Source organism: Pelecanus crispus, chromosome 1 (assembly GCF_030463565.1).
Source record: "Pelecanus crispus isolate bPelCri1 chromosome 1, bPelCri1.pri, whole genome shotgun sequence".
Taxonomy (NCBI): Eukaryota; Metazoa; Chordata; class Aves; order Pelecaniformes; family Pelecanidae; genus Pelecanus; species Pelecanus crispus.
This window is the reverse complement of record NC_134643.1, coordinates 8,555,651-8,699,829: the sequence shown is the minus strand read 5'-3', so window position 1 is coordinate 8,699,829 and position 144,179 is coordinate 8,555,651. Positions and strand designations below refer to the sequence as shown.

The 144,179-nt window shown below is 43.7% G+C and overlaps 1 protein-coding gene across 2 annotated transcripts; it reads left to right on the top strand.

The window, feature by feature from the left end:
* Positions 1 to 39,110: 39,110 nt before the first annotated feature.
* Positions 39,111 to 100,100, top strand: FAM107B (family with sequence similarity 107 member B). Of its 2 annotated transcripts, none has more exons than XM_075715398.1 (4): positions 39,111 to 39,144; positions 93,170 to 93,353; positions 97,392 to 97,545; positions 99,776 to 100,100. In XM_075715398.1, the coding sequence occupies exons 2-4, from the start codon at positions 93,226 to 93,228 to the stop codon at positions 99,890 to 99,892; spliced, it is 399 nt and encodes a 132-aa protein (XP_075571513.1). In that variant the 5' UTR covers positions 39,111 to 39,144; positions 93,170 to 93,225; the 3' UTR covers positions 99,893 to 100,100. The 2 variants fall into 2 exon arrangements, with proteins under 2 accessions (XP_075571513.1, XP_075571522.1); XM_075715407.1 differs by lacking the exon at positions 39,111 to 39,144 and adding an exon at positions 78,246 to 78,266.
* Positions 100,101 to 144,179: the final 44,079 nt, after the last annotated feature.

The following is a 144,179-nucleotide window of genomic DNA, read 5'->3' as shown; positions in this document are numbered from 1 at the left end:
CCAGAACTGCGGTCCGCTCTCAGCCATACGATGACTTCTCCACAGGGTGGTACAGCTGCACGCTCTGCTGGGCCAAGGAGAAACAGAAAGATCAGCTGTAATTATTACAGCCCAAATTACACAATGGAATAAGCTGATCGTGTAGCTTGTCTCTATGTCATAGTTGGCACGTGAAGCAAATACACGCATTTCTGAGGATTATGGACCAGAAATGTAGCTATTATAAATCCTCTTATCTATCCCAGAAGGCCCGTAAAAAAACCTTTCCTTTTTATCTTGGAAGTGCTGAAATATGTATGAAATGTTACTTGCCCTGTACACCCATAAATATGGCTCTTGCCTATCGCCATGCTTTCATTCAAGACATTATTTCATCCCCTTGGCATGTCATTAACCACGCCGTCCCTTCCTTATCAGCCCACTCCAAACAGGGAGGAGCGCTCGTGCACTGCTTTGTCTCCCTTCATTTTCCAATCCATTTGGTCTGGGTGCATGACCCCAGTTTTGGGTTGGATGCATGACCCTCCCTGCGAGGCGAGACACCGGGCTTAGTGCTTGCAGCCTCCAGAGTCTTTGCTCTGCTGGAAAAGTTTATCTGGGACCCAAGCCAGGCTAAACCTTTACTCAGCATAAGCACTGGGGTCGTGAGCATCCTCCTCTCTTTCTGAAGGGTCCTTGGACCAGACCATAGCTGATGATGAAGACATTCACAGCACTTACTGGACAGGGAGTATGTTACTCTGTGTAGCTTGTCCCCTAGCTTCCCTTTACTGCCTGAGGCAGCTGCTTTTCTGACAGATATAAAAATGCATTTATTCTGCAAAAATCAGAAAAGTGACAGTCTCCCCTCAGATCTGCCCAGCAGCTCCTGACTAATAAGTCCTGCACTGCTCTTAACTCCCACCAGCACCATGATCCCACTGACGGTGGAAGGCAAATGACATGTGAAGCAGCCATAGAAAAAAAGGAGGCAAAAAGGTTTCCCCAGCTGAGCAGCACAGCGCACTGGGACTGGGTCACTCTGCCCTGTGATCCCAGGAGGTGCATGGAGAAAGTCATGCGAGACCGAGCTGCTGAATCCTAAAAAGGTTTCACAATAGCTTTTTGGTTTCAAGTGCATAGATGTGCTCTTGCACATAAGCAGCTTTACCGGGAATAACTCATTCTTTTAGATGTTAAAGCTGCACCTCCAACTACCTTTTTATATATCTATATGTATATACATGCGCACATATTCCTTGCAATTAATCTTTTGCTGTGAGCGACCATGATGGCATGCTCTTAATGATCCTAGACACAACGTAGAGAGAGGATTTTCTTTCCCTGGGATGGCCTGGTGCAACCAGCTAATGTATTTGCAGAGGTTTGTGCCTGGTGTAGCATCAGTGCTAGTGCGCAGCAGGTACAAAGTGCTAATTTTAATGGATAAATAACAGGAATGGTAAATAATACTGGTTACTGCTCTGTTTTAAACACTTTGTTGCTGGACACTGCATATGGCTCTAAGCAGATATTATTTCTTTGGTGCAGTAGAAGTTGAAATTTTTACTTACTCACAGTGGGAACAGGCAGGTCCAGATGATGCATCCCCATGTGCTGCAGTCGGCTTGGGGACAGTCTGTGCTGGCGGTGGTTTCTGCATATTCAGGAACCCCCAATGGGCTTCTCTCCTGTGTAGTTGTGTAGTTGCCCTGCATGAAGCCGCCCATCCTTTGTATCCATCCTATTGCCCTTCTCTGAACCTTTTCCAATCATGTTATAAGTATATAAAATGGAAATGTTCTTCAGTGCCCTCATAAAAAGGAAACACTCCGTCAGTCTGAGATACTTAAGTCTGATTAAACCTTGCCAGGAAAAGGTGGTGGCTCTATTTAGTGGTAAGCTACATTTGTTTGGATGTCTTGATGTTACATCTACTTGCAACTTTGATGTTACATCTTGCAACCACAATAAATGCCTCCCTTACCAAAAATTTTGGTAAGCTGCAGTGAAGACTCATGGAATATAATTCCCTTATCTCAGATACTCACTGCATCCTGATTTGTATTTTCCAGGATATCTGGCCTCTGTCTCCCTGGGAGCTTTCACTGCCTGAAATTTCCACTGCCTGAAAAAGGGAGATGGTTTTAGAGACAGAGCGCTGCTTATAAGATGAGAACGGAGCACTTGTAGCATAAGCCACTCATCTATAAGCTCAAACCCAAATGAAATGACCATGAGGCATCTTGGCAACATTGTCAGAGCCTCTGCCAACCACCTTCAATGTCTGATGAATACTGTTGTTGTTTTGATTTTCACCAAACACGAAGAATTTTCCATTGAGGATCTTTCTATGGGGAAGGTTCAAATTGCAGCAAGTTAATGGTGTTGTCAACAAGGAGGCAAGGTAGCTATCAGGCAGCTGCTCAGGAGATAAAGGTGAGGGGGAGTGAAACGGTGGGTGGCACGCAAGACCTTCGCCTGCAGATAGTGTGGCTCCCTGCCTGTCATTTGCCCTTGTGCTGGACACCATCAGGTTTTGCCTATTAAAGTCACTGTGGACAAGAAATGGTACAGCAGGTGAAACCCAGTGTGCTCCAGCACAGCAGCAGAAAGCCAGGGAGATAGCAGAAGCTGGTGGAGCCTTCACCCAGTGTGTCCCAGCAGCATCACCTGCTCTTCCTCTACATCATTGCTGTTGCCATCCCCTCACCTCCACCCCCATGATTGCCCTTCTCACTTTTCTCCCTTCCCTGTTCTGCCTTACTAAACTGGTTTTCCTAAGCAAATGCAGGGCTTAATTCTCATTCATGGTCATATTTCCCTACCACAAGATTATAAACAAACCTCCAAGCGGACAAGAACGTTCACTTCTTGCCCTCGATGCAGCTGCTTCATGTAGTTTCTGTCAAAACAATGTTGAATAGCAGCAAACTATTCACCGACCTGTCACTCGAGAGGCTGTTGTTGTCAGCAGGTTCTCCATAACTGCCTCATCCATCCTCCTGCTCCACGTGGTGGCTTGGGTGTGTGACAGATTTGCAATCCACCCTTGCATTTTTAATAAGCCTGTCCTCCCTTTTTGGACATCAAAGGCATCATTCTGAAAGTCAATCTCAGCCTCTGACCTCTCTGAGCTTCCCTCTTATATTTAATCTGGAAATACTACTCTGAAAGACAAATACGATCTCCTGCCTGCTTTATGCACCAGAAGCTCCTCCCTCACTTGCCAGCAGCTGGGCGGCATCTTGTCACTGCCAGCGCCAAGTCCTCTGGGCTGCATTGCTTATGCTCATGTCCATGGCCAGCTCACTGCCAAATATCCCAAATATGCACCGTGTAGAGCCTGCAGGAAGGCTGTTGGTTTTTTGCTTGTGGGTGGAAAACCGGCATGGAGAGATAGAAGCGTGTGAGCAGGAGGAGGTGAAACTTGGTCTGCAGGCTGACCTCTGGGCTGTGCCATGGTGAGCAAAACACATTGACATGATGCGTGATCAATGCTATATTCTTTTGCTGTTGCTGCTGAGAAAGGTCTGCTGATGGTATTTTTGTCTATCTTGATAGGTCGGATGAAATCACACCTTTTTGAGTTTTCTTCCTGAATATCTGCTTGGCTGTACTCGCTGCACAAGGTCAAACTGTCCATGCCATTGGCTGTAATGAGGCAAAATAAAGCAAAAAAGGCACTTGGTATTTTAAATACAAGAAAGTGATTTACACCAAGGAAGGGTTGCAGTCTGTGTTGCCAAAGCTGCTCTGGGTTCCTCAGAACAATGTTCATCTTCCAGCCTGGCACCATGAAACATGCTTCCATCATGCACTCAAACCTCCATCCAGATCTCTCAAACATGTCCTTCCTTTTCCCCTTTTAAATCACAGGGATGCTTCTGACAGGACATTACCCCAAGAGACTTGAAAATGCTGAGAGAAAAATGTTGATTTCTGCTTGTCTTCAATTACACCTCACTGATTTTCACTGCATCTGGCTGCAGTCTTGAAAAGTTGCAAAGCTCCATCCATGTAGCATCTGTTCAGTGCCCAGCACTGATTTATGTCACAGTAGACAGCAGGGCCCATCTGATCTCACTCAAGACATCTGACAGATGTGTGTCTGTCCCAGGATAGTCTCTGGTGTTCATCTTAAACTGTCTCCAGACTCACCTCAACTACCTCTAGGTGACTTGCTCAGATGGGACAGGTCCAGCCAGAGGTGCCTGTCTCTAGAGCCTTCAGGGCAAACCTAGAGTAGACTTGAGGCAGATAAAACTCACGAGAAAGGGATCCCTCTTGGGCCAACTTCCCCAAAACTTGTAAGAAGGCTGATGAGGAGCCAGGGACTTGCATTGTCACCTCCACAGTCCTATGGTGATCCCACCTTCCCCTCGTTCTGCAAAATGCAACAACAAAGCTATTTCCATCCCGTTGAATGCAGCCATATGTGTACTGCACAGACAGCATCAGAGGCCATCAGGTTACACCATTACTTATATAAACCCATTTATGGAAAATACTGGGTTGTTTCCCAACTCTCAACTGATGCCTCAAAAATTTAGCTGTGACCAGATTTTTCCTCTGAATGCTGAAGGCATTCACTTCTCAAGGGGCAAAGTCTCAGAAGAAAAAACAGTTGTGCCTTTTGCTTTGTTCTGCATTTGGCATCAATGGGATTTTCAAATGAATGGAGTTAGTATTTTAATAAGGAAAAGTTGAAAAATTCTAGTAAAACTTTATTTCTCTTCTGAAATGGACAGAGAAGCTTAATGTCTTCAGCTGGAGCATGAGACAAGCAACACTGGGTTTTAACGTCAAGATTAAATCTTGGATTTTCATCTCCAGTCAGTTCTACCATTCAAATGCTGGGTGGGTTTTGTGAGGTTTCATGTGATTTTTGAGCTTCACATTCTCCATCTGTATTAGCGGCATCATGGGGAAGTGATATCTGACACAAGGCTGTCAGGAGGCTTGCTTTCACACTAGGCATGAATTACAAGACTGTTTGATGAAAGATGTTTTTTGATGTAATTCATGTTTCTATTTGGTATTAGTACCATTCAAAATTTTTTGTCTCTTTTTGACAACAACAGTTTAATGATTTGCATTTTCTTTCATTTTTTCTGCTTTCTCTTGGGAAACACAATATAAAAGGAAGAAGATGAAGAAGAAGAAGAGTCACAGAAGGAGCTGGATTTGCCAGTCTTGGAGAATGAGCCCTTACCAGGTATAAGTGACGTGTGGAGCATGCATCCTCTCTGTGGTGCAAATTAACACCTGTCTTTTCGAAATTGGCCTGAGCCGGGATGATAATGTGATGACATTCAGATCATGCCAAATGAGAAAGAGACATATCCGTGATAACAGACCTGGGACTTGTTGCATGTGTATTATAGCCTGTTGATTGTCTGGGGATTTTATTTCAGTTTGTTAACACAGTGGTTCTGTGCCTGTATAACAACAGGACAGGCACTTGCAGCTAATGCAATTAAAAATGTCTTTGGCCTCATCCTTTGCAAAACACGGTGACTAAGGGCACGTGCAGTATTTGTTCTTTCTTGCAATCCATACACTGCAGAGGCATGTTCTTGCAGCAGGAATGAAAAGGAATTTAGAATCATAGAATCACAGAATGGATTGTGTTAGAAGGGACTTTAAAGATCATCTAGTCCAACCCCCCTGCCATGGGCAGGGACACCTTCCACTCGACCAGGTTGTTCAAAACCCTGTCCAACCTGGCCTTGAACACTTCCAGGGATGGGGCATCCACAGCTTCTCTGGGCAGCCTGTTCCTGTGCCTCACCAGCCTCACAGTGAAAAATTTCTTCCTTATATCTATATATATATCTTCCTATACCTAACCTAAATCTACCCTCTTCCAGTTTAAAGCCACTACCCCTCATCCTATCACTACACGCCCTTGTAAAAAAGCTTATAAGCCTCCTTCAGGTACTGGAAGGCTGCAATAAGGTCTCCTTGGAGCCTTCACTTCTCCAGGGTGAACAACCCCAACTCTCTCAGCCTGGCCTCATAGGAGAGGTGTTCCAGCCCTCTCATCATCTTCGTGGCCCTCCTCTGGACTTGCTCCAACAGGTCTATGTCCTTCTTATGTTGGGGCCCCCGGAGCTGAATGCAGTACTCCAGGCAGGGTCTCACAAGAGCAGGGTAGAAGGGGACAATCACCTCTTTTGACCTGCTGGCCACACTTTTTGTGATGCAGCCCAGGATATGGTTGGCTTTCTGATCTGCTAGTACTCATTGACAGCTCATATTCAGTTTTGCATCCACCGATACCCACAAGTCCTTCTTTGCAGGGCTGTTCTCAATCCAGTCATTGCCCAGCCTGTATCCATGTTTAGGATTGCCTCAACCCATGTGCAGGACCTTGCACTTGGCCTTGTTGAACTTTCTGAGTTCATGAATTTGTCCATCTCCCCCTTTAAAGAACTTCATTCTCTTCTTGCTAACAGGAAATGATGGGCCAGGAAATCTCTCTATAAAGTTTTGGATATGAATCACAGCCAGGCTGAAGGTTGTTCACTCTGGTTTGGTAGAGCTGGCTGTTAAAATCATTGGCAGTTCCCAAAACTTCTGTTAAAAAGGTATCCAGCAGTGTCTGTTCTGTGCCATTCTGAGCCTGTTCTGGTGGGAAGCTCCTCCTTCTCCTACCCTCACCTGCCCAGACTTGTTTTCAGGAGTCTCATCCACCTCCTGCTCCCAGACATGCATTGTGGGGGTTGGACAACAGGAATTCCCTAAAAAGAGAAAACTTCAGGCCTGCTAAGAGACCATCCATCATCAGTGTTACTGTCACTTATTCCGTCTGGCTGCTGTATCTGTTTTATAGGCTGAAAACTCAGAGGGGTGGTTAATCTGGTCCTGTGACCAGGCTGTATTTACATTTGGGGTGATTTGGTAAAACCATATGAATTCTGTTAGTCACACTTGTTGTAGCAGCTTGCTGGGTAGGAGGTCTCAATGAAATGCCCTCATCCTCTGAGACATGGATTCCGCCTGCCAGCAGCTAGAAGGATAAGATCCTAGATAAGTGTGCTCCCAGGTGGGTACAGCTCTGGATGTCCGTATTTCTTGTATGGATGCTTATTATCACGGACTCCCGTAATCTTTACAAGTGCTGAGCACACGTCAATGCCACAGGATCTCTGCATGTGAGGTTGGACCCAGAGGTATTATATCTTACTCTTGCGGCTTTCTAGATAAGGAAAAGCAAACAAGAGGTCAGCATGCATTTCAGCTGCGTAGGGTCTCCTCCTCCTTTCCTTCCCTGCCTGGTTTGCTATGAGCAGAGCATTAAACTAAAACCTTCTCAGCAAATCTGCGGTTATAGATTGAAGTGGGGCCAGCATTTACCATGGGCCCACCCAGAGGGCAAGTGAGAGATCAGAGCTGGAAAAGAACCCTTGAAAAAGCTGCCTGGGCATCTATTTAGAGTGTTTAAAATGTCCTGGGCAAGTGAATTAATTGCTTGGTAATATCCAGTGCTGGAACATATGTGAGCTCTTAGCTGAAGCCCAGTTTATGATAATAGAAGACCTTGCATAAATTGTTGTTACCAGCCACAGATGCTGAGATTTAGGATGCTGGGACTGGAGAAGGGAAAACATCACAGCATCAACCGAGCTGCTGCTGCAGCGGGGCTGCCCATGCTGGTCAGGGGAATGCAGCAGGACAAAGCTGCTGAGGGATGGCATTTGAGCTGATGTGGCTGTGGAAAAAGTGTTACCAAAGAAAAGCATAAAAAAAAGCTCTCCCATCTTCCCCACTCATGCCAGCGCTGAATCTGCCCGACCTTGACACCTGTGGAGAGTCTGTGCCATGTCCCAGAGGCAGTGTTGTAAGGAAGCAGCAGTGAAACAAAACATGTTTACCAATGTAGCTTTTACCCTTTGTCAGTTAGAATCAGTCACAAAGTTGCTTTTATTTTTTTGTGGCAGAGAAATGAAAGGGAACCTCCTGGGTCTTGCATTTGTGATCCCACAGACACGCTAGTGAGCAGAGGTGCTCTGAGTAGCGCACAGCTCTGGGACTGGTGTATGAAGAGTCAACTGGACATCAATACTGAGCTGAAGAGTTGCCCTCTGGATTGTGATTTATCAAAATTCTACTAAAGAGAGAATGTGAGCAAGACTTATTTAATTTTCTGAGCAGAAGAATAGAAAATATTTTCCATGTAAAGTCTGAAAAATTCAGACATCATTTTGTCACTGTTTTTTAGCATTGCTCACATGAATGTGTAATTTTTAAAAAAGAAAAATCACATATTTTTTAGCATTGCTCACATGAATGTGTCATTTTTAAAAAAGAAAAATCGCATATTTTCCTGGCTTAAAAACAGGACAGTGCCAAAAGAAATGCAAGATTGTGAAAAAAATACTCTTTAAAAAAACAACAAAAGGGTTGTTTTTCATAAATATCTGAACAAAACCCAGTTCAGGACTAGCACGATGCCGAGAAGAACTGGAGGAGAGACCGAAGCTCCGGGAACAACTTTGATGTCCAGCTGCCATCTGGAAGGCCACAGAACAGCCTTTCCCCACCCAGACCCCTGCAAGGTGGGACCTGATGCTGGTGTGAAGCTGGTAGAAAATGTGCTGGGTGGCTGTGAAGCTGCTTTCTGGGCCCTCCATGCCCAAGACAGAGGGAGTTTCCCCCCTTTTGCACTTCCTTAAACTTACCTCTAGGCAAGGACTAGATGAATATCTTCCACTGCTGTGGCTGCCTATGCCCTGTTACTGGCAGAGCCAGGTTATCTCTGCCTCCAGGCAGTACCCATATATTGCTGTGGACCCTCCTGGTGGAAGTGCAGGTCCCAGCAAACTGCAAAGAAGGGCGGGAGGGGTGGAGGAAGGAGCACCCCCACGCAGAGCCAGGAGGAGGGGACTGGGTGTTTTGCTGCCTGGGCAGCAAGGGGAGGGGAAGCTCTGTCACAAATTCCTCATCCTAGTGTCTTCTAACCTTGCTGCAGGAGGCCTGCTCCATCTTCATTTGCTGGGCTCGAGCAGGCTGTCACACTGTTCCTTCTCTTGCTCTCCGGTGACAGATCCCTCCTTAGCTCTGGGCCATGCTCTGTGGCACAGGGATCTGTGCTAATGGCTTTGGCGTAAGCCCTATGGAGTGCTAAGAGCAAGTTCTGGCAGCCTTCTCACCACCGCTCTGCAACTGCATCTTCACAAGCTCCATCGTTCGGCACTTCTCCTGGCACAGATACCAGGAGCAATGCCAGCACCAGCTGTCAATACCACAGGGACGCAGCGTCCCGGGAAAGGTAAACTCCACAGACCAGCCGAAAACCAGCCGTCCTTCCTCCACAAACCTTGAAAGCAAAGCCAAAGTAGGAAAACAAGGGAACTGAAGAAAAAACAACATTCTGGCTTCTTGCTAAAGAAAATCCACAGGGTGGCTCCTCTCTTCTTGCTGCCACGGTGTGGTTACATTCTGCACCACAAGCGAACGGGCCACGATCCAAGCAAAGCAGAAAGCACATTTCTGAGCAGAAATCAGAGAGTTCGCAGGTAACGGGCTGTGGACGTGGATGTAGTATTTTAAAATATTAAGGACTCCAGCTGGATGTGCCGCTCATTTACCAGAGGTTACTGCTTCTGCACTAGGGTTGGAGAACGAAGGTGCTTAAATCATCTTATAGTGATAAAGAAGACGGAAATGCCAACACTGGATGGTGAGGTGCCCCGTAAGACGCGGGGGTGTGTTCATTTCTGCTGCCTTTCAGGCCAGCCTACGCTGCCGGTGACACTGAAGCAAACATCTGCACCACTGCAAAATGATTTTTTTAAATGTCTTCCTTAACCCAGGCCAGACTTCCTTTGATTGCAGCACAATCAGGCCACAGGTATTTTTAACCAGTGCTGAAGCAACTGCATTGTTGCTCCACTGCAAAACAGACGCAGTTTTCCTCGTTCAGCAGGTCTGTCCTCCACTCACGGCCTTCGGCTGCTCGCAGGACTTCTCCATTCAGCCACAACTTCCTTCTTCAGCTACTGGAGGATGAAACATTTTGTCATCTGGAACTTTTTCTATTTCTAAGACAGCACCTTACACGGGAAAAGCCTAAACTGGCCAAGATGTTTATATCCTTGGCAAAAAAGCTGCTTAAGCAGAAGTGGAGCAGCAGGTTAAAAAATGACAAATGGAGCAGGGTCTAAAAAGTACTTTGTTGAAGAAACTCCCTGGTGCCAAGCAGAGTTCAATCAGAGATGGATTTGGGTCTTGCAAACCAGCAAATGCCCCACGTTTCAGACTCACCTCCCCTCCACTTTCCCCAAGCACATGTGCAATTTTCTTTGTGCGTGCAAGGGGACGGTGCAACTGATGGTAGAGCCAGTCGTGATGCTGCAACAAAAGCATGAGGCTGTGGGCAGGAAGATCTGGATTCTGTTTCCATCCCTTTTACATAGCACCCACATCTTAGAGCCCATGTGTGCTTCTCTTTGCAATGCCATGTAGAAATGGAAAGCTGAAAAATCACAGGGAATGCTGGAAATAAAGGGGGAGAAAGGCCACAGGGTGTGTGTGGGTTTTCTTATAAGGAACTCCTTTAAAGTGGCTTACCCTCCAGCAACAAAAATTGAGTTATTTTTGTGCTTAAAGCATCGGCAGCATCACAGACACCATTCCAAACTATGGCCCATTTGTTTACATTGAGGTAAAAATAAGAACTTAAAAAAAATCCCTTCCTGCAGCGCAGGATGCAAATATACATCACACACCTTGAATGTAATTTAAAATAACAACCCACGGCACATGTGACTTGATGCAAAATAAAAATGTGACATAACATGTCACGGTTCAGAATTCATGTTATTTGCAGGTGAGCTATCCCCTGACCTGGCCATCCTGAGAGCAGAAGCCTTTATCACAGCTCATCTGAAGGTGAACAGACAGAGGCAGGGGTTTCCTTGGCAGCTCCACCAGATGCAAGTGCTGCCAAGGAGCTGGGAATGTCCCTGTGCAGGGTCCCTTCCCCTGCCCTCAGTGGCTGGCATGGAGAAGGTGCAGGGCATGAAGCACCGGCCAACACAGGAGAAAACTGCATTGGGTATTGCTTTTCAAAAAGCAGATGGTTTGCAGTTTCCCTTTGGTGTGGCTGATAAGCAAGCAGATGTTGGGGGATTTATCTGTGTTTCTTGAAATGGCCAAGTGGAGCTGGGAATCTGGAGGGATTTCTGGTATTTCCTACTTCCAGTCAGGCTAAATATACCCAAGGATGAGCTTTATCTAGATATCTTAACCCTACCTCTTCTAATCCTGATGTGAAAAATGAAACAAAGAGATTCCTGGAAATGTGAGGTTAAAAAAAAGGTGCTGGTCCTTCTTTTTTCCATCTCGGGAAAGAGAACGTGGTCATTAAGGGGTTTGGCAGTTCAGCCTGGTTATTATTTTATTCCACATAAATCCAGAGCTCTTTCATTGTGCTCAGTGAAGCTTTCCTCACCTCCTTTTTTATAGAAAATGTAAATCACTTCTTTTCAAATTCTTTTTGGACCACCACAGATCCCTAGCCATCAAAAATGTCTTACTGGAGAATCTAATGCTCTCAGTTAAAATACCAGTATCCATGAAACAGAGTCAGCAAAACTTCTGACCATTTAAAGCTTTTGCTTTTAATCATAAAAATTGTTTCCCAAGGCAAATTCCAGGGGAGCGATCTGTTGTCGGCATGGCCTTTAGGTAGCATTGAACCTTTGGCAGACCTGCTAGATAGATATCCTCTTCTGGAAGCTCCTCCAAGGAGTTTTCCTCCAGCCTTTTGTACCCCACAGAATTTTCCTCCCAGAACTAGGCCTTTCCCTGAGCTCAGTGGGGAGATCAGCCACTTTGCCACTACAGACTTGGTCCAGGTATCTATCTCTCACTTTGGTTTCTCCAGCAGCTCCAAGCTAATAGAGTTCTTAGAAAAAGACTTTAAAAAAAAAAAGAGTTTTTATATTAAAAATATTGCATGCCATGACATACTTCAGGGAAGTCTGTGTGTAAGGATCCAGATGAACTTTCTTTCTCTGAGTCTGCTGGTGTAGGGAGGGACATTCCTGCTCCTGTCCTCCTGGAGAGTGGGACTTTGGGCATATTCCTCACATGTATCTGTCTGCTAGAGGCTGCACCCAGCGATGGCCACGTCCCAGCAAACACTCTTTGCTTGTTTCTTACAGTCCTACCAATATCTGACATCAGTCTTTTATGTCTTCCTCCTACGTTCTCCTTTCTTTTAACTCAAGACGATGAAGTACTAGATATCCAGGAGGTAAATGGAGGGTCATATAATGTTCAAATTTCTCAAATTCTTCAGTTTTGAGTCCTTTTTTCTTATTGGGAGATACAGGGCTTGTATGGGGCCAGTTAGGGCAGGGGAGATATAAAAAGACCAAATTTAAAGATTTTTAAGTTATCAGCACTTCTAGAAGAGAAAAATAATCCTCATGGCTGGAGGGATATGCTTATCTGCTCTTGAAGCCACTGGTTTTGGCCTTATTTGGAGATTGGATACTGAGCTAACTGGACTTCAGATTAAATCAAGTGTAGTGATCCTCATATTCCTTCTTTCCATTTGCGTGCCATGCTACAGCTAAACCCTTCCTGATGAGTCAGGTTTGTACCTACGTTGGGTCTGGCCCTGCTTCTCTAGTCTTACAATACCAGCCTCTAAACTGAGCGCGTAAGAAGCAGAGCACGTGCACAGTCTGCAGAGTGGGTATGGAGGAGCATGACCCCAGCCCCAGCTGGGGCTTTAGGGTGCTGCTGGAAAGCAAATTACAGTAACAAGGAGCTATTTGCAGGATTTCGAAGGATTTGGCAGTCGCTTTTAGAAAAAAGTAGAATAAGAGTATCATTATCTTCCAAGCTTTGAGTATTGCTTTTCACGTTTGGTGGCACTGTGTTTACTAGTCAGCGCTGGTTTTATTTGTGAAATGGGAGCTGCAAACAAAGCTCCAGCTATAGTCTCCAGGAGCGGGGGAGGCTGGATTTCCTGCAGGGAGGAAGCTGGACAGGTGGTGAAAACTTTGTGGAAAGATTTGTTTTGCCAGCTGCAGTGCAGTGGGATACATCCCGAACACCCCACACCTATGGCCCCTGCTGCTTGTCATGCAGCGAGAATAAAAACCAAAGCCTCTCTGGGTTTGTTCGGACTGGAAAGTGCCTCCTTAGTGCCAAAAAGATTAGTAGAGTATTTCCTGCATCCACCCTGCAGAAAGCGGGGTGTTGGAGAGCGACAGCATGGCTCCTTTTAGGGCCAAGAGGAGAGAGGGAAAATCACTGATATGTTACACAGAGCCCGGGAGTAACGCTGGAAACTCTGAAGAGCCAGAGACTGTGTAATATCTGCAACGTAAGGACTGAGGAGAGCAGAGAGAGATGAGTTTCTCTATTTTCTGCTATATACAGTATAAAAGCACCCCCGCTCCCTGGCACCAAGGCATGCCCTGAGCGCAGGGCCAGTTAGTTAGCCCAGGCAGGGATGAGGGCTCCCTGTGCTCTGGGGTCAGAGCAGGCAGGACCTCCACATGCAGGTCCTCTGCCCACAGGGGTTAGCATGGACAGGTTGGACAGGTTTAACAGGTCTGCAAAAAATTTCCATTTTTTTCCCCTACCCTTCTGTCCTATTTCAGTGAGGAGGGTAGGAGAGGACAAGAGTGATGCCAAGAGGTACCTGCAGGTCATCCAGCAGCACTGATGGAGGAGTAAATAAAGAAGCAGTGAACTTAGGTGTTTGGTTTTCCAGCTCATGCAGTGACAAATGTGTTCTTCCTCAACTGTCTGCTGGAGAAAGGGCTCTCCTTGCTAATGGCTGGAACTGCGTGAAGCCGCCTGACCCCAGACCCTGCCTGGAGCGGGGTAAATGATATGCTCTCTAAAATATGGTCAGGTTTCAGTATCAGATTGTCTAAATATGCTTCTGAGGCAGCAGGGTCTTCTCCATGCTAGACTTTGCTGATGTGTTTAAAATAGCTCCTACGCTTCAGCAAAAACAGTTTCCTGCTCTCACTGAGGCCCCTCCAATCTGCCTGCTCAGGCTGGCAGAGCCCAACTGCAAGAAGCAACATGCTGCAGGACCATCTGGCTCTGAAACACCGGTGCCAGGCAAAGCACAGTCCAACACAAAGAAGTAAGAACAGGAGTGATCCACCAAGGGTGGTCCGTAGCCACCGTGTTCCACCAGAGCCCATGCAAAGTGTCCACAAAGTACATCTACACCTACTTCCCTGGAGAATACCCCAGGGAGGCAGAAGAGAAGGAGAGGTCATGTCATCCAGGGTAACTTTAGGGTGTTAAAGGTCAGAATACAACTAAGTATAGCACTCAGTGTTGTGATTTGCCCCAGAAAAACCAATCTCTATGCCATGAGCCTCAGGCCGAGGAGGGACAAGTCATCTCCCCTGTGGGTCTCTCCTGTACTTAGCACTAGAGTAGGGGTAGATTTGGGCCCAGTTGCCTGCAGGGAACATCAGAAGGAACAAAATAGGACATTTTTCTGTTTTCTGTGTGAGAAGTACTCACTGTGGCATGTCAAATAGATGGTGACTCTGTACTGACTTCTATAGGAATACTACACCTGGCAACAAGGTGAACATCCCAGACCATTGGAAGGAAAGGACCATGCGTGGTAGCATGGTCCAAGGATTAGAAGAACAGCCTGGGGACCTGGGTTCAGGTTTTGGTCTGCCACAGACCCTCTGTATGAACCAAGAGAACAAAATGGGCACACGTAGAGGACCACATGATTTTGTGTCCAAGAGACATCCAAGTTTGTTGTCTCCAAAGCACCAGGACACATACAGAAGGCAGATGGGAGGTGAAGCTCAGCATCCCTGAACATCACCACCCAATTTGTGTCTCACTGGCCCAGCGTTAGTGGAAGGCAATTCCATTTCCTTACTAACAGGGATGTGGAAGGAGAAAGACATGCAAGACTGCAAAGGGCTCAGATGTTACAGTAGAAGCACAGGACACAGCTAATGCAAGGAAGCTGAGGACATACAATAAATCTGTCCCAGTGGCAATTTATCTGGTGCTTTCTTCCATTTCCACTTGGCTTCCTCTCCTGCCCCACCCCAGCTCCCCAGCCGCTCACTGAATATCTGATTTCCCAGCTGGTAATCCTCACCCCATCCACATCCCCTCTGAATGTGGTCTAGACAGTCTAATTGTACATAATCCTAGAGCTATAGTGAACACCCCACACTAAACCCAGTTCTGTGCACGCTGGGCAATTATTTGCGCTCATCTTTGCTGGGCATTCAGAGTACATCTCGTTAAGGAGAACATTGGGGATTAAAAGGTCAGGGTGAGGTGAAGATGAAAGCACATCCTTTGCAGTGTTTGATAAACAACAGAGCCTTGTACTGATTTCTGCTTACAAAGCAACAAACGTTGAAGGGAGTCAAGATGTTATCTCAGAGCACCTTGTGCCCTGACTCTGCTACGACTCTTTGCATCTCTTGTTCTCCTGCTGACCTTGCACGCTCTCCTCTGCTACCTAGAAGCGGGCATCTGTGCATGCTCCTCCATCTGCAGAAGGGCGCAACACTGCCAAAAAGACCTGAAAGGTCTCTCCGCACGTTCTGCCTGCCTTGCAGAGGAAGCCATTGGGTCCTTTGTGGATGCAATTCAACGTTGCTTTCTCATTTTCTGCTGTAGGAGCTAGAAATCTTCTAAAATTACAAACTCTTTCCCATTTTGTCTCCTATCCCTTGCTGATGAGAGGAGTTAGCTTTCAGTAGGGCCCCGTGTAAGTTGTGCTGGGAGACACAAGAACTGACCTTTGAAATGACACCCCAGCCTCCACCGAATTAGTGTTAGACAAGGTGCTGCGTGAGATTCTGGGGTGCACTGTTGTACTGCAAAGACCTGCCTGGTGTCTTTGCTTAACATAGGCTATTTTTAATCAGTCTCAAAGGCTCAGCAGCATGCAAGTTTCACGTTTTGGAAAATGTGAAAATGAGCTGGATGAAATCAGGAAGGGAACTTATCTGGCTTTGCAGCAAGAGACGGGGGCCAGATGTCCACAGGTTACTGGGAAAAGAGGTTTCGAATGACAAGTGTTTATCTTTCATTGCTCATAAGCATTCTTTGTCAGGAGGGGATGGGTGAGGAAGAACTACATGTTTTTCTATGCTTTGAAGCCTTGGAAAAAGAGAGACATCCTTGCTACGGCAAACACACTTGCAAGATATGACAGCCATACACAGTGAGGAAGCACTGGAGCAAGTGGGAGAGTTTCTTGGCAGATCATGTTGGGGGGTAATGCTGTCTGGCAGCACCCCAAAGCACGTGAATGCTGAAGGGGAACACCATGGGAGTCAGGGGCAGAGGGCTGAGCGGAGCCGACCTTGCCTCGGGGCTGGGCTCTTTGGGGTGCGACAGGGAAGGTGTTGGAGTCATTCCATCCAGTGACAGACCTTCAGGGACTGGTCCGTAGCAGGAATGACTCAAGCACCTCTCCTCCTGCAGAGGGGACATCCTAGAGGAGATTTATGAAGCAGACAGAGGCTGCTAATAAGGGAACTCTTGGTAGCACTGCTCTGTAGTGCGGTGTGATAGGACAGCCAGGGCATACCCACAAAAAAGCCAATTCCTTGTGCTGACATGCAGAGCTGTTGAAATATTCCTGGTGAGGCCAGGTTTCATTTTTTTTTTCCTTCCCTTCACTGACTTTTTTTTTCCTCCACTTTTCTTTATTATACCCAAAGTAAACACACTCTCCCTTCAGACTCCTGCCCTGACACAGCAAGCTGGGCTGGGTTGAACAGCAATTCATGTTTTCAAAGCTCCATGAGATGAAGTGTGAAGGACTTCCAGCCCTGCTTTTAGGCTGACTCCCAGAGGGGTGAGTGGCTGGTGCACAGAGCAATGCATTTCCTGCCCCGAGGCAGCAAACGAGAGGCCAACAGAGGAAACAGATGTGGAAAATCCCCCCCCAGCCTATCACTCAAAAGCAGCAAAAAGCAGATTCAGGCTCTTTTTTGGTGTGGTCGTAACGACTGCTTAATTTTGCTAACGGAAAAGGGCTGCTGATCCTGATAGTGGGGTTATCATGTTGCCACGCAAGCAAGCAAGAGAGGAGAAAAACAGATTTTGTTTTGTTCTCTTGCTATTTTTCGGGTTTACCATCAGTCAGGTAAAACTTTCACAGGGCACCTTGGTGGGTTTCTCAGGTGCAGTCAATGGAAATGCTGTTCTCCTGTACCATTGACTGCAGCGGCTGGCTGTGATGACTGTTACGTGCCTCCCGGCTCCTTGCAATGACAGCTAAAAGGCTACGAGTTAGGTTCAGCCATCTGAAGTGAGCAGGAGCAGGTTTTATCTCCAGCAGAGGTGAGTGGTCATTGCAGTCAGTCTGCATTGTCAACAGCTCAGTTCACTACAAGGGAATAAATACACTGGTTACAGATGCAGTGATTGCCTAAAGCCTGGATGCATAAACCCTGAAAGACTCAGGGTTTCCTCTGAAAATGAAGTTTGACAGGACTAAGCTTTTTTGCATTCAAATTCCTTAAAGACAGGGACTGCATTCTGCACATCTCTGAGCAGAGGTTTGCTGATGCTTAATAAATAATATGTTATGACTGATGCACATGCTGTTCCTCTCATCCTAATGTGTAATATCTATTTGGGAAAAGCCATGATGGAAATTCCTGCACTTATTAGCTATACACTTATGTTTAGTTTTAGTTTGTATTGGATCAGGAAGAGAAGTCTGATAAGAGTTTGGGAAAGGGTTTATGTTCATGAAAATATTTTATAGAATAAAAACACGAGGGAATGGAACATATACTCTTTTCCTCTGTTTGTCATGTTAGAAGGATGGTGGTGAAGATTACAGCCGCTCCTAAAGCGCTAGCCAGGATCCAAGCTCTGCTGTACAGATACGAACTGGGAGATGATCCTAAAGATCCCACTGTCTAGTAAAAGAAAAGAGTAATCACCCCATTTTCCCGATGGTAAATTCAGTCAAAGACATCCACAAAATGTAACATTTCTTCATGCAATGCCTATGAGATACACGAGTATCTTGTACCTAAGGGAGCAGGACCGAAAACCTGGGCCAGCTGTTTTGCACAGCTGGAGGAGTCACTTTTACATATCCAGGATCCATTTGGCCAAATCTTTGATTGCAGGAAAGCCTTGATGCACATTGTGAGTCCCTTGGTTACAGATATGTGCGTGATCCCAAACTACCTGTGTAGCTCTTGCTTTTGGCAAATTTCCCAAAGAAAACCCTGTTAGTTGCTGTAATCTGCCCCAAACACCTGGAAACCCAGAAGGCTCCCAGCGTGTCACTGGTGCAGCCACCTTCCCCTTCTCCTTGCATTCACTGTGGACAGGAGAAGTTTTATAAGCCAAAATGCAAGCACCAGAGCCAATGGAGCTGGGACTGCTGCCTTGCTCAGCCTATCAATCCGACGAATAATGACAAAATGAAGAAAGCTCTGCTGTAGCTATCAAAACAAGAGGACATTTTATCTTTGATTTCACAGGAAACTGGATGGGCCCCTTACTCTTCCTTACTTAGGGATGGGTAGGGGTGGGAATATAAAACTTTTGTTAAGGAAGAAAAAAATTTTGCAGATAATGTGTAGTATTTTTGTCAGGCTTTTAATTGTTGTTGCCAAGGAAATGTATCCTCTTGGGTCAGAGATAGTGTAATGACAAAATGCAAACAGCTTGATTCATGTTTATAGAGACACAGAGCCAAATTCATCCCTGGTGCAATTCGGCCGAAATGCAGAGATGGATTTGGCTCGTTACCTAGCTAACAGTTCTGTATTAACATGTCTCCCAAGCTATTTTACAAACAACACCTAATTTATTAAAAGGGAAAGTTTAGGAAATTTTTTTTTTCATGATTTATTGCTACTTGCCTGCCAGTTGTTTGAATAAGGACTCCACCAGTCTGTTCTTCTTTGCATTTTTATGTGCTAAAACAAACGCTCTAGCTTTGGGATTTCAAATCTGCCTCAACAAGCTTTTAAATCAACAGCACTAATCCCTTCACCCTTGATTATCACTAACTTCTATGTCTTTTTTGCAAGACATTTCTAAGATAATCAGCAATTATTAAACTCCCATTTGCAATATCGCACTGACAGTGCAATACTTTTACTGCAAATTTGCAGTATAAATTACCACTTAGAACATGGTTACATTTTTAAAGCAAGAGCTTGTAATTAAAATACTTACAAAGCTCTCTTGTGCGTTAAGTGTTTTCTCAGTCACAGCTCGTTCATGCCCTCATCCTACATAATGAAGATCAATGGGAGCTTTGCCATACGTGTAGGATCACGTACGCTGATCTGGGCTGTGATCGTGAAATAAGCTCCAGGTGTCTGGGTCTGCACAGGATCCTCTTTGACTTCAGCACCACCCTAAACATGATTCAGTCCTTGTTTTTTAATTTCTGTGCCTCAATGCTGCACCCGTGCTTGGTATCTGCCCCCGATGCCTCTTCCTTTGCTACACAAAGTGGGAAAAGAGGAGCACTCGGCTTGCAAAGACAAGGGAGTTTGGGAATGCTCAGCCACTTGGCTTTCAGGTCATGGCAGGTTCATGTTCAGCCAAGTTAAAGAAGAGCTCAGATCTCTATGTCCCTCTCCTTGTGCTTTGGGGATACATGTAGCCCTTCGTCTCCTAGCAGAGTTTGCAATAGCTTTTTCCAGCAAAGCAAAGCTGACATCGGTCCTCCTGCTTTTCCAGCAGAACTGGAGAGAAAAGCTGGGCTTCTCCAAAACCAAAATGTGGTTTTGGGGAAATATATTTTCCAAGAAACTTCTGATGTAAATCTCATTGAAAAAATGAAAATGTTTCAAGGTTTGCAGTACAAACCTGAAAATTACCTGATTCTGGCCCAATGTTTTTTGATTCTTTGGGTTTACAAAAAGCCCCAAAGATGGCTATAGAGGAAACATGTCATTAGCAGTTACCAGACTGGATTCTTGGAACTCATGTTGAGTATTGATATGGAAACTGTCGGGATGGCTAAATCTTTCTCTAACATGCCAAAGAGGAAGCAAGCTGAGGAAGAAGAGAGGGAGGGGTATGAACAGATCATTCTTAACAGAGAGTTTTTAGCTGTGAAATGAACTTGCAGTGCAGTTAGGGGAGAGCCTGGATGCTATCTTTAGGAGCCAGGAAGCAGGGAAGATTAATCTTAATCTTCCAAAAGTCCTCGCTACCCAGCAGAAAATGATAGACGCTGTTGGGAACTCGACATTCTTCGCTCTTAATTGCCACCAAAAATGTCCACAATGTTCTTGTGAAAGTTACAGCTGGAAGTGAACCTAAAAAATACCATAAAATTAATCAACATATACAAAAATAAGCTGAAGACTCTGACAAGTTCAATGAGGACTTTTACATCTGATTCATATTTTATGTGGAAGATGCCCGAGTAGTACAGAACCTGATGGCAAGTGAAAATCCTGAAAGATGTGTACAATTCCCCACCAGCTCACTGCAGAGCATCTTAGATTGCAGCATAGTTGATGTTTTACATAGTTTAAGGAATTGGAATGTCACTGCCATCTTTCTTATGGATGAAAGGCATTTATAACCAAAGCGGGGATTTGTTGCTAACCCATCCTTCACAGATGTCTGCTGGTTTTTTGCTCGTATAACCTTAATGTTGTATATTTTTAACCTGCTGTTTATTGTTATCTGTTGCACAGGAACACTGAAAAAGCTGAAGTCAAATGAATTCAGTTTTAAATAATTTGGGATGCCATGGAGGGATCTTATATCAGTGGTTTTGTTTTCAGTTTCAAGAAGCTGTTACATTTTGTAGACATGTAGTACCACATTTCAAAAAAATAAAAATCCAAGATCAAATTAGGCTGGTCATGGGCAAACTTAACAAAGTTTTTCTGTTTCCTGTCAGACACACAGACTGTTCTGCTCAGGAATTTGTGCCTTTCAGTCCACATTTAATTTCATTTGCTGCCTGATTTCTATTTATAATGCACAAAGCATTATTATTTGCTAGTAATACTTTAAACAATGCCAGCAATATACTGCAATGTGAGCAGAACAGGAAAGAGGAGAAGGCCTTCCTAAATAAGTTAACTGACTAAATTTCTGTCTTAGTTTGGATGCTCAGGGAACCACAGGAATGCATTAGAAGTATTCAAGGTTTGCAGTGGAGCCTGACAATTCTGTGTTAATAAGGGGCTGGGAAATAAAGGTTCTGTTAACCATGTGGTGGCGAGAGTTGGGGTCCCTTCAAAAGAGACCTTGTTTTCCTCATTTTTTAGCATTCTTATGGTCTGTGATTTTCTTAATTCTGCATACACATTCAAATCAAACTATTGCAAACTGGGTGCAGACCAACCTAAATTACTGAATGTTAATGAGGTTTTTTTCTCCCTCCATCCCATTGACATCTCCATCTATTACTGCACTTCTGTGTATGTGTTTTCTCCAGATCTTTTCAGGGCCACTCATCTTCCCTCTCACAGAGCTGTTTTCTTCTCCTTTTGCAGTATGTCCCTCTACCTGCTTTCATGTTTCCTCTCACTGCTTGAGCATCCAAACCTTCGTTGAGTGTGTCAACAGGATACACAGGTAAAAGCAAAGTTATTGGACAGTGGAGCTTATGACTGAATGTCCGTGTTTTCAGGTGACCTCATCTCAAGCAGATCCTTCAAACACATTGATTCTTTCCACAGGGAGCTCAGCTTCAGGTTTGATGGTCAGTAGTCAGAGATGAACAAAAAATGGGACAGCTGGATCTCTGAGTCTGGTCTCAAGTGTATCATTCTGTTGGTGTGAAGTATATCATTCTTGTCAATTAAACTATGCTACAACCTGCACCTAAAAGAAGAGAATCACCTAAATACCATGTAGGAAGTACAGTGATTGGCAAACAGCAGGTACAAGACAAATGAAAGGAGACAGTTCTTCACATAACATTCAGTTGAGCTGTGGAATGTTTGGGCTGCCAGTTCATTAATGGACAAATTCATGAAAATCACTGAAATGACTGAAGGTTACTAAAATACAAAGACACCATCTGTGGCTTAGCATGTGCCATAGCTGGTTGAGGACTGGGAAAGCACTACAGCTTTGCTCTGCTCCTATGTTCTTCCACATACCTTCACTGTTGGCCGCTGTTGAAGACATAAACTAGAAAACAACCATAATGAGACCAGTGTCATCTTTTTATGACACTTAAATGACAACTAAATATGAACTTCATTAAACAAAATTACTGCATGCTCCACATCCTCAGCAATGGGAGGTTAAACTAGTGGCATCTTACACAGGACAAAAATCCGCCTTTGGCTTTGCTGCTCCCTTAGGTTTACTGTTCAATAAAGTTACAGTAATTAGGAGCAGAGATACTCACAGTCCAAAGCAATTAGTTCTTAGTCAGGAAGTCCCCCCAATGTCAAGAGCATAAATCTCCCAGCCCACGCAGAGCTTTGCATTCCTGTAGCACATGGGGCCCATTAACACCCCTCGCAGCCCTTAGGAATGGCAATGCCAGAGCAGCTCTGCTCCAGTGTCTTTCAGCTGCTACATCTGCCCTGTTGGACCCTGGTCCTTTTGGGGCTATTTCTGATTTTGTTAGTATGCCAGACACTATCATGATGGCAGACCCCTTAGAAAAGCCTTAGTTGATCTTCTGCACAGACCCTGAGTCAGTGCCAGCTGCTGCAGGAGGGGCTGGTAGCTCCCCTACTTTGCTGGTTTTGAGGACGATCACAGTGTTGAATTGCTGAGCGGAGCCCGCAAACCCTGTAATTTTGCCTCATTATATTCTAATGAAGCAGGATGAGACAGAGCTTCAATTTCGTTCTGTTCTTTTTCAACAAGGCTGGAGGAGAAATGTCATCTGTCACTGAGCAATGAAGCTCAGAAGACTCAGCAGTGGTGGAGTTAAGATTCATCCTGTTCAGATTAGTTCTTTAGAAGTAAGAGGCTCTTACCACAAAAAAACGTCCTTCCAAACTCCTCATTCTTTTCACCAAAGTTTTTCACCACCATATTTACAAATAGATCAGGACTAGTCTGCAGCTTCAGTGGGGGAAAGTGCTCTGGTACCTGGTCCTCACTGTGGAGTAGCACTCTTGAATCTAAGAGCGGACATCAGCAAAACTTTGTGAGAGACATGTGTCACTCCCTGCCTTGGCCTCATCTCCACACCTCAGCTGTGCTGCAGCATGGAAAGGGAAGCAGGACCCCAGAGCAGAGGCACAGACACCTCTTCATATGGCTTCACTACCAGGTTTCCTTGAACTACATCTGTCCAGGGCTATTTGTTGGAGGCCACACCAGCTGGTTTCTTCTCGTGTGATTACAGTCTTCTAGGTAGAAGGAAATGGGTTGTAAAAGATGTGCACTCTTTCTCACATGGAGAAAAATGCATGCATGTGTCCTCCTACTGGAAAAAAGGAGACAAACACGGCCCACAGCATATGCATGGAGTACCTAGACCCATCTGGACTAAGCCTGCCTGAATTTCAAGGTTATTTATAGTTACTAACAGGCATTTTAAGAAACCAACACTAGTAAAGCTTTCTTTTGCTCCTCCTCAAGAAGGTGTGGTGCACGCAGCGATGCATAATGTGTTTAGGGCTTGAACAGTTTTATACTATTTTCAGTCTGAAGGGTTTCTTCTGAAGTCAGGTCTCTGGACTTTGCCTGAAGGTAATGTGTTTTTAGGTAACTGCACCAGGTGTGAAGACTATTGGGAGCTTCTTTGCTCAGCGTGAACACCTCCAAAGCCCTAAGCTAACACTTGGTGGGAGGCAATCACCTGGAACCTCAACTCAGTCATTTATGGCTTGTCAGAAAGGTTTGGGTGTGCACTGTGTGGGACTTTGCCCTGTCTAAATGAAGACCCAGCTGTGACCCTCAGTCTTAACTTAGTATGTCCTGTGAGTACTAAGGCAGAGTCAGCCAGACTTCCTAGAGTTGACTCAGTACTTTAGATGAGACAACTTCAATCAAAAACATTGGGAAGGAATCATTGGTAGTATTGCAGGAAGGGCATGCACTGGAGATGTGAGACCTCAGAACCAATTACTTGTTCTGAATTAAGCAAAGTGAGATTTGACATTGGCACCCACATCTTAAGTAAATGCTCCAAATTCTGAGTCCTTGCTATTCTGAGGTGGGAAAAGGTGATTATCATTTTGTGTAGTTGTTTCCAGAAATGGAATCATTGTTGAAACTGGTGTGAACATTCCCACAAAAAATCCTCAGCTCAGGTAGATCAGTTTTGTTTTCTTTGTTTCCCAGCAAAAAGCCACCTCATTGGAAAATTCCCAAACTTGTCTAAGCAATGGATGTAATCTACTTGGATTTCTGTAAAGCATTCGACACAGTCCCCCACAACATCCTTCTCTCTAAATTGGAGAGATATGGGTTTGATGGGTGGACTGTTCGGTGGATAAGGAATTGGCTGGATGGTCACATCCAGAGGGTCGTGGTCAATGGCTCGATGTCCACATGGAGACCGGTGACAAGTGGGGTCCCTCAGGGGTCTGTACTGGGACCAGTGCTATTTAACATCTTCATCAATGACATAGACAGTGGGATCGAGTGCACCCTCAGCAAGTTTGCAGATGACACCAAGCTGAGCGGTACCGTTGACACACCAGGAGGACGAGACGTCATCCAGAGGGACCTGGACAAGCTGGAGAGGTGGGCTTCTGTGAACCTCATGAGGTTCAACAAGGCCAAGTGCAAGGTCCTGCACCTGGGACAGGGCAACCACTGGTATCAGTACAGGCTGGGGGATGAAGAGATTGAGAGCAGCCCTGCGGAGAAGGACTTGGGGGTACTGGTAGATGAAAAGCTGGACATGAGCCGGCAATGTGCACTTGCAGCCCAGAAAGCCAACGTATCCTGGGCTGCATCACGAGAAGCATGGCCAGCAGGTCGAGGGAGGTGATTCTGCCCCTCTACTCTGCTCTGGTGAGACCTCACCTGGAGCACTGCATCCAGCTCTGGGGCCCTCAGCACAAGAAGGGCATGGACCTGCTGGAGCGGGTCCAGAGGAGGCCACAAAAATGATCCGAGGGCTGGAGCACCTCTCCTACGAGGACAGGCTGAGAGAGCTGGGGTTGTTCAGCCTTGAGAAGACAAGGCTGCGAGGAGACCTTATTGCGACCTTCCAGTACTTAAAGGGGGCCTACAGAAAAGATGGGGAGAATCTTTTTAACAAGGCCTGTTGTGACAGGACAAGGAATAACGGATTTAAACTAAAGAAGAATAGATTTACACTAGACATTAGAAAGAAGTTTTTTACAATGAGGGTGGTGAAGCACTGGCACAGGTTGCCCAGAGAGGTGGTGGAGGCCCCATCCCTGGAAACATTCAAGGCCAGGTTGGACGGGGCTGTGAGCAGCCTGATCTGGTTAAAGCTGTCCCTGCTCACTGCAAGGGGGTTGGGCTGGATGGCCTCTAAAGGTCCCTTCCAACCCAAAGCGTTCTATGATTCTATGATTCTATGATTATCCTTTTAATTTGCACCCATGGATACATAATTGCAGGTGTGTTTTGTTTTCCAGAACTGGGCACAAATGAAGCAGTGCCTGCAGTTTTGCTAAGCCCTCTGAGAGGCACAAATTATACTCCTGTGTAACTGATGACAGAAAATCACACCCACAGTCATCTGCAGTTGCAAAAGAAGAAAAAATAAAAAAGGAAGAAAAAAAGTCAAGGCCCTGTCACAGTGCAGGGACCCATGTCTGCCAGGTTCAAATGCATGTTCAGAGTGTGAAAGGGCATAGGGAGTGAAAGGAGAAGGCGTGGGTGAGAAAGAGAAGCAGCTTCATCAGTACTGTGAGGAATTTCAAGCCATGTCAGGAAAGCAGGAAACCAGGAAAGCAAACAGAGAAGATAAAACACCGTGTGGAGGGCTGCATGCTGATCAATGAAATCCTTGCCCTTGATGACTGATACTGACCAAAGAGATGGGCACAAGAAGGTCCTATAGCTGAGCCTTTGTGCATACAGCAATTAAATCAGATTTACTGTCTTTTTGGGTTTCTTTCATTCTACTAATGAAAGTGGTAGAATTCTACTCATTCCACTCTTAATTCATAGTGTTTCTGATGTTGGGAAGCCCAGCTCCTGCCTGACCAGCAAGGAATCCATGTACTAGTCCAAGCACATGAGTAGGGATGTGGGATCTGACCTGAACTGTTCAAACCAAAATCAAGGTGGGCAAATCTATGATGGTGTCATTCGCACATTCTTCCACACCTGTGCAAGTTTATACAACTTGGACTCATTTTGTTTACAGGTTAGTTATCCTGTGTGAAGGGCACCACATGCCAAATGGATTAAGGACATAAGAAATGCCTGAATGCTCAGGTCAGCGGTCCAGCTGCAAGTCTTTCTCCACCACCTTCTGGCCATGACCATTGTTTTATCTGGGAGGCCTGCTTGCCTTCCCTGGTGCTGTCATGTCCCCAGGCAGAGCACCCTTGGCAGCAGTGCATCAGCTCAGTGGATCCCCTCAAGAAGCAGTTAGTGTTCTTGTGGTGTCGTACCAGTTAGAGTATTGAGGGATGGGTGAATAACTTTGTTCTTTGACCTTACCCTCCACCTTTGTGAGCTGGTAGACCTATGTCATATCCCTTCTCAGCTACCTTTTCTCCAAACTGAAGAGTGCCAGCCTTTCCCATCTCTCCTTATAAGGCAGCTGCTCCATCCCCTTGACTTCAGCTGCCTTTCTTTGTACCTTCTCCAGCTCCACTAGGTCCTCTGCTGTCTTTGATACGTCAAAGCTTTCAGTTCACTGCTGAGATGAATTGCACTCATTTTAAGTCCTGCAGACAAAGTCACACTGTGCAAATTATGACTGTCACACAATCCTGGTTGATACACTTTGGAGACCAAGAATTATCTCTAACTCATAACATGTTGTATATCAATTATTCCAATAATGAAGAAATGTTTTCTCATTTGTTTGCTTGTTTTAATTTTGCAATCTGTTAATGAACAGTTTGTGAACTTAAATGATACAAAATCCATGGAAGAAATTATATGCTTGGAGCTCTTTGCTGAGCTCTATGTTTGCCATGAATTTCCTGCCCTTGTTTTAGTTAAGTTCTCACTTTAATTTCTTCAGCATTCCTTGGTTTTAATTGCAACCTTGTGAGAATACCCTGGAAAGACCTTGCTTGCTGGTTCCTAGCAAACAGATCAGCTTGCAGCTGGGGTTAAGTACAGTTGATGAGAAAAGCATTTCATTGTTTCAGTCTAACTACCCCCTTCTCCCTGTTTCCTTCCACTGTGAACTCTCTAGTTAGCAGATTATTTCTTACAGCAAGAGAACCATCAGACCTTTGGTAAGATTCCAGCTCTGCTAGGAAAGCCGTTGTGCTGATGGACCAAATACTTCCAGCTCAATCCCTTTCCTCTGTCCTTTCTTGCCATCACTTCAACACATTCCCATGATCCCAGGGACCCAAGTGGATTTGCAGACCTAAGTCCTGTATCCTGTAGTCGGACATGGAGCCATACCAGGGGATTTCAATATCCAGTAATTTCTTTAGGAGCTGGTTTATTAAGGAAATTGACTGGAACTATTGCATCATATATGAAGTATGACAACTTCCTAACCCATATGTGCAATTTATTAATGATGGTTGACATGAAAGAAGATAAAATGACAATATAGATATTCATGCTCTGGAGGTCTGAACAACCTAAAATGTCAGAAGCATTGAAATTTAGTCTGCTTTTGCAGATCTAAATAGCTCAGGATTGTTTTAATTGGGTTATGTGTTTAGTTTAAATGAGCATGGGATGACTCTAAGCAGTCGAATAATAAGATTAACAAAGGAGATGGATTGAAACCAGAACCATTTATCTAACACCTCCCAGTCAGGGACTTTTGATTACATCCCAGTCACTCCCACTTTGGATTTTGCAAAACAAAACTCATCTGGCATACGCTGCAGGGCTTCAGATTCGGTGCTTGGACTGGTAAAATCATGTTTGTACGCAAGACATGGCAGGTCCTAGGAGAGCTGGTGACACATGGTAAGCTTCAGTTTGTTCTCACCGATCCCCTGATCTCAACGGTCTGTGAAATGAAACATGCCATAGCCCATGCTTTTGCCAGCCTTTTTACATTCACTTAATCACTAACAAAATGTGTGTCTTGACTCTGGATGCTGCGAGACCAGGACAATGAAATTGGTGGACAAAGCCAAAGGACCATGACTAAACACTACTGAGCTTCCCTCTCCAAAATCCATCCTGTAACACATACATAAGTAAAAAAAAAAAAACCCGAACCACTGATTTTCCATTCTGTCTCTTTCTGGGAAGGGTCATATAGAAAAACACCACTTATCATAGGTGGTGAATGAAATGTTCCTCCACTGCCATTAAATCCAGGGAATACAGCCAACGAGATCTACAACACAGGGGAGGACTTGGTGTCAAAAGCAATGGATATGCTACCTGTCCAGGGCTTAATGCATAGAAGGGCCCCATAAGATGCCCACAAGGAAGAACAAACTGAGAATCACCCACACTATAGGGTCTGCCCAGGATAACCATAAATCTAACATCAGTTTTTCTAGAATAATTGGTATCTCCAAAAGAAGGTCTTTTTCCAGAAATAGGTTTTTAGACTAAATGGAAGTATTTCTCAAAAGTTTTAGGAAGGCATGTGGTTTTTGGTTCATACATGAACAAACCCTGAAAAAATGTTTGATTTAAACTGAAACAAAATTGTTTTCAAGTTTTCATTTAAACATTTTGCAAGAAAAAGAGAAATTATATCTAAACAGCTGCTTTTATCAGATCAGAGTCAGCTTGAGTGTTGTATGTGTACCAATAAAGACATAAATTTGCAACTCAGTAAAACAGGGCAGAGGAGTTTATATAAACTACTGCCTAAAACCCACCCTGTAACTGTGTCCATCCAAGTGGTGGTTTCCCCTTACGATTTCCACAGTACATGGACATGTAGTCTGAGTAAAGATTAAGTGCTTTCCGCAGGGCCATGATGGTGAGTGAATGCACCGGGAAAACTCCATTCTTCTCTACAGGCAAGATGTTCACTATTTCACTTCTAGGACTGTATTTTTGTATAGGTTCATTTCTGATATTTTCTAACTACCCTTTATTTCCACGAGACACTAAAGCAAATTATTTCACTTCTATGCTTCCAGGAAAAGCTAGCAGGAAGCTTTTTGTTTCCTTTTCTTCCTCTTTTGTGCTTATGGGGATTTATTTAATACAGCTGGGAGGCAAGGGCCCCCTGAGGTCTATTTGTATGTAACTCTACAACTGACTTGCATTATAAAAGAATGCAAATGCAACACATATTGACTATATGGCTCATGATGGCACATCTAGTTTGGGGAAATATTGAAGTTATCTACAAGTACATAAATTAGGGAGTCCTCTTCACTGAAGTATACTGTATTTACAGGATACCTCTGCCTTAGTTAATAGCACAGTAGAAAATAGATGATCAAAACCAGAATACAACTGGTATAAATTTGAGGGAGTTACAAGGAGATCATCCAGATTTAAATCCTTCGATGAAAGGGGCCACAATTTAGCTAGATGAGCACTGTAGCCATGTAAATGAGAACAAAGCTTTTTATTGGACCTATTTGTTTCCATAACTGTTTGTATTGAGACAGCCCCACTCACCATTCATTAGCATTCATTCTTTCATCTTTTCTTAAGAAACACCCTGTAGCTTTTTTGAAATGAAATCAATGTTTTGATGCATTCTGCTAAAAAATAAAGCAGTATTACAAAGCCAGAACTGCATTAAAGGATACTGGCTACTTAGGAGAGGTTAAACCTCACTTTGACTAAGTAGTAATTCTGAATCATTTTTTTCTGGCAGCCAGGAATTGTGGACCTAACAAAAATTGAGAATCTCTTGCTGATTTTGAGGGGGTTTGGGTTAGACCATATTGCTGAGATCCAGCACCAGAGAAGCCTGTAGAAGTTTGCCTCCACTGATTGTAGGACCATGTTTCCTATAAGAAAGATTGTACTAAGTGCTAGTGATTAACATTTACAAAAGATATTTCTAACCAATGGCAGCATAGTATCCTCTCCCATGAGAAGACTATTGAGTTTTGCAATTTCTTGACAAAAGATATTGCCAAAATCTTACATGAATTTAAGGGGATGCTTGACAGGTTCAAGGGACAAAGTTCTATCAGAAGTTACTTATAGAAATCTATGTCTATTTGTATAAATTAGTAGAAGTCAACATCCAGCCCAGGAAGCTGTGGGTGGCTGGAGGCTGTGATTGGGATGTCATGTATGTTTGCCCTTTTCTTGTAGTATTCTCTGGGCACCTACTTTTGTAGATGGGTCTAGACAGATTTGTAATCTGAACACTGCAGCCACTCTTACAGTCTTTTTATGTGTTTATACTATAAACAATCAGAAGGAAGTGCAAGAAAAGAGTTTTCCAAGAGGATCCTATGAGGCCTGTCCACAGGACAGACAGGGGTTCCTTGGACTGGCAACCTAGGCTGACGAAGGATGATCTGCGTGTAGTCCCACTGTGTCCTCCGATGAGTGGTCCTCCTTCTGTCATCTGACATCCCAATCTAGCTTGCTCTCCTTGGCACAAATTAATGAGCTAATGAACAGCACACATAGATGATAGCAGTAATGAGACAGCTTGTTCATTTCCCACCAGAGATGGCAAATACTCTGTATTTGGAGCTGGGTGAGTAATAAACTCCCCTTAAGCAGGAAGAAATGCTGTAGAATAAACATAATCTGGGTTTTTAATGCACAATTAGAATAAGTCATTAATGTTACATTGAGTCAAACTGCCATATAACCTTGGCTTGGGTTCACATGTTCCATTAATTTAGTTGCTAGATGCACATTTGCCCCCAAATGAAATAAATCCTTCTGTTTCTTCCTATTTATCCAGATGAAAATACAAAGCTGTAAATAAAAGTCATCTATCTACTAGTGCTCAGACATACTTTTTAGATACGTATAAAGCCAATATGCAACTTAACGCTTTTTCCAGTGAAAGGGTGCTCAGGAAAGGTGAGGTTCAAGAAAGGCCAGAGCTCAGGCAGGACCTGCAAAGCTGGACATTGGTGTTCTGATGTGTGTGGAAAGCCACAGAAAGTGATGGCTGTTGTCTCAGTTGCTGGAACTTGGAGCACTAACATAGTCACCCTTTATTCAGTACAGTAGGATGCTTCCACAGCATGAGATATTTTGGTTCATGGAGCTATAAACTAGACCAACTCATCTCTATCAGCACTGATGTGTTGAACTCATCCTGCAATCCAGGACATTATTGATCTGCCTAATGTGCAAAATGTTAAGATAAGTTTGTTCCTTTTCCATTTGCTCTCTGACATTCATTGATCTCATAAATGAAATGTCTTTCCTATACCTTGGCATGGAGATAAAGCATCTCCCAAGGCTTTCTGTGGCAGACTGGGGAGTCTAAAGCAAGTGACTTATCCAGCACCTTTCCTAGGGTTAACACCTGAATTGTCACACACGTGGTTCTTGCAGACAGAAATACACAAGTAGTTCTACTGACAGGTGTATGGACATCCAATGTTTAATTCATTTTTGTGGTGAAATAACAGTCAATATTAACAGGAGTGGTGATATGTTATTCTGTTGAAAACCACATGGAAATCAGTAGGAAACTGGCCTGGAAATGCTTAGCTTCACTCTTGAGTATTCATGTTTACCCTACTTAGGAACAGTTTATCTCATTTCACGTTCACTGAGGAAGCCACTCCTTGAATTGTACTCTCCAATAATTGAAGAGACATGCAGGATTAGATCAGGTTTTATAATGAGGGGAGAGCAGCCCTGAGGCAGATGCTCTTAAGCAGAGCTATCATTTACTGGCAACCTTATATAAGATATGGTCAGTCAATAAGAAAGCCTCAGAGGACTTCAGGGTAGCCACAGTCTCAATCAACCTGCTGATTTCTTTATAAGGAATGCCAGCTGGTTACTAAACCACGGGGGGTAGACAATAAAAATGAAGAGTTATGGACAGAATAATGATTTATTTCAAGTGGGAAACCAGGAAAAACGTTGAAAACCTATTTCTGTTAATTGCTCGTGTTGCTGTCATTACTCTGTTATTATTTGTATTAGAATTGGTGACTAGAGACTCAGCTGAGATCATAAGCGAATTAAACTGAAATGGATCTACTGTGCTCACACTGTGTCTTCACTACCCGTTTTTGAAGGCTCTGATACAGTGTTCCCCATATTTTCCTTTGATCATCCACAATATGCTGTCACCTGGCTCTAAAGCCATGGTTGGAAGTGTAGGCTATGGCTCTGCTTTCCCCTGGGATGCATTTACTTTGTCTGTTCAGTTTCTTCCCACAGTTTTCCCCATGTGTCTAGAAGACCAAGACAAGCACTCCCATGATGAATGACTCGCTGAGAAAGAATCAGAGAGACTTTGAACTTATTTTAGCACAACTTCCCCAGGAAGGATGACCCCAGAACTCCTAGAAGCATGCAGGGCCAGAGATAACGCAGGCAGAATTTCACAGTGCAACTGCCTAAGCCGTGCCTGAGCCAGCCCGAGATGTCACACACAGATCACAGACCTGAACCAGTTCTGGGGTGGTCACACATGCCAGTGTCCAACCTACCTGTTACTGGGGTAGTGAGAACCAGGAGCTCTGACTCCTATTCCCAGAATTGCTACTAGCCCAGTGTGTTGCTTTGAGCATCTGTCAACTCTACCACTTCTCTAAGTCATCTGCCATCCTGTGGCTTTTTCTGTTTTTCTAGGAATTTATGGAAAACCAGAGCCGCTTGGCTAATATGAAGGCTTTCTAGGCGCTCAGCCAACTGTCGTAGTATGATAAGTAGGGCTAATCTGCCCATGCAAGGGGACTCAGACACACTCAAAACTATTTGGGCATGCTGTGCATGTACCCACTGATTTTGCAGAGCTTACACAGAAGGTCTGAGATTTTGAGCTTGTACAAGACTTGCTGCATGACCCGTGATCATGGATTTCTGCATAGGAAATCCCACATAGAAATATAGGGAACTCAATACCTAGAGGTTAAACTTTCTGCTTTTAGATGTCAAATGTCAGCAGGTATGATATGGTTTGGTTTTTTTTTTTCTTTTTCCAAATTTTATTTTCAGTCGTGGTGATCGCTAAGGCTCCCATTAACGTCAACCAGGGTTGGCAGTTGTGGGAAAATGAAAATCTGTAGCTTTTCATCTCTAAATTAGACATGCTTCTATATTCTGGTGATAGACATGCTGGAAATGGCATGGTTATTGATTTCTTACCGTTGTTAGGTTGAACCAGCACTTTGAGATCCTGTGATGGAAGATGATGTAGAGTCTTGATCCATGTGCATGTCCTCTGCAAGCACGTATGTGGTCCATAGAAAGTCTATGGAGTGTAATCTTACTGCATGAAAGACAGAAAAAAAGCTACTTGCCACTTGAAATTTGCATGTACTTTATGGTTCAGAGCACAGAGAGTATCTGTCTGTCTTTCCTTTCATGGGGGAAAGAGCACTTAATTATTTGCTTTAATGGGAAATGGTATGAGATTGTCTGCTACAATTGCCGTAAGGCCACCCCGAATACAGTCTGCTAACAGCCTGTCATCTTTGGTAAATAAAAAAGCTTGGAAATGGAAAAATTTGCCCAGCCTGTGCAACAGTCCAGATGTGTCCTGGCTGGAGGTAGGGCCAGGCCCCCTCAGAGGCTTTGTCTCACGTTTTTCTGTGTTTCCAGCTATTACAGCTGTATTTTTATGGACTTTTCTGTGTCATCCCTGGGAAGAGAGCTGGGCATGTCTTTATGGGCCCAGTCCAAGCAAAATTCCTTGTGATCTCCACAGGAGCAGGAGCAGTTTCCAAGCCTTCATCAGGCTTTGCTGCTTCATCTCATCTAGGAGGAAGGCAGAAATGAGGGCTCAATCTAAACTCACTTGAGGGCTGTGCAATTTTAGCAATGCCTTTAATTAGCTACGGATGAGGCTTTCTGTGTCAGACCTCACTCTAGAGAAGTCAAATCGGGAGGAATTCTGGTATTAGTAATCACAGCACCTCAAGGCTTTAACCCTATATCAGATGCCAGTGATGTGTTGTTTGAGTCTGTTAAAATGTTCTGCATTACAACTCTGAGCCCACCTATTACCATATGTTTGAGGATCTGATTTCCCCAGAAAGGTGCCATGGAGTGCTATGTACAGTATATTTGTAATATATGGGACGTGTATCTTGTCCACAGATCTTGCGTCCTTCAGGCTCAAACTGACACATAGGCTCAGAAATCTTCATGCCTGCTTCTCTGTGTACACCAGGGCCAGTGGTACAGTTTATGTTACTAGAATAATGTAAGATTACTACAATGACATGAGAAGACAAATGCAATCTATGGCATATAAGAACTGCAAGATTAGGGTAGAAGGTGGCCAGAAAACCATGATCCAAGTGCAGCTATGATTTTCTGACCTATCTTGTGAGACCTCTAGATTCTGGAGGTCAATATCTAATTTTGTCTGAAGATGAACCTTGTTTAATGCCCTCTATCTGCAAATTTCAAACTGTGTCAGCAAGGAAGTTGCAGTTATTTTTGCTGTTCTACTAGACCAGAAACTGAGGCAAAATGACTTATTTCAGGCTGCCCAGCGAGCCAGTAGTGGAGGCAATATGAGAAGCTTGGTCTTAAGAGTCTTAGCTGAGGAAGCGCAGAACAGCTCTTCGGAGGCCAACCTACAGGCAGGGATAAAATCAGTCTCCAAAAGAGTGATCAAATGAAATTCTGCTGTTGGAAGGTAAATTAAATCCCCCTTTTTTCTGCAGCCTGCAAATGAGCATGTTTTGGATCCAACTGTGCAACATTAATCACAATATGGAATATTTGAGCCAAAGGTCAGCCACAGGGGGCCAACTATTAACATATGGGATTTATCTGTCTCCTTCTTCCATAAAGATGCAGCATGCTGGATAATTAAACTTCTGAGTGCCAGCGTGGAGTGTAGTCTGTTTTTTTCCACTGCTCTTTGTGATTTGATCCAGAGCCATTTCCTTTCACTGTATGCTCAGAAGGGGAGGAAACAAAGGTGGCATCCTGATCTTCATTATTAATACACAGGAAAACTTGGAGGAAAACCCTTTTATGCCCCGGCTTTGTGTAAAGAAAACCCTGCAAACTCAAAAGTCATATTGTTCGGCTCCTATATATATTTATACATCTATGTGCATAGCAGATGTTTCTTCTGATACTTAACTGATGTTTCTGCAGAATTATGGTGTGGAAAAGCCTTCATAGCAACCTGCATTCCAGTTGATTTACTTTGATTAAATTAAAAATCTCGGAAAAAAACATTTAAAGTGGCTACATTGGAATAAAGAAAACCACATTCTCCTATGATGTAAGTCAGTGCTTCTCCATGTCATGTGGAATAAAAATATTGGTATACAGGCAGTGGTCATCTTTTGTTTGCAAATGGGAGCAGGTAATGGGGAGGCATTTTGCCACTTTGGGTAAAGGAATGACACACAGCTAAAGAATTTCTGAGGAAGGCATCTAGCTGAAGCTTGTCAGGATGCTGCCTTGTGTAACCAGCAGAAGCACTTCCAGAAGCAATTAATCCAATTCTAATATATACACCTAAGGTAGGAGGCATGAATCTCCCTCAGGAGGTACCTACCTCTCCCCCAGCCTACATGACCCACTTAAACGAGATGCTTTCAAACAGCTAAAATTAAGCAAGGGGAATCCCACAGCAGCTGACTCTCTTCTCCACTTTGTTTCTGCCACAGTAAAATTGTTGTTATTATCATTATTTAAGGTTATATTATGGTAATGCTCAAAGGCCAGGTATGGTGCAGGCATGGAGTAAAATGCAATTCCCTATGCGACAAAGAGGGCAACTCAAGTAATTAAAGCATGATTTTGCTTTTAATTCTGCAGTTTGACTGAAAAGAAATACAAACACCAGCAGGCAATTAAAATACATAATACTTGATTCATAAGATACCAAAATGCCAAACTACATACTACATATGTCCCATGACACTTATACAATAGAATGACTATATACTTTTGGCTATAATGTTAATATAAAAGGGATTTATCTTGTTAAGTATTTCCAGTGCATCATTCTGTCTGAGAGTTGTTCTAAAGTGCAGCCAGTTTATTCATGGTTTGGATTCCAATACACTGCTTTTGATTTAAAATAAATGGTAATGTCTTACATTTATATCTTTCATCTAGAAAGTTCCCTGAGGCCTTCTCGAGTTCTTTCTGGAGTTTCAGTACCCACAGTGCTGGAGGAAGAAGGCTTGTCATGAGTAAAATGCAGTTATGGCCAAATTTCTGTATCGCATGAACCACGCACCGTAATTTTTATGTGGTCAAGAGGCATGAGGCATAAATGATGTGCCTTAAAGAAGGAAGGGGAACACCAGGGACCTGAGTGGCTCACAGATGGGAGACAATACTGACTCCTCATGTGTCCCTGTTCCTCACTTACGGGCTGGAGCTGAGCTGGACTGACTCATTCTTTCCCCAACCAGAGGTTTGGGGTACCTAGCAGCTCTTTGCACCAAAACCAGGCAACCTGATGACACAGGCTATCCCTTAAATTACTTGTGAGATGTTTGACTCAGAGCTGTCACTTGACCACTGTCTTGTATGAAGCACTGAGTAAGGAAGTGAGACTCTAGGGTAACAGGCCAATCTTGGTCGTCGCTGGTCCTCAGATGAGTCCTTGGTGAGTCCTTTAAACTTTCTGCCTCCCAAATCTTCCTCTTTCTCACTTACGTCCAGCAATAGTTTTCAAGTCTGGATACAACCATGGTGGCTCAGGGGTTGCATGGCATTACTGTCATTTCATGGAGCACAAGCTGATAGTATGTGTGGGGAGGGACTTTGCTAAATCTGCACCTGGTATAGCCAACGATACCATATAACCACAAACCTAAACTGAATGTTACACCGGAACAAAGTAACAATCACCATAAAAAATGCCTGTGCTCATTTGACAAGCCGTGGCAAGATACCCAGAAATTTTTGGTAGCTTCAGCAAAGTGTTACATTCCATTTAAAGGCGTGGATGTGCAGGACCTGCTGGGGAGACAGTACATATCACAGCAAAAATAGCTGTCTGAGCTGAGAAAGGGTTGGGAAACTGATGTAAAGTGTCAGATTTCAGAGCAGGGACAACTGCCTGTGCAGTGTCTAAGGCAATGGAGGTAAAAACTTGATCAGGACTACAAAGTGTCTTTAGAATACAAATGGTTAATGCTTACATACAGAGATGATATGGAAAGGTCCGTAAGGTCAAGAATGCAAAAGATAGGGAAATCCAGCATTCCAGCTGGCCTTGCAGTTCATTTTTTTTCTTTGCTGTTTGCAATTCCCTGGTCATACATCATTTCCCCCTCCCATGCTTCAGATGGAGGGTTGCTCACAGACCAGGGAACTATTCAATACTTAGACTCTCTCATTCATCTAGGCACATCATTGTACTGCATTTAATTAAAAAAAAAAAAAAAAAAATTGTGAGGTTGTTCTCCATACATGGGCTCCACATACAGAACAACTGTATCTCAGAACACTCCTGTGAAGGAAAGGGCACTTGGGAATGAGGCTGCCCATAACCAGGGCTGTGAACATGGACAACACAAACGGGTGTCCAACTTGTCATGCCACAAGTGACTTTTTGAGGAGCATGCAGCATTTTATAACATTTCATTTGTTCACAGCACAGCTCTGATTGCATGTTGGCGCTTGGCAACAGACTCAAACTGAACCAGAACTGACAGCGGCCACCAATGCTCTGGATGCCATCGATTTGTTAGGTTTCACCCATGCTGCCTTTTTTTCCTAGTGAAGGAACAGCCCCACACAAAGACCTGAGCAGTCTTTTAGTACATACCAGCACTCCGGATTTCAGCCCTGCCCCACAGAAAACATATTTCTCACTACCCACTCGCTCCCCGTACCATGCTGGGGCAGTGGGTTATGTAGGACAGATTCGGTGGAAACAGCACCATCTACTGAGCACCCAATATCCTTCCTGCTGGGACTTCTTGGGGCTGGGGGGTTGTTGGAGGGGAAGGGTCTGTGTCCACAGCCCAAGCGACGCTGAACGCTCAGCTCCTCGTGTTACTGAGCTCCTCAAATCAGCCTGAAGCCTTCCGTGCCTGGGACGACTCAAGTTGCTTCTGTCACTTTGCTGTAATTCAAGTCATCTGCTCTGAAGAAACACAAAATAATCCTAATGATAAATACACAAAAGACATCGATTCAATCCAAGCAGGTACACCAATGTATAAATACACCTTTCATCCCCAAAGGTCTTTCTTCTTTGGGGTTCATTCCCAAAGCCTGTGCCCGCTATGCCGTGTCCCAGGCTGCCATGTCTCCATGGCTTATTACTCGCTACGAAGCAGATTTTGGGGCATGCCGAGGCACGTTTTGGCTGGCTGGCCATGGCTTCTTGGCCTCCTGCTTGGATGGGTCCGCTCGCAGCGTGGGGACCGTAATCCCTATGGAGTGCCCGGTGGAAATACCCACCGGGGACGGGGCTCCAGGCCACGGACAGGGAGAAGAACCCACGCAGGGAAACTTAAATGAGGGCACAGCTGGGAGATTCCTCTTCCACGGAGAGGGGTGGCCCTTGCAGGTGAGCGGGGCCACTCCAGAGGCCGGCCGGCCTCGGCGGGCCTTTGCACACCCGTGGGCGCCCCACGCGTGTTGCCCTTCCCGGGGCCCGGCTGCAGCCCCGCCGCCCTCCCGCGCCCCGGGGAGGCAGGGCTCCGCGGCGCTCACCGCCGCCTCCCCCGTTCCTCTCGGGATTTCCACCCAGCCGGGCCCCCCCCCCGCCCCGGCTTCTTCCCCGCCTGACAACAAAGAGGCGGCCGGGCGGCCTCGGCGGTGACTCAGCGGCGGGCCCGCCCCCGGCCCGCCCCGCCGCTCCCCTCAGGCGAGGCCGGGCCGGCTCCGCGCGTGTGGCGGGGCCGCGCCGGCGGGCAGCCCGTCAGTCACCGCCCGCCCGCCCGCCCGCCCGTCCGTCCGTCCGTCCGTCCGTCTGTCCGCGGGCGGCTGCCGGCCTCCTGCTTCCCTCCTCCCGCCGGGCGCCTCGGGGTCTCCCTGCCCTCCTTCCCCGCGCTGCCGGGCGGGGAGAGCCGCCCCGGCGAGGTAGGTTTTGTGTCTCCTCACACAAAGGCGCGGCGCTGGCGGGGCGGGACGGGACGGGGCAGCCGCGGGGGCTGAAGGAAGGCGGCTGCCCGCGGGGGTCCGCGGCCCGGGGGAGTCCCTGACCGCGCCGCTGCCCCGGGTGCCGCTCGGGGGGGCTCTGCGGGGCGGGGGGCGGCGGCACCCGCGGGCCGTGGGGCTCCCGCCGGAGAGCCCCGTCTCCGCTCCCTCATTCGTGAAGGCAAACCCGGGGAGTTGGTCGTGGCTCTACAAAAAAAAAAAAAAAAATGCAAGGGGGGGGGAGCGAAGTGGGAGGGTGCCCGGGGGGCGTGCGGGGCAGCCAGGCTGTGCCCGTCCCGCCCGCCGCCCCCCGCGCCGAGCCCCGGGCGGCTTCGCCGGTGCCCCCGTCTCGCCGGGGCTGCGGGGCCGGCGGGGCTTCGGCTGCCGCTGGGGCAACTTTTGTTCCCTGGGGACTTTCTGCTGCGGTCCGGGCACCCCCCGGCCCGGCGGAGTCCGTGGGCTGCAGCCTGGCGGGGCCGGGAGCCTGTGGCGTTGGGTAGAGAGAGGAGGTGGGGAAGCAAATAAAAAATACACGTATTTTATTTCCTATACGTCCTGCCGTGTCACATGAGACTTCAGAGCGGCCGAAGGTCTGGTGTGGACGGTGGATGTTTTCTTACAAATCTTTAAAAAAAGTAGAAGCTGGGAGCGCGGCAAGCCCCGGGGACAGGCGCTTCTCCCTGTGCTCCCATCCCTCCCGGTACAGTTCTGTCAAAGTTTCCCTCAAGGGCCCGGAGCGTCCAAATGTCCACATTTTCGTATGCGTTGGGTTGAAAGGCAGCGCAGCTGGCCAGCGTAACTGCACGGATGAATGTTGTTTGGGGGTTCACAAGGGGAAGGGGTGTAAGGCGGGAGCTCTCGGTAACTTAACTACTTGTTTGCTTCTTCCGTTGGATTTTTTTCATAGCTTAATGAGTTCTGGCATATATCGATTCTGTATGAATGCAGCGTATGGCCGTGGCTGGCGTTGGAGCAGAGTCTGGTCCTGGAAGTTCAGGGCATGCTCGTAAGCAAGCTCGAGGGAGAGGCAGGAACGTGTGAACTTTTTGGGTTTCGCTGATAATTCGCATAGTCAAACAAACATGTAACAAAATGAGGAAAAGATGCTTCTGTGCGAGCATAATGTAGTTGCTGCGTATAGTTGCTGGTGGGAGTATTGTTGAATAACTCCCTGGCAGCGGTGCTGTTCTGTGGTGTGGTCCGTGTATGTGTGCGCTAAATCCTGCAGCACCGATGAGGATATTTAACTTTCATTGACTTGGCAGAGAAGTAGGAGCGTGGAAGAACGTTTTTAAAAATGGGAATAATTGCTTCTGGATCTGGTAGGCATTTTGAGAGGCATTTAAACTGTCTTTAATCTCCCTGTGATATGAACAGGACACTGAGAATCTATTGCTTTATTGATGGTTGTTTTCCGAGCAATATATGGACAGACAGCGTGTACTATGAATGTGATAGCTGCTTGCTTATTGTCAATGATATTTGCTCAGGGACAATAAACAATTGTTTGCTGGGCTTTATTAAAAAGAACTACGAACGCCCCATATCCCCTAAAACAGAGCCTTTATTGTCTTAAAGCAACTGTGGGCCAATTTCATGCTTGGTGTATGTAGTTCCACTGATGTCGGTGGAGTTTTGCCGGGGATGATTCTGGCAGGTAAAATGTTACTTGTGTATTTCAGAGTCCAAAATGCTCACGTGTAATGTTACTATTTTGCTGCCAGCACTTAAATATTGTTAATTAAAATGGTATGCTGATGCTTCCAAAAAGTAAGGGGTAGAGGTGGGAAAGTCATCTCATCAGTTCCTCTAAATACTTTCCTGCTTGCTTTCTCCTTTCTGCTTCAGATCTTATATCCCTTAATTTACTCTCTTCCTTCTTTTTCAGTCTTGGCATCTTTTCTTCTCCCTTCAAAATTAAGTTTCTCTGAACTCCAGCTCACCTTTGGGTGTTTAAAGGTTTTGAGACTAACCGTGTTGAACTGTTCTACAACACCACTGCACGACTAGGTAAGCAAGGAGCTGTGTGGCAGCTGCAGTCTGGAGATCTTGCACACGCACGCGTCTCTGTACAAGCTGATTTGTGTGGTGGCTATGGCCGGTGCATTTGCTGAAGCGGCAGATTGTTTGACAGAGTCACGCAGTGGAACAGCCAGGCTTGAGAGAGACCAAGTGAGTAGACCAGGGTGGGGGAGTCGCTGAGTTTTTACGTAGTGCCATACTTGTGACATTGAGAAACAACTGGTTTTGAGTTCACCCCTTCATAACATCAGTAAGGACAGGAAAATCATCTAAAAATTGGAGCAGAAGAAAAATTGGGAAAGATAGAAGCAAATACCCTTGTTTACTAGCTGTGGGAAGAAGAGTGGAACTCTTTAACCAGTAATTTGCTTTAACAGAAGTTTGGCTCCATTAGAGTTTCCAAAAAAAGTTTTTATTGACTAAAACTATGTTATCTTTGTATGCAGTTAACAGTATTAAATACACATGGCCAACTCTGAGGCTGTTCTGGCACTGCGGTAGTTTTAAACAGAGCAAGTTTCAATGCTAAGCTTTGCAGAGTCTCTGCTGAGCCGTTTTTGTATCTGACATCTTTGCACTGTACAACTTTGGATCTATTTGCATCTCATAAGTACACAAAAAGAGCATGTCAGACATAACTCACAGCTGATATCGTTCTGACACTTTTGGAAAAAAGCAAGTGTCAATGAGCAAGATCCATGCACTGTCTAACTTTGGAGAGGAAAAAATGTGCTTAATGCTTCTTCAGTTCAGTGACCAGTCTAAAGTTTGGCCAAACCTGGCATGTTCTTGAGTATCAGTGGAAGTATGGTTTGCAGCTTAACACAGATGTTGCAAAGAGCCTGCAACTCTTCTGTATTTACTTAAAGAGCACGTAAGTTGCGGTTTTGATGTTTAACATAAGCCAATGGGAGGATTCAGCTGTGGAAGGGAAATTGGTCACATGCTAACCTGAACACAGAGGTACAAATTTGATAGGAAAAAAACGTTTTTTAGGAGAAAGATAAATTATCTGGCTAGAACTATGCTTCTCAGTGATGCTTCCTCTTTCCACACCTTGGGTGTTCTTGTCAGGCTTATCTCTGTGCGGGCTTCATTTATATTACTCCTCTCAAAACCGTGCTGAAGTGGAAAGGTGCTGTGTCTTCCCACTGTGGGGAAGAGACCTTCCCTTTGCAGATGGGGAATAAAAGTACAATAAAGTAAATGGGTCATCCATGACTACACAGGAACTGTTGTAGTGGTGCAAGAACTTGAACTCATGTCTCCTGAACTATTGGTTAGTGTTGAAAGAAATTCCCCCTGCACGAAGGAGCGGGAGAAGAGCAGAGCAAAGAGGCACGGTATGAAAACCAGTTTGGTTACCTGGCTGTGATGCAAGTAGTGGTCGACTGCTCTTCCACCAACAACATGCATGTTGGTCTTTGTTAGACTATGAAAAAGAGGAGGGTTTTGTAATGATAAGTGCTTAAACAAAGATATTCAGCACACATAGGAGAGAAGAAAAAGAATAAGGGACATTTTTCTTCTCCTTTCTCCACCTGCCTTTAAATAGTGGGTGCTGTGTTTACAGATGGGTCTCTGGATGGATCTTTGGGGAGGTACTGCACCTGGCCCGTCGTACAGTTGCGTGTGAGCAGGTGCCAGCAGAAGGGAAGAGAAGGCTTTGCAGAGCCAGGAGGGTCCTGTGACCCCAGCAGCTGGGTGAGGTGATCCCTACCCCGAGAGGCGAGGCTCCTGCCTCATTTTATAGGTGGTTTCTAAAAGGGGTGGCTGCTCTTACTTCTGCGATGCACAGACACTCACGTCGGTGCTGTTCTTGCCTGGCTGCTCTTCCGCTTCAGGGCGTTGGTGTGAAGGGGTGCGTTGCATGACAGCGGGGAGCTGCGTGTGGTAACTCTTGTGGCAGAAATCTTGTAGAGATTATATGAGCAGGGAGCACTGGCATCTGCAAGAAAAGGAAGGATGTGGTCAAACAGAACCTTTTCTTCCCCTTTCTATGTAACTTGAAAACACCGGAGTGTACCTGCTACTTCTGTGTTTTGTCACACTGGGAAAACCGAAGTCTGAAGTGACACTTTTCCTTACAGCACTGTGTTTGGTGGTTGACTGTTAGAATTGCAAAGTCTGTCATAGTTTTAACTTTAGTTTCAAAACATGTTTCAAGCTGGCAGCCTACTTCTTGTGTTTAGGCCAACGCTGTAAGTTTTGTGCAATGAAGGGTAGGAAACTCACAGGTGGGAGAGCAGCATTTCCAAGTTGTGTCTATAAAAGAATAAGCCACGAAGATTTTGGAGCAGTTGTGTGCAGTGCTCTGTCCACTGGTCTGTATCACATTTTAAAACAACATTTGAAATCAGTAGTTACTCCAATTTTTTATCCTGGGTCTACAGGTCAAAGGGCAGGGTTTGTGGTGGCTTGGTGCAGTTTTCCTTTTAGTATAGATCTAGTCTGGCCTGGAGTTAATTGAGTCTTCGGCAGGTCATCAGCTTGCTTAGATGGGACAAGGATCCTAGTTTCACGATGAGAGCAGGGAGCACAAATGCAATAACCTTTGCCTTATTTAGCTTTATTTATCCTAGAAGCAAAACTCCTGGATTTGCTTACATTTTTTAAATTTCTCTGGCAACATGAAGGCAGAAGGTTGCCTTTTGTGCAAATACATCCTCTTCTTCAAAGAGAGGAATAGTGTGGTCATTTAGCAACAATTAGGGACAAATTCCTTTATTTTAGATGAGATCGATTTCTTTATTTTTACATTTATCCTGCAATTTCAGGCAGTGTACGTGCCTGCAGGATGAACTGTAAAAGCTCTGTTCTGTCATTTAGCAAATCTCAGCCTCTTACACTTACTGCTCCTCTGTATGAGCTGCATTGGAGTCCTGTAGAGAACTATCTTTACCATGGCAAAGCATGAAATGTGCTCTTGCTATAGTGCTTTAGTGTCCTGGACAGCAACCTTGCTGCTTGTTGTGGTGGGATGGGTTTTATTTTTTACCCTGTACCCAGGAATTATTCAGCTTTCCTGTAAGCTGGAGAGCTAAAACCCATAAATGCTTCTGAAGAAGAAACTGCCCTCATGTTTGACTTCGGTTGAAGCAGTCCCTCTGCTTTGCAGTGTAGTATATTTTAGGGAGGGGAAACAGTCTTGAAACTGTTGTGTAGCGAGAAACCCACATTAAGCTGCTTTTGCTTACTTGAATATTAAGAGTTCTCCTGTCTGTCTTGGAAGGACGTTCAGTTCACCATGCTTATGCCCACTGGTGCTAGCTAACTCACCAGGTCTGGTGGCATCTGCTCTGAATGGGAGCTAAACACTGCCAGTCAAAGGTATTTCAATAGCGATGGCGTTCAGTGGGTCTTTCGGTGGGTTGGCGAGAGGAGGGTGACGATGGGAAATAATAGAATGATTCTTTTCATTCCTTGCCTGTACAGTGAATGGGCATTCATAAGACCTCATGTATATACACAGGCTTTTGTTCTGGTGCTACTAATAATAAAAGAGAGTTCACAGCTCTGAGTAGTCAAGACGATGGGATGAGAAGTGGGTCAAGACCATTGGTGTGCGCATAACTGCACTCTTAATCTAGGCCAGTGCCTGTGCTGGATGCTTCTAAACAAGCTGAAAAGATTTCAGGGGAGCTGTCAGATGGGTGAAGTGCACCTCTAGCTGAGCAGAGCTCTTAAGGATGGGGATTGGAATGGATGGTCTTGAGTTGCTTTGCATGTTAATATGACCATAGAGGAAAAGCTTTACTGTTTAGTACCTCTGAAGAGCAAAAAGTTTAGTTTGAGCCAAAGGAAATTTTCTTCTTACTGGCAGGATGAGTTGCAGAGCAGCCTTTTGAATAACGTGCACTGCTCTGCTGTTTCAACTGAAATCTGTCTCTGCTACCTCCATTTCCTCTTGTGTCATTGGGGACAGCATGACTTGCTCAGTATTCCACCGCATTGCTGCTATGCCGTTCAAGGAAGAGTGGGTGAGTGGGCTTACCCTTAGATGCAGTTTGAGGCTTGGCTGTTGGTAGAGGAAGAAAGACAATTTTCATCTGAAGTGGTTAGGATTTGGGGGTTTATTTTTGGAGAGTGTAGGGAGGAGTTTGATTGGGTTATGATAGTCTTTGCATTATATTATTACTTACTTTTTTTTCATTCTAGAGCTTTCCCAGGTAACTTGTCCTTGAAGATGAGCTATGGCATATAATGCAAATTGTAATACATGTGTTTAACTCACATAATGCCTGACACATCACCACTGCCCCCTGCAAACAGTCTGGCAAAAATTTGTAGCCAGGTTTGGGTTTCTTAAAAGAATGGAGGAAAGGGTAGGGAATGAGTCATGGTGGTTTGGGGGTTTTCTTTGGGTGGGAGATGGGGTTTTTTGGTATTTCTAGAAGTAAAACCAACTTCTCCTTCCAAGCCTTGGAAATACCTTTGAGGCCCTCCTTCTATGTAATGTGCAGAAGCAAACCAGAGCGCTGTGTGTTGTAACCGACTTCCCAGTGGTACTGGCAGCAGGTTTTGCAAGGTGAAGAGATGACCTTCCGTAGGTGGCTGCTAGGGTAAGGATGAGCAGTAAGCACGGCTTGCCTTGCCACTCTCCCACCTTTCTCCTGTGTCCTTCGTCATAGCGAGCTGCACGATGACACACTAACTGATCAGAAATGCTCAGGCACAGGGAGTCTTGTGTATTCTGGAAGGAAGCCCTGGCTGTGCATGAGGTTGTCCTGTGTGTGCTATTTGTTACTACACATAGCAACTGTGGGGAGCAGGCTGGCTCTCCAAAGACGGTCTAAGCATGCCCATTACTCTTTATTTACTAATTTCTTCTTTCAAGAAGGCTGAACAAGGCATAAGCTTCTTACGCAAAATATGAGTGAACATATTCTTCCTTTTTCAGAAAATACCTTAAAAGCTAGCTTTAGAATTCAAGAAATTCAGTGTCTCTGAAAAGCAGAAAGCATGTATCTCTTGGGGTGAAGCTGTATCCCACTGAAAAGATTTACAAAAATATTTTTCTGAAGTTCCAGCAACTAGAAGGCCAGCCTTGAAGTTTGTTATGAAGACTGCAGTTTGTGAATGTCCATGCCAGTCAGTCTCAGGTAGAGGATTTAGTTTAAAAGGCTGAAGCACGTGTTACAGATGCCATCGTATCAAAACACTCACTCTTGGAGTTCTTGGGCCTGCCTTGCCTTCTCTGTAGTTAGTGACTGATGAAACTGAGCAAAGAGTGAGAGGTTGGAGGCATCAACTGGCCATGTTACTTGCTGCATCCTTTTCCTAATTGTGCAAAAGTGCCGTAGCTTCATATAAACCCAAGAATTTATGGAATGTGCAATGACTTTGATTCCCCCCCCCAGTATAGTATGTAAGAAGAATAAAATAAATTTCCTTGCTTGAGGATGTGAGGACAAGTTAGCACATCAAGTCAGAACATGTGTGCCAACTATTGTTTTGTTTTCCAGTGGCCTGAGGGCCCTTCCCACGTAGCACTATCCTAAAGAGACAGTCTCTGCCCTGAGGAATTTCAGTTTAAATAGGGAAGAGAAAGTGAGTGAATGGACATTAGAGACACAAAAAGGTGATGCATGGGGGGGGTTTTGTGATAGCCGCTCAGTGTTTCTGCAAACCTCAAGTAAAAAATTTTCTTGCATCAGAGATCAGTTTTGCACTGAATGCAGCTCTTCTCTGGAGAGCCAGATTTTTACCAAAACTTCCAGTGTAGATGTAGCTTTATGTATCTATATAAAGGTGCTTTGTCAGTCATGTTTATTGCATTACAGGAACAAATTTTAACACTGTAAGCTGCCCTGTAGGGATCTATAACTTTCCAGCTAGTTAAGGTCTACTTTGTAGAAGCACTAAAAAGGTATCTCTTCAACTTTGTTACCTGTTTTCAGGTAACTAATTGGATTAACAGATCCAAGACAACTGTTCCTTTAGCTAAATGCAATCTATTTGCCAGCTTCAGCCAAAAATTATTGCAGGGAGGAGAAGCACAGGTCTATATAGTGAATCTCATTTTCAAAGAAAACAGGACTTAAAAAGTTAGACCAGTACTTTTCACTAGAAAATTTCTGCAACTGATGTCACTTTTATTGTGAAATTTTATAGCAGACATCTCTAAAAATGGGGACCAGATTGAAATGCGGAATCAGAGCTTGGTCTGGTCAGTGATGCTGGTATAGCTTTTTAAAGGAACTGGGTGAGGAACTTCAAAGAGGGGAAAGTATTTAAATCCTGGGGGACTTCTTGGATGCTGTAGCAGTGGGCCATATGGGTACCTAAGTAGCTAAATTTTCTGCTCAATTTTGTAGTTCAGGTATCTGTTTGGTCTCTTCCTAATCCACTGCTATGATTTCCTATGGCTAAGTAGTTCTCCCTTTCCTCAAAGCTGCCACAGTGTTGCTGGTGTGGGATGGCTGCAGACAGCATCTGTCAGGGAAAGGCTCTCATTTCTGTTGTGCTGAGGTTGTGGTCGGCTCAATCTGTGATGTACTTAGCTTTGCACCCAGAAGGATGCCCAGGTTTTATAATACTATCCCGATTAAGGTCTTGGTGTCTGCCGTACAAAATTCTTAATTGCTGAAGTATCCCCATATCAGCTTTCAGTAAAACTGTTTTTTTGGAGCCTTCCCCCCCTCCCCGAATTATGCAAGAAAAAAGACTCTCTAGCTGCTGAAGCACAATGCTGTCACCTGTTTTACTTCCCTGTGTTTTTTCTGTATTGATGGAAGGCTTTGTTTTAATGCTTAATTCTTTTGACTGCCATCATCTGGTAGCATACCAAGGCATTTGTAATGCCTATTCTGTGCACTGAAAGGCAAGAGTTTAGAATGAACTTTAAGGTAGAGGAGTGCATGCTTTCCAAGAGCTTATTCCTTCCAACATTGGCTGAAATTAAATTAATGAAGAGTCCCATCAAATTCAGCATAGCATGCATTGATAAAATGGTGCTTCATTAAATGACTGCTCTAAGGGATCATTTGGACCCCTTCCTCCCATTTTAGTATTGGATCTTAATCTCTTTATGACAAGTAACATCAGGACTAGTAGAATTAAGTATTAAAGTTTGAGTCAGCGATGAGTTCATTTATTCCTTTTTTTTTCTTTAATGGTGAAGAAGCCTCAGCTGATTTTCTGTTCAGGTTTGATGCTTCACAAGACTTGAGATGCATCTTTATTTTATCTCCAGAATCATACTTCGGTTTAGGGTATTTTTTCGTTCTAATAGGAAGCTGATGAATTGACTGCTAAAACAGCCACAGATGTAGTTATTTTACTTTCTAAGTGCAGATGTTCTAGAGTGCTATGAAAGGCAGGCAAAGTTTGGATTTAGAAAGCACCAGATTACACATACTAGTCAACAAAACACTGAATATCAAAGATAACTCATTACTGTAAAAGAAATAAATTAAGGAGCTCCCATTCCTGTCCCCCCTCAGGAAGGGGACTGGAAAAAAAATTTGTACTCTAAAATACAGCCATTCAGATTCTTAAGATTAAATGTCTTTGTAATCAATGTACTGTTTCCCCTCCTCCTTCTCCCCCCCCCCCCCCCCCCCCCATCTTTTTAAACTGCCATAGTTAAGATGCCATGAACTCAGCTTAGGCTATCATCGCTTGCTAAATGGGAGGCTTAGAAGTGTACTGTAGGAAACTATCCCTCAGGAAGGAAAGGATATGAAAGCTTGACAGGCCATTTACAAAAATTACAATTATTCTAGTTAATGTGGTTAAACTAGGTAATTTCTGCTTAGAATTTTATAGAGCCATTGTGTATTGGAAAAACAAACTGTGTCTTAAAGTAGATAAATATTTATTATTGTCCTTCTTTTACGGTTTGAGAAACAAAGGCTGAATTGGCTTGCCTACAGCTATAAGTAATTAGTGCAAGGATAGCATTTGAACTTGGGACTTTGAACCAAGAGAAAAACAAACAAGATGAAACATTGCAAACGGAAACATAATGAAAAGATAATATAAACTTTGTATTTCAAGCATAAACTCACTAATCCAATATAGAAATCATCTTCCCATAAAGGCCTTTAGGCAATTGGGCAGGCTAAAAAGCTGCTTCTTACTGAAAACAGGGTCTGGTTAGACCGTGATCATTACCTTACTTGCCAATTTTGTGCATCTTGCATTACCCCCCTTGAGCTTGTTGCTTCTGAGAAAATTCCTTAAGACAAATTGGAATTCAAATTAAATTTTCAAATCATTGAAGTTAAATGAGGAGCACCATCTTGAAAAGCTACAATAAAATCGTGCTAGACATTTCCTTTGCTTATCTCCCAGACAGATTATTGGTGTGAGTCACCCGAAGCAGTTGTACTAAATGTGGAAACGTAGCTGACTCCAAGACAAGTGATTGGCATCGTTTTATGGAGTGTCACTAACTGCGGCTGCATTAAATTGCAGTTTTCCTTCTGTCCTGGTCAAATGTTAATTTTCATTACAGTTTGGGCTGAACATAGAATAAACATTTCTTTTTTTGCTTTTGATAAGTTCTCTGGATCACAAGGGCTGTAAGCTTTATTTTTTTTAATGTAAAGGACGATGCATCGTAAAGCACAATAGTCACTCGCTTCTCTAAATTGCACAGTGGAGGCGTGGTAGCACTCACACGGTTGCTGCACCACTTCAGTATTTGTGCATTTTGGGAGAACAGTGTGGTCCTGTAGCAGGGTTTGGGATTCCGCCCCCCCCCCCCCCCCCCCCCATTTTTCTGGAGATGTATTGGGAAAAAATTTAATTAACTGCAGTACCTAGTGTTATCAGTCGATGCCTTTGTGACACTGATGAAAATTGAGAGAGGGAGTGGCTTTTCTGTATAAGTTTAAGCAATTTCAGGCTTTCTTAATGATAATTTTTTGTTTCTAAACATGCTAAGTTAAAAAGCAAAGCGAAGTTCTCTTAGTTTTCTGGACTTGTAAATGTCTTCTGTACTGGACATTGTTTGAATTGGATTCCTTTGCCTTAACTGTCTTGTTTGCTCTGGTGCTTGTGATTCATTTGAATGTGAACTAGCCAGCACCTGACTAATGGAAAACCTAAAGTAAATAAGTGATAGTGCGTCCTAGAGAATCAAAAGGTCCTACAGTGAGCCGTGGCGCTCTTTAAAACAATTTAAATATCTTTCTGTAAACCAGTTGTTGAATGAAGAGTGGATGAATGGAAGTTTAAAAGCTTGAATCATTAAAGTTTGGGACATTTACAGCCTAGGCTAGATTTAAGTGTTACTACTTTGAAGTCCTTAAAGGAAGTGGCGTAGAAGGGCATTTTTGAAAGGGTTTTCTTTATCTTTGCCTAGGGTTTATAATTGAATCTAGGGCTTGAAGTTTACAGGGTCAGTTTGGCATTGGAACAGGAGTATCGACATACCATTCCAATGGGTGGTCAGCTTAAATGATTAGATTTTTCTGCTGTCTTCCTCTCAACTCTCAAACAATTTAATCCCTACTGTGACTTGTTTTTTTTTTTTCTGATGCGCATATCTTCAAATTCTCTTTCATGGGAGGCTTGAATTTACAGCGCAATTCCTCTCCCCTTCGCCTGAGTAGTGTTTGTTAAGAATATAAAACTTTTTATCCAGAGCCAGCTGTTTTGAAGCTGAAAACCTAGCTTCAGAAGTTAAAGGCGCTCGGCTGAAATCCGTCTAAGGTGTACACATATGTGTGCACTAAATAAAAGCAAGCTGCCTTGCAGCTGTTACTCGTGGTGGCACCAGGCCTTCTCCCCTCCCAGCCCCATTCTGGGCTCCGTGTGTTGCCTTTCCTAGGCAGGGTGTAAAGCACAGAGCGAAGCTGTGTGGCTTGGTGCAAGCATGTATGTATTTGTCAGAGCCACATGATGGTGTTGGACCACAGCCGGGTCTGTGCCTGACTCTGCTCTAGGCACGAACACGATAAGCAAGAGGAGTAAAGGTGAAGTAGACAGTAACTGGAAAGATTTTAAGTGATACGGCTTGTCCTCAGCTGCACAACTGGCCTGGGATTAAACTGGTTTTATTCTCATTGCAGCAGGGTTAGTCCTTGTTGCATTATCTCATATAAGACAATTTGTTAATAGTTTTTTTTTTCCTGAAGTGAAAGGTGCTTTAGATTATAGGTGCCAATTACGTAATTGGCAAACAGCAGGAACTTTGTAAAATGACTGAAAGCGGTTCTTGCAAGAATCTGAAATTTTAATCATGTTCATCACAATGATGGTGTATTTTTTCTAATAGAAGAGGTCTTTGTACTTAACGCTTGAATAGTTTGGCCTTTTAGGGCTTTTTTTGTCTGTTTTTTTTACTTAAGCTTGCCACAGAAGCCAGAGGTATCCTACAAGACATCTGCTTTCAGAAGGAATGCAGGCAGGTAGGTACATTAGAGTGGACCTTTTCATCATCATCATCATCATGTTTGATAAATTTTGATCTGGTCTCTGAATTGGGGAAGCAAATGGGTCAGATTGCGGTATTAGACTGGAAAAAAAAAAAGGTGAGATAATTAAAAAAAAAAAAAAAGAAAATTTAAGTTAGATCTGTTTGTACCATGTGTATTTCTGCTACAAATCAAAGCCGTAAACTTTCTAGCTGATCTGCACGAGATAAGCTTGCATGAATCTTTCACACCAGCATCACAAGCTTGAACTCCTCTGTGCTGCATAACTAAATCCCCATTGTCATCCAGTTCACATGTAGTCAATGTGGGTTCCTCCAGTTTTGCCTTCCATAAACCTTGGTTTTGTTTTGTTGTAGTTTAACCCGGCAGTCCTGACACTTCATTTCCTGTTGATCCAAATTCTTCAAGTAGGTGGGGGGTTTTGGTTGATTTTTTTTTTTTTTTTTTTAACATGCTTCCAAGGGCTGTTACTTGCAACTGTTGTCTAGCAGCACTGGAATGAGCCCTGTCAGAGCCTGGACTCCTGGCTGGAGTCCTTCATTACTCAGCCACCAGTTTACATGAAATTTAGAGGAGCTTTGTATCTTGGAGGCTTCAAACCCTTTAAAAATTTGGCTGAAATCAGCCAAAACTTACGAGGAGTCGTGTGAGTGCACACTTAAATTATCATATAAGAAATCTAAGAAGGTCATTTAACTTAAATACCTGACCTGGTCCTATATTTGCTTCTTGGTTATTGACACAGTCTCTCTGGATATGTTTTTGCAGCTTAGCTTTGCACCAAGGGAACTCCTTGTGGTGGCTCAGCGCTTGCAGTCTTGTTTTGCTAGAGCCATGCTGATTTAACTAAGATGTGGGCATCAGAATAGTGTCCTAGATTCTTCCTACTTCACGTCTAAATGCTTTAAAACATGGTTGCCACCTTTTTAGAAAGCCTGTTGTGCAAGCAAACCACACTGATTTCCTTCAGCTCTATTTAACTGTCATTTGGTGGGTAGCCAAGATGGGGAATAGTAGATACACTTTCATTCTTGCTAACTTTCTGACCAATGAACTGCATGAAAATTTTGTAGAGCTTAAGATGGGGAAAAAAATTGTATGTATTTCAGTCCCCTCATTTGGTTACAACTGTAAAGGTATAATGTTCATTTATGACTTCCTTCTAGAAGCTTTTGGTAACTGAATGAGCTATTCCTGTAATTCAATAACATGTGCATCACAAAGTCTTGAAAATTAAAATGGCTGGGAAATTCTTGATATTTCAAATTGTTACATATTTGTAAACTGGCTTCAGGCCTTTTGAGTTGAAAGACTAACCATTGAATTCAACATACTGCTGGGTTGTATCACAGTAAGATAAAAGTTGGTTTTACATGAAGTGGAAACTTAGACACAGTAGTATGAAACTCAGTAAGCCTGCAGTGAATATACGTTGGCTGGTTTTTTTTCTTTTTTCTTTTTTTTTTTTTTACAGTCAAGGCTCACATTGTAAAGTAATTTCTTTGTATCAGTGGCCTGTCACATCACGTAATCTTTGCTTAAATAGGAAATACTTATTAAGGAAAGCTACTGCAGACCTGTGCTTGTGTTCTAGCTGTATTACCTCCGCTGGCCAATAACCATGTCTTATCTGGTATTCTTCCCAGTGTGCAAACATGCCTAGTGAGTAACACATGAAAAACAAATATAACAGGGGTTGATACATTTGGCCAGCTTGCAGAGTATAAGGATCTCATTATTTTTTCCTAATTCCTGCCTTTGGTTTTTTATTCAAAACTTACCTTTTTAGTAGAGCATTTTCACTTAACAGCCTGGGCAAAGTTCTTTCTCATTTCATCTGCATGTTAGTCTTTCTATGGGGATGGCTATATTGAGTGATGAATTTGTTTTTTATTTTATTTATTTATTTTAGCAGTAGCTTTTTTATTTGGATCTTGCAGGAAGTTACATAGTTATTTTTTCTTGTTGTTGTTGTACATAAAAGGAAGGATAAGGACCACATTCTACTGGGGAAAATAATGAAGGATGTCAGAAGTGCACCACTTACTACTATCAGTAAAACTTCAATTAACTAAATGCTCTGTCTGGCCTCTTGCCCATGTAATAAATAAAAATCAGAGAGGCTCTCCTAAGTCACTATTACCTGTTATCTCCATTTACATTTCCATCCCACAGTGAAGCTGAAGAAAAAATGGGCTAGCAAGTCTCTATATGCAACGAAATCTTGGTTATTCAGGTTACACAGTTCCCTACATTTGCATGTTTGCACTGGTGTCCTGAAGAGTCACCTTTATCAAGCCAATCTGTATTTAAAATCACCTTGGTATATACAAGAAGTATCGATCCCGCAGCAGGACTCCTGTTGACTTTGCTTGTAAGGTCTGCCCGGGGTTGTCTCGATTTGCTGCAGTATGTGGGATGCCAGCCACCGAACTCCTTGGGAGGAAAATTCCTGTTCAGCGAAGCCTATGCCTTGCCTCCTTCTGTGCCATTAGCCTGGTTCCTGTCGATGTGAGGTCCTTCTGCAAGTGCTGCTCAACCCAGTAAGTCAGGATTTAAACCGTCTGAGCAGGTATCGGGCAGCTGGGCTGCCAGCACAGATGGCGGCTTGGCTGACCTCCCCCAGGAGGAGCGAACCTCCCCACTCCAAACCTGTGCGTTTGGGGTTTTTGGTAGTTCTCAACTCTTTTTGGTGGAGACCAGTAACAGCCTGCCCAGCTCTCTAGAAAGGAATGACCCGGTATCAGTGCTGCCTGCAAGTGGTTGTCCTTTAGGTGCAGTTACAACAAGGAGTAATGAGGAGGGAAACAACAAATCAGACTGCCTTGCTTTTCTTTTTGTTCCTGAATCTCCCGTTTTTATCTCTAATCTTCAGGCTCAGCCAAGGAGGTTTAAGTGCAGATCCTAACACTGAGCTGATTACGCACAGATCCGAGGGTGAAATGTTAAGCTGTCAGAAGGGAGACTGACCGTGCCGCCTGGGATGAAGCGGTGTCTTGTTCGATCCCCGTCAGGCAGACCGCGTGTTACCGTGTCCTTCCAGAGCCCAGCTGGCGGTGCCGAAGCCGCAGCGTCGCCAGGCGCCGTCCCGTACCGCGCGAGGGAAGAACGCAGGGGCAGCATCCGCACCGCGCTCCCGTCGGCTGCAGGTCTGGCTGACTCTCCCCAGGTCATCCTCCTGTGGGCCAGCGCGGGGGACTGCGGGGCCCTCTCGCCAAAGGGTCACCCGCATCACCTGCTGCAGGAACCGGAGGGACCGTGCTCAGGTTGCCCTTGCGCAGTGGGTGCTGGCAGCCAGGGATGAACTCCCGGCAGCGTTGCCCACCGCTGAGCCTGGCCTGAGCTTCCTCCTTGGCTGGCCATTTCCCGTAAATTGCAGGCGCTGTCAGACAGTCTCCTGGCTCAGCTTCTCGTTGGTGCTGTTGTTGCAAGATTGCATTTTTAGTAGCTGTTTCTCACTATCAAAAAAATTATTTTTGCTGTGAATCAGAACTGACTTACAAGAAGTGCATGCGGAGGACGGCTCCCTAAGCTGGGGTGTCTCTCCCAGACCCCTAACGCATTGAGGCGTACTGCACGTTAGCTGTCCTGAGCTGCCTTACAGCTTCGCCACGTCCCAGAGGGGGGTTTGCCATGGCTGATAGTAGCCTCTCATGATAGCCAGCAAAGGGTGGGGGAAAGGAAACGTCATCCTGAAATCCCACTCCCTACAGATTGAGAGACCTGGTGACCATAAAGTGGGATTCTCTGTTGAGAACCGGGACGTCCCAGGGCTGCTCTGTGGGGCACAGGAAAATCCATCATTTTCTTCCAGCCCATTTTTTTCATTTCTTGGTTCATCTCTCAAGTTAAATTTCCTTTTAAGTGCTGTTTACATTTGCAGGTTTAAAAATGTGGGAAAGGCGCTCTCATGGCAGGCTGTAATATAGTGCTAGTAATTATTTCAGAGATGGCCCCTGCGTTGCCTCTTGCCCTCTCATCTGTCATCAGCTCCCTCCTGTGTTTTGTGAAGTTTTTGCTTCACTGCTGACTGTGGCACAGCAAAAAGTGAGCTCATACGGAGCTCAAATTACTGTTGAACCAGTTCGGATCTGTTTAATGGAAACCTTCCTTCTCCAAACCCTTTTGCACTCGTTTTACTTAAGTCGTAAAACTTCTTCTGTTTGAACTTTATGAAAACAAACCAAAACCCTCTTCTGTGTTAGTTACAAAACACTTTGGTTCCTTTCCCTGTTTTTGTTTCATATTATTTACTTAACTGCTGCTGGAGTAGTGTCTTGGGGTAAAAAGACACTGCTTCTTAGCCAAACAATTTAAATTTTTCATAAAGGGAGATGTATAACCAAACTCTTTGTGAAATGAGTTAACCATCCATTCCAGCTCAAGCTTTAAATAGGAAGTGTGGATCATTTAAAAAGCCAGGAAAATTTGGACATGATAGAGTATGGATGTGATAATACTTTTCAGCAGCTGTGGAAATAAAGGAAAACGTCTGACTGGTTCTGGCAAAAGCTTGCATAAATTTATAACTTAGGGTGTATGCATATGATCTCATGAGACAGAGTGAATTTTTGCAACCGCATGTAATGCTGAGCAGTATGTAAGCATCAACCCATATTTACAAAATCTGCGGTAAGTGTCATTTCAATTTTTTTATTTTTTATTTTTTCCTGAGGCAGAGATGTGCCAGGATCTATTGGAGACCTTGTTAAGTAAATTCTATGTCTCCTTTTGTATTCTTGTTTTGCTTTTTGGCTTTCTGTGCTACTGGCTAATCTGTTAGTGATGCTTAAGTTTAAAGGTACCTCAGTTGCACAGTCATCCATGTGGGGAAAAAAAGTAAACATGTATATACTTCTGAATTTTTCTCTGGACTCCTTATGTTTCCTCTGGTTTTTGAGATGGTGTGATATCGTCTAAGTTATTTCGGCAGGTTGTGAAAAGCTTTTTAAAATGGTCAGCCCTGCATTTATGCAGGACAAGCTTTGGTATCTTCTGCCTTCAGAATTTCAGCGAAGCCATGATCACTGCAGAATCATTTGGGTATGGGTCCTCTTCAGTTGCTGTGTTTGACTTTTACAAGGAACTGTACATGTTTAAAAAAAATTAATAAGAAATAATAAAATATTTTAGCCCTACAGACCCAGTTCTCTGTATACATTCAGTGAATTACTCTTACTGAGATCAATGGTTTCCTGTGTTTTATTAGCTTGACAGTTTCAGCTGGCCCTCTAATCTCACATTTCTTGTTATAACTACTTTGTGAGGAGAAGGACCCAATTAAACCCCTTCAGGTTTCTGTGTTACAGTGCTGTTACCCTTGCTGCCATTGTAACACGCCTGTCTTGGCTGTCCGTCTGCCGTGCTTCGCGAGCCTCTGGCGCGTCCCCCAGCACTTCTGCATTTGCGCCAAAAGCTCCTGCGGTCACTTATGCAGCTGTATCTTTTTGATCATCTCTACCTCCTTTTATTCTGATGTGTTTGCAAAAGCACAAAATCCCACGTTTGCTTTGCATTTGTTAGCCGACAGAGGCTGAGATTACAAGGTGGTTTCACCTCTCTGCGCGGGACTGCTCCAGACACGGAAGCCTCCCAAGGCGGAGCTGCGTGCCCCTCGCATCCCCTGTGCAAGCGCGGGCTCCCGTGCCAGCCCCCCGGAGCAGGGCTGATCTAGGGAGGTGGGAACAGAGAGGGGAGGGGGGAGAGCGGGCAGCAGCTGCTGCCGGGCATTAGGACAGCTTTTGGTGTCTGATGTAGCAGCCAGGTGGTTTCTGTTGTTGCCAGTAATGGTGAGGATACAAGGTAGGCAGGGAAGAGGGGCCATCCTGTATCTGCAGCAGCCAGTGCTGCAAAACCAAATGCAGGTAGCTGGGCTGCAGCAGGAAGAAAAGGAAGACTTTAGCTCTTGGGACAGCATGCCTCTCAAAGAATTGATTTCCACTTCTCCAGGGAAGAATAATGCAGGTGGGCAGAGCCTGAAGCCTTTCTGCTGGATGTAAGTCTGACATGAGTCTCATCCTGCTCTGGGTGCCCGGTGTGGGGTAGAGCAGCACTGCTGCGGTCTTCGCTGCTCTGCTGGCTAACCGGGACCTCCATGAGGTATGGATGCCTCTGCTGCATTGGTGCCTTTGCGTTACCGCACAAGCATCCTACCAGTGTGGTGATACAGGAGTGAGTCTTGTCCAAGATGAGGTCAGAGGAGTGTAGCTTAGGTTCTCTTTTAGGGATGGAAGACTTAAACACTAAGTGTAAATTCAAGATTGACAAGGACCTGTTTCAGGATGGAATGTTCCCGATTTCGGTTTGTCCGCTCCGAGATCTTTTTTGAGTATTTTGTTGAATGTATATATGGGGGTAGGTCTTTAGGATTGTGTAGATCGAAAAAAATTAAACTGGATTAGAAATACATAACAGTAATGGGAGGGGGGGGAATCTTATTTAGAAGTAAGTTTAAAAGAAATGTGTGGTTTAGCCATAATGAAATAGCCAGTCTAACTTAACCTCCCTGATCTAAGCACCTTAAGGCTTCCCCCCCGCCCCGAACATTTGTGACCTGTTGAAATTTACTGGTTAAGAGGTTGGAAACAGGTTTTCTTGAGAAACAAGTAAAATTTTACAGTAGTTTTTCTGTTGAATTCAGATATATTTTCTTTTTTGTTGTTGTTGTTATTTCATTCAATGAATTCAGTAACTAGTTAGTTCAATTCAATAAGTAGTTATTCCAAAGCTGAAAAAGTAATGAAGAGTCAGGAATATGATTGAGATAGAAAAGGATAACTCTACTAGTTCTAAAATCTGAAATCAGGACCAAAAATAATCAAATTGCTAACTTTAGGTAATAATCAGTTTTATAAATTTGATCTATTAAAAAAATGACTGTTCCACTTTGTGCCCAGCCTGCTTCAGGTCATTTTATCCAAGTAAATAAAATCAGTTTCACTTTGATGTTTTTGTGAATTTACTCTGTGTTCACGTATGTCTTTTAATGCAACATTGATAGGAATAACAGCTGCAAATGTGTTCACTTAGAACATTAGAACTGAGTCATTTTCCATGTGTAATAAAGAATTTGAATGTGTGTTATATGCAGTCAATTAGTGGCGTAATTTATCTGCCTCTTCAACAAACAAAAGGCTTATGTTACAGCAACCCTTCTGCAGAGAATAACTGAAATATAGAAAATGCTACAAATATTTAACAATCAAGATTTCTGCTTAAATAATTTTCACTTTTAGCATCTGTTCATTTCTAGAATACAAATCAACGGCAGCGTTTTCTCCTCTGATGTGTCTTGTTGAATCCTTTTTAGCTGAAGTGAAAAATGGAGGCATGGGATTATTTTGAGCCTGTGTGTACTTTGCTCTTGATGTAAAACATTGAAACCCACAGACTGCAAGCTCTGATATGCAGAAGTTGCACCTGGCTGTGCAAGAAGATATTTAGATGTGCAGATCATGAAGAACCTTTGTGGCCTTTCAAGAAAGGACTACCTTTGTTAAAAAAAAAAGTTTAAAAATTGAAGCTTGCTATGATTTCTTTATTAAATCTAATAGATGCCTGGATAAAGGTAATTAGTCATAAGAAGGAAGTCTTAAAACTGGTTTGAATTAGATTTCAAAGGTGAGGATTATGTTGGTCATTTAAAACTTAGGATTTCTCACCACCACCACAGTCAATAAATGGCAATCTAACACGAGGTTCTGGGGACACACAATCTGGTCTGTAAAGGGCCTTATGCAAGTTGAAACGGATGTGTTTTGGGATCATATTTAGCATCTGTGGCTGGTGACAGAGTAGTACACGAGAGGAAATGGCTTGTTCTCACCAGTACGGGATGATTGTAGATTCAGCTGATATGTATCCACTATTTATGCATGTTTTGGCTAGTCCTTCAGTGCTGAGTTGGGGAATGTAGGTCAGCTGCACCAGTGAGGCTCTGGTTTCTGAAAGAAGATTGCCAATCCTATCCCAGTGCCTCTTCCCGGTACCCTTTGGGTTTTCAGAGTGCCATTTGGAAGGCTTCATTAACAGTCTGCTTCCTGGCTCCCTTCTGCACAGAAGACTATTAGTCACCTGATACTCATTTGCCTAAGGGCAGCCATGCAAAAGTTAGCATAAAGGATGGCACCTCTAAGGGAAGCAGAAGGGACATGCCCTTGAGTCTGTGCTTCCTCACGCCAACTCCAGCCGACATCCTGCAGTGCATGCATGGATGCACACGAGGTGTGTGGGCAGGAAAGGGACCTACTTCTGCACAGGCTCTGTTTCAGTCACTATGACCCTCTCGCGTGCCTTTCTTGCTCGCTGGAGGAAAACATGCTTCTTTGCATGTTTGCTCAGTAAGTAAAGGCAATAGGTACCAAATACATTACATCCTTCCAAAGCTATAACAATTCCACCCCGCACACACCACCTTTACTATTAATCTGAATATTTCATACAACAAAATCACAGTAGATTAAATAGCATTTTTAGTTCCAACTGGATGTGATTGCTGTAATTGTTGCCAGGCAGTATCTGAAGACATTTTTATCTAAATACAAAACCTAACTGATGGGAGAGGGAAGAAGAGACTGCTAATGAGATTATGAAGTAAAATATTGACAAATGACATTCTCTATTGTGGAGAATGGGGAAGGAGGAGAGCAATTTATGCAAAAGAAATAAAAAGAGACCTTGGTTTGCATATTAATTATGGATTAAAATTTGTAGTTTAAACAATGGGATTTAATCTGTTAGCTGAACTAAGGTTTTATAGTTAAAGTATGTGGAATAGCCTGAATTGGGGATAAATATTCAAAATATAAGTATTGCAAGTATTCAAACCAGAAGCAGGAAGAGGAAGGGAGAGAAGTAGGACGCAATTGGGCTCGCTCTCTGTAAGGCTCTGGGACTAGGGCTTGTGTATCCAACTGAGGGGTTTTGGTTGGTTGGGTTTTTTGGTTTTTGGTTGGTTTTTGGTTTTTTTTTTTACCCCCAGTCATGTTGGTTATTGAATATTGATTTTTCTCTTAAGGAAGAAAAAAAAACCTATTCAAGGTATGCGTGTTTTTCTGAGAATAACAGAAAACAGCAACATATTTTTTTCTGTACATGGTTTAGGTTATCCTGCTTCCCATATCTCACATGTATGGAAAAGTGCCATTGTAAATGCAAGCAGAAGTTTAATTAAGAAGCAGAAACTTATGGTCAAAATCTGATGTATATTTAATACAGCTGATCATGGGGGTCAAGCTGAAAACTAAATATAACAGTATAAAGTGTTTCAAAGCCATGTGTCTTATGCTAAGTGCAGCAAATCCCTGTGATTTGTCTGGCATTTTAGGTGATTAAATAAACAACAGAGATGTGTGTACTACATTGGAGCTATACCCAAAATAGAAAGCTGTATTAGAAGACTTGGGCTGAAAATAAGTTAAAAAAATGTTACTTTAAGGCATGGGAGAAGAGGCCTTATTATGTACTAGAGCTTCAAGGAGACAGAGAGCTGCCGTCAGGATACCAGGACAGGTCACTTGGCCATCCCTCTGTTGAATGTTGTAGTCTGTGTATAAACTTCATAGTGACTGGAGTGAGGAGAGAGGGAGAATCACACATTTGAAATGGGCTCAAGCTGCGCCAGGGGAGGTTTAGATTGGATATTAGGAAAAATTTCTCCTCGGAAAGGCTAGTCAAGCATTGGAACAGGCTGCCCAGAGAGGTGCTGGAGTCGCCATCCCTGGAGGTGTTCAAAAAACGGGTAGACGTGGCACTCTGGGACATGGTTTAGTGGATATGGGGGTGTTGGGTTGATGGTTGGACTGATGATCTTAGAGATCCTTTCCAACCTTAATGATTCCTAGTTTTTACTTTCATTAAAAATAATCCAGCCACCAAGCCAGGAAACACAAAATTGCTACTCTACCCTTAATTGGTTTGGTGGTGGACTTGGTAGTGTTAGGTTAATGGTTGGACTGGATGATCTTAAAGGTCTTTTCCAACCTGAACGATTCTGTGATTCTATGATTTATGCAAAAAGCATCATCTTTTAACTCTCAAAGTTTTAATATGTTATTTTCAGCATTGTGTCAGGTCAGTGCTATAACCACCTGATGGTTTCTTTAAGAGTTTCTACAGACCTATGTTCATCCCGCCTAGCACTACCTATCCAACTGAAGCATCTTCATCTTCCTTTATAGTCAGCAAGAAAAATGCTTTTAAAGGGAGATTCGGAGTGAAGCTGAGCCAGAGCTGAACCTCCAGAGGGTGGCAGCTCTTCTGCAACTGCAGTGAGCTGGGGTGACTGGTCTAGACCAGGTGGGAAGGATTCATGCATATTCCATCGGCTGTTCAATGAAGTTCACAGAATGGCTTTGGAGAGAGCTCTTGATTGCCCTTTGAGGACAGAGAAGGTATCCTTTTTTTCTCCTTTGAAGCCCTTTGAAAGGCCTTTTCCTCTGAGAATCAAGGATCACTGACAGACAAATTACCAGGGTTCTCAAGTGAAAACTTATTTTAATTTGCTTTGCAATCTAAAACAACAAAATACTTCAGCATCTGTAGCATCCACTTTCTGTTAAATTGTCTCAACATCAAAGGGCTTTCACTGAGGATAAGTTTTCTTTTGTTTTACATGGTCCACACTTCATTGTGGTTCTTGAATTCTGCATATAGCTGTTTCCTATGATGACATTTTTGTAAAGGACTTGTGCATATTCCTGTTATTTCTTACATGTGTCCTTCTGTGCAGGCTTTGGATGAGGGAATGAAGCCATTTAGTGCCTTGGTAAAGGGATTTTTCTGTACTCAAGAATAAATCAGTCTTTATTTTAGAAAACGTTTGCACAGTGATGGCATCTATTAAGCATAAAATGCTTCTATGATATCCATTGGAAAGGATATCCATGAATAAAAAATGAAGTACTGAATCGATACTATTACTTTTCATTGTCTGCTTAGACTTGCCTGTTGCTTTTATTCTCTTTATTAGCTTTCCATGATGGTAGAGTTTTCCTTTCGAAAGGCCTCAAAAGAGGCAGCATGACCCTGTTACTCTCTGTTGCTTTGTTTCATGTGCAGCACACACAGTAATTGCGACAGGGAATTTGGGAGTTATAATTTCAGAACTGCACATGCAGATAGTTTGTCTTCAAAACGTCCTTTTTTTTTTTGTTTGGTTGGTTTGGGTTTTTTCCCCCTTGCTTCTGCTTGAGTCTTTTGCCATATCAGCTCTTCGCTGTTACCTCTTTTTATTATTTTGTTTTATGTAATGTTTTACAGACTCTGGGAACAGGAAGTAAATTGACAGCCTCTGAACCAGAGGCTATTACTGCATTAGATGTAGATTAGATGATTAGATGAGGTCTCCTGGCTCTCATTTATATGAATCTTAAATAATCCAGAGCATTTTAGGTGTAAGTATAGTTCTAATAATAAAACTTACCCTGTGTTAAATTCTTTACGTTTGTAATAGCAGTCCTCATCAGGATTATTAACCTAGGGTTATTAACTTTCAGATGTTCACTAAGGCCAAGTCTTGTTCGCTTCTCTTCAGTATTCTTTTACTGATTTAATAAAATAGCATCATTATATCTTTGTTACACCTGGCTTGGACGTGTCTCTTATGTGCAGAGGGTAGTGGTGATTTGCTGTCTTAATTTCAAAATTTCCAGATTTTATGTGAAGTACAGTGGCCAGTGTTCATCGAAGCTGATAAACCTTCCCTGGAGGAAGGCTAATTTGATAACAACAAAGGAATAAGGATGATAACGAGAGTCACTGGTTTGGAGAAATGAGTAGGTGTTAATGCTAGGCAAAGAATAACTAAGCGTATAATGGACAGGTAGTGAGAGTAAACTTCCCGCACTGATTTCTGTTCACATCGATTTTGTTCCCTTATTCATTTCGTGATCACAAAACTAGATTCTAATTTAGTGCAGACTTTTATCTTCCCCTTCCTTGTTAGCATGGAGAGGGTCACAGCTGGAGGTAGTCATGAGCCCATGTGCTGTACAAAGTCAGGGGAGGCTGCAGTTCATTGCCGCTGTGCCCAGCCCCATTTAGTAAAGCTTTCTGAGAGCATGCAGCAGTAGTGCGTGCATTTTACAATGATGGCAAAGGCTGCTAGGTTTTAAACGCGTTTTCTTTCCAGAAGCATGACAGGGTTTTCATGCAGCTTGGTGCTGTGTTCAAAGTTAGATCACCATTTCCATTATAAACCCCTTATTTCCAGTAATGGTGCCGTGCAGCAGCCCTGTTACACAGTGGAAAAAGGTTTTGTCGAGATTAAGAAAGGAAAAATTTTCAGCCTCTTCTAATGTTATGTTCCCCAAAAGTATTGGAAAGGAAGAAAGCCTCCATGTGCGTGATTAAAATGGGTTTAGATGGAGTTTAAAGTGCTTGGAATAAGAGGCATGTCCTTGTCTCTGTGGGAACATGGGGAAGGTTTAAGGTAGAGCAGGGTAGCACTTTTCAGTAGGTAAGGACTATGAAGTTATTGGCATTGACCTAGAGCAGTAAAAACAAATGTTTGCAAGGCTTCTGCAGTGAGTAGGGGGTATGCGCAGCTGTGACGCCGTTCTGCTAGCGGTGACTGCGCGGGCTCTGGCTGCAGAGCTGTCTCTCTATATCGTTGTTTCTATTAAATGCGATTGCCGATGAAGAGCTCTGGCTCACTTTGTGCGGCTTGGTGCACGAGTGGTGTCTTCTGTTTTGTTGGTAATTGTCTTCTAGCTTGGAAGGGAAACTCTCAGATCTCTACTGGTGGCATATTTGTGACTTGTAATAAACTCTTCTGTGACCTTGGACCACATGCTTCACGAAAATGTAAGAGGAAATTAATGGAACATCTGACCTTACTTTTTAAGGGGCAGAATTTCATTCTTGGTTTCTTGACTAAAGTTTCTTGAATGCTAAGTTAATCTGAGTTGCAGTGACTTTTTGACTAGGCTGAAGCACTATCTTGCCTTTCTTTTTCTTTTCCCAATTTTAAAAAGTTTCATTTCCTTGATCGGTGAAACTGTAATTCTAGATGGTGCATAAGATAGTCATTCCTTGCTCATACACTCAGGTCTAAACTCATAATAGTTGGAGGCATTTTGTGATATTCAGTTAGTGGAAAAGGAAGCCTCGAGTTAATCAACTCTGAGTAAATGAAATCTTAATGGTTATATTGACAGACTTCTAGTGCTGGCCTTGGGGACTGTCATAGCAATTTGGCAGTGTGCAGTAATATTCACCTCCAAACTGAAAGTCTATTGAAAAAGAAGTGCTGTCTTTGCATGACTTCAGTTCTAAATCATCTGTATGAATTTTTAATTTCCTATTTTTAATGTAAATTAAATGAATAGCTGATTTAGAGCTAATAAAGCAAACGGTATGTGAGGTTTTTAGAGTGAGAGGTTTTGTTCTGGCATTAACGCTAAACAGGCTTATGTCTTATTCAGCCTACAACTTTAGTCTGCCAATCAGACTTTGTTATTTCACATATTTTCTTAATAGTTTGCACGTTTGGGGATTGCTTTTTACAAGAATCACTGTAAAAAAATCAAATAGAGGTGATTTATCGAGATTCGTTCTGATTATTAACAAAGGCTATATATATGTGTGAGTATAAATGTATGTACATGTGTATCTGTATGTTTATGTGTGTATTTTAAAACAGCAGGCTTTGGGCTTTAATCACATGCAGGATGTAGTCACATTGTTTTTTCTTGGTCACATTTGTGGCCAAGAAAGGGACTTGGCCAAGAAATGGACTATTTATTCTCCTTTTAAGTCCACAAATGGACTTAAAGGGAAAATAAATAGATGGAAGCAAGAGAGACACTTGGGATTATAAGGACGTCTAATATTCTCCACCAGAGTTAGGGTCATCTTTTTCCAATGGTGGAAAATTCAAGAGTCTTCTGTTAGAGTTTAAGTAGGCAGGATTTGAAATTACTGCACATCTAGAAGTCTAGTGGATGGTCAAATGCGGAAGGGCTAATCTTACAGGGCTCAACTGGGACTTGCATGATCCGCCTTCAGTTTCCAGTTCTACCTAATTTCTCATACAGCTTTGGTCAAGTACCTTGATTTCTGTTTGGTTTTGGGGTTTGTTTGGGGTTTTTTTTAATGTTCCTCATCTTATCAAATAAGGAAGTTTGATCTCAGCTCTACAGAGTGCCATGAAGGTAAACTGGGAGGTGTTCAGTGGATGAACACAGGCTTCTGCTCCTACCTTTAGCCCTGGCGTACCATGATAACCACTCAGGTGGGGAGAAGCGTCTCCAGAAAGTGACTTCGGATTTATGCACTTCAGAGCACGAATGAGCAAGTGAATGTGAGTTGCTCAAGAGCTGTGGTGTACTCCCTCTTTCTTTTCTACGGTTACAGCCTTTCTCTCTTCTGGGTGCTTCCTTCCAAGCAGTCAGGGAGTCACCGGCCAGGTTTGCTCCAGCACTTGAGCCCCGCAGGTACGCTGCTCTGCTTTTCAGTTCTTGGCTCTATTTTTGCTGTTTGTTCCTGCGAGTCACTTGAAAGACTGATGTTTTGATACAAAGCGCATCTTTTTTATTATAGTCCTGTAGTACTACTAACTATAATGACAAAGTATTATAAATTCCATTTTTGAACCTGAGGGGGGGTGTGTAGCTTTGTCAAGGGGCACCATCCTGCAAGCTGACTACCTGCGTAAGTGCACGCTTCTAAGCGCGCAGTGCAAAGCAATTCAAAAAAGCTCTTAAAGCCGATGTCTAATGAGAAGTGTTGTGCTGATTTAAACATATATTTGATTTTAATTAATTCAAATAACTGTGAGAACATGTGCTACCAAAGCCACTTTTCTCAAGACCTAATTGCTTTTAAGTCTTGAAAAACTCATCTTGTGCATGCACGTCTACGATTCTAAACATCTTTAAGATAAATGTAGATTAATGAAGTGTCTTGAGAGTGCTTGCCTCTACATGCACTTAACCTAAATGGATGATGAACTGAATATATGAATGCTTCATTACAGAGAGACAGAGGCGAGTCTAAAGTTTTTAATTTAAATGAAGAAAGCTGGTGCTGACTTTCATACGTGTCCAAATTGTGCTCGCATGTCTCCTTGCTAGGAGTCTGCCATGCATTTACAGTCTGATCTCATTCCTTTCCAATGGGAGCAGATGGGTATTCTTGAACTTGGCCCAAATTCCTAGAAAGTCACTGCACTGACATTTTATAAAGGTGTGAGAGGGAGTGGGAATTTGGATGGCAGAGGGTGCCATAGCAGAGAATGATACAAGGAAGAAGCAGCAACACTTTCCTTCACTTTATTCAACACTGCGGCAATGACTGTGAATATAAAATATTTCAGTGTGGTAGAATAAATGCTTCTCTCCCTTGCCATCTAGGTGCCATATCAAACGGATCCTCTTTGCTTGATTTTTTTTATCCCCCTCCCCAATGCAGTTAGCTCATAATGATAATTCTTAATGACACTTTCAAATTGGAACATCCCAATACTGGAGTCTTTCCCTCCCCCCTCCCCAATTTGGATTTGTATGGGAATTTTGGCTACCTTGCAGATATTTTGACAAGCCCTATGAAGAAGATGGGTCTGGCAGCCACGTGCAGGTATTTCCTATTCTGCTCCCCCCACACATGCCTGCCTGCTTCCCCGTGCTCTCAGCGCGGCTGCTCCCCTCCAGGGCAATCTGGCAGGGAGCACTCAAATCCCAAGTGATTTTGAACAAGAATGTGACTTTGGCTCTGCTGTCTGTTGTTACCTAATGGAACAAGCAGAGATGAGCGTGTGTGTATTATTGTAAATGAAATTGGGGGGAAAAAATCTGAGATGTTATGTTTAGTAATAATTTTAAATTTTTCCACATGGAAATGAGATTCTGCCTTTTTTAACAGTCTGTTCTCACTTGCAGGCCAGACTGGTAATCCCGTTTGTCCACAGCTTTACTGATTGCGGTGTTCTTGCTTTGCTTGAGGGGTTGGAGATTTTGTGAGCAATCTTACAAGGTGGTTAACCCTAATTTAAAACAAAGCGTTTAAGAGAGCAGTGTGTGCTTCTGACGGAGTAACTTGTAAACACAAAATTTTCTCTCTCTCTCAAAACACTAAATATTCACACCAGAAAAGGTCTGGTAGCTTTCCTTTAAAATGTGTGGCTTCAGCCTCAGTGCCAGCAAGATTTTGTGTTAGATTGAAATTGCCACATTGTATCAGACTACAGTTGTCTCTTTATTTATTAGCTACCTACTTGCATGATGGGCTTTTCAAAGGAAAGCTGAGCACACCTTTTGTTCTTGGTAGCATTACTTTCATACATGAAAACCTGTGTCTCTGTGTGTGTAAAATCACACACTACGCTGAATTACTGCTTTGGGAAATATTTTCAGTTGGTGAACTTCAATTTTTTGCATTCCTTTTTTTTTTTTTTTTAAAGTTTCAATTTATCAGTTATTTTGTTCCACTGTTCCAGAAAAAAATCAGATATTGTTAATTTATATATTTTAAGTCTCTTGGACTAGATGAAACTGTGTAACAGAAGATTGAAGCAGGAAAGGGAATTATTGCTGGTGAGTGATTAGATATATGCTGATTTTCAGTATCTAGCAAGAAAACTGCCAGATGTGTAGGCTGCAAACCTGGTATCTATATAATGTAGGCTGTTGGAGTTATTATCCATAATACCCAGCTCCGACTAGCATGGACTAGTCTTGGGTGCCTCTCTATGGTATATGAGTCATTTGCTGCTCTCCTGAATGCACAGGTTTCTGTGTCTTACTGACTGCTTCCTTCTTTGCCTTTCTGTATGACAAAATAGCCAGCGCTGAAAATGGCTCATGTACAACCACCTTGCTGACGCAAACATACTGGAGCTGCGTCCTCAAAAATTCCGCGACAGCTTCCAGGCGCCTCTGGCATCGGTACGGTGCTGTGGTCTCCGCTTCAGTGTGCCATATAAACCACGTGCAGTTCTTACCAGGCACTCGTTCAGCCTAAAGGCACTCCAGTCCTGTATGAAACATGTTGCTGTTTGGCACTGCTGTGTCAGCAGAGCACTTGAGCAGTACAGCTAAAAGACACACCAAAGAAAATGTGAGGAATAGTCTGTCAAGCTAAATGTTCAAGCAGCTGCTTTGGAGCAGTAAGCCTGCCAGTTTTTATAAACCCGGTTCTCTGCATGCAATGGATAATAGTATCCCTTGCATTGAATCTCCTTCCTTGTAAGGAACAGACCTCAGCTGACATTTCTCGTGCTTTTTACCCGTTTTCAGGCATGCACATGTGTTTGTAGTGTGGTTTTGTTTTAAACCGTGTGATACAGTTCCTATAGTGAGTAATAATTTAATTCTTGTCTGACAAAGGTCCTCTTGTCTGTTTTACACAAAGCATATGCTGACATCCACTCAGTTCTTTTCATCAAGTATTTAGCAGCATAATTATGTATGAAGAGTTGTTCAGACCATGCTGACTTATACCTGCTGAAAGATCTGGCCCACAGTGTGTATTTCTCTCTGGGTTTTGATTTACTCAGCATTTGGAAGATACAAATATTAGGGGGGGAATAACTATCAGTATTCAAAATCAGCAATTGTTTCTTTATTTCACTCTTAACTATCAGGGTTATATTTAGTTTGCTACCTGAAAATAAAAATGGTAATCTGCACTTGCTGGTATGCAGACTGTATAAAGGATTTAGAAGGGTATGAAAAACTTTCATGTGCTAAATGAAACTTTAGGTTTTTAGCAGCTGTGATGTTAATGGTTCACTACTGAAAGCTTTATAATTGCTGTCCCTCTTGGAGGGACTGGGCCTCAAGGGATGGCTGGAATAAAGCAGACTCCTTGGATCCTGCCTATCTTGTTACTTTGTTCAATGGCAAGTCGAGACCTAATAAGAGATCACCTGGTATTTTTTTAGCCTGATGTTGAACACAGGTTTCAGTAGCAGCTGGTGAGCTGTTAGACTTTCCTAAGTCTGCCCTGGAAATCCCCAGGATGGTTGGCCACGGGCGTTTTGTCCAAGATTCAGCTAATGTGCAAGCAAGCGGTTGTGCAGTTTGTACACTCCCGCATACGCTGTATGGGATTCAGCTTAAATGGGTTTGTATACAGATGTCTTGGATCCCTCGTTGTGTCACTTGCTTTTTGTGAGACAATTCTGCAACAGGCATTACTGCCCATCTGTCTTGTTATCTTGCAAGGAAACAAAATTCATGGCATCTTTCACAGTGAATACACCCTGAGAGTTTATCTGATCAGTGACCTGTTTTATTGTTGTCTGAGGTTTGCACATCTGCAAGACTCGGCTTTTTTTTCTCCCCATTAACACAGATGCAGAACAGGCAGATGTTTTTATGAAGCGGATGTGATCTGCGTAGATGGTTGAGAGCTGAGCCTGAATCACCAAATTTTGGTAGTCCATGTCCATCTTCGCTCTATCGCAGTCTATATTTCACAGTTAGCATGCGACTGAGTGGCGGGCAGCACTGGAAATCGAAACTGGGGCAGCCCTCTGACTTCTGAGGTGGTAAGCCAGCATACTTCAGTTGTGGTACAGCTGCTTCTAGAGAGAGAGATACAGAAGCCGTAGTTACAAAAGAGCTCAGTGTTACTCCAGCTTCTACCTCCTTTTTTCCCCGTTTGAACTTTTTAAGGAACAAGTGGCTGACACAGCAACTGAACAAACCTGACAGGCAGGGACAGGCTTCCAAGTGAAATTAAAGGCAAGACTTCTGTCACCAATACGAAGAAGCATCGCCATTTCCCACTTCCATCAGCTGGGGCAGAGCTGGCTGTTGCAGCAACTGGCCGCTCCTTGCCGAAGGGGAGCAGTTGTTTTCATTGCAGCTGCCAACGTGAGACCGGGTGGGTCTTCGGGAGGGCAGGAACTGGTGCAGGACACCTCCTGCTTAACTGGGACAACTGTGCTCCTTGCCTCTTGGAAAATAAAGGCAAGTGTGTCGGAGGAGAGCAGGAAGGTCCCGTGAGTGGGCAGCTGTGAGAATTCGAGCCCTGGGATGGAAAGCTGCCAGCGTGGCTCCCTGACCACGACGGCACATCATCTCTAGCACAGGTCACGGGGAGGCTCATGCGTTTGTCACTCGACAGATATCCTGCCTGTCACTTGTACGGAAAGGGACAGAGCCACTACGGACACCCCTTGTTCAGTACTTTAGCCTTTTCTTGGTGATGATGTGATTTACTGAGGATTTTTAATCCTGAGGACCAAATTGTTCAATTTTAGTTTTAATTTTATGTTTTATGGCTTCTAAGACCACACTTTGCAGGTCTCCATCTCATTAAAGCCTGTATTCAGAGTGATGATCCAAGCAGGAGGATTAATAATAGAATTTAACATTGTTGCTTTTGATTCGAGAACTGCATGAAGAATGGTGTCAAATTAAAATGCTTAGTGTTTTGTGTGTTACTCTTTGTAGTCTGAACTCTTTTTGTGACAATTGACATTAATTTTCATACAATTCTGGAAGAAAGAAATGGGATATCTATTTCTAATTGCTACTGGTTAGGAATGTGATATGTGTGTAATGCAGGATAGATAGATTAGACTCATTATGACATGAAATGAAAATGTCAGACCACAAAAATAAGCAATAGAGTTGTTGCATTTTTTATTACACTTTTGCCTTGGGTTTTGCATAATTGAAAAAGGATCATATACACAAAAAATAACCTTGCCCTGAAAAACAGAACATCAGAGAAGAAAAAAGCCCTCTCAATTATTGGAATAAACTGAGTCCCAGGAGATTGAGGAGTATGATTTGTCTGAATAATTGCATGCAAAGAAATATATGGGGAAAAAATAGAAGAAATACGTATTCTGGTTTAGAATCACAATGAGGAGACTGGGCTGCATCTCTTGACAAGCACAAGATTGTTTTCAGGACTGTGGCAGAAGCAATGGAAACATTTCCAAACAGATCCTAGTGATTGCCATGCCTGGAAGATGTGGAAGGAAAAAAATGTTCTTATTAGTGCGTATTTTCTTTAAATAAGCTGCAGCGCCTTGTTACAAGAATTGATGCCTTGCTTTAATAATTTAAAATTTTTCTAAGACTAGGATCTGATGTCCTGACCCTGCTCCCTTTACCCTACTGCAGAAGCACCGTAAGTAGCACTGTTAGTCCTGAATCCTTCTGTGCTGGTGAGACCCATCCAAGTACTGTTTTTGCAAAATGGCACACTTAATGGCTTTCCCTGGCAGCCTCCCCTTTCCTCCCTCCACAGACTCCATCTCTGGATTTGTGCCCCGGGAGGTTTTGGAGGCAGGGGAGCTGGGAGCCATCTGCTCTGTGGGACACTCCTCTCTTCTGAGCCTGTGACTTTCTGGTGGGAAAACAGAGGGGAAGGAGAAGTACGTGCTCCTGTGCCATTGCAAGGGGACTTTGTCACAAGCTTGTAAAAGCTGGGGGATGGAAAACAGGCTTGGTGAGAGCAATGCTGGAGAGAGTAGCACTCCCTGGGAACGGAGTGGCCTCTTCTGTATGGCAGCAGGAGGGTAGACCCGCTGCCTCTCAGTGCCTGTCATGGGGAGGACGGCCTCGATGACAGCATTGCAGATTTTCTCATGACCTTTGTGGTCTCCTCCAGATGTGCTAAAAATATCTCCTGCAATGGAGGTCTGTTGAACAGATTTTTTATTTCTGCTGTGTTTGACTCGAGCTCTAAAAAAATCATTAATCCTACCTGTTTATGTCTTCTGCTGTCCCCGTGTTAGCAAGGGCTCAGCTCTGTATTCACATAGGAGCTAGCCAGCCAGTTTGATGTTCTGTGTATTTATTAGCATTAAAGGCCAACACCTGGAGCTTAAAATGAGATGAACAACCGGCTTTAAATCGCATCTTGTTTTGGACTGAGATCAAGAATGAAACATTTTGGCTCAAAACCCTCCAAGGAAGCAGGAGGTGTCAGGAGTGCGTAGGTGTGCTACAGCTCGCCCTGGGGCAGGGAAGGGGTGAATGCCCTCTTGAAGTTCCTTCCATCCCAGTTTTCTATGATTCTGCAAAAATGTGATTACAGTGGTTGTTAGATGTGCAAATTGCTGGAGATAAATTGCTTTCAGCAACTTGTGTGTGTTTTATGGCTGTTTTCATCATTTTAGTTGATGCAGTCTTGCAGAAGAAGTGTTATGGGTGCATTCCTGCAGGTCTCCAGCCTCATGCTACTGCGTATGAAGGTTAACCGAGGCCATTGGCCTTGCCAGCACTTCTGCATGTGCGACTCCATGGAGAACTGGAATATTAATAATTGTACGCAGTCCCTGTGTGAGTCAGATAAGCTGAGGAAGATTAATTGATTTTAGTAGACTGGCTCCAGCTCATGCCAGCTGAGAGTCTAACCTGATGCTATTTATAGTAGTGTTTCATCTGATTGTGTAATCTCGATGTAAAAATTTGTTCTCTCTTGAATGCATGGGTTTGATTCTCCAAGTACACCTGTAATTTCTGAGCTCCACAGTTCTTGGTACCCAAGTTGAGCTGCATATAAGGTGGCCTTTATTTAAGACTGCAGATACTTAGGTATTTTAAAAAAAAAAAAAACCCACAAAAACCCACAGTCCCTCCCCACCCCCAAAAAAACCCTGAAAACAAAAAATGGAACAGCAACACCACCACCCTTCCCCCCTGAATCCAGACTGTAAGAATATCAGGTTGATCACCTGGAAACAGAGTATTCTAACACAGTGCCTTCAAATTTTCCACCTATTTAATACTGGGAACTATCTGTTCCAATATATTTTTAAAGAAATGCTCTGGGAACACCAGTGAAAATGTTTCAAGTATTTCCTCGCAGACCTATTTTCGTAGAATTTATTCAGAAACTCATCTTTGTTGAAAACATCTCTGGGCCAGATTTATCCCTGGAGTAATTTTCCTTGATTTTTAATAGCATTGCAGGAAGGGTGAATTTGGCTTGTGTTTTAATTTATTACACAGGAAATATGTACAGCTACATCACATCTTCGCCCAGGGTATGGTACACAAGGGGAAAACATGCATGATTCTACCAGTACTTTGTTAATTTAATTATAACAACAGATGCAGCATTTAATCTATTTGATTTTTGTTATTGAGTTACTAAATCCTACTCAAAGAATATTTTTATTTTCCCCAGCTACAGCAGTGAGTGAAAAGCCTCACAGCTTCTTGAAATGTTAAGCAGCTTTGCAACTTCCTCTCTCTCTGCATCAATAATCTAAGATTTTTGCTTATAGCACTTTGTTTTGAAACTGGGAGATGTAAATCTGTCTTCCTTTCTGCTTGTACCAACACACATTTCCTCCTGTGTTCGCAGAAAGAAAAATGCCACAAGAAGAGACCTTCTACCTTTTTTTTTTTTTTTTCCTCCTCCCCCTTCCCTTCCCCCCCCCTCCCTTTTCAGGTTAGAACATGCTCAGAGTTAATTTAAAAACTGATCTCTCTTGGAGACACAGTTTAGGCACATTTATGTTCAGTGGCATTTGGTATGTGTTCAAGAAAGCACTTCCATTAAAGGCATTTCTCAAATTGGAAACCAGAGTAGTAAACTAGGAAGTGCTACTTGTGCTCAGTGGCCTGGAAATAACAGAAATATTTCCATTGCTGTTTCCAGTGGTGCAATTTATATTGCCTTCAAACAGAAATCTGTGCCTCTTGCTTAACCAGGACGCACAGAAATGAGACCTTTCCAGCTGTGCAAGCTGCGGCTGGTGGTGGTGGTACATGGCCGCACCTGTGGTTGGGGAGAGCGGTCATTTTGCTCAAGGGCTTCCTTCACTCATGTGGGTGTCCTGGGTCCGGGAGGGCTCTGTCACCTTGGGGGAGGTATCTCTCATTGTTGGACTGCTTTTGTCAATCAGTACAAGCACACTCAAAAATTTGTTTATCCCATCCTAATATAACTGTGATCAGTCATAGATCACAGAGGGGTTTGGGTTGGAAGGGACCTTTGAAGATCATCTAGTCCAACCCCCCCCAGTGGGCAGGGACGTCCTTCACTAGATCAGGTTGCTCAAAGCCCCATCCAGCCTGACCTTGAACACTTCCAGTGATGGGGTATCCACAACTTCTCTAGGCAACTTTTCCCAGTGTTTCAACACCCTCATCGTAAAAAATGTCTTCCTTATGTCCAATCTAAACCTACCCTCTCAGTTTAAAACCATTGCCCCTTGTGCTGTTACTACAGGCCCTGCTAAAAAGTTTGTCCCCATTTTTCTCGTAAGCCCCCTTTAAGTACTGAAAGGCCACAGTAAGGTCTCCCCACAGCCTTCTCTTCTCCAGGCTGAACAACCCCAACTCTCTCAGCCTTTCTTTATAGGAGAGGTGTTCCAGCCTCTGACCATTTTCATGGCCTTCCTCTGGACCTGCTCTAACAGGTCATTTCCCGGAGGTGCTGTTCTCTTTTTTTTCCTGTACAGAAAAAGTCTAGATTGGCTTAGACCAGCCCAAAGGACCTGGGTACGTGCCTTTTTATGTCACTGTTAGATGAAGTAGATTGTCCCACTTAGTGACTGTTTTTGTTCCACCCATGGGTTGTTCCCAGCATTTAGCTAGCTGCTTCCATGCCAGGACCTGAGCATTTCTGGCCAGGTTTGGGTGCTTGGGAAGAAGGAGGGGTGTCTGCACCCTCTGAGCAGTCAGTACTGGGGATCCACTGGGCTCCCATTGATCACAGCCATTGATGGTGTTGCACTACTCTTTGGGATTCTACATACAGGACTGAAAAATAATTTTCACCGTATAGTATTTATTACATAGTAAGTTAATGTAGTGATTAATAAGGAGTTCTGGCTCCTCATTAGATTTCAGATGAAGAAGACTCGGGTGTGTTAGACTTGGTGACCCTTCTCTCCATTCTTTTGAACAGTTTGGCTTCCAGGCATGAAAGCCTTTTTTTTTTTCCCAACCATTGGGACTTCCCACAGTTGCATAGTGGTTTAGTCACCTTCCTGCATGGGGAGGAAGGGGGTTTTTTTCACCCGTATGTAGCAGGTAGGACAGGTTCTTGTTCAGCTTCCCTCACACTGTAGATCGCAGGAGCACATTGCTCTGGTTCTTTAGATGACTACTTCGGACCGACAACATTAACGGCACTTGCAGTCATTTTGTTATCTAGATAATTAATCCACAAGGTATTGCACACAATGTGGTGAATAATACAGGAAATTATTAAACTGAGTATTTTCCATGGTTGTACATTATACAGTATGTGAAGCTGGAAGTAACTGGTATACTGGTGATATTGTAGAAAGCAGTGGCAGGTTTGATTTGTTCAGTATTACTGTAGTTTATGAAATTTGGGATGGAATTTCTAACTATTTTGATCTTTGAAGGGACCTTTCCCACTGCTATTAAAAAGCAGGTTAGGGGTTTAGGCCCCCTGAACTTCACATAACCCCAGCGGAAGAAGGCAAGTGTCTCTGGAGCTGCTTCAGAGCGATGATATTTGACATTAAGTGTTCAGCATAGCTCCTGTGATTTGCCCTCTGGATAACCATGCTAATGCAATAAGAAGCTTGCTTTCCTATTTTAGCTACAGCAGTTAAAGGCCTAAAGGTAGGTGACATGAATGCTTCCATAAATATGTATGTTTTAATCAAGCCATTGTTTATAATTAGATAATAATCATAATGGTATAAACAAGGGTTAGAGTGGGATATATAAAAAGTCTTAAGCGAGGCAGAGACAAGTGGTTGATGTCTTCAGTTTTTAGCGGAGGTCTTGGGTAAGATTAGTAGAAGGTGTCTACAGCTAAACTACCTTGATTGATCGGATGTGAAGAAGGGGAGAACGAGACGTGAGAATTTGAATGAAATTCTTGTTGCCTTGGCCTTCCATGTGTCTGCCTTACTCATTTAACATACTGTCTCCTCCTGCCTCTCAAGTCACTTGTTGAAATAATCCAGCTGTCCCATGGGAGTTTTTTGGGAAGGGATATTTGAAAGACACCTTCAGAGGTTTTCTCTAAAACGGATGTCAGCACTGTCTAGCAATGGAAATACCCCCTGGGGGAGATGAAACTCTGAAATTGTGCATAAATCTCTTTTCCCCCGATAACAGCCTGTGCTGTAGCCTCTACAAACTTTTCTGTTTTGTCTCTACCGGGAACAACTAAAAGATCTGTTAATCTGCTTACTAGTGAGGCTGGTACTTCCGATGGTGGACAGGCACATTTGCTGGCACGCAATTCAGTAAATCCACTACCGCTGTCTTCCAAAGTTCATCCATTGACTTCAAACTTTTAGTAGTCTTATTGTTATTTTTTTAATCACTGTGTGAATTTAACTAAACATTGTTTTCCTGGAAGCAGGGGTTTTCAATGGTAGTAAATGTTTATGTTGAATAGAAGCCATAGGAAAACACTGAGCACAGTAGGATGTGGATGAAAATTAATTTGCAGACATATACTTCCTGAATCAAAATCTGCACTCCTGTACAGCCACAAAGACTTATTGTTTGTTCCACCAGGCCTGGAGGTGTATATTTAATTAGGTGTGTTTGTGAGAGGGAAATGGCTCTTGAAAGAGGGTGTTCAAGCTGAAACCGTGGAGTTGTTAGCTTAGTTTATGTGCAAGATGATGTCGTCTTGGTGAACTCTCATGGAGGTGACTGTCACCCTGTTCAAAGACACATAATACTGCATCTCAAGCAGCCTGACTTTGCAGCGAACAGGTTAGTTAGTGCTGGCAAGGTGAGGTTTGGGGATGGAGGTAGCAACCAACACCTTTTTTCGCTGGAAAATCTAAACCAGAGAGTTAACTAAAACGTGAGCAGGATGTTAACCTCTGTGAAGGATGACCTGAGGGCCATGTCTCTCTGGAGGGACGCAGCATTGACCGAGGGCAGTCAAAGGTAAAATTTCCAGAAGATCTCCTATTTTGTAAGCCCCGAAATCCATTGGCTTCCAGGAAGATTTAGAATAGCAGTGTCTGTCCAGACTGTAAGCTTGTGGAGCATAATGACTCTCTCTCATGTGTGTGGACAGTGAAGTTGCTCTAATTTTGGTTCTACTTGCTATTTGCAAAATATATGTATAACATGAGTTCTATAATGAACTCGAATAATAATGACTGAAATCTTGTCATTTCAGCCTTTTTTAACTCCTTCCTCATTGCCTGTGTATATCATGAAAGATGAAGGAGCTGGGGTTTCTTTTCTGATAATGTCCCTCATAGAGAGATTTCACTTCTCCACTTGCACTTTCTGGTCTGATCTTAATTGTTACTGGGATTCTAACCTTCTCCTACAAATTGTACTGCTTTGTCTGTAGGGTTGAAGTAGTATGATTCTCTGCACTAGTGTTTATGCTGGTACAGCTGTACCAGTCTGGAATAACTCTGCTTCGTACTGACAGAGATAGACCCCTGTGCTGATTTTCACTGGTACGACGCGCTGGCAGAAGTTACGCAATCCCAGCTGACAGTGTCTGGCTCTTCTGGGGGTTTTGCTTCCTTGAAGGCCCTGTTTGCTCATGCAAGTGCAGCACAAGCTGATCACTGCCATAGACTTTCTCAAATACGGCTGATTTGGGACTGGCTGGAGCAAGCTGTCGTCTGCTGGAAAGATCCTCAAGACGCATATCTGGTTGAGCTCACAACGTGTTCAAACCGTGTTCGCCATGTTCATTTACCAGTTGTAGTTTGGGGCCATTGGTACCTGTGATGTTGCTGATCTCAGCAGTGCTGGACAGGTGCAGGTGAGAGAACAAGAAGTATTAATGACAAATCTGTGCAGCGGAAGGCTCCTGGATGACTTCTGATAGCCTGTTCGCTTTCATAACCAAATGCATTTCTAAACTGGAAATGGATCCTGTGGCTGCCTGGCAGTAAAAATGCTGCCTTTGTTGTGTTTCTGTGCAGCTTTTCCGATCGCTTTATTGGGATCAATGTTAAAGCAGGTGGGACAACATCCTCTGTGCAGGAGGCTGCTGGGTCCAGCATGGTGGGTAAGGATCCTGTGTTTATAACATCTTATATCTCAATGGTATGAAAAAAGCTAAGGCTGACTTGTTAACATTCGCATTAAAGGATGACTATTAACATTCTCTTAATGAAACAGGACTTAACTGTGGCAAACATTTGCTGTAATCTTAAATGCTAATGTATACGGTAAACTCACATTGATGTAGTGGCTGAAGATGCCGTATTTACACCCTGCTGAGCACTGAGACTGTTGAGGAGTACACGCTGTTTTAAAGAGGACAGATTTTGATAAATGGGTCTCTCTCTTATTACTAACATGCTTGAGAAGAACGTGCTGTATTCACCAGTGGGATAGGAAAGCCCGCAGGCTCCCAGCTCTCATTCCGGCTTTTCAATGTGGATCTTCGTCTTGGAGTCGTTTCTGAGAACATATTTACTAGTGCAGCTTACAAAAGCATGTGTTTAATGTGTCTTTTATTGTTGTTGAGATGATAAATCCATAGACAAATAACAAAAACCAAAACACTAGGGACTTTGCTAATAACTTGGGAAGGAAGAAATTCATAAAAATAGGCTTGGGATGAAAATGGCATCGGTCCTTCAGGCATAAGAATTGTAAATCCCTGGTGTTTCTTTTGCAGCACCAAGAAGTTCACAGCCTGTGTGTTATTAACTCTGACATCTTTTCTAAATTTTCTTCTGTGTATCTGTTAATCCATAACTTGTTAGCTTATTTTAAACATCATCAATTTCATTTTCTAAACTTCATTCAGCAAATTACCTATTTGGATTTTGCCTCTTCATTCTAAAACAAGCATTTGTTCCATCATAAAAAAGAGGGCTTAACATGAAATGGCTCCAAAACTTTCGACAAAATGCTGCCTATAATAGAACAAAGCATAGCATTGTCATAATTTATGATGTTTCTTACTGATCCGCTCATCCAAAAAAGCGTGTTTTGCTCTATCAGCATTTGGTATCCGACATGTTGTCTTGTGCTGACAACCACAGCCTGTTCCAGATTAATTTAGGCCTCAGTGACTTGCTCAGCATCACAAATCCAATTTTTGGTAGAGCTGAGAATAGAGCCTCTCTCTTCTGTCGCGACTCTGTTCCTCACTGTAATTACGGGGCAGCTTTCCTGCTGAGTGAGCGAGGCTGTGTTGTGACCAAGCCCATTATAATGGACAGGTCCCACTTTATATTTTGATGAATTCCCCTTGCTCAGTAATTTTTTTGCAGTTTTAAAACATAATTCCTCAGTGAATCGTGGCAAAACATGATTATCTAATTAAAAAAAAAAAAGCAGAAGCAGATGTTAATTTTCTGCTTTGGCAATCTGGAGTTCTCCACTGCTTGTTAAGCAAGCAGGTTGAGAAAGTGATTGTGTTGTAACACGATGGACAAGCTGCGATGGATGTAGGAACTTGAGCAACTTGGGCTAAAATGTTTGAAAGTGTTGTGGAAGGTTGGTTTGTTTTATTCAGATTTATGGGACCAGTAGCAGGTCACGAATTTACAGTGAAGGAAAGGGGCTTCCACCTCCTTTTATTTTTTAGAAATAAAAAAAAAATTCGTGGTTTTGCAGACCACCTTTCCTGTAGTGAGGTATAACCTGAGAAATCAAGAACGCATGAAATACACAAACACCAATTCCCCTTTCACCCTTGCTCACAAAGACAGTTCCTCTCCTTCTAATAGTCCATAACGTCTTTGTAGGTTATGCAGTCATGGAGAAAACTAGTAATTAATTTAGTGATAGGAAACACAGAGGGCAGCGCTCGCTGGGACGTGACATGGCGCAATGTGTTCACTGGAGTGCCGAGTGTTCACTCATGACGGTTTGTTGGAGTGTCTTCGATTACAAAACAGTGGTGTGCTTTTAAAAAAAAAATGGGGGTCATACAGGCTCGTTGGAATTACAGTTTTTCGGTGTTTGTTTTTTTAAAATAGCCCATTTAGCTATTGATGGAGAGCAGGAAGAGGACCGCTGAAACACCTCTTGCCATTTCTTCCTTCCTGCTACAAACGTCTGAGACAGTAAGATGACGTCCTGCTGGGGACACCACATGGTGACATTTTTAAGGAGTTCTTAACATGCAGTTTATTGCCAGCGTATAAAGTTTGTTGGCCTGAAAGTTTCCCTCTGGTTGCAGGCCCAGCAGGTGCTAAGAGCCCCCCGAGCTGTCTGTTTTGCAGAGGAGCAAGGAACAGGGCTGGTTTCGGGCGTGAAGCGGTGCAGCTGGCAGTTGGCGGTTACGATTGCAGATCAATAGGTATCCATTGTATTAATTAAGCTGCTGTTGTTAAAACTGGAGCTAGGGAACAGCTTTTCAGCCTGCCTGTTGTAAAGTAAGCTGAGTCACCTATGAAATGGTGTTAATGAGAGGGCTCCAAGGCTTGTGAGAAGGCTTCTTTCAAAGCCTTTTCTCTTCAGGCTGACAGCACCCTCTTTCAGAGACGTGGCTGTCTGGTTGTCTATATGCAAATGACAAATGGCATTCTCTTCTCTGGAAGCTCTGTATGCTGCTTTCTTGAACCTTGACTAGCAAGAGCCAAGCTGTGACCTAATACTTTTGTTCCTCAGCTGCAGGCATCTAACGACAAAGACTTTAAGCCCCTTTCTTGGCTCTACATGAGTCTTGTTTTGCAGCCCTTTGGTTTTTGGCTTCTTTAAGGTTTTTCTTTATTTTTTGAGCATGAAGAAACAAGAATATGCACATTTTATTTTCCTTCGTGAGACCATTGTGAACTAGCATGTGACTTTTTGAGCTGTCCTCTCAAAAGCCCTGGAGAAGGATGCGAGGAGTAGAGCTGAGCGGTCCTACTAACTCCAGTGGCATGGCTGGCCCCCTTCATGAGTGCTGCTGAGGAAGGACAGTCTGAGACTTTCCTCCAGGTGGTCTGTCAAGCAGAAAGGTAACAATTGCAGGAAATTCCTTTCCTGCCACCAGCTCACAAGCTCAACAAACAATCCCTTTGTGGAGAGACTGGGGTCATCCCTCTAGTTTCTTATTTTTCTTCTTTAAGTACTTGGAATTTGTAGAGCAGTTCCTTTCTGGAGGGATTAGGGAGTGGTGGTCTGTTTCTCCCTTCCTGAACCTCTTCAAGCCTTTCTAAGAAAACCAAAAAAGAAGATGACGTAGAGAACATCCTAGAAACAGTCCGTGTTACCATACACGACTTAATTTGTTCTGCCAGAGTATTAGCTAAAATCTTCCCTGTGTACATGCTAAGCTTGTGTGACTGCTTTTGTTTTCGGTGTTGACATTCTGGGTTCTTCATTCCAGGGAGGCTAAAAGGCCAAAGCAACTCAGTTGCGTGAGCAGCACTTCAGTATACTGTTCAGATGGAGGCATGTTTCTTTAGAAGAAAACATGAGAAGTGGGGCAGGCTGTGTTACCCTTTAACGTGCAGCACCCTGACTGATGCTCAGCCCTGCCCTGGTGTCAGAGCTTCCCCATTTATGAGGTTGCAGTAGAAGCTGCTGATCGTAGCTGCTCATAAAGAGCATGTAAAAAGTCACCAGCTTTGACAGATGTGACCTGGTGGTCAATATGCTTTTTTCAATTTTTGTTTTCTACAAGTTCTTGTTTTTCAGAACTCCCCTTTCTCCCATCAAACTGGTATGTCGCATTCTTTGCAGGGCTCCTGTTGATGACTGTTGCAGCTTAATAGCTTCATGTCTATCAGGCTTGGCTGTCCTAAACCCATATGGTCTATGCCCTGCCTCCTGTAGCTTACATCTCCAGGAGGCTTGTTCTGGCTGACCTACGTTCTTACACCCACTCGTTCCTTTTAAATCCATTAGGGCATCATGCTTTTGGTTAAGGTCATGAGTAGGGTGTGAAACAGCCTTCTCTTTAATTTCTTGCTCCACCTCGCTTTTGGAAGATCAGGTCATCAGTTTTACTGGCCTCCTTATTTTTGCCTTTTCCTTCAGGTCTTTCTTCCCTGCCTTTGTAGTGGTGTCCTTTGCAAGTGAGTTGCAGTGAGGAGCCACATACCTAAAATACATCTGCCAGCTGAGAGTGGGTAAAACAGGTCTGGGCAAGGAAGGGTGTCTCTTTGTGGGCACAGTGCAGGCTGGAATGTGGATGTAGTTGCCTGAGCCAAGACTAACTCTTGAGACGAAGGTTTTATTTCTTTCCTGTGAGTAAGCTGGGAGTATGTTAGCTTGGAGTAGCGATATGTTTAAGAAAATTACTTCTTTTTGTTTCCTTTTCTTTGTTTCTAAGAAAAGATACTCCTTATGTTAAGAAATCCAAATAGTGGGTGGACGCTTGCTCTGAGCTGTTTGCCACCAAAGAGAGAAGTAAAAAACAATCTTTACTAGTGCAGATTTTTTGGTCATCTTCCCCCCCCCCCCCCCCCCCCAATCATAGAAAATGAAGGGAATTTGAGTTGTTTAGTTGGCAGGTAATTGATATATATCTGCCCGGTCTGAAGAAGTACTTAACTTTTACATAACTACCTATGAATATATTTAGGAAGCTGGCAAGCTGCAGTGGACTGTGTGTTTTTCATTATGTCAGTGTTTTTAAATTTGTTGAAAACGGGCTTCTTTTATGGGTGGTAGAATCCTTTTTAAGTTGTCATTCAGAAACACCCAGAGGGGAGGGGAGGCATGACAGCACAGCAGATCCTACTGTGTGGTAACTCCAGGCAGGATGCTGGTGTGCCCTAAGGGACAGATGTGGCACCAAGCAAGATCTGGAGGTTCACCAGCCCCGCTACGCTCTGACTGGCAAGACTCGGGGATTCACAGCGCTGGTGTAACTTAGGCAGCATGTGAAATACTTAGCTCGCTTGGTCTCATTTTTGCTGCTGCAGCTACTGAATGCATAATTACCTGATTAATGTAGAGATTTTCATCTTCAGACTCCCTTGCAAACACTTATTAATTGCATTTATAGAGTTATAAATCTGTAAAATTAGAGGGAATAATTATGATTCTATAATTTGGTCTCTCAAAGCAGTTGAACCGTTTCTGATTTCCTACCACAAATCTTCTAGTAAATCTAGCATTTTATTCCCCTTGCTTTAAAAGCGTGTGCCTTATTTTAGGAATTTGTTTTCTAGCCCCGATCTCCAGTCGTTGAAATTTCTCAAACCACTGTCGGGCTTGTCGCTTATAGGACAATAAGGCTGGTCTTAATCTTCACTTTTTAAAAATCAAATAAGCAGAGCTCTTAGAACTGCCTCAATATAGCACATGTTCTCCAGTTCATAGATGTTGCTCTTCCATTTGCTTCTTAACATCCTGTTTTCTTTATAAACAGGAAAACTGTGTTTGCTGTGCCAATTATGTTTACATGGGTGCCAAGTAATCTGCCTCTTCCCTTGCTCCAAATTTTTGTCACGTATATCAGAGGTCATTTTACCCTTTGTGGCTTATATCTGGCACAGACTTCTGCCCGGCTGAATATTTACCAAGATCCCTCCATCATCATCGTCAGCACCATAGCATCCAGAAGAGTATTTCTGTTCAGGGAGCATGACCTACACTCTTTTGTTCCTGGATCTTGCTTGGCCTCACTGGGACACAAGTTAATTTCTCACCTTTCTTGCCAGATCTTAAGTGACCAAAATACAGAACAAGTGCAGAAACAACCACCATCGACGTGTTTCTCTCTTCCCAGGAAGAATCTTGATGAAGTCTTCTGAACTAGAGTTTAAAAGCATTCAAGATTCACCAGTCTCCTTTTAGGCATGTCAGGTCAGATGCTTGAAATGTTTCCACTCTCCCAATTAATAAGAGGCTGCTGGCTGCTCTGGATTGCCCCCTGCTCCTCAGAAATATACCTCTTTAACGTTAAAGCTTTTATATTTGAAGAATATAAATCTAATGCTGATGTTTTCAGAAACAGAATGACTTAGACATAAGACTTCCTTCTGGAATGGTGTGGGATTTAGTTTGTTTGCTCTTAAGTTTAGTGTTTTTGTATATAAACATGGATTTGGGTCAGTCTTCCCCCTTCTCCCCCCCGACTTTTTCTACTCTGTTCCTGTCTGCAGGAAGTCCTTTACCACTGGGTGACACTGTTTGATAGTTCTTAACATTTGCAACAGTGAAGCCCTGAAGAAACTGTCCTCTGACTCTTCTTCTGATTTTGAATCAAGGCTCAGTTTTCATACGAAATCCCATATTTTAATGTAGTTAAATTTGATTCAACCAAAGCTGCCCTGATTTTTGATTTAGTGGTCCAAACTAGCTGGTCTAGAACACTGATGGTGCACTGTAGCTGCAGGGAGTATAAACGGATTTTATTTGCTTTTCTAATCTTAACAGCTCTTTACAAAAATGTGTCATTTCGGAATTGCATATGGATCACTGTTGACCCATGTATAAATAAATTTCTAGTTACCTTTTGGGGTTAATCTGGTTGCGAACTGTGCTGTGGAGCACATTCCGTAAGAGGCATCATTTCAATGATCTTCTCCTGGAAGTCATGTTTACTACGGTGTAGTAATTACCTGTGTAGCGTATTGGTGAAAGCCAGATATATATTCAGTTGCATGCCTTTGCTAGTCATGATTTATTCTTTTCAAATGAATGGTATTAGATGAGATGGAGGGGAGGGGGTGTGTGCACAACATGCTGCTGTTCTGCAGGAAGAAAGCAATATAATTACTAAGGGCCTTATTGATGAGAGGTGTCCAAAACACTGGGTCTTCTCCTTGACATCAGAATGGCTTTCAACCCTTCCTAGGGATTTCAGAAATCACAAGGACCTGAGCAAAATGAGTATGGAGAATATAAAGTCCTTAATAAACATGCAGGACTTTCGGGAAAGAGGGGTGATGTAAGACGCATAGTCTGCTTTATTTGCTGTTAGTCTCAGATTGGAACCATGCTATTTCAGTGGGTTGAGCATAGACCAGGATTTAGGGAAGATGGGTGCTGTTCACAGTCTGCTAGTTTTCATCATGTCTTTCTGTCTTTTCCACTGCCTGTATTAAAAATTAGATGCTAAGTAGTTTGTTGCAGGAAAAGTCTATATCCGAGTTTTGCCAAAAAGGGGACCTAGTCTCTGCCTGCGGTGATGAATGAAGGTCTCCCTCTCCTTCTTCCCTCCCAATGCTCTTAACAGCTCCCCTTTCATGGAGACCTCCTGTTGCAGTAGGAGGGGAGAGGCACTTTCTTTCTCTCTTCTTCCACCTTTAATTACACAGCTGCATTGATGCCTCTTCAGCATTTTAACTGAGCAAGAGAAGAAATGCAACTATGTAGAGCCGGTACTTTCAGCTGGTTTCGAAGTCGGTGTCAGAGAGTTTCATCATAGATCCTGCAGCCCAAGGGAAAATTCTCTTGGATTAATACAAATTCCTGTTCATTGGCCCTGGTGATTTTAGTGTAAGGTGAGACTACTCTTAAAGCACCGTTTGTGTCTTTCTGCATCTCTTTTCCAAGTAGACTAGAGACCAAGAGGGACCACCTCTTCTGTCGTAACCAGCATTGCTCTTTAGCCCTCAGCCTCTGGGGGGATCTAGGCTCTTCATTTAGCACCCAGGACTTGACTGAACTTCAAAGCTGTTGTGGTTTAACCCTGTAGGCAGCTAAACGCCACACAGCCGTTCGCTCACTTCCCCCCTCCCCAGTGGGATGGGGGAGAGAATCAGGGGAAAAAAAGTAAAATTTGTGAGTTGAGGTAAAGGCAGTTTAATAGGACAGAAAAGGAAGGGAAAATTAATAATAATAATAATATACAAAGCAAGTGATGCACAATGCAATTGCTGACCACCCGCCAACCGATACCCAGCCAGTTCCCGAGCAATGGTTCTCCCCCCCCGGCCCTCCCAGTTATATCCTGAGCATGACACCATATGGTATGGAATAGCCCTTTGGCCAGTTTGGGTCAGCTGTCCTGGCTGTGCCCCCTCCCAGCTTCTTGTGCACCTGGCAGAGCATGGGAAGCTGAAAGGTCCTTGACTGGTGTAAGCACTATGACTGAAACATCAGCATGTTATCAGCATTATTCTCATACTAAATCCAAAGCACAGCACTATGCCAGCAAGTAGGAAGAAAATTAACTCTATCCCAGCCAAAACCAGGACAAAAGCACAGGGGCATGGTGTTTAAATTGAATGAGCACCATAAGCAGCTCTTTGCATTTGGGAGAATTGTAACAGTGCGGAGCATTGCCCCAAATCTTGCACTCTGTCTCCCTTTAGGTGTCAGTGCCAATGCAAACATCTTTAAAATGACCCTCTTTCTTCTGGTTTCTCATGTAGTGGATGTAGTCATCTGTGCTTTGTTGACATTACACTCTCAGCAGTACTTAAGGGAAGAAAATGAGCGTTAACTGGATTTCTTTGAGATTTTGTGTGGTTTAGTTCATTTTAATATCCAAAGTGACAACAGGAACAGCTGCAGTAGCCAGCAAGCCCTGCTTCTTTCCATATTCTTGACATCCCTGAGATTGCTTTGGGCTGCCCTGGTCAAGTGAGCACACCCTTGTTCCTGAAAGAAGTCTACGTGGTCTGTCAGTCTTTTGGCAGCCATGCATCTAATGAAGCCATTAACTGATGATACCCAGTGTAAGGAAGGTGCTGTGAGTTAAACTGTTCTGGCATAGTATGGACAGAAGTTTTTCAGTCTTGCTACTTCATTTTGTCTGCTGGGATCTGAAGATTTCAAAGTGCATGACAAGAAGCAGCGAGATTGGCCTTGCAGAAGCTTGTGGTGGTTTCTAAGATGCTCTTCTCTTGTATGTGTGTGAGCTGGGGAACACAGGGAAGAAATAACCTGCCTAAGATCAGTAAGGCAAGGCTGGAGCCATAAACAAAAGCCAGGTGCCCGCCAAAGGGTTTAAAAGTCCGATGGTCTTCATTTTCTTTGAAGAATAGTAATGCAGTAAGTAATCTGGTAACAGGATGATACTCGATGAGTGATCCCTGTGGCACAGGAGGTACACACTGCCCTAAATGTGGTTGATTTTGAGGCAGGTGAAGACACTCCTCTTCTGATCTAGAGGCAAAACTCTTGTAGCTGGGAAGTGGCAGCCTTTTGCGTGAGGGGCTGGGAGGAGTTGCAGCTGCCAGGACCTCTCCAGTCCTTCCCTCTCCCTCCGCAGGCTGTCTGGCTGTGTTTTGCCATGATCCAAAACCCATCATCCCTTTCAGCTGTGAAAGATGGTGTGAATAAGAGCCAAACTCCTTGGACGGTGGCTGGCTTGAGCATCTTGTCTGGCAAGGGTGTTTTGTATTCTGTTTTCAGGAACAGAATTAAAGGCTGACCTGTGGAAAGTTATTAATGATATCTATAACCAAAGATTAATCAAGTAAATCTGTCTAGTCGAGTGCCTCTTACTGCACTGAGAGCATATAGATGAAAACGATAGTGGTGAGCTTTCATGTGCAAACAGTGCCGAGATGGTGCCTGGGAAGCACACTCTGCGTTTAAGTAGCTCTCTTGCTTTCCACCCGGGCTGGCCGATGCGAGGCGGTGCTTGGTCATGTAACATCTGAGCAGAGACATGCTGAAGAATTTTTATTTCGATTCCTCTCAAAATCGGAAGGGGGAGAATAAAACCATGTTTCTTCTCAAAGAATGCCTTTGGGTTACTTGTAACAAACCGCAAGTCTACGCGGTAGTTTAAAGAGCTAAAAATGTAAGTCTTAAAAAAAAACAAAAAAAAAAAATAGCATTTGATGGTTTACAGTACAGCTCAGAGCAGATGTTGAAGCTTTTTCGAGAATAAAATCTTACTTTGGGAGGTATTCAGTGTTTGAGCTAGTGCTTCTGTGGAAGGTATTAATTCAAGAATTTATTCAGGCAAAAAGGAAATCATGTGAATTTAGCCTTAATGTAACTTTTGGATCCTGAACTGGTCTATTATTTTGATGTTCGTTGGTATTTTTAGGCATTTATTTATCAGCTTTTTAAGGGGCCTCAACTCTGCCTCTGCTTTCACAGCTGGAAATAATCATGGGAATCATGTGAAGGGTGAAAATGCCATATATATATATAAAAAATAATATAAATATGTGGTGCCTCACAGGAATTTTTGTATTCAGATTCCATATGTAGAGGGTGATTTCTGGTATGAGGAATACCAGATAGAAAATACATGGAATTCCCTGAATGCCATTTATATGGGCATACACAAGGGGGTTTTTGGCACAAACTTCCCTCTCTTGCAAAAGCCATGGGAGCCCTGTTGCAGCAAAAGCTCTGGCAACTGCTGAATCCTTGACCTGATCTTAAGATCTACTTTGAATTTGTTAAAAACACTAGCAGCTGTCTGTAGTTCTCTTTGCACGCATGTTTTCAGTGTTACCACCATTAAGGGACTTTTGCTGGGAAAAAACCCTCTATAGATAGAATAAAAACTAAATAACATTGGAAGCAAATGTGTCTATTGGACATGTACCCCCAAATGTAACTTGCGTGCCTCTGGCACACCCCAGTTCAGTTGTATCTATTCAGCATGATCAATTTGAAGAGTCTCTTCTGTCCTCCCTGATTCTACTTGCGCTCCGAGGAAACTAAATGAGAGAATTGCAGGTATGTGACCACTTGGTCTTGGCCCTCCAAGACTGAGGTACCAGTATTGTACTTCTTGATTGCTCTAAGAGCATCTTTGTATCTGAAAACATTAAACTTCTGTCTGGGAGGGTACTAGAAGTTATTTTTATACAGAAACATTTTCTTTGTCTAGTGGGATATTGAAATTGCTTTGCAGTTCTGTTTGAGGAGTTAAAATTCCTCTTCCATGGAGGATCCCCAATTTATTCCTTTATTCTGGATGAAAATCCACATGTACATAAGAAGTCATGGACAAAGTCTGTGAGACTTACTCAGGCAGAACAAGATAGGGTAGATAAATGCTTTTGTGCTGCTTGTGCAGCAACAGCTAATTCAGCAAATGCACTGGGGAAGCACCTGCCAAATTAGTGGGCGTATTAAACTTGAGCCAAGCTCAGCTAAAACATTCCCTGAATCCCAATTTCTTTCCTTTGTTTTGGAGCAAGGTAACACGGAAATACAGAAATGGATTGTGCATTCTCAACTGATCATATAACAGTAGATGGTTAAAAGGAGCCTCTCAGATGCTCTTAAGGCAGCATATTCCTGCTGAGTGATTATTTGGATTATTATTCATGTCCCACTGTTGCACCTAGTGATGATCTGAAAGCTGCTTTGTGGGTTGTGACTTTTGTGGTGATGAGCACTAGAGAATTGTGGAATTAATATTTTTTTGATTGTTATTGCTTGAACATTGATTAAACTTTGTTTAAGGACTTCTAAGGGATTCTGTCATTGAGCTGGCTGGTTTATTGGTGTAAACCTGAATCTCAGAACGAAACACTTCCAGCTCTGTTCCTGTCTGCAGTTGCTTGGTGAATCCTTTGTGCCTTAGTTTCCTTTTTATGCGAAACTTGCCTGTGCTTTTGTAAATGTTTGCTTTGAAAGGGTGTGGGTAGGACTCACGCTATCTTAATTGTATTGTTTGTGTATAGAATTACACAGTGACTCTGCAGGACCGGGTTGGTGGCCTCCAGCCAGACTGAGGTTTGCAAAGGGTGTGAGAGGATTCACTGAGTGGGAACTGGGTGCCCTGTTTTCCTGGCTCTGTTTGGAAGTCCTAACTGAAATCATTTACAGCTTAATCGCACACGGAAAGCGTCTTCAGTTCCCAAGGGAGCTTTTTTCATTCAAGTTTGCTGCTAGTAGAGTTCATGTTACATTAGGAAACCACGATTCCTGACCTCTGAGTTGAATACATGTTTTTAAAAACAGAGATGGGACAGAAGAAAGAAGAATAAATAGACTTCATTTTAAGGGCTTGCCAAAAGCAGATCTACATGCTGCAAAATATTACATCAAGCTTCCTGAGAAATGACTGAATCAAATTGTTTTTCAGGGGCTTGAGTTAGAAAAATAGTACATTGTTTATGACAGACAGTTGTAGGGTAATTCTGCATTTTTCATCTTCGCCTAAGCAAACAGAGGACTTGTCTTGAAGCAGCAGCAGGTTATTTTTTGATTTAACGGAGAGCTGTTGATGATAAATGCCTTCTAGAAGACTTGCAGCTCCGTCAGTGCCACAGAACTGATAGAGGAGTACAGAAAAACAAATATTTATGGAGCAGGTTTATTTTGGGTGGAGGTTGGGTAGGTAATATTTGTGTTGTTTTAATTGTGATAAGCCTGACGTGAACACTGAGGAAGTATGAATTGTGTCCTTATTTAAAAAAAAAAAAAAAAACAAACAGAAAAAACCTGTAGTTATATGGTAAAGAGAACAGATTTCCACACACTTTTATTAGTGGCATGGTGCTACATGGTATACATTGAGAAGTATGCTGTGGTTTGGGTTTGGGGGAGTTTGGGGGTTTTTTTATATGTCATTAAACAGCAGGGGATTTGAGATACGAGTTCAGCAAAGGGCTGCCGAGATGGGCTGGGGGCCGGGGCGCAGGTGCTGTGGCGGAGGCTGAGGGACCTGGGTTGGCTCAGCCTGGAGCAGAGGCAGGGCTGGGGGACCTAACAGCAACCCCCCATGCCTGGGAGCAACGTACCGAGACGACGGAGCCAGGCTCCTCACCGTGGTGCACGGCCAGAGGGTGAGAGGCAGCGGCCATGAGTTGAACCAAGAGGTTCATACAGGTGTAAGGAAAAGCTTCACCATGAAGATAGGTGAGCAGACTTGCCCACAGAGGCTGTGCAGCCTTGGAGAACTTCAGGACCTTGCTGAGTAAAGCCCTGAGCAACTTGGTCTGATCGCATAGCTGTTCCCGCCCTCAGCAGGAGGTTGGATTAGAAATCTTCCAAGTTTCTGCTGACCCCAGTTTTCCAATGATCCTGTATATTTGGCACGTATGGTGATAGCTGGTTGAAGCGAGGAGGACTCTGAAGGGGTGATGGAAGAAGTGTTTTTATTGCATGATCAATGTCAGTAAGAGGTTTATGTCATGTACAGCAATATACTTACATGATTTTGAACTGTGGGCAACTTTTGTATTAGTTTCAGAGGTCCCTGTGAGAACTAGCACCCCCACAGGGTTCAAAAACGCTACATATAAACTTGCCTTGAAAAACTAATGCGGGGGCCACCCTGAGAGTGGCTCATACTAGTAAGCTGTTTCTCATCGGATTGCTCCGTAGAAACCTGGTGTGTGAGATGTAGCGCTAATGAAACACAATTCACATCATCCCTTCAAGCACAGAAGCTGAAAGGGCTATGCTGGATCCATTGGACACGTTCAAAGCCAGAGTGGCTTCCCCGCATCCACTGAAATCTTAGTCCTGTCGTTTTGCTGCTTCATCTGCAAGTGCACATGCCGCCCAAGCAGGGTGGTGGTGGTACTGTTCAAGTGATAATGTACTGAAGTATTAGCGGAAATCTCTCCACTGTATCAAGTGGATTTTGAATCGGACCCTCTGAGCAACAATATGAGACTCCTAATGGAACAAAGTAATTTAGGGATTGAACTGAGACTGAACTTAGACAGGTTTGACAGCCCATGGAGTGAGAGAGGGAGGGAAGGGCTGGTAACAGTGGGATCTAAATTAAAGCGCATATTCAAGTTTTACTGGAAAATACGCAGCAAATCCCCATGATTCTCTGATTTGTCTCATAGCCCCGTATCGTACCGTGTGTGGCATTCAGCTGTTCTGCCAGTCAGGCTGATGGAGGTTTCTTGCCTTTTCTTTCATGTCCCTTTGATTCATCTCCATAAACCCACATGCCGTGAGATTATTTTTTTGGGTCTGTTTGAGGGGCCAATGTTTAATCAAACTGATAATTGCAGTGTGCCAGATTCTGCATGCAGGTTTCCACGACAGCGAATGGAGGCAAAATTGCTTTGAATGTGCTTCGTTTTGGATCCTGAACTTTTTGTGACTGAGGCTTTTTAATGGAAGGGGCTATGAATGGTCACATACAAATCATTTGAAACCTATAGCTTACTTGTCAGCTATTGATTAAAAATCTTGTGATTTGGTGTATAGATATGTTTTCTATAGCAGGATAGGAAAACACCACATTTCCAGATGATATAAAACAGCAAGACTTCATTGCCTCCAGAGCAGTGGATTTCTGTGGATTTTCACTGGGTGAAATATGGCCTTTTAAGAAACCACGTCACCCTTCTTTTTCTCATCTGCATTTCCACTCAAAAATCTGTCCCCCATCCCAACAATTGCAGATCTGGCAATTTCCACGTGGAAGCTTTTGCTCGATACAGTACAGTTCAGGGCTTATCCAGAGAAGGTATTTTCCCCATAGCTGGCATTATACTGATGGCAGAAAATGACACTCTGTATGGTTTTGCTACACAGTTGTAGTATTTAATATAGTCAGTATTTAAAATGTCTTTAGGGTCTCAGTATTGCTGATCTAAAAATGCTTCATCTGAGTAGGCTTACTAAAATCAATAGGGGCCTTCATGCACTTAACCTAAATTATTTGTCTAGTTCTTCTTAAAATGGGGGGAATCTGCATCTCCAAGTCAATGGAGGAAGGCTGTGGGAGATGACGTTGTAAAATTGCCAGCTATTTAAAAAGATGCTACTGATGTTTGCTCTGAGAGCCTTTACTTACTACAAACAAAATTAATCTAGGAGAAGCATAACTGTTACCAATGTAATATGCTGCCTTTATGTTTTAATACATCTTTAAAAGGCCTTTCAGTGTAGCTTTACTGCAGTTTTTTGCCATTTTTACAGATACTGTGAATAAGGACACTGAACCCAAAGATCCATATCCCATTCCAAGAAAGATTATGGCTGAACCAGACTACATAGATGATGACAATCCTGAATTAATTAGACCTCAGAAGTTAATTAATCCTGTGAAGTCATCCCGGAATCATCAAGATCTCCATAGAGAGCTGCTTATGAATCAGAAAAGGTAAGAGTCTAAAAATCACTTGTGCCACCCTCCCACCCCAAACACACAGCTTGAGTTTTAGTTTCATCAAAATTATGTTTTACCCGAAACCCAGCAGACACTCTTTCTTGATTCAGATCTTGTAGATGAAAAGTCTCTGATTCTTAACCGTGGCACTTATTTCTGTTTGAATTTCAGTTGCTCTGCAAAAGCTTGCTGTAAAAGACTTCTCACTTCATTTTCGTGAATACTCACAAAGGGTCAGCTTCTGGAGGAAGCAGTTCAGTTCTCCCCATCACATTTTCATATTGGTTACCTGGGCACTGTAATTTGTCTTGAGGTCTTAACTTCATTAAGTATTTGACAAAATTTTGCTATTACCGGCAGGATGATAAAATCTTTGGGTTTTCACCATTCCCAGTGCATTGAGTTTATGGGACCACTTTTAAATCAAAGAAAGGTTTTATTTCACATGAAACTGTTCTCTACTTACTCAATGTTTCTTGCAATTGTGTGTGATAGTCTGGTGCCTGCTCTGCTGCTGCACAAGTGTTGTGCAAGTGCTGCTTCCTCCATTCTGGGATGGGATGCACAGCTGTTGCTGTATATATTGCTTTTAAAGATGTAAATAACTGGAACTTGATTCTGTCAACTTCAGAGACACAGGCACTTGGCCCAGAGATAGCTGAAGTTCAGTTATTAAATCTCTTCAGCAACAGAGGACTCATTTAGAAAACATATTAAGAAAATGGCCACCAGACCACACAGTGGAGGAAAAGCCACCAAGCCTGTTGAGGCTCCTCCATTTAAACAAACAGAAACTAACTGTGATACAAATTTGTGATTTAGTGCGCTGAAGCCACCCAAAATGGACCTTCCAAAGGCAACGGTGTGGGGATCCACAAAACAGAAGTGGAAAAACATTATTTCAGAGTGCATTTGAGAATGAAGTTGCTGGTAGCAGCCATTCAGGCTTTTTGAGATCTAGGAACTTGATAAAGGAGAGGAGGAAGCTATTGCTTTGGCTACTCTGGCACAACTGGGTTTGCCTATTCGGCAGGAAGAATCACATTATGAAAGTTTCTCTCTTTCTTTTTTTTTTTTTTTTTTTTTTTTTTTCCCCTCTGGCAGGGTAGTATTTTGAGGGGAGAAGGGGTCTTTTCTATGTGTAATAGTAAAATCCTCACAAATGCTAGGCTTAGATACTTAATTCTAAATGAATTGCATACACAATACAGCATTTCTTTAGTGATGAAGAAGTAGAAATGTTTTACAGAATGCCAACTGAATTGGAAGAAACTGGCCTAAATAGGTGTTTGTCCTATTTTTCATTAATGGGATTAAACATCAAAGTCAGTTCCTAGCACCAAGAAGTTTATAGGCATGGAAAGAAAGATAGTTGAAGTTTCCCGACTTACGATCTTATTCTAAAGGATGTGGAGGCTGCAATAAATTAAGGCTATTTTTTTTCTTTTAAGTTTATGAAAGCATAAAGCACTATTAAATAGTATGGAGTTCTTTTCTTCTAGGAGAATATCCTATTACACAGAGGAGTTATGCAGCCCTCAGTACCCACTCTTACTGTGATTTTGATTAGCTGCAGCTGTTAATTTTAGAGTCTTGGTGCAGAAATGAAATACTTTGAGGGTTTTCACCAGCAGAAAAACTGGTATTTTTGAGAAAAGGGTTAGTCTTCTGTGCTTCGTGCCACTGTATTAGCTCTGATATGAGGCTTTTCAGTAATGTAGATGATATGCTTGTGTTCTGCTTTGTTACGGCAAACTGCCACATGTATGGAGGGCTTCTAGTGCTCTTAAAGAAGTCTGCTTAACATGCACCTTATTTTATTGTGAAGACTCGGTGTAGGTTTGACCAGTCAGCTCTGAGCAGCCATTTCCTGATCTTAGAAGATATTAGCCAGTGCTGGTCTGATCATTCACCATGCCTACTGTGATCTGGCGATCTGTTGGATCTTGAACTGATGTAGTTATTTACTTGCAGAAATGGTAGTTGTTTTGGGCAAACAAAGAGCCAGGTAGTGGTATCTCAAGGCACTGGTCACTTACCTTGAACTATTTTTACTTGCTAGGACTCAACCTCAGCTCTGCAGAATATGGGTCGTGTCCCTTCCCTAGGTTTTAACCCTGTTAGCTCTAACCTGTGTTATAGCACACTTTGCTTACTCTATATCAAAGCTTTAGGATTTTTTATTCAACCAGAACAATCACCAGGAGGTGATACAGGACTCCCAGTTAATCCAGTAGCTGCCTGTTTGTTGCTTTTCCTTCTCACATAGGAGAGTGAAAATAGGGTTGATGTTACAGTTGTTCTGTTACAGATCTGACTGCCACCCCCATTTGATTAGACTGAGAGGCTGTATTTATTTCTGTCTTCTGCAGGTTCCCTTTATTATAGCTACAGCACATCTAAATCAGTCTTGTGCCTCTGCCTTCTTAGGGTGCAACCTTACTGAAAAAAAGCAGGAACGCGTAATGTTATTTCACAGCTTGCCTCTGGTTCGTGGCTGTCTTGATTGCTGATTGCCTACATGGAAGTTTCCATTGATTCAGCTCTCACTGACCCAGTAGTAGTAGTAGTAATAAAAAATCACTCCAGCTTTTCTCTGCCCAACTTACGTTTTCTGTGTTAAAATGTAATTAAAATAGCATGAAACATAAAATATTAACACAATCGTGTAGCTTCTGTTGCATGCAGGCCATGAGATCTATTACAAGAAATATGGAACAGCGTTTGGTGTTGCTAAATATTTGATTTTGCTGTCATGGTATGTACAGGGATAGAGTGTTGCATAATATATGGAGTCATTTATAGATGCCACCATGAAGTGGCATTTTAATGTATTATTGGACATGCTGTCAGATATGTATATTATGGAAGAATTAGGCAACTGCAAACATACAGTAAGTAAGAAAGCTTATTCATATTACTGAATTTCTTAAGTTGAAATAAAAAGTGGTTGATGTTAAACTTAATGCTGGATGTTTTCACATAATAGTCTTCGCAGGGAAGACAACAATAACAAAGGCAAATTTTGGATTTTTCTGCTCTGACTTACATGACACTAATAGCTGAATAACAGGGATAGCTTCAAATCTTGTCATAACAAATTTCAAAAACATCATAGCGTAACAGAGATAAAAGAAATAGCTGAAGTCACAAAAATAAGTAGGAGTGAGTGTGTATCTCTGTGTGTGCCTGTATAAATAAAGTCATGCATCTTCCCAAAGAGTAAGCTTTCTCATTTCAGAGTAGTTGGCTTGGAAAGCAATTTGTGCCAAACAGACTTGAAACATTCAGTTGATGTAGTAGCTAAAATCTTGCGAAAGGGAGAAGCCTCCAGCCTTTGTCTGGTCTCCAGGGTGACTGCAACTTTTTTTATTCTGGATTTTTGTTGTCATAGCCTCTTTGTGATTTTGAGTGTAGCCTGGGAGCTCTCACTGGAAATAGCTTTGCAGCCAGGCATGGGTAAAGGTCTCACAATTTTCAAGAAAGGACAGAATCCACGATTTCTAGGAACAATGTGACAAAATCCAGAGGGCGACCACTTTTTAGTTCTGTCCATGCAGACTTCTGTGGGTGTAATACACTGCATAGGACTGTCTGAGCACAATCTCTCCGAGTTATCAGCTAGCAAGGGAAGTCTCTTTGTCCAAAATTTGTTTCTAGCTCTGCTACAGTCTTGATTTGTGATCTTTGTTTTTTAATCCGTTCTTCTGGAATTGAGAGAATAGAAGGGAAACTAAAGATGAAAGTGAAAATACTGAATTATCCAGGAGAAATACTAGCATGCATGTTAAAGGGAAATATCCTCAGTAATAATATGGCTTAAATTCTAGTTTAGGGTTTTCGTTGGAAACTAGACGAACGTCTGTGTGTTTTTTCCTTGTAGTTAATTATTTATATTCCAATGTATCTAAATAGGCAACTACTTGACTTTAGAAAACGTGCCTACAATTCTGTGTGAATTTCTGCTAATTGAAACTGATCTCCTTCTTCCTTGTTTTCCCACCACACCACTTAATCCCATTTAATTTGAAGGGGTCTTGCACCTCAGAACAAACCAGAGCTACAGAAGGTGATGGAGAAAAGGAAACGAGATCAAGTTATTAAACAACAAAAAGAAGAGGAAGCACAAAAGAAGAAATCAGACCTGGAAATAGAGCTACTGAAACGGCAGCAGAAACTGGAGCAGGTAAGACGGGGAGTAACACTACCTTTACAGATCTACATCTGAGCTACTCACCTGAGGCTCCCTTTGTAGGCAGGAAAGAAGCAGCAGCCGTTTTTTGGCGCATTTCCGCTGATGAAACGCAGATACCTTTTTTTAGGATGAGTCAAATCACACTCTACAATTACCTATTTGTTGTCACTTACCACATAGGAACTCCATATGGTGTCTGCCTTTGGTCAAATGAATCCTGCACCAGACAACAGGAATGTGTGTGGAGCACTGACCTTATTTAACCATTGAAACTGTGGTGAATTAGTCAACTTTTGTAGTCTAACTATTAAGAGATGATCCACTAAGAATGGCTGTTAGGCTGTAGTGCATCAAAACTGGATGCTTAATAAATAAAAAAATCAATTGATTCTTTCTCCTGGGTTACGTAAGAAACTAGGTGACTTTAAAATTATCGTTTGTAGTCTTAAAACATATGAGCCCATTGGTGTTTTCCAATGAAGGAAAAGATCCTCAGACCCTGAGTATGGAGATGATGTGGAGTTGGAGTTCACTGTCGTGGAGCTTACTGCCTGCCAAACATAGAATCATAGAATCGTTTAGGTTGGAAAAGACCTTTCAGATCATCCAGTCCAACCATTAACCTACACTACCAAGCCCACACTAAACCAATTAAGGGTAGACTAGACTAAACCATGTCCCAAAGTGCCATGTCTACCCATTTTTTGAACGCTTCCAGGGATGGTGACTCCACCACCTCTCTGGGCAGCCTGTTCCAATGCTTGACTACCCTTTCCATGAAGAAATTTTTCCTAATACCCAATCTAAAACAAGTGCCTCTTAAGACACTTGGAGTACCTGCAAGGAAATATTTGTACAGTGAAACACCTCATCAAAGAAGTCACTGTGCATTGAGCATTGCATTTATTTTTAAATAAATAAATGCTTTAAAACAGTATCTCGTGTTTTTCTCAATGAAAATCAATTAAGCCAAATAATTACCCTATTGAAAATGAGGTGTAATCCAATCATTATTTAGGTTTTGGGGCGTTTATTATAGCTTTTCTTTTAGGTTTAGAAATAATTTTGGAGGGAGAAAACTATTGTATTTTTAAGTGTATCATCTTGTCACTTTTCCTTTCTGCTCTTAAGGGCCCAGTTTCAAATGGTTCAGCTTGTGGGAAGATTTGATTTGAAACTGAGCCATCCAAGGACATACGTAGAATAGAAAATTCTGTTAGAAGAGGAAAAGCCTGCCCATTGCAAACAATGTTGTGACTTTGTAAACATCATAGGAATGGCATTAATTGACAACACGACTCATGGAGGAACATTGTCATGATTTATTGTAACAAAGCATGTCACTTGCCAGTGAACCAGAGACAAAGGAGAGGTTATTTAGGTGAGCTGTATATGGTCCCCATTAATCAGGGAGACGTTGGTCTGCTAAAAAAAACTAAAGGTCCCTTTGGGAGCTTCTGTTAGTTTTCTAAAGGGTTGTTTCTTTCTTTCTGCTACCTTACTTGCCTTCACTGAGGATTGCTAAGCAATCCGTACTCTGTGCAATGTGTAAGCCGTGCTCTGTATGGGCACCGTATAGCCTTGCCCCGTAGAGCAGAGTGTCTAACCTCATGTGGTTATTTCAAGTGTCTGCATGGGCAGGAGTTCCAACTGGGTTAAAAATGTCAGTGAATGGGGTCTCAAAAATAAACAACTAAAGGCCAAGGAGGATTTTTAGTTTTTTATTGCTTTTTGTGATAGACAAAACAGATACACCAAAAGATGCTTAAGTTAGATACAGAAATTCATACCTAGCCACTCAGAAATAAACTCTGCAAATGTGCTCAGTAGTAGCTGTTCGCATGTGTTCTCCCACAAGGCACATTCATCCTTGTTCTGTTGTAAAGGCCAGAGAAGGGAATTACTGTTGTTTCTTTAACGAAGATGTCCAACGATTTCTTCAAAAATGCTTCATCTTGTTCTCGTACTGGGCTTGCAGAGTTTTTGTCCATCTGGCAAAGGTGGACATCTGGAATGAGCTAGAGCCAAGGATTTAAAAAGATGAATTGTTTATGAGAACAGATACTCCCAAAGAAATAAAGTTTTATCCTTTCCATGAGAGAAAGGAAGGAGGCAATTTAAAGAGTTTTGCATGGCCAGTTATTGAAACCTTTAGTTTTTTGTCTTGTATTTCAATGATCTGTTTTATATACTTTTTTTTTACATGTGATTCCCTTTTAAGCTGGAACTGGAACAACAGAAGATACAGGAAGAGCAGGAAAATGCGCCTGAATTTGTCAAAGTCAAGGGCAACTTGAGGAGGACGGTCCAGGAAGCAACAGAAGCACCAGACTCCTAGAGCCAGTGCCTGCTAAGACTTCCATCTTTCCTGCAGAGAGAGGCTTTTGCAAGTTGTCTCAGATTTGCCCCTCGAGGGAAAATAACCGCATCCAGCTGACACTTACTGAAGATGAGATTTTTAATTCCTGGGACGTGTGGATTAAAAAGACAGTACCATAAACAGATTGACTTGCCAAATGCAGTCCTGAGATCAGTGGATAAGGAGTGAGTCTGTCAGTTCAGTGTCATGGACAAGTCTGACTTGCTTACTCAGAGATTTTAACCAGGGATACTAGAGAAACTCCTTCAGTGTTGCACTGCTTTATCTCTTGTGATCCTAGTTTAGTGGAGATACACAGATTATATTTTGCTTTAAAACAGAACAAAAATCCTTCTGTGATATCTTACGAAGCTTTGCTGTGCAGGTAGATTTCCTCCATCTAGACCTACAGTCTGTGTATATCCCACAATAATTGGTGTTTTGTTGGTATTTTTATCAGATCTGGGAGGATATGAGGTATATTGATCAGTGCTGCCCATCCCCACTAGGATAGGCAGGTGTGGGCAAGATAAGAATGCTTAAAATTCACCAGCAGTGAAAAGTTAAGCAGCCTTAAAGCCCATTTCTCCCTGCTTGGCATGTAGAATTTGGGCTATGAAAGAGCAGACATCTGATGATCCTCTCCCCAGGGAGAATCCAGAAGTTGATTTATCTCTGTCTCTAGACTTACACCATTGTGTACAGGCCTGTGCAGTGCTACCTGTGAATTTACCTCTCAATGCAAAATGACCTGTCTTCTACTTTTTGTGTTTTGAAATCCTACTTGCTTTGCTGTTGTGGCCTTTCTTCCCCAAGGACATGCTGATCTGAGTACAGTGTTAACACATTACTTGGTAGGGTTTAAGCTCATTTGCTGGAGCTGAAATCAGGAATCTGATCTACCATCAGTTCCTGCTCTTTGCTTGCAGGAACTTGTTGCAGTTCCTGCAACAGAGCAGTGTTTAAACCACACCAAACTGATCATGGGAATCTACTGAAATGGAATTTTTTTCCCAAAAGTGAGGCATAAAATTAAATTCATTTTATCCCATCCTTCCTTTAGCCTCAAGAAAGAAGGGAAGTGTGTTACCACCGAGTCTTAGGGTCCAGTTCTGTCACCTTCTGCCTTTCCACGAGTTGCCCCTGTGACTTGCCATTAATAACACAGGGATGGCAGAATCTGATCTTTCATGCTATGACTACTAGTTATCCAGGAAAGCCTGGGATGAGGAGGGGGGAACGGTTTACTCGTGTAGGACTATAGAATTGGATTCTTACCTGGTGTGAATGGGTGCAGATATCTTCAGAATCTGGGGAGGAATCCTCATCTTCCTTGGCTGGCACAGTCCTAGCTCTCGCTGAAGCTGTGTTCATCCGTATCAGCTGAGGATCTAATCCCAGTCTTTGCCTTAGGATGCTAAACAAAGTAATGTCTACTTTGTAATTACATTAGACATAACTGTTCGAGAACACTTTTTATTAATATCAACAGTGGCATGTTTGTATTGTAAAGGTAGTGGAGGAGGGTTTGTTTTTTAGTTCCTTTTGCCTTTCCTGTAAGTATTGGATGTTTTAAACACAATTTCAGCGTAACACTTGGGACAAAATGCTCATAATTAGAAATGTTTCCTAGATACAGACTTCAATTTGTCAAGGTCCAGGCATTTTTTATGAGGACATAATCAGATTGAGAGTAAACTGAATTGTGATAAGTGTATTGCCATTGATTTAGGCTTGCAGTGTGACTCACGTCTAGAAGATTAAATGTGAAGATGGTCTACCAGACTCTTCCGATTATGGACATACAAAACACAAAGGCCAAACATAAGACTCTTCCATGTATTTTCTCAACAAAGGAACACCCTGAGTGCTGCATGTTCTTCCCTCCCTCCTTCCCTTCTTCTGGAAGGAGAGGATCTTCCTTTCTGGCAGCACATTATTCAAACACTTGCACTGATTTTGTTTCATGATGTTGAGACAGCACTATATACGAGCCTTCCACACCACACTCATGTTTTATCTTAGCAGCTCCCAGCCTACCAAACTTCATGCCTCTAGGTTTCCACTCCACAATTAACCTTCTGCTTAGCATGGAAATGTCTAAAAGTTGGTGAGGAAACCCTCCTCTGGCTTGAGCAGACCATTTCTTCTCAGCCATCTCCCCTCAGTGCACATGGGAATCCTACCATGCATGCACAGGGAAATGAAGTTGATGTAATCCAAATGGCACCAGGGTCAGTGGGGGATGAGGACCTCTCTTTGGCTTCAGTGAGTGTGTTGGATTGGGCCCTTCAAGGCTGAAGGCATTCTGCCTTCTCTCCATGTTAGCTTGTGATTCCGGGTAGAGTTTCTCTTTCTGAAACACAGGAGGCCAGAAAATTCCCTTGTACATACAGCATGAAGTAGTTCTTTGTTTTCAGTTGGAATTAATTCTCTGTGTGAACAGAACATCACCGTGTGTGTTAGAACATCTTTGAATTCTGCTGACCCTTTAGTCTAGGAATCCCAGCCACCTTCATGTCATTTTGACTGGCAAAAGCCTTGTCTTTAAAGTCAGGATTGGGCTAGAATGGGCAACCCTTAAATGGGTGGTCAGCTAGTCACACCACAAGTGTCCTGTGCAGCTACTCAAATGAGAAACTGCTTGCCAGTAAGCGTAAGCAATTCCTGATCTGCCCTTTAGCTATATGGATTTTGAAGCAATCCAGCAAATATTTCAGTGATTTGAAAATGGCTCACTTACCACTTTGTACCTTTTTAAAACTCTTGCTTTTGATAGTATAGTAGTAAATTTTTTAGCATTTTTGTGGCTTTAACCTTCTGTTAATATCTGCACTTGTTTGAGTGTACATATATAAATATATATAAATATAAAAAGGGAGCCTTAATGGATTTGATTTCATAATTTAATATTTTTTGTATTTGCTCTTGTATAATTGTTTTTAACTAAAGGTGTTACGAGAATGAGGGTGGAATACTTAGAACCAAAGTTATGCTTAATAAAATCTACTACATGCTTGGCGTATGCGGTGGTGTCTGTCACGTCCTGCTGAAAACAAAACCTTGGGGACTGTGCCGAGATATCCAGGTTATTTAAAATTCTGCAATGCAGGGGGAAGTATCAAGATTGTGATGACTTTTGGTTCCTTAAAACTGCATCTGTGTTTGTATGCAAAATTACCCACAAATTAGTTGGCAGAAAAAGCTTGTTGCGTCTCTTAGTCTTAATATCTTTTGAATATTTTTGACGCAGAAGATTTTTCAAAGGACTGTATAGCTGTACAGCTAGCACAAGGTGAGGCAGACCATGAGGGAAAACTTCTGATGGGAATCAAATAATTGTGGAAATCATTCCTTATCCTGCTAACTTCATCAAAGTGCACTGGGCAAAATTTAATCTTGGAATTGCTAGCATTGTAACAGCTCCATCCTAAAAGGGAGTGAGGAAAGAGTAATGAGCCTGGTCCTGGGTTCAGTCCTGCGAAGGTCCTTTTAATTTAGCCAACGCTCATGCCTGTGGTTCTAGTAGGAAAAATTTGGACATGTGAAAGAAAGTGCACGCACAGATGATTTGCTGGGTTAGGGTCAGATTGCTCAGTGCCATTGCTAAGAGCAAAATCCCGTGTCAACAGCAGACAGAGAGAACTAGCAGGGGAGGAACAGGGCTGGAACAGGCGTGGGTCATCAATTCTCCATGAAGATCCTCAGCTCTTCCTGGTGAGCCCTGGCCGGCTGGGGACAGGTGGTGATGGAGGGGGAGCTGGAGAGGAGCGCGGGGTGAAACAAAGTGGGGGAGGAGAAGAGCAGTGAATTCAGAACAGATGTCAGGAAATGCTTTTTCCTTCAGAAACTGCTCAGCATGTGGAAGGGGTCCTGGCAGTACTGCTGACGCAAGGACGCTGGACCCGCTCCAGGAGCTGTCAGTTGTGGGGGAGGTAAGAAAGAACAGAGAGTTAATAAGGGGTGGGTTTCTATGGCCTGTTGGAGATACTGCCCTGTGCTCTCCTACCTCAAGCATATCCAAATGTGTTTTGAATTATCCTTTGATATTTCACTCCAGCTCCAGAAAGAAAACAGTGAGGGCATGTGATCTGCTTTTGTAGCATGACCAGTGGAAAAGATGATTTTCCTATTGTATGCTTTTTTGGATTGCATTACGCTAATAGGTTTTGTCGTGTGGCTTTGCAAGCGCTGGTCTGCTGGGGGCTTTGCTTGTGCTCCTGTGGCCATATGCAGACGGGTTGTGTCATGCCATAGCTGTGTGGAAGGAAGTACCTTGAGGTCCCTTGGCTGCTGTTACAGGGTCCATGGATGGCATTCATAACCCAAAATGGCTGATGGCACTTGTGACCAGTTGCACTTAAAATAACTGAGAGGGATGGCTGGAGACAGAACAGCTTCAGCGGTGCCGTTTCCATAGGATCAGAATTGACGTCTTTAGGGTGAAGAACAGGAGGGCAAGTTGGGTTCTCAAGACATCGCAATAGGAAGAGCACAAACACTCAATGAGATCTGGAGGACTGGAAATAGAAGGTATCTGTCCCCCACCCTGCCACTTCAAAATGCTTGTGTTCTACTTGAAATCTTTCATCTGTCAGAGCAAAGGTTTGCAGTGCTCTTGTCAATGTTAAGGATGACTCTTCTCGATAGAGGTGGTGGAAATGATGGCCAGAGGAAATCTTTAGTGGTGGTAATAGAGCACAGGCATCCTGACTCCCACTCCAGTGCTTGTCTTCTGCAGCCCGTCTTTTGGCATTGCTTTAGACCTAGTTAGAGGCTGCATTGGGTGCATCACGCTGCATGTGTTGCCTTTCCGAGGTTAGACACGGACTGCTTCTGTTCTTCTCTGGGTACCCAGCGGTCCGTTTTGCTGAACCTCAGATGCATTTGAGCTAATCGTCTGCTTTTCATTTATATCAGTGCAGAGAAATCGGCCCTGTGGAGCGCAGTTCCCTTCCTTTCTTTGACTCTGAAGGAGCCTGCAATGCCTGACTGGAAGGGAACGTCATCTACGTTGCAAGGACTCAAGCTGGGCCATTCAAATGCCACCTCTAAAGCACCCTTATTTTCATGGAGTTTTGCTCCCTGGGAAAGATGAGGCACCTGGATACCTTTAGTAAATTTGGCCCTTAATCTCTGTGTGGTTCATAAGCTGCTGATGAGCCTGTCTCCACTGTGCTCACCAGCTCTGGTGCTTGGTGCCATGGAGTCTTCAGCTGAGCCCCCAAGGTGCTGGGGGGACATGGGCTCTGCAGGGGGCTGGGGAGAAGGGACCCGCCCCAGGCCAAACGCTGGCCAGCAGGAGGGGAGGTGGCCTCTCCACAGCAGTGGCAAGGGAAGGAGGAGGACGTAAAGCACATGAGAGGGGGCTCCAAGAGCTGGAATCACCTGCTACAGCTGTAGTACTTCATTATCTGAGTAATCATTTTCTGAATTAACTTCTATTATGTACCCAAGTCTAATCTCTCCAGTGGATGGCATGAGCAATTTAACACAGATTGAGGCTGGCACTGGGAAACTTCAGCCTGATTAGGTGGGAAGAAGAAACGTACTTCTTACCCCCTCTTCAGCTGTTCAGAAAGAGATCTTTCATAATGCAATTGAAATACCAAGTCTGCTTCATTGTGCTTGAAAATTAAAGAGCACCCAGCAAGCCTAAGCCCCTTAGCAGGGTTCACTGGAAGCGTGTATTGCTGGGTATAGAAAGGCAAAGGGAGCTGCCTGCGGAGCGCTGAATCCCACCTGCGCTGGAGTCGAAGCGTGGCAGCCCAGCCCATCTGAAATGGTCTCCCTGGAAAAGGGGTTGTGTCCAACAGGGTATCTGTCTTTGAACTCTCCTTTGGTAAATGAAGCCTGAAAGATTCTCCGATGAAAAGCTGATCAGGAATTCGCTTTCGTCAGTAGCAGCAGGAAAAGAGAGAGACCCTTTAAACTTAACGCTGTCAAACCTGGAAGGCCCTTCATCACTGCAGTCATGGACCATAAGGAGTAATTTTCCCTGATGTACAATTTCAGCACTTGTCTTCATCCAGCTTTATTTCTGTGCTAATCGTTGAGGTGAATTCTCCTCCGTGCAATTTCAGCACACAGCCTTCATGAGCTGAGCTTGGCAAAAAAGTGGCTTTTGGAAATTTGCTAAGCACAGTGGGCCCTATACTTCACAACTACTGGTTTGTTAGGGAAATTTTCCTCTCATTTCTAATACAAATTGAATTAACTCATTAAATGTCAAGGAGTAAATTGTCTTCAAAACACAGATCTTGCATTTTTTGTCATTTTCCTATTGCAAGAGTTGCTCCTGTTTTGCACCAAGAACTCTGTTCCCTAAGTATTACGAAATGGTGCTGATAACCAGACCCGAACTGCAAACTACCTACAGCTTTAAAACGCCCCTCTGCAGGCAGACCCGCTCAATCCTGATGCTGAAGAGCAGGGATCGCTGTCTGGGGAGGAGAAAGGAGGTGCTAAAAAGGAGGAATAAACAGTGGGAAGGTGAGTCCCTGGCTGATGAAGATTTCCACCCGTACCCGAGGTTAAACAGCAAGGCTGAGGATGATGCACAGCCTGTGCACAGCATAGTGTGTTCCTGTGTTCACATCTAATGTACCGTATGTCTTTTTTTTTTTTTTCCCCCCCTCCCGAAGTCTCATTGTGCTTTTGATCCCTTTCCTATTGTTTCCTTTCACCCCAAGGTCTTGCTGCCTATTCAGGCCTCCCTGCCCTTGGACTGTTTCCCAGGGCTGGTTTGTAATGAAAGGCATTTAATTAGTGAGGAATCCTTGGGGTGGATCCTAAAATGGGTGTTTGAGGCTGACGACTGCCGTGCAGAGTGAAGGGAAACCCAGCCCGAACCCTCAACACGTGGGGAGTGGAAATGAGAAATACTCTGTATGCAGGGGGAAAAAGCAGATAGGAACAACAGCTCAGAGTGGATGTCTGATAGAGCATAAATGAGCAACTGGTATAGTTGTGTCGAAGTTTTTATCTCAGAGCCTCACTTAAAAATAAGGGCCGTGATGATAAAAGCCCGACGGGGGTGAGAAGCAGGATGGAAGCAGTACGTTCCGTGATTAGCAAGAAGCCGAAAATACATAGGAGCAATCCCAGGGCAAAGCGAAATTGTCCCGCTTAAAGCGATAAAAAGCTGCTCTGAATTATTTCCCGTGCGGGTTATTTACCTCCCCGCCACCGGGCTGCAGCGCGGCGGCTTCCAGGGGCTGGCGGGGCCGGAGGGGCCGGGTGAGGGGTCCCGGAGCGGGGCTGGAGGGGGCCGGGTGAGGGGTCCCGGAGCGGGGCTGGAGGGGGCCGGGTGAGGGGTCCCGGAGCGGGGCTGGAGGGGGCCGGGTGAGGGGTCCCGGAGCGGGGCTGGAGGGGGCCGGGTGAGGGGTCCCGGAGCGGGGCTGGAGGGGCCGGAGGGGCCGGGTGAGGGGTCCCGGAGCGGGGCTGGAGGGACCGGGTCCCGGAGCGAGGCCGGAGGGGGCCGGGTGAGGGGTCCCGGAGCGCGGCCGGGTCCCGGAGCAGGGCTGGGTGAGCGGGGCCGGAGGGGGCCGGGTCCCGGAGCGGGGCCGGGTGAGGGGTCCCGGAGCGGGACTGGAGGGGGCCGGGTGAGGGGTCCCGGAGCGGGGCCGGGTAAGGGGGGCCGGAGGGGCCGGGTGAGGGGTCCCGGAGCGGGGCCGGAGGGGCCGGAGGGGCCAGGTGAGGGCTCCCAGAGGGGGCTGGGTGAGGGGTCCCGGAGCGGGGCCGGGTAAGGGGGTCCGGAGGGGACCGGGTCCCGGAGGGGGCCGGGTGAGGGGTCCCGGAGCGGGGCCGGCTGAGGGGTCCCGGAGGGGGCCGGGTGAGGGGTCCCGGAGCGGGGCTGGAGGGGCCGGAGGGGGCCGGGTGAGGGGTCCCGGAGCGGGGCTGGAGGGACCGGAGGGGGCCGGGTGAGGGGTCCCGGAGCGGGGCCGGGTAAGGGGGTCCGGAGGGGGCCGGGTCCCGGAGCAGGGCCGGGTGAGGGGTCCCGGAGCGGGGCCGGGCCGCGGAGCGGGGCCGCTGCTGCCATCTCCTGGGCAAAGCGCTGCGGAGCGGGCTGGGGGTTCGGCCCTGCGGGGTGGGCCTGCAACAGCTTTCTCCTCTCCCCCTCCAAAGCTTTCCTCCGAAACGCGGCGGCGCTGAGCTCCTGGGACCTGCTGTGCTGTCAGCTGGTGCGTTCTTGGGGAAATGCAAGGTTACGTAGTGATTTTTGTTGTGCGAGTGTCATTAGCAGTTCTACTGCGCTGAGACGGCGTGCTAAACAGCCTTGAGTGTGTTTCAAGATCTCAGTGGTTCAGGAGCTGGATTCACAAAGGGGTTTTTGCTGTCTCGGTTCCTGTTAAAATGCCCAGTCTGGTTTGCCATGCAGAGGTCTGTTACGGCTGTTGTGGAGTCTCCAGGGCCGTTTTGCACTGGCAGATCACTGCAGACATCCAAGGCGTTATCAGGATGTTTTGGGGGTGCGATAAGCCCAAATGTGCCAGGGTTGTGGCTGGGACAGCCTTCTCCAGCTGCTGGTCCTTCACCCTAAGCGACAGTTACAACCACTGTTGTACTCTGGGGTCATTGCAGAGGATTTACGTACTGCTGCAATTCCAGCAGCGAGCACAATACCTCTGTGCTCCCTCCCCTCTGCCCCCTTCCCACTGGCTGCCCCGCCAGCAGTGGTGTTTGTCCTGCTGCCACTGTGGAGAGCGTTGCTGGGCTCTTCATGGCCTGGCAGACCTCCCCCTTCCCGGCAGGACAGCGACCCTGGCCAGACCCTCGCTCTGCCCCGGGAAAGGGGCGCGATGGGCCACTGAATGCAGGTGTGGAGGATCCTCCGTTCGTAGGATCCTCCGTTCGTACGTATCCTGCCCATCCCTCTGCAGTTTCCATCCTGGTCTCCAAACTTTCAACTTCTCCCTCTCTTCACCGTTTCAAAATCCCCCCTTTGCTTTCCAAAAAAAATTTCCCCATTCCCCATCCTCCCGCTCCATCTTCTCTGCTGACAGCAGAATCCTCCTGTTGCTATAACAACGAGCAGCAGCCTGGCCAAATCCGCCAGACCCTGCCACACTTCCCTGCCTGCATCCAAATCACCTCCCTATGTGCGAACACACTCGCTTCCTCCTCAAGTCTTCGCCATCTGCCTGCAAGGGCGATACTCCATTTGGGGGGCTGCCGGCCCTCTGCACCCCTCCACGTGCCTCCTTCCCCCTCTGTGCATGCTCTGCAGCCCCCCAGGCAGGCCCGTATCCGTGATGTGGACCACATTTACTGTCCCACACACCCTTTGAGCCAAAATACTGCTGTTTTGCCCCGTAAACCCCATGCAGATTAAATTATGAATATATAGAAATGGGAGGATTGCTTGAAATAAATACAGTGAAGAAGATGTATCCAGGGCTGTATCCTGGCCTGGTCTGAAAGCTGGAAAGCATGTCTAGCATGGAAGTGCAGGGAGGAAAAAAAAGCCTATAAAGCCAAGTCACTGGGTGTCCCTGCCCTGTGGTCTGAGCCTCAAGTCCAGCCCATGGAATATCTGGTGGCGCTGGGTAAAGCCTCTCTGTTACTGCAAGCAGGATGTAGGGCTTGCTGTTCCTGCAGAAAACACAAAAACCAGCCCTGCCACCCTTGAGCTCCTGGGGGCCCTGCTAAACCCAGCAGCAAGCAGGTATTCGTGGTGGCTTTTCCACCCTGGATCGTGAGATCCACTTAAAAGTCCTTTCTCCAAGCCTTTCTGGGGGCTGACAGCAGCAGACTGGAAGATGCAGGTGGAAAATGGTGAGTTCTCCTCTGGCAGGCCAAGCGTGGCACCAAGCTCCCCTTCCCTGCTGAGCTCCAGCTCTTCTGCCTTTTCCTGGGGCAGGCTGCTGCCCTCGGGGCTCGTCATGAGGACTTCTGACTGTCACGCTGGAGAAGACCTAGCACAGCCTCCTTGGCTAATGCCAGGCTGGCAGGACATCAGGAACCACATGATGTCCTCTGCCAGCTCATCACCTCAGGATATCAAAGTGCTCCAGCTGTCATTTTACCTGTAGTATTTTCCATGCCAGGCTCCAGGTCAGTGGAAACTTGGGGGTTGCACAAAATGAACATTAAAACATGTAGTTTCCTCTGGCGGGCTAGCGAGCCTCAGGAGCTGCTCTCCTCCAGCTCTGTCTATGTTTGTACGATGAGCAAGGTGCCTAGGCACATGTGAAGAGACACACTGAGAGTTTGTTCCCAAAAAGTACTCTTGTGTGCGTTTTTAAATTCTCCAGCCCCTTGACATTTGTGTCTTATCCTCACTAACTGAAGTGAAATCACTTCAAAACCAGCAAATTAAAAAGCAAGCTGGAATACTTATGGCAGCTTCTGCTCCTTGTAGCAATGAACTGTTTTTGCAGTTCTGCCTGCAGCTGGAACTGCATATCAGCTACTGACATTTTTGGTGTTTTTGTGGCCTCAACCACAATATAAATTTATTTCTTTGTATACATAGTTTTGGATTAAAGAACTGTTCTTTCAATTCATCTTGGATTGCTGATTTCAAGAGCTCCCTTATTACAAAGCTACTGATCTTTTATTTTTTTAAAACAACTTTTAGGTGCAAAATGCTTTTGGTTTAGTGTACAGATGGGCTTTTCACACAGCCTGGTTTTGGTAATTGGGAAAAGGCTTGAGACAAATTTGAGATGCTACTGCCACTCTTCCATCAGAAGGAAACATGTTCTTCTTGTGACCACAGGGGATGCTGCCCCTTTGTGCTGAGTTTTCCATCCTCCAAGGTTGAAGTGAGGATATCTTTAATGAAGCTGGTAAGCGCTATGGGTTCTCTTGCCAGACAGAGGTTTGCTCCCATAGAGAACCTCAGCTGCTCTTTTTTGCTGCAGGCTCAGAGGTGTGCTCTGGGCCTCTAAGCAGGCTCAGCTGAAATCCATGGCAGGTCCAGGCTGTGCCATACTGACAGCAGCAAGCTGGCCTAGATGTTCTTGTCCTTACTTTGGTTGATCATCCAACCTGCTGCTTCCCAGTCAAATCTCCAGCTCCAGTTGTGCTGGCCTGCCTTCCCCAGCATCGGGATGCCCCAGAGACAGGGGCGAGAGCAGCCGGCCAAGGACTGACTGGTGTGCTACACAGAACATAGCCCTTGACACAAGTTGACTTACCCAGTGAAATGGAAGAAAACCCAGCAGCAGATCACCTTGACACCAGCAATCCTGCATCACCTATTTTCTCTGGAGAAAGCATCATTCTTTCTTTGAGCCCATCCAGATAGGTATGTACAACGGATCCTGGCTTTCCACCTGCCATTTCAAGGGCTTTTGGAGGAAGACATCAAAATTTCTAAGAGCATCTGTGTTTTGCAATAGCCTGAGTCTCTTTGTTCCTCACTAGTCTAAGGAGCGCTCCTCTGATCTCACAACAAAGCATTTGAGAATCACCTGTTCGTGTAGATGAAGTGTTTGGACCATTTGGTCCCATGCACCTTTTCCCATACAATCCCCTGTAGACCCATGCTACCGTTCTTGATCAGGGCAATCTTGGGCTTCCTCTTCTACCAATCCATGATTTATTCCTCTGTCAATCCATGATTTCTTCTAAAGCTTTCATTCCAACTCCAGTCAGATTCAACTGAAAATACTACTGGTGCAGTATTTTACAATTTGGACATTAGCAGAGACTTCCAAATTTGCAGTGTTTTTTCAGAAAGAATTGGACAGAATCTGTCTCCACCCAGTGACTACCCAAAAGAGTTTTATACTGTTTAATACCACAAATCACAAAACAGGGACCCTTCTGATAATGCCAGGCTACATTAAGTTGTGGCTTTCTGAAGCTGTATATTTTTTCCATTCTCAGTTTTTAACTCATGTTGATATGTAGGGTTGCTACTAGGAACGTGAGAGGGGGTTAAGCCTCAACAGCTCATATGCCTTTTTTGTCCTTTTGCTGCAAGCTTTCAGACCTGAGCAATGTTTCAGAAGAGCTGTTTTATAGGCCCTTGTTAACTAGCATGTGTCAAAGAAGTTCTCCCAAACCTGCTTGTTCTCATCTTGAGTTGGATTTGTGCAATCATGCATTCAGGAAAAGATAATGGGTTTTTTTATCAGCAGTTATTCTAATTCCTAAAGATTTTAGCAAACTCTACTGAATTTCATTCTGGATTCTGGGCTGTTTGTAGTTGGATTTTGTTACCACTGAGTTTGTGTGCAGCAACAATGGCATCCCTATACTTAGGCTAGTTTAAAATTGAAGATACTTGGAATGTTTAAGCTTCCAAATAAGCGAAAAGCATCTAAGAAAAAGCCTGCATAATTAAGCGAAGCTATTCAATGAGGGCAGTTTGTACGTACAAACTTAAAAGCAGCTGTCTTCATAAAGGCCGAAAGAACTTTCAAAAATCACTAATTGTCTTGAAAATGTCATGATTATCCTAAATGTAGCAAGAATGGGTCTAGAAGATATGCATGATCCTTCTTCCAGCCATAACTGACTGATGATTGTGTTTCACCTCTTGTGAGGCAAGGGTTAGCTCATGGAAAGAGCACTGAATTCGGTTCAGAAATATCTCACCTGATATTTAAGTTCAGAAATATTTGCATTGCAGGCAGTGCGAATGTCAGTGTTTTTCAGAAGTTGCTAGGAGCAGTGCTGGAGATGTTTGCAGATGGTGCTTTGCGCACATGTAGCTCCAGCACTCTCCATTGTCTTTAAACATGGCTTGAGTCCAGAGTAGTACAAGCTCGGCTCGTGCAGCGTGAGGTTTTGTGTGTGCGCCAGGGGAAAACTGCCTCGAGATAATTCATTAAGAAAAACAAAGTAGAGGCTGCTGTTTGGATCATCTCATATATGTAGTTTGTTATTTTGTGCTAAAAAAATGCTTTAATGAGTGGCTTTATGTCATGAACGGCCACTTTAACAGTTTATTCTGTTAAAAATTCAGTGTTCCTTTTTATGTATTTTAACATTTCTGTTTTATAAGGAGGATTAAGGAAACACGGTGTTATGCCTCATACAAAGTTTTTAATGCTCCTGCAAACCTACAAATGTCACATTCCCAGAAGTCCATTTTTTTAAATTGCATATTGCTATACCAAATAATATTGTGACCTATGTATTTTATTATTTTTAGATCTTAGCTTTCAACCTAGTTCTTTGTGCAGCTCTGTTTTATTTTTTCTCAATGAGCTGTGTTCAGATTTGGTTACATCCCTTTCTTCAAATATTTTCTCTGTTGGTTACCTGGAGCATCAGTCACCGTGAATGCAAAGATGCACAGGCCATCTCCAAATCATGCATGTAGCCTCCTACTGTCATCCCGTATTGATTTTACATTAAATCAGTGGAGAGAGGAAGCCTGATCCTGAGTCCTGAATGGGGAACAAAGAGCCAAGAAGCTCCTGGGTTTTATTCTTGGCGCTTTTTCTAGCTCACTGTGTGGTCCTGGCCTCCTCATTGAGGCTCTGATTCAGCCAACTATTGCAGCTCTTTTCTCCTGTTGAGACTCTCAACAGCCCACTGAGTTCAGTGGGAAGCCAACAGACTAAATGCTTTTGTGTTTGGATCTTAATTTTCTAGTATCAAGTGTTCTGGTGTCAATATGTTGTGTATATCACATACCCTGAATGAAAAAAGTATGAATGTACATGAAAAAGGAGGCGAGTATACTTGCATCTGGGTTTCTCATTGCCATTTGTAATATTTTAGAAGGCAAAAATTAATGAGGTGTAATTAAAACAAAAATGCAACGTAGAATGCAAGTTCGGAACACCAATTAAGCTGACGTCTTGTCTGCAGCAATGGGAAGATAGATGTCATTTTGGCTGAGGTATGGTTTATATAGGCGCAGATCTGCAGAGTTAACATCCGTTCTTTCACCCTATGTTAAAAAAACAAAGAGACTCTGATGTCGTGTGGAGTGGGTGCTTCAAGGAGCGGGCAGCAAAACCCAGGTTGCACAGAGGTCCTGCGGGACGCAGGTCCCAGCTGCTCCCAGGATCCTTCCTAGACATGTGCAAAGAAAATGGGTTCCTCAAGCAAGAAAGCTTCAGACTTGTTCCTGCACCTGGAGCTTTTCCCTCGGCCTTGCTCTTTGCCTGGACAGAAAAATGAGCCACCTTCAGGTATGATTTAAAGCTGGTCATGGTGATTTAGGGATGGAAATCCCCTTACTTTTTAACACAATTTCTCTGCCTCTGAGTGCCACTTTGAAAATATCTTCCCTGGTGATTAAAATTGATGAGGTAGTCTAGAGGAAGGAAAACGGTGTTCAATATTCTCTACTTTCTGAGTTTTGGAAGGTTGTCTGGGAATATTTCTAAATTTCAGAAGCTTTCTGAGAAAAATCTGTAACACTGAACAGCAGGAGGAGACTTCAAGTGACATGGGTTATTTCTGTGCCTAGCTAATGAAAATCAAATAAATACACTTGTTCTTAAGCTGTGGTTTCTCTCTGGAAAATCAAACCATAGCATGACACTAGGTGAGATGCATATCATTCCCTCTCCATCTTTTGGAGGAGCCAGAGCAAGACCTATCACCAGCAACCCCAATCTCATGGTCCTTCCCATGGGCCTCATCTTGACTCATCCCATCTTTGATCATGGGTTTGCAGCATAATTTGGGTTGGAAGGAACCTCTGGGTGTCTCTGGTGCACCCTAAAAGCAGGGCCAGCTTAGGGGAGGTGACTCACAGCCTCATCCAGCTCAGTTTTTTAGTATCTCTAAGGGTGGAGATTTCACAACCTCTCGGAGCAGCCTGCTCCAGTGCTTCATCACATTCCTCGCCCTTCAGATTGGTGCCTGTCTTCCTTTTCTGGATTCCCCTTTTAGGCTTGGTTAGGTAAGGGCATTGGCAGATTTGAGTTGCCTAAACAGTGGCAGATTTGTGTTGCCTAAACATTGGTATCTAGTCCCATTTTAAGTGCCAGTAGAGACTGTCACCTCAGGTAATACCAACTCACAGGGTTGCGTGGGGGCTAGGGATGGGGATAGCTGGAGGTTATATGGCAGCCCAGGCCAAGAAAATGTTCCTGGTGGTGACCTCCACACTGTTGGGCTGCACCTGTGGAAAGCACCAGCAGTGTTCAGCACTGCTGCTGTCCTTGTAGTGCTGTCCTTCTGCAACACTGCTGCCGTGGGCAGGGCACCCCGGGCTCACCGGCAGAGGTATGGCTTGGGATACTGTAGGGCTTTCTCTGGGGCATGGCCTGAGGAGCAACAGCAGCAGGAGGTGGCACGATCTTCAAAGGAGAAAGCAACTCAAAAGTGTCTGCAGGTAGTGGATACTGATGTCTTGGCATTGCACAAGTGCTTAGGGCATGCTACGGGAGAGCACGGACAGCCGCTCCGGTGCACAGCTGTGGAGTCAAAGTGACATGGCATCTTCTGCGTCCGCAGCCAGGCCAAAGTATCTGTGGCCTTGCAGCTTCCCAGCCTCTCCGTGCCCAGCAAGGCTCAGAGGTCCTTCCCCTGGCTGATGGGCTGTGCTGCCTGAGGCACGCGGGTAACGCCGAGCTGGGGTGCGTCCCTGGAGAGCTGGAGTAAGAGCTCGCAGTGCCGCTTGTATGGGGGATGAAGATGCTGCCAGCCCTTCATGTTGTAAATTGGCAGAGCTGCAGTAGTGGTGTTACATTGATTTTGGCTTTTCAACCAGTTGAACCTCTGGTCCATTATGACAAGAATATTGTGTAATTACTGGAGCTATAACGTGAGCAGGACATGACAAAGTCTCTTTGCAAAGAGTTCTAGAGATTTAATATATATAAAATATCTTATGTCAGTGTTATTATAATACAGATATTTAATGCATAATGTTAAATTTATAACATGACCCAGGGTTTATCCTCTGATAGGTGACATCCTCAGCTGTATGGAGGGCTGACGGTGTGGAGCATGATGAATAGTCATATGAGCTGCAGGGGACAAACACAGTCAGGCAAGCCATAAATTTAAGCTCTTTATTCTCTGCTGAGACCAACTTACAGTGATTATATAAAAAGGTGATATAGGTGCAAACTCTACCTGAAAAGGAGGGGTTGACAACACTAAGATTTCCTTGCACAGAGCCTCTGTTTTTTCTGCCACAGGTGCATTGCAACAGACACAAACATTCGCATTTTCTGCTTTATGAGGCAACTGCTGGATGGGGATTTTTTCACCCAATAGTGTGGAAATAAAAATGTTTGACAGAGGCAGAGTCTGAATGGCATGTATCAATAATCAAAGGCACCACCCTGCATCTAGGGTTTACAAAATGCTGTAGCACACCGAAGTTTTTCTAAACAACCTCCTTGAAGTTTGAATTCTTGAGCTTCCAGATTTCTCAGGGCCCAAAGGTACTAAAGAAAAAAAAAAAAAAAGATGTACAAACAGAATTTTAAATAAACCTCTCTCCAGAGAGGAAACTAGAAAATATTAAGACTTTGCTCCTGTAAGGGAGAAAAAGAGCTGAGCACACAGGTCCTTTGTTGCATTAGACCCTTGAACTCATCTACATGAACTCATCTACGTGGTGCTATCATTTCCAGTGGTTTGACTTGGGGTGGCTAACACCAGGAAAAACAATGCACGACTTGATCAGTCAGCTTCATTTTGAGGCAGGCTTCCAGGAACTTGAAATCCCGCCTGAACTGTAACAGTTTTATTTTTGTGAAGCAACAAAACAAAGTCTGGAGGAAGGACTCCCTGTGGAGTTAGTCAATGGAGCAGCTCCTTCCACGCTAGCACAGCCTGCGCGTTTGGCGCTGGGCAGAAGACCCAACCCAAAGAGATGGCAGTCTGTCGGAATTCAGAAACAATTAGAGAATTTGAAACGCTCTGTACATCTGACACCAAAGCTTTTGCTTAGTTACGTAAATCTCAGTCTTGATGTAAATGGCCAAATAGCAATTTGTTAGTGACCTGGGTCTGGGCCTTTAGTTCCTATTGAAATCACTGGAACATGAGCATGCATCTAATGTCACCATCTAGAAGGACATTTAACCTTGGGAGACACCACCTGTGTCTGTCTTCAAAGAAATGCAATCAAGTAAGGGTCCTCAGCTGGGTTTGATCCCTGGAAATCTTCCAAGACACCTTTCCCTTTCCATTGACTACATAAGGGGTTTGGATACTTTAAGAGGATTTTTCATTAGGAGCAAATACATAGTACCTAGTTTCATACATCTGGCACCTGTTGCTCATTTCTGGATGGAGACTTAAAGGACGTGCTTATGGTCAAGACACTTCAACAGAAATCTAGCAGACATCCAAGGATAATCCTGCACCACTGAACCTAGGTGGGATGGAGCTCACTGCAAGAGGTACTCTTGACTACATGCAAACTTTGAGTAGGGAAAATAAAAGTCCAAGGAGTTTATAAAGGAAAAACTTTTCCACAACAAGAAGTTACAGGTAATAAGCTGGTGCCTAAGTGAATTTTGCAGAGAAAACTGGCTTGTTTCAGCACACTAAGGCATTGAACAACCATTTAAAGATTTTTTCTGAGTTTCTGGCTCAGTGGAGGTCTTATGAATGTGGAAAAAGAATGGGAAAAAATGAAGGGAAGAAGAGAAAAATCTGCTGCCACCTCAAAGTACTCTAGGTTTAAAGAGCTCTTTATGCATCGTCACATAAGCATTTTGATCCCCAACAAATAAAAGAGCACATACCCTTGGGAAAAAATGTAAGGAATTGTTTTCCAGGAAAACCCTTTTAGGGATGATTTGCATGCTAGAGGGAGGAAGTAATCTCAGCTGAGCAATTCCTATGGTATTTCAAAAATTACTCGAGATGTACCTGTGCTCTAATGACTCCCAGGACTATAAAGCAGAGTGAAAGGAATAAGGGATGAGCCTGAGAATGTCCCTCTGGGAAATTCATTGTCCTATGATGAGCAAGAATCCTTTAACCCTTGGAAAATGCCTCCTACAGACTGCAGATGTGAAAAATGTTCCCTGCACTGTAGTTCTCATGTGAGAGCTAACAATAAATGGGGTCATATTGCACCCCACATCGTTACGGAAGACTGGTCTAATTGTTGCTGAATATAATTTCCTTCTGGCCGGGGATTAAAAATTGCTTAAATCTGATCCCCACTGGGGATCCCCCATCATTGGTAGAGAGATGCCAGTGATCTTTTACACCTCTTCCTGCATCTCATGTCCAAGGGAGAAGGAAAGAACTGGCCACTGCCATTCAGCTGCCCATACCTGGGATTTGGTTCTGCCAGGCTGTTGTGGGCTGTCTTGGGGTACAGCAGGCACCAGCAACCAGCTCTTCATAATTCTTCTGCCAGAAACAGCAAAATCAAGGACCTAAAGTTATTGGTCCAAAACATTCAAAAAATCAAATGAGAATTATAAAACTCGTGAAACAAGCCTGAAAAAAATAGCTTGAAAAAACATTCAATGGGATCATTTTATTTTCTGCCTACAATTCGTCTACAGCTTTGGGGGCCAGAAGCTTATGTTTTAAAGTTTTATGTTTTATGTTTGAGCACTGCATCCAGCTCTGGAGCCCTCAGCACAGGAAAGACATGGACCTGTTGGAGCGGGTCCAGAGGAGGGCCATGGAACTGGTCAGAAGGATGGAGCACCTCTCCTGTGAAGAAAGGCTGAGAGAGTCGGGGTTGTTCAGCCTGGAGAAGGGAAGGCTTCATGAAGACCTTATTGCAGCCTTTCAGTACTTAAAGCGGACTTATAAGAAAGATGGGGACAAACTTTTTAGCAGGGCCTGTTGTGATGGGACAACGGGTAACAGCTTTAAACTAAAAGAGGATTTAGAGTAGATATAAGGAAGAAATTTTTTACAATGAGGGTGGTGATGCACTGGAACAGGTTGCCCAGAGAGGTGGTGGAGGCCCCATCCCTGGCAACATTCAAGGTCAGGCTGGACGGGGCTCTGAGCACCCTGATCTGGTTAAAGCTGTCCCTGCTCACTGCAGGGGGGTTGGGCTGGGTGATCTCTAAAGGTCCCTTCCAACCCAAAGCCTTCTATGATTCTATGAAAGTGATAGATAAGATGTCCATGCAGTCATGTAAGGTCAGGACTATTAACAAATATGCCAAATCTTTCTAAATACCAAAGTATTTACTATTTTTTTACCTACAGCCCTTGGTTTTGTAATGCTGTTGGTGAAGAATAGGGAGAAGCATCTCTGGAGAGCCTTTCTCCATAGTGCTGTATTTGTAGGGAGCTCCTGATATTTCATTCCTTTCTGCTTCACCATGGTGGTGTCTGAATGACTTCTTGTTGAGCCTAAAGCACATGAGTAAGATCTGTCAAAACTGATCACAGCTTTACTGCTGCTGAGACACTGTAATGTCAATTCTTCTTACATTTAGCTTCTCAATAGCCCCACTCTGAATTCAGATGTTTGCTGTAATTTAATAAAATCCTCTAACAAATATATTTGTGTCAAACAGAAGTGTCCTCAGTGGTAAGTAATAAAACACTTAATCCAGCTGCAGAAGCATGAAGTGTCATATTTCCTGCAATCATTTCCTTTCCTGTGTAGCAAGATGACCTTAAAATCTCACAGAACACATCAAGCTTTGGTGCTGGAAAGTTCTGATTTACTCTTCATCACTTAATGAGCATTTTTTTCTTCTCTGGTCTCCAGTCTGAAAGGAGAAGATGTAAAAGAATAAGTACCGTGTCTATCGCAGCACTGAATGATCTCAGCTACACATTACTCAGTTTGTTTTAAGTAATTTAGCACCTTCTTTTTCATTGTTTTGATTTCTTTAAATGCCAAGAAATCTGCAAAGACAATTTAAAACATTGTTCTCATTTGAAGAGAATGTATTTTCCTTTGATTTGTAGTTCAGTTAGGAATCAAATATAATCTTATTCCTGGAATAGAGCAAGAATCTCTTTCCTCCTATTGCTTTTTTTCATGCTTCTTTTTCTTTGAGCCCAAATTATTGCAGAATATCTATTAACTACTGGGACTCCAGATCCTGGAGGAGCACTTTGTGTTTCACCCTACTTGGAAAGCTTGCTGGGAAGACTGGAAGGGTTTTGGGTGGCTTCATCCTGAACTTTGGTTGGTAGCAAGTAGGAGAGCTTTCCTTTCTTGACGTTTCCTCCCTGGGGCTTTTGAGCATGAGAAAAATTTCAATTAGGAGCTGCAAATAGTAAGTACACCAGGGTGCAGTGAAGTGCACAGCAGAAAGGTGTGAACATCCAAACACCACTGCTCCAGCTTGGTATTATTAATGACTGCTACCAAGAGAGGGGGCTGTACAACATACTCTCATGGTTTATTTCTTTGTCTGGTGCGTAGAAATTTCTTTTCTTTCTATGCTGTGGCAGATCCTTTCCCAGGTCCTTGTTTATTTACATAACCATTTAATATACATATATTTAAAAAGCGAAAAATGAGTGTAAGAGAAAAAAAAATGAGGGACGCGTTGACTAGCTAAACTTCAAAGCCATTCCTTCCCTGCTGCCTCCTGTGCCTACACATTTCTCATTATGAAATGCTGGTGTTTCATTCAACCTGCTGCCACTAGCACAGCATGACCTTCCTGTGTGTATTCTGGATGGAAAGAAGAAACTGCATCTCAAGGGAGCGCAACAGGCACCGTGGCTGCTAGGAGAGGAGGCTGAGGAGCCAAAGCTTGGCCATGGGTTTGTGGTGCACACTCCTGGCCCAGGCAATGCCCAGCACTTGGGTTTTCTCAGACACCTTGCTTGCCCCTTCCAAGCACACAGGTTCACCTTCACCGCAGGACAGGGCTCACCAGGAGGCAGCAGAGACTTGGGAGGTCCATACTGAGTGGCAGGGTTTGCAGCAAGGAAGGTATCAGTCATTTCTCAGTGGGTCACTTTTCTTGCCACTGAGATGTTGGAGCTGTCAAGACGTAGTGAAGCTGATCAGAGGATTTCAGGCAAGCTGGAAAGAAGACAAAAACAGAGGTATAGTGGGAAATCAACCTCCCTTCTGTTTTTATGGCTATTGCACATTGAATCTTATCCAGCAAGAGTTGGTAAGGGGTGAAAGAAATGGCAGAGCCCTTGGTTTCTACAAAAGCTGCATGTTCTGTGTTTTTGATATCCCCCATCTTGCTGAAGTTGGTTCAGGGGTCAGAATTTGGTTAGGGTCAGCACTTGGACAACTGAGATCGAGGGAGCTCCTTGAGACTGGCAAGAAATGAAGGGGATGTGACCTGAGCATCTGGGGCTGCTTCTTAGAAAGTCATCATGGCCTTGGAAAGCACGAATCTGGCTCTGACACTGACATTTGCAGTTTCTGGAGCAGCAGTAATGCCTCTTCTGGATAACAGATCTACTTGCCAAAGCGGAATTTGATGTGCCTGAAAACCGGGACAGAAAATCCTGAGGCTGTTGTGCCCAAACAAACAAAAGCTGGGTCGTTGTGCTTCCGGCATGCAACCGATATGAGATAAAGGACAGGGTCAGATTTCCTCCCCTGACTTATTGCAAATTGCCAGATATACAGCACCATTTAAGCAACTGATTCCAATTTCCAGTGCTTAGGTCCTGGGTTTAGATTTGGTAAGAGGAAAAGGCACTGGGCACAGCCAGATTTCTGAGTTGTATAGAGGACTAATAGCCAGCAATTGCATCATTCTCTCGAGTGTGAAAAAGCCAGGTGCTGGTCCCTCCTCTGCTTTGCTTGAAATTTGCATTGAACTCGAGGCTCCTGCCTCCCCAGGGACTTACTTACCTCTTGGACATTTAGAGATGTCATAAGCTGTGTCTGTCTTTGCTGGCATTTATCCACTTTCTATGATAATTGAGATGATGGAGGAAGAGAAAATAGATGAGAAAGCTTGGGAGGGGCAGCAAATGTAAGGTATCATAAAATTATTATATGTATTTTAAAAGGTGTAAATGATCTAAAGACCCAACACTTCTGGCTAATAATAGCCTTAATTTATCCTTAAAGAAAATTCAGGGCTAGATTTTCAACTTATATAGTCTATTTCATTGCCAAATTTTTAAAAATTAATTATGCGGATCATCACTTTGTGAAGAACGGGTTGGCAGCATGACACCAGCTAGAGCTTTAAGGCTGGGCTTATTATTCAAGCCACTGTCTTCTGAGAGCTGTAGGGGTTCAGGTTAAAACCTGATTTTGTGGCTCTTGCTTTGGGTTCCTGGTGGCTGGGTAGAGTGGCCGGCAAGAACAACAGCTGGTTTACCTTGACGTAACTTCAAAGATTTTAGCTTAGCTGTGCTGTTGTGTATCAGCAGAAGATCTCAGCTGTGGCATTGTTTTCTTCTGTCATTGTCACCTGCTCCCTTGAGATTTGGCAAGGTGTCAGTTGCCTGCACTTAGGGCACTTTTTCTTGAAATATTAGAATAATTCCTCAAGATTTAACAGAGTCTGGCATAATTTCAATCACAGCATCCAAGTGGAATTTGATCTATACAGGCTCTGTGGATCTGTTCATTTCTCTGCCCTGATTAAACAGACATGTCAGTGCATCTCTATTCTCAGTCACAGACTCCTTGGAGTTCGTTCTTCAGAAACATTAATTACTCTGGTTCTCAATTCTGGGAAGCCCCTTTTTCATGTTCTCCAAATCGCTCTTCCTCTTTGCGATGCCCATGAATGGCTGGAAAACCAGCACATCTCTGCAAGCGTGCTCAGAGCAAAGGTCTGGGGAGGGACCCGTGTTTTTCTGCTGGTGCATTGCCCTTACTGCTTCTGGTGAGGAACAGACTGGGGGGAAATCACATATACAGACAAGAATGCAGCCAGCAATATGCCCTTCACTCTTTGTACTTCAATATGTTATTTGAAAATGAAACACACATTTAATTGGTGTTGAGGCTTGTGAAAGAATTTGTCTTCCCTGAATCTGACCATGTTTTTTTATCAGCCAGGCTGATGTATAACTACCCGCAGATGTCTGATGCCAACAGCTACTCAGATAAACCTATTTAGTTGTGCAAAGCTGAGTATTAGATGAAATATGATAGTATTTGGTCATTTCAGCATTTTTCCAGGTGAAAAATTGGTGAAGTATAAAGAGCATGTGTGCTGCCTCCTTTCCTGCATACACAGATGTGCACAGCCACCCACCCTTGTGTGCTCCTTCTGGGCACAGCCTGGCAGTAAAATTCATACAGAATTTTTTTATATAACATACAAAACAATCTTTTAAGTCTGATTTGTAACTCCACTGTCTTTGATTAAGAGAGGAGAGCTTTAGCTACAATATCTGTAATATAGCCCAACTCTCTGGAAAATCAGTATCCTTTCATTTGGGCAGTTGTGGAGGGTTTGGACCCTGATGTATCCATCACTGCAAACACCCAGGTGTTAGATGCATAGTCCAGAAGGGTCCTTGAGCAGCTGCTCTCTGGCCACTCACATCCATCTCAAGTCACAAAATATCAGATACTTTCAGCAGACTTCTGAACACCAGATCAAAATGGACAAGCAGAGAGCAAGAGGAAGGAAGGGTTTTGTCAGCTTTCTGCAGCTGTATTTATAACTGGAAATTTTGGATACAGTGATGTTTAAGTAGCCCTTTTTGAAACTTGTTTTGCAGTTGCCAAGAAAAATGAAAAATAAGAAAACTTCTTTTTTCACATTACCTTTCCAAAAAAAAAAATGGGGAAAAAAAAGATTGTGTTAAGCAATGTGAAATTTTAAGTACTTTTCAAAGTTAATAGCTTTTACCTCTTTTTCTTTTATGGGACAAAAATATCTTCAAATCCATTTCATGGAAAAAGTTCTCAATGTTTTCCAGTTGCAACAGGTCATGCAGACTGGTGACTGAGCTGGTGACCGCAGTGGTGACTGCTGCAGCCAACAAAGAGTCACCATCTCCAGCCTGGCAACTGAGGTCCCCAGCCCTGAATTCCCCTTTGAAATGAGCTGCTGTTTGCAATGGGAGATGAAAGCAATGAGCTTTTGTCCTGCTCAGCAACCGGATGAGCTATTCAAATTATTTGGCAGAATTTAAAACATAGCCCTCACCTTTCTCATCAACTCTTGAGCTCTTGAGTTTGACATTTTCCCACTAGGAGACATGTTCATGGAAAGAAGTCAGTGATTTTTAAAAGGCTTGAGAAATATGAATAATAGCAAGAAATGTGTTTTCTACCTGGCTTGTCTTTATGATCCACTGGGTGGATGGTTCCTACATCCAGGCTGAATTACAGCAGGTTTCCCCTGGCTGTGGCAGGCAGGCTTGCCTGCTGCCTGCAGCCTCATGGCCCTGGGTGTTGAGAGCTGGGGCCAGGGCTAGAGAAAATACACAAGGTCAGATCTAGGGGAGGTAAGAACTTAGTCATCTTCTGCAGACACTGCACTCCCAAAAGTGACGCTACCTACCTTAAGCCTCCCTTTGGCCACCGACGCAGGAGCAGGGGGCTTTGCTGTAGCTAAGATCAATCCCCCGTTAATGCACCTCTGGGAATAATCTTCATGGCTGGAAGTGGAAGTAGGAAAAAACCTTGCCTTGTCTTTAAATATGTCATCACATAGCACCCAGACTGTTCTGGAGAGAAGAAGAGAAAATAAGACCTCCATTTCCATGTGCCCAGAGGTGTCATCTCTCTCTGGCAGTAATAGTCTTCCTTCTCCTGTCAAAGTAACTGTAGGATTTTCCAGCGGGCTCCCGTGATCCCGTACAAACCTGCCTCTGCACATTGCCCCGGTGCCAGTTACCCCAAGGCCACCCTTGTGATCAGCCATTCAGACACTCACACTGTGCACTGCACAAGGAGACGTGCCGGGGCAGAAGGAAGAGAAAGAAAGCCCTAATTGACAGGAATGGAAAAACCCAATTACAGAGATGAAAAAGGCAGGCCGGGCGTATGTTTCTCAGCTTTGGATCATCAGACCTGCCAGTTCTCATTTCCTAGCAAGTCTCACTCTCTCCCAAGAAGGGGCTCTGGCAGTATATGGCCTTTTGGAGAACAGTCGTGCCTGCCTGACTCACCTGAGCCCGTGTTAGCAGAGCACCTGGTGGCAGAAGCAGCAGCGTAGCTACATCATTGCTGCAAGAAAAAAGATGGATTAAAGGTAGACCAGAGAAAGGAGGAGGAAACAAAGAGACGAGGGGGAAAAAGCATGTCCCTGGAGAATAAACTAATCAAAACCATGGCATTAAATAAAACAAAGCATCTTCCATTAATAATTGAGGAAGCACGCCAGCGCGCTGTGTGCACTGTGGGTATCTCATTTGCCTGAAGAATGGAAGGAGCAAAAGGGAGCGAAGCAGGTATGAAAGGCATCGTTTCCCTGTGTCTTTAATGAGCACTGCTGCTTTCTGTTTTTCCCAACACCTCCTCCCCCATTATGCTCCCTTTTTCCCTCTCCTATTTGTCATCTGCAAACATCTCACTCCTAAGACGACACTGGCATGGTGTCAAGCCTGAAGGAGGCAGCAGAGCTGCTTTGTCCTTGGGTGCTATTCAGGACTTGTCCCTTGTTTAAGAGATTTCTCCAAAAGGTGTGCTGGAGCTCTGTGATCCCAGATAGTGGTCCAAGCATCTGATAATCACAGAGACTGTATTTTCTTTAGGTGGAGAGACATGGGGATGGGTATGTAAATACCTAGTTCCTGTACACAGCATATGAAATACAGCTTTGAAACATTAATTGGGAGAAATCAGGCATTTTAAATTAGGAGAGGGCAGGGTCAGCATTATAACCCAATCTGATCCCTGTCATGTGTGCTGATATAATGTTTTGTTGTGTGACTGACTGTCATTTTCATGCAGAGCAATGAATGAGGCTGCATTGGTAGCTCATGGTACCCTTCCTTGCTTGCTGCAGCTGTGGGTGATTGCAAAGACAGTACAGGGGGTTTAATCCTGTGGCTAAAGGGACCAAATACAGCCCTTCAGAGCTGTATCCCATGTCTCCCTTGGACAACTCCCCACATGAAGGATTTCATGATGGATGGTGGCACACATGTCCCTCGTTCCTGGGATGTCCTCTTAGGAAACTGCTCCCTGCAGCTCTATTTAGTCTGTCTTTTTTGATACATCTGTGTTTTATTAGCCATAGGAACCACCAAAGCTTACATGAAAGAAACGTTAATCTTGTTAGAGCCTTTCAGTGCTGTCCTTTGTATTGGCACATCCCCAAATATCAGCACCAGGCAGGGGCATGCAGAGGCAGCAGTGGGACCCCCATGTGGGAACACCACCCCTCTGGACAAGACCACCTCTGCCAGAGGGGCAACCACGGGATCTCCTCCCTGGGAGGAAAGGACTAGAGGACTAGACAGGATTCACCCAGGTCACCAAATATTTCCCCACAGCAACAGGCTCATCTTTTAGCTATAAACTAGTATGTTTTTGGGAAAACAGCCTTTCATTCCTGGGAATAAGTGCCACACAGAGCAATCCTTTATTTGGCCAAAGCAAGCTGCTCCCAAGAGACATGTCTAAAGCTGTCTTCTCTATTAATATAGCAACAAATGGTCTGCATTTCTGAACCAAGCCTGAATTTGAATGGCCTGATGATCTTTTGTTGCTTTCTGAATGTCCCCATGATGCTGTATGATCACTGTGCCAAACTCTTGTCCCTGCTGTGCAAATGTCTAGATTTTGGTGGTGTCAGTCTTGCAGGCAGATGCATTGCTGTCTGCTACACTTATGGCCATGCCATTCTGACACAACGTATATGTGCAGTGGTATCGGCCCAGCTCGGCAAGTCCCTGGGATGCAAATCATGGCAGGCTGGGAGGGGATCAGGGAAGCACCTCTGTGTGTCAGCCCCATCCTTACTTACTCCTTTTGAAGAAGAAGATTATTTCTGCTTACCTGAAAAATACCTTGTGAAGGATCTTAGGCTATGAAACAAAAGTGGTTTCTGCTCATACAGTAACAAGGAATAAGCTGTGAATGTATTTGAACTGAGCTTAGTGTGTTTTAGAGAGAGTTGCAGTAGACCTGACCCTAAACTCATTGAAGTCAGTGAAGAGACTCCTTGTCCTCCTCCTTCTGCGGAGTTTTGGCCAGACTCAGTACTCCAAACTGTCCTTCCACTGATGCAGATCCGGAGTACCTCAAAGGAAACTGCTGAGTGTGTACCGGTTTGGAGGAGCAGTCGGAGAATCAGCATCACTTGCTAGCTCAGTCACTCGGCTGATCTGCCTTATGACAGGGCTCTGGGGGAATTCATCTTTGCATCACTCTGTGTCCTCTCTGCTCGGGTCAATCTAGAGAGCCTAATCAAGAAGGGGAACTCAGCACTGTCTATAAACATCCTGATCTGAAGGGATGAAAAAGATGCAAAAAAAAGCCCATCTCCATTCAGGTTCCTGGTTGGGTTTCTGGAGTCTGAAAGCTGATCTGTTGCCCCAGGCCTCCTGTCTGGTCAATAGTGAGGAATGGAAACTCCTGACATCTACCACCCAGGAGGACTCAGCCTGCCCCGTGGGGCAAGCCCACTTCTCCCTCCACAATGCAGGAAGCCCAGGGCCACCCAAGATGCCTACAGCTGGCTGCAGAAACACAGATGGTGGTGAAGAACAAAGCTGAGAAGGGAGCTGGGGCTTTTGACTCCTCCTAGCGCTGTTGACCAGGCTGTGCTGCTGCTCAGGGAGGCAGGACTGTGCCCTGTTTTCTCTCCAGCTTCCTTTCCAAAGCCATTTAGCAAGGTGGCAACCGTTGCCTTTCCCAACCAAGAAAGGAGCGGCCACACACCAGGGCCAACTTTCAGACAGGGTGGACATGGGTAGATGCAGGAACCCCGTGGACCCATACTGTTCTGGGCAAGATAAAGAAGCTGTTGTGCAATGGCATGTTGAATAAGGGCAGGAGTTCTGGGAATGTTTCTACAAGCAGCTTAGAAATCCCCTAAACTTCCAGCCACACAGATGAGCATCCGATAGCCTTTTTTGGGCCCTGGAAATGGAGCTATTTCTATTTCAGTTTACATAATTAGAAGCAAAACTAGATCTGTACATTGCTCCCAAAGGACAGAGTGGCATTTTTAAGATGATAATGTGTATCAAAGTAGCATGCAGAGACCCCAGCAAGGATCAAAGCCTTGCTTTGGTAAGATGCAGACTCTTCTTCAAAAACCGTGTAGTCTAAAGCTGCATCCACTTGCTTCAGAGCCTTGGGTAGATTTTGAGGTGAATCTCCCAATAGTAGTCCCTATGCAGGATTTGGTTTGGTTTTCAGATTGGGTTTGGTGTGCATGGATTGGATTCCTTCTGGAGGACACAGAAGCTCTGCTGCTACCACTAATGCTCTCCATCTCCTCATGGGGACATATGGGTCCGATAAGACCAATGATTGCCCTCCAGATATCCTGAAAAAAACTGTGTGGTGGGGACATTCAGTGCAAGGCATCAGACTAAACTGAATCCCCCTGAACATAGTAGAGTTGCAAGGGTTTCATCACCAACAGCTTCCATCTCCTGATATCCCACAACACCAAATTACTTGACAGTGAAGATGAAGCCTTAAATGAAAAAGGATAGTAATTAGGACCTAAATGCCTGAACTGCTTCTGATAAGGGAATATAGGTGTTTTCTGATTACACCCTTCGGTACTGATCAGCAGCTGCCTGGGACCAGAGAGGACCCTGTGCTTAGCATGAGGGAAAAGAGCCCACACTCTTCAGTGAGTCCCAAATTCTTGGTTTACAGTCCTTCTGAAGGGTATGTGGATGGAAGTAAGCCAAAGGAGTTTTTCAGTTTAAAGGAACTCCAATAGGAAATTGCTAAACTACCTGCAGTGGTGTGTAACCTATCACTGGAATCAATTGCAGTAGCAGAGAAATTCTGTTAAAAATCGGTTCTGCATTAAAAAAGACTCTGGGGAGTCCAGGGAACTATTACTTGGACTGAAATAGTTATTTACTATACCTGTGCAAGTATGTCTGTTTACTAGTGTATCTGATGAGTGTATTTGACTTCCATACCATGAAAATCAGCTGAAAGTGTAATATAAAATAACCAGTGGACACTTCAATAAATATATTAGGGGAGTAGGCATGACTTCTGTAGAGAGAAATCATGCATCACAGATGTGCAAGAGCTCTTCAGGGGTCTCAGAGAGATGTGCTTAGGGTACAGAATAACTGAGCAGTCTTAGCAGGAAAAGAGGTGTCTGGGGGCCAGGGGCTGCACAAAGCTGTGGCACCTTGGTGGAAAGCAGAAGGTGCCTGAGGCCCAGCTGCTTTCTCTTTTAGTGTCAAGAATTGCACCAAAAGAGAGCTGCAGGTGCCAGGCTTTTGAAAACAAGCTAAAGGACATACGAACAGCCATGCAGTAAGAGTGCACAGCAGCAAGGGTGTACTGTAAGGACTAAGCTGTTTTTTCACACAACATAGACTTAAATTACAGGACTCCTCACTGCACGATGATCTTGAAAATTTACAAGGGTTCAAAGAGAAATTAGACAAATTGATGGAAGAAAAATCTGTTAAAAACTGTTAAATACAAAGACACTGAGTCTGAGTCAGGAAACCCTTAAGCTGCAGATTTCTGGGTCTGGGGAAAGTATTCAGGGATGGCTCACAACCCTCTCAGTGTCCTACCCTTGTCCTCTTCCATGGAAAACCCTTGGTCACTGTCAGAGACAGCACGGGCCTGGGCTCTTCTTTGGTCTTCACACATATATCCATCCTTATGCTTTTCAGTGCTCAGGGGTCATCTTCAAAATGACTGAGCAGTACGTTTTAAATGAGTAATGGAAATATCTGTTCTCAAAACACCAGCGAAACTGTGGCAGTCATTGTAACAAGTTTTCAGGGAATCCAAAGTTAAAATGGGTTTGAAAAGAAGCTGGACAAATACATCCATCCTGTACTATTAAACATGATGGCCCAGAAGCAGCATGAGACTTGGAAGTGCCTATGCTGCTGGTGGTTAGAAGCTCTGTGGAGGTGCCAAGGGTAAGGATCACACAGTTTCTTATCTCCTCTCTTAATATCCAGTATTAGCTGTTGTAAAAACTACGTCAGGTGAACTTTGGTCCAAACTATTAGAGCTATTCAAATGTCTCATGTCCATTTCAGCAGACCACATTAGAGAACCTTCTCTTAGCCCTCATTGCTGCCAGGAGCCCATGAAGATAGTGGCTGTGATGGCCATCCCGTGAAAACCTGCTTTTGTCAAGTCCAAGCTTTCATCATGCAAGGGAATGATTCCAGCCCAGATATGCAGGTGGGGGAATGATGTGTTGACATAGGTGCAGCGATGCTAGTGATTTTTGACTCCCTGAACACGGTAAACCTGGTGTAACCAGAAGCCTGAGCTTTTAGTTTAAGCTGAACTACTAAGCTACCAGCTCTCTACCTGATACAGAGCCAGCCTCCTCCAGCCAGCTTGCCTCTGAAGTACCCAGTGCACAGCCTTCTCGAGGAAGGAAGGACTACACCACAAAGGAAATTTTGCTCAAACTGAGCCTGAAACACTGAGAACAATTTTCCCCTTAGCAAACCATAGGCATTTTTGCAAGCTGCACAAAAATCTGTAATTGCTAGACAGCAAGATCAAAACCAGATCTTGTTGCAAAGGAAGCTGATTTAAAAAATGCCTTGGCATTATGAAGATACTACTGCATTATAAAGCCAGAATATTCAGCATTTCTCTGAAGACATTTTTCCACAGGCAATCACCTTTAACTCCAGCTTCCATCCTTGCATCCCCAGCTTCCCTAATCTGTGGGGGGGTTGTTGATAAGGTACAGGTTTTTCAGTAGGAAATCTTCAATCCACTGAGTTGTAAGAAAAAGTGCTTTTATTTCCATGAAAAGCAGATAGCAAATTTATTTTAAAACCTTTATTTCCCTAGGAAAATGGATAGGTGGAGAGTCCACGGTCTGCCCAAAGGTCAGCTCTGTAGAAAGTGGTGGTATGGAAATGGAACTGAATGGAAACAGAAGATTTTATTGTTTTCATATTTGCAGCACTGCAAACCTCATTACTATAGTAAAATAATACACTTTTCTAATCAAAAGGAGCATTATATGAGCTACTGGAATTGAGAGGAAATTAAATATGTGTTTAAGTGCTATTTTCATTATTTAAAAGGCTTGCTAGGAAATGTATGGGGTTCTCTTTTCTTATGACTGACATTTCTAAAAAGGATGCTGGGGTTCCTGTGAGAGTAAAATGTCTTCAGTCTATATAGCAAGTGTCAGAAGTGTATGTCTCAGTCCTGATATATTTTTGATTCCACAACCATGTATTCATAATATGTCAGACATGCTAAGAAGTTGCTGAAAAATGTGTTGACGGAAGAAATATGAGTTGAACTCCTGTAGAGCCCCTCCAGAATACAAATGAGTAGACTGATCCATCAGAAATACCCACAAAGACCTGATGTATTAAAAAAAACCCTGTTGCTGCAAGTCGTATGATTAACATAGCTGTCAGATTCTTGTCTTTATCTCTCTCCCTTTCTAAAATCATAGTTTAAAACATAGATTTTCACAGTCATCTTCCCCCAAAAGGCAATGCAATAATATTATGCACTCCAGAAGTAGTTTCAGTTGGAGAAGCTCAAAACACCTTACAAATAATCCCCAGACATTGGATGAAATGAAAAGACATACTCTGAAGTGGATGAGAACAACTTAGGATAGAAGTCCAAAGATACCCAGCAATTTCACCGCAAAGCTGTTGACTGCTGGGCTCTTGTTGCCTCCTACCTTCCTTGTTAACAGGGGAGCAGGAAGAAAACATTAACATCAGCAAAACGGACAAGACGTGATGCAGTTGTCACCTACAGCTCAGTGGTGACATTCTGCAGCAGTTAAAGGTAATTCACAAAGGAAGAAAGTAACCAGGATTTTTCCCTGTTGTTTGCTTCTCTCCATGCATAAAAAGAAATCTGGAAGTTCTTTTGTCTTGCTTGTCCTCAAAAAGATGCCCTTTTTGGGGGCATCTTAATATATTAAGAAAATACTTCTGTTCTTTGATTCTGGAGAGTGACTCTGTGATCCCTGATGCATATTACAAACTTTTTTCAAACTTTATTAAAAAGGTAGGGACATAATGACATTCTACCAAGGGATTTTTTTGAGCAATTTTTTCCCCATATGTATGAAAGACAATTAACGGAATAACACAGAAAAGTAAGGCAGAAATCCTGAGCCTGGTGGCAATATTTGTGTTCAATATATTGGATTTCAGTACTGTTTTAAAAAGCTAAAAATCATCTCTTCTCTTAGGCATTTCACTTGCTTGTTCTTTGATGTCAATTTTCCAGTCTTTTAAAGACTTTTTAATAAAATGCAAGTTTTAAGAGTCTATAATTTCTAGCTAAAAAAGACAAGACTTTGTTCTAAACTCTTCAATTGTGGGTGGAAAAGGGCTTCTTGGCCTCTTTTTAATTAATTCTCCTGGGAATGTCTATGGACTTCCCTGGTTTCGCACTGATCAACAATATCCAATATGCCATTGTTTCTGTGCAGTCTCCAACTCAACAAAAGTCATGACAAATCCCAGTTTTTTTAAAGTCCTTTTTGATTCCCAGACCAAGAATCTGAACTTCCATGCTGTCAGATCTAGGCCCTCACAAAAACATCAGAGACCCAAGAATTAAGAGGATTTTAAAAAATAATTCATAAATAAGAAGGCAAGGTGTTTTTACTATATCTCCTGGATTTTACTTCTGTGCATTAACTCCCTTCTCTGAGCTTTCCCCTTTCATCTGGGGAACTATGGAAACTCTTCCTTCTTTAAGTCAGCTGACGTTCTTACTCAGGGCAAACTGTCTTAAACGTCACTGAAAAAATAACGCAAATTCCCAGGACTCTAACTTATTAATTCAAAGTAAACTGTTGGAACAAGAAGCAATGGTTCTTATCAGCACTTCTGGTCAATATTATCTCACACCTTATTTGTGGAGCAAGCAAATTCTTGTCCAGGTAAAGCTGTGATGCCAAGACCGATACCAGCCATCATGAATTGTTCCTACGTTGATGCTCAGTGTTGACCCAAATTTAAGATCCTAGCCATGATGCTTCTGTCAGCATGAAGGCTTCCTTTGGTGAGCTGGCAATGAGGAGCTTCACAAAGAGCTGTGCTTTAAACTAGGGTCTGAATTCAGCTGATACAGATCTTGTACACCAACAATGGGAAGACATCCCATCCATACAAGGTATGACAAGATGAATAAAAGAGAGAAACGAGGGATTAAAGCAGGTTACAACAAACATTAGGAAATGTTCTCATGTTGTATATGTTTGACTGCTTCTGTCTTACCTGTAATTAGGTCATAAACCCTTCAGTATGGAGACCGGATGTGTTGGCAACAGAACAAATAGGTCCCATTTTTTCACAATGAAGCCTTAAACGGCTGCAACCTCTGGAGATGTTGCAATATAACCAATAATATTAAAAGAAAGATTAACGTGAGGGAATTTGAACAGTAATGGAGGTAAGAAAAAGCCATGCAGAGATTCAGAGGTGAGGTCTGAAAGCTGAGAAGGAAATTAATCATTATTACTGTTGTTATTATTCATTTATATTGGGCCATAAGTGCATGTGTCAAATCTGTGAAGCAGAAGTCAGAAGAATCAATATTTTCTTATTGCATTTATGTATTTTTGTCAAAGCCTCATAAATTGCTACCATTTTTGGAATCAGATTTTGAACTTCATGCCAAATCCAGCTGTTGTGCATTTCTAATAGAAAGCTTCGCTGCCATTTATTGTTAGGCATAAAATTGAGAAACTAACCATAAAAGGATGCTCAGCACTATAACTCTGACAAATCTATCTCAGTGAAGGCTGTTATCTAGGGATATATAAATATTGAATGGGGAGATGCTTGTTTCCTTTCAGCACATTCTCCTGGATAATCCATTTGGCATCACAATATCAAAAGCTTTATTTTATATATTAAATAGATTTGTTTCTTTGGTCCCTGCTCACTCTGCCTGTGGTTTGCTTTTCCATTAAACTAGTTGTGTTTCAATTGCAGGCGCCATGGGTAGGAGAGAGAGTTATTAAAATACACCAGACTCTGAGCAGATCTCTCCCAGCCTGCCACTTGCTTGTACAAGCTGCCACTGTTTAAAACAGCTTTTCTAATTACTGCTGGGCTCCTCGTATGAGGGGATAGGACAGTTAGCCACCACAGTGCTCGGAGGATGTCCAGTGATTGCAATGGGTGGGACCCATGTAAGGAGAATGAACATCAGGAGATGTAGGGAAATCATTAACTCACATGCCTGAAACACCAGCAGACAATATACATCCCAGCAGCCATCTGCATTTGAAGCCTTCCTCTGTATGGAAAAGCATGTATTTAAATTAAATATGTCAGAATTTCTCAGGGGATGAAGAGATTATGTGAAGATGGGATGGGGGGCCTACTGTGCTATAAATAGCAGACTCCTTGAATGTGTCAAGGGAGAACTAACTGATTTACCATGTAGACAGGCACAGGAGAAAGCTACGCAGAGAGTCCTGTTATTTATACCCAGTGATCCTGCATGAGGCTCTGACTTAGGCAGTCTTCTTTCCTCCACCTGATTTGGTTGCCAAATATAGAGCTGAAAAAGGAAGAGGGAGAAAAATTTCAAACTTCTCAATGAGATTATATGACACCATTGCCCATCAGAACCGTCTCTCTTTAGCTGATGAGTCAAGGGGTCCCTGCTGTCCCATGTTTCTACAAGTAGGGCCAAACATCCATTTGATGGCTTTTGTTGCTAATACTTTCCTTCTGAATTCTCAAATCCCTTTCAGCCTCACAGTCTGCTTTGCCAAGTGGAAAGTATCATTTTGAAGGTCAGCAATATTGCTTTTATTTATAATTTATTTATAAATTATAAATTTATTTGTTTATAATTTATAAAATTAATCCAAGAATGTGCTTTCCCTAGCCACTTCCAACTACATGAATTTAGGGTAGCATTATGGTGTTCAGCATCAGCCCTTGCACAAACACAGTGCCAGGAAGAAATGCACAACAGGAACATATATGATGGTGAGATGGAAAATAAGGGGTTTAATGGTTTAAGCCAGAAATGAACACTTTATATTTCATAATTCTTGCAAAATCTGAAGACTTCAGAAGACTTTTGTAAGTACAGATGTCCCAGTAAACCCTAGAAGGTGAGCAAAAAGTATAGAAGAGTGGTCTGCAAGCCTGAAGACTCGAGTCTTATTTCTGGCTCCTCAGTTGAAAATTTCTGTGAATAAGATATTCCATTTCCCTTTTCTGTGTCTCTCCTTCCGCTCCTGCAATTTGTGTAGCCTGGTTTGGAAAATCCTTGGGCAAAGCTCTTTGAGACAGCTTGGTTTCCTCCTGCAGGGAAGCGTAGCACTCAGAAAGCATCACCTCTGGCAGTGTGGTGCCTTTGGAAGCTATTATAAATTAGGAATATTAGCAATAGGCTGCATATGCTATAAGTTTTAAGGAGACACTATTTTGCAAATGTTTAAACAGATGTACCAGGAATATTTTTATATTTTTACTGTCTGACCATCTGTAAAGCCAGGTGTCCAAATTTTATGACTTAAGAAGATTAAATGGAGACATATATAGCTAATACATTTGGAAGCTGATGAACTCACTTAAACTAGCTCTCGAGCACACAATTGTATGGTTGTTCTGAAGTGTGATATCTTGTACAGGTCTATAGAAACCTTGTATTTCTATACTAAGGTAAGCATTTATTAGTAAATTAGAGAGCGCCAAATAGAGGGCCACTAAGATGGTTGGTGGGCTGGAGCACATGGTATAGACAGGCAAAGGGAACTGGGCTTGGTTAACTTGGAAGAGATAAGCAAGGGTGTAACAGAAGATTTCTGATACTTGGAGGGGCTTATACAGAAGACGAAGCCAGACTCTTCTCAGAGATGCAACAGTCACACGCTGAATGGAAGAAAGTTCTCGGAGACTTTCAAAACTCAACTGGCCGCAGCCCTGAGCAATGTGATCTAATTAGGAAGTTACCCCACCTTTGTACAGGGAAACTAGAGACCTCCCAAGGTCCCTTCAACCTAAATTGTCCTGTAGGTCTGTGCTTTTATGATATGAAGCTCCTCTTTCTATTTCTGAAGGGGTATGTGTGATGCTTATTTCTCACACACAGATGGTTTTGGCTGCCAGAATAACTAAGTACCTTAAAATGCTTATTATGCCTCACAGCTCCTGATGGCATGTGGCAGTGTTATTATTTCATCAGGAGAATGAGGAACTCATGTCAACCTCTTTTCAAAAGGGGAATTAATTTCAACCACCTTTAGCCTTTAGTTGGAAGTCTGATTGAATTGCAGCTTCGGCAGTGACTCCACACAGGCCTCCCCTACGCAAAATCACCCCTTCAAACAGAACTGAGAGTAGAAGGTACTTTAGGGCTGGGAGAGGTACCTGAGTTATCTTTGCATCCCTTTGATGCTGGACAAAAATTTCTGAGTGGGGAATAATGGACTTATACATGGACTTGTCTCATTAGCTGCTACCAATTATCAGAGATGGCTGGGGCTACTGTTCTGCCCTGTGGCGCTGGGGAGTGAATTCCACCTTATATTATTGATGTATTTATGAAAGCATCTTCCAAAGTTATGCTAAATTCTGCACATTTTCCCACTCTTTGTAAAATTCTTGTGGTATTAAAACATTGGTATTGGCACTTGTTAGTGGGGAATTATCCATCCTCTAGAGCTCCTATGTGCTGGACATAGTGTCCCCAGTTTATGAGTGGGGTGTTAGTGGAGTTTTACATGTTTTTAATTGTTTTATTCAGCCTGGCAGAGACATCAGGAGATTATTATTTCCAGGCACCTCTTTTGAGAATGCGCACTTTAAATTTGGTAGACTTAAATCACTGCAGCCCTAGATCTACCATAGTGTAATTAACTCTAGCTTCACTACATCTATCCCTCTTCATTCTGGGAACCAGCTGTTTCCCTGGTGCTACTGTCAAGGAAATTGTAATTGTGTGAGAATGAGAATATGGTTAGACATCCTATTTGTGTGTGTTGGTAAAGCACTTTAGCCCATGTCACGTAAAACTATGAAAAATATTTGTGGATTTTGCCTTTTTTTGAATGACATTAAGAAAATTCCCTGGGAAGCTCTCACTTACAATGAGATGCGGACAGTGTAAGGAAGGCACTGATGTGAGTCAGTCCTTATATGTGGCACTAAGCAAGTCATGTAGAGATGACTTTCAAAGGCATTTTATATATATTTATTTATATGAATCAGGCCATTCTCAGGAAGTTAAAGATGAAAACAAAAGAGGAACAACAGACAGTGATTCAGGCAAGTGGAGACCCCAAATTTCCTCCTTCCACAGCAAGACCTCCATACTTTGCTGTCCCATCTGTCCAGCCAACACCCATAGAAACTGCACAGGCTACATGATGCTCTGTGGTTTGTGCTCTATATATGACCCATCATTGTGAGGGCAGTACTAGGTAACCTCATGTGACAGCTCACTTTGGCCTCACACATTCATTGTGTGTGTTTTTCTTTCATTCTCATTCTTTAAGTTTGCATTTGCAGGTAATAATGAGGATAATAATTCCACCTGGGAAATTTACTGAACTGATGGAAATACAACTAGATTAAGATGGAATTTTATAAGAGATCTGCTAGAACAAAATAATGCGGGAAGAAAAGGACTGATGGAAAAATAACATTTTAATTTATGCTAGTGCCATTAAAATCCTAGACAGCCTAATTTCCATTTCTCTTTGCATGCCCCCAGTATGCCAATAGGTGTGTTTCTGTGGTAATTATGTCTATGGGCTGACACAGGGATGATAGAGTTCAGTACCTTCAGGGCAAAACTGCTGAGCTCTTTGAACTTGCATGAAGGTTTCACAATGGGCAAACCACCCATTTGGCCAAATATGAAGATGCTGTCCTACACCTCTGCTCAGGGGAAGCTAGTTTGTGTGCTCTTACAGAGCTTGGGTGTCAGGGGAATGGCCAAGAGCCAAATCCAGTTGTCCAGTGGAGTGGTGGTGTTGGTATCCAGCTGATGTTACTCTGAAGACTTGTCCCTTTCTTGTGCAGACTTGGAAAATTTAGCTTCTATTGTCCAGCAAATCAGATGAGGTTGGAGTAAATCCATCACCTGGGGCTATTTTCCCTTTCTGCTGTCCTCTTGCTGCTCTCCTCTAATCCATGTGGTGGGCTGAGGGGGCGATTCAGCCAGCTGTAGAGGAAGAAAGGACAGCCAGCTAGTCAGAAATACATTAGCCCTTCTGATCAGCTACCAAGTGAAACCCCCAGAATCATAGAATCATAGAATGCTTTGGGTTGGAAGGGACCTTTAGAGGTCATCCAGCCCAACCCCCCTGCAGTGAGCAGGGACAGCTTTAACCAGATCAGGCTGCTCAGAGCCCCGTCCAACCTGGCCTTGAATGTTGCCAGGGATGGGGCCTCTACCACCTCTCTGGGCAACCTGTGCCAGTGCTTCACCACCCTCACTGTAAAAAATGTCTTCCTTATACCCAGTCTAAATCTATTCTTCTTTAGTTTAAATCCATTATTCCTTGTCCTGTCACAGCAGGCCTTGTTAAAAAGATTCTCCCCATCTTTCCTGTAAGCCCCCTTTAAGTACTGGAAGGTCACAATAAGGTTTCCTCTCAGCCTTCTCCAGGCTGAACAATCCCAACTCTCTCAGCCTGGCCTCACAGGAGAGGTGCTCCAGCCCTCGGATCATTTTTGTGGCCCTCCTCTGGACCCGCTCCAGCAGGTCCATGCCCTTCTTGTGCTGAGGGCCCCAGAGCTGGACGCAGTGCTGCAGGTGAGGTCTCACCAGAGCAGAGCAGAGGGGCAGAATCATCTCCCTCGACCTGCTGGCCACGCTTCTTTTGATGCAGCCCAGGATACGTTGGCTTTCTGGGCTGCAAGTGCACATTGCCGGCTCATGTCCAGCTTTTCATCTACCAGTACCCCCAAGTCCTTCTCCGCAGGGCTGCTCTCAATCTCTTCATCCCCCAGCCTGTACTGATACTGGCAGTTGCCCCGTCCCAGGTGCAGGACCTTGCACTTGGCCTTGTTGAACCTCATGAGGTTCACAGAGGCCCACCTCTCCAGCTTGTCCAGGTCCCTCTGGATGACGTCTCATCCTCCTGGTGTGTCAACGGTACCACTCAGCTTGGTGTCATCTGCAAACTTGCTGAGGGTGCACTCGATCCCACTGTCTATGTCATTGATGAAGATGTTAAATAGCACCAGTCCCAGTACGGACCCCTGAGGGACCCCACTTGTCACCGGTCTCCATGTGGACATCGAGCCATTGACCATGACCCTCTGGATGCGACCATCCAGCCAATTCCTTATCCATCGAACAGTCCACCCATCAAACCAATATCTCTCCAATTTAGAGAGAAGGATGTTGTGGGGGACTGTGTCGAATGCTTTACAGAAATCCAAGTAGATGACATCCGTTGCTTTTCCCTTGTCCACTGATGCAGTCACTCCTTCATAGAAAGCCACTAGGTTGGTCAGGCAGGACTTGCCCTTGGTGAAGCCATGCTGGCTGTCTCGAATCACCTCCCTGTTCTCCATGTGCTTGAGCATAGCTTCTAGGAGGATCTGTTCCCAGGCACAGAGGTGGGGCTGACAGGTCGGTAGTTCCCCGGGTCCTCCTTTCTTCCCTTTTTAAAAATGGACACAACATTCCCCTTCTTCCAGTCAGCAGGGTCTTCACCTGACTGCCATGACTTTTCAAATATCATGGAGAGTGGCTTTGCAACTACATCAGCCAATTCCCTCAGGACTCTGTGGTGCATCTCGTCAGGTCCCATAGACTTGTGTACATTGAGGTTCCTCAGGTGGTCTCGAACCTGATCTTCCCTTACAGTGGGAGGGGCTTTACCCCCCTGGTCCCCATCTTTTGGTCCATCGATTCGGGAGGGGTGAGGAGAGAGGTTGCCGGTGAAGACCAAGGCAAAGAAGTTGTTGAGTACCTCAGGCTTCTCCTTGTCCGTTGATGCAAGTTCGCCTTTCTTGTTCATTGGGGGGGTACACTTTCTTTAACCTTCCTTTTCTGGTTGATATACCTGTAGATGCCCTTCTTGTTATTCTTTACGTCCCTTGCCAAATTCAGCTCCAGCTGTGCCTTGGCCTTCCTGACCCCCTCCCTACACAACTGGGCCGTTTCCCTGTACTCTTCCCAGGACACCTGTCCCTGCTTCCACTGCCTGTGCAGTTCCCTCTTACTCTTTAGTTTGACAAGCATGTCTCGACTCAGCCATGCTGGTCTCTTCCCTTCCTTGCCTGATTTTTTACACTTGGGGACTGATAGCTCTTGTGCTCTATGGAAGGTGTCCTTAAAGATCTGCCAACTCTGTTCTGTTCCCCTGTCCCTGAGGACCGTCTCCCAGGGGAGACCGTCTCCCAGTAGGCTTTGCTAGAGAAGGTAGTTTGGCTTTTGCTGGAGTAACTTAACCCAGCTAAGGATCCTGCTTCTAATCAGGATTAAAAATATGCATAAGCAAGAGTTATTTGTGCTGCCTGTGCATTGTGTTGTCTAGGGAGATAAGTCTATGCCATGGGCATTTAGGCAATACCTCAAGGTAAGGAAAAAGGGTCACTTTGGCCTCCATCAGCATTTGAGACTTACAAGTTCCCTGGTGGTTCAGAGACCTTGGAGGGTGAGATTTACATTACTATCAGGCAGAATCCAGCTTTTAATTAACAGTTGTGCTACAGAATTGGAGGAGACATATAGGATAAATGCCTGGGGTAGGAATTTGGCCGAGTGACTTAATGACCTCATTTAAACTAGCCCATTCTTTTTCCTGAACAGTGGAACTGTTTGGCAGCGAGTCCTTTCAGTTGCAAAGAAAGCCCCTCTGTCAGCAGAGAGCCCTTTAGTTGGAGCAACAATTTGTACATCACAGCTAATTGTGTACACCATGTGGTGATGTTTGGACAATACCCTCACAAACAGCCTCCCTGTATCCACTTCCAGCTGAAGGACACTTTACTGTTACACAAACAAGCAAAAGGACAAGCACAGAGTTAGTCTATGCTCAGGTTCACCCGAACCTCCCAAATGTACCTATTAGAGAAAAAATCAAATGCCAAACCAGATTTTGAAGGAGCCAGCTCCAAAGGCAGACTCCTGGAGGTGCGTGCAGCTTTGGTGTAAAACTTAGCTCCCAATCTGCTCATCCTTCCAAAATTGCGGTGTGCAACATCTGCATGCCTAACTATAGATGCTCTTAGAAACCAGGAAGTGCAGTTCCACTCTGCAGATATAGGGCATGATTCATTCACTAATTAGAAAGGACACCGAGAGTGTGTGAAATTTTATTGCACTGCATACTTCCATTTGTGGGTCAGGCATGATCAGCAGACCATGAGACTTAACAGCTTGGGAACATGTTACAATTAATAACAAAATAACAGCTGCATTCATTTGTAATTTGTAATCTTTTATTATCTAGCAGGGGCAGAGGTTTTGTAAATACATGATAGGAATTTAATACAAAAGGCATTTTCAGCAATATGAACTTTAAACTGCTTGCAGTATTTTGCTCATGAATGTTTTTCAGGGCTGAACTCTTCCTGGGGGAAAGCATCATCCTGGAGATGTGAATCCTGTTCTTAATCCTAAGAGCTTTGCTTCTGTTTCTCCATCTTCTCTAGTAGATGACTCCTATGAAATGAGCATAAAAGATCTTACAAGAATGGCAATGTTTCCATGGTTGTGCAGGGAGCGTACCAGCTGAAAGGCAAGGGCAAATCAGGGGCACCAGGCTCCATTTGTGCCAAGGGCAGTGTTTAAACACAGTTCAGTGTTTAAATTCCATGACTGAAAGTTAATATCTGAATACCAAAATTCCTTCCCCTTCTCTTTCCTTTTCCCTTATCCTTGCCCCTTCTCCTTCCTCTTTCCCCTCCCATTCCTCATTTCCTTCCAGTATTTGTTTAACTCAGTCCCATTAATATTGATAGGAGTTGCACATAAATAAAAAGAAAATAAACTGTGTTTCTTATTAATATTCCTGGCAAAACTCTTCCCCTTACCAGCACAGACAAGCTTAACACTGAGCTCAGGAGTTAATAAATGACAAAATGAGGATAACTTTGTTAATCCTAACTCTGCCCCTTTTCACATATGCACTCCCACTGTCTTTTAAAAAATGTGCTCTCAGTGTGCGGTGTAGCAGGTTTGCATTTCTTCACATCTTTTTCAGTCAATGTATGAAATTCAATGTATTTATGCCTCAACTAAAAATAAAATCAACAATTCCCCTACATTGAAAATAGGGATTTTTCTATATAACCTTTCTGGATCTTCTCAGTGTGATACTTGAATATCTCACAAATATTATTTCTATCTTAACAATCCTCTGAGTCTGAGAAATATCATTCCTACTATATTAGCAGGGAATTGAGGCACAGAAGGAATAAAAAAGACTTGCTGGAAGTCACACAATAAACGTGTTGGACAGATAAGAATTAAACATATTTTGCCTTCCTCATGAATCTGGCTTCAGACATTAGACATTGTATAATAGAGCTCAGACCACCCATCACACAGCTTGACTCTGTTGGCTGAAGAAAAAGCCTACATGGGCTCGGAATCTAAAAAAGAGGGAGGCAGAGATCAAAGAGCCAAACAGGATTTTATTTTGCATGCCTCTAGAGGTCTTGGTTTCCCTTCATCAACTATATATAGACACTTAATTTAGAAGAACAGCTTCACTGGCACCTAACATCCAGATGCAATGTAGATGCCTGCATTAGATAACATGGATTCCACCCTTTGCTGTCAAGACGTAGGCTGAAAACTCCTGTTCTGAATCATTATTTCTACCCTATGCTCCATGTTTGACTTTGAGGAAAGTGGCTCAGAATCATCTTGCTTGATTAATGACATTTACTTAATGCCCTTGAGGTCTGCTGCCTCTTGAGAGAGTTCCAGGAGGAAATTAATCTTCCCTTAGATCTGGATTGCCCTCTGGAAGTGTCTTTCTGTCCAGTGACTACAAAGTGAGCAAAGTTGCTGATTTAGGATCATGGTGGGGCTCTCATCTCAGCTAAGAAGAGAAAAATCTAAAAACTACCAAGACAGAAATAACATATGCCATGTCTATGCAACATGGATGCAAACACCTTGCCATCTTCCTGCATTGCAGTCCCACTCTGGCCAGAATGGTTTTGCTCCACAAAATCATGCGAGGCAGAAGAATCACTTATGAGCTCCTTGTAATAAGGGACTGTCCACTACCACACATATTTTGTGTGTGAGCCGCCTTTTGTTACCCAGTGCACGATGTTACTCAATGCACAGAGCAGCCTGCTGCAGAAATTGAGTTTGGTCACACCTCTATGCAATGCCAAGGAAACTGTGCCTCTTCTTGACCATTACATCCAAGCCTGTGTTGTGGACTTGGTGACAGTGGTTCAGCACTTTGTTGCTCCTGTTTTAACTGGTGTGACTTTGGTGGTGGTGTAACAGTCTAAAACTGGGATGAAGTGATGTAAAACAAAGGGCTGCAATTTCAAAGGGTGTCCATGAGCCAATTAATCAGTCTTCTTAGAAAAGCTGTGCTAAGAAAATAGGTCAGTTCCTTCTCTCATTTATGCCATTGTAGGCTCTTGACTCCAATGGACTAGAATTGATTTTTCAGCAGCAAAATCTCAGGATTTCTGTCTGTCTGAAGTGCTGCTCCCACTATCAATGTGAAGTCTGCCTTTGCAATGGTTTACATCCCTTGAAATAATTTGAAAAAGGCTGTGTGAAGTCAATAAAGGACAGACCATTTTTTTTCTGCACATTTCTTGTTTTAGTACCAAAAGAAAAAAAATTACTCTACAGACAATAGGAACATATATGGCCATTGAAAAGATAAAGTCTTGCCTTGAAGCAGGTATTATTGTTTCTTTCAGGGTAACGAGACCTCTCTGTGAGCCCTAATAAAAGCTGCAATATGTGAACCTAACTCTTTTTGTACCTGTAACAAAAAACATGTATATCTTAAAAGGTTATGTGGACATAAAAAAACCCCTAGTATAGAAGCCACATGAAAGTCAAGGTAACCTCATGAGAAATGTAACATAAAGTAGCAAACAGAGGGCAACATTTTGTGATAGAATATATAGATCTTATGGAGCACATAATGAAACACATAGATTTTATGGTGAAATTGCATTCTTTACTGATACATGTGTTATGTGTATGGGGTATTAAAGAAAATGGATGCACTTTCCTAGCAATTGAGCACAACACTCCACAGCACGTAGAGTTGAAAAACATGATATCAGTGAACTAAAACTACAGGGTCATGGAACTGGGAGAAAAAACAATTTCAGCTTATATGGTGGATGCAGAGTAACTACAGCTTCCCCAAGCCAGTTCCCTTGCCTGTTCCACAGGGTAAAAACCTCTCATATTTTTTCTGCAAAA

What these genes read in the sequence shown, in the direction of transcription:
- FAM107B (XM_075715398.1), top strand. Translation starts at nt 93,226, where the DNA reads ATGGCTGAACCAGACTACATAGATGATGACAATCCTGAATTAATTAGA. An exon ending in CTGCTTATGAATCAGAAAAG is followed by an intron (nt 93,354 to 97,391) that starts GTAAGAGTCTAA and finishes TTTAATTTGAAG; the next exon opens with GGGTCTTGCACCTCAGAACA. An exon ending in GGCAGCAGAAACTGGAGCAG is followed by an intron (nt 97,546 to 99,775) that starts GTAAGACGGGGA and finishes TTCCCTTTTAAG; the next exon opens with CTGGAACTGGAACAACAGAA.